The 143,044-nt window shown below is 43.5% G+C and overlaps 9 protein-coding genes across 16 annotated transcripts; 3 read left to right on the top strand and 6 right to left on the bottom strand.

Moving 5' to 3' along the window:
* Window positions 1–7,936: 7,936 nt before the first annotated feature.
* LOC112271934 lies at window positions 7,937–12,033 on the bottom strand. The gene is made up of 10 exons (XM_024462205.1): window positions 11,690–12,033; window positions 11,537–11,607; window positions 11,206–11,303; window positions 10,526–10,703; window positions 10,262–10,402; window positions 10,100–10,180; window positions 9,907–10,014; window positions 9,127–9,234; window positions 8,592–8,648; window positions 7,937–8,148 (listed from the first exon to the last, which is right to left on the bottom strand). Exons 1-10 carry the CDS (start codon window positions 11,922–11,924, stop codon window positions 8,047–8,049), a joined length of 1,179 nt encoding a protein of 392 aa, XP_024317973.1. The 5' UTR covers window positions 11,925–12,033; the 3' UTR covers window positions 7,937–8,046.
* Window positions 12,034–29,046: 17,013 nt separating this feature from the next.
* LOC100839713 lies at window positions 29,047–33,475 on the top strand. Of its 2 annotated transcripts, XM_010236545.3 has the most exons (8): window positions 29,047–29,330; window positions 29,702–30,141; window positions 31,115–31,293; window positions 31,394–31,601; window positions 32,009–32,151; window positions 32,238–32,276; window positions 32,877–32,934; window positions 33,003–33,475. In XM_010236545.3, the coding sequence occupies exons 1-7, from the start codon at window positions 29,155–29,157 to the stop codon at window positions 32,886–32,888; spliced, it is 1,197 nt and encodes a 398-aa protein (XP_010234847.1). In that variant the 5' UTR covers window positions 29,047–29,154; the 3' UTR covers window positions 32,889–32,934; window positions 33,003–33,475. The 2 variants fall into 2 exon arrangements, with proteins under 2 accessions (XP_010234847.1, XP_024317798.1); XM_024462030.1 differs by lacking the exon at window positions 32,877–32,934.
* Window positions 33,476–47,300: 13,825 nt separating this feature from the next.
* Window positions 47,301–51,722, bottom strand: LOC104584161. 2 transcript variants are annotated; one of them, XM_014900400.2, is made up of 8 exons: window positions 51,446–51,722; window positions 50,635–51,074; window positions 49,483–49,661; window positions 49,175–49,382; window positions 48,625–48,767; window positions 48,500–48,538; window positions 47,842–47,899; window positions 47,301–47,773 (listed from the first exon to the last, which is right to left on the bottom strand). In XM_014900400.2, the coding sequence occupies exons 1-7, from the start codon at window positions 51,619–51,621 to the stop codon at window positions 47,888–47,890; spliced, it is 1,197 nt and encodes a 398-aa protein (XP_014755886.1). In that variant the 5' UTR covers window positions 51,622–51,722; the 3' UTR covers window positions 47,301–47,773; window positions 47,842–47,887. The 2 variants fall into 2 exon arrangements, with proteins under 2 accessions (XP_014755886.1, XP_024317800.1); XM_024462032.1 differs by lacking the exon at window positions 47,842–47,899.
* Window positions 51,723–76,162: 24,440 nt separating this feature from the next.
* On the top strand, window positions 76,163–79,175 carry LOC100824104 (cytochrome P450 86B1). Its single transcript, XM_003574042.4, has 2 exons — window positions 76,163–77,603; window positions 78,485–79,175. Exons 1-2 carry the CDS (start codon window positions 76,338–76,340, stop codon window positions 78,860–78,862), a joined length of 1,644 nt encoding a protein of 547 aa, XP_003574090.1. The 5' UTR covers window positions 76,163–76,337; the 3' UTR covers window positions 78,863–79,175.
* Window positions 79,176–79,186: 11 nt separating this feature from the next.
* LOC100823794 (uncharacterized protein YpgQ) lies at window positions 79,187–82,572 on the bottom strand. The gene is made up of 7 exons (XM_003574041.4): window positions 82,125–82,572; window positions 81,978–82,008; window positions 81,850–81,868; window positions 81,582–81,682; window positions 81,083–81,178; window positions 80,442–80,614; window positions 79,187–79,723 (listed from the first exon to the last, which is right to left on the bottom strand). Exons 1-7 carry the CDS (start codon window positions 82,563–82,565, stop codon window positions 79,637–79,639), a joined length of 948 nt encoding a protein of 315 aa, XP_003574089.2. The 5' UTR covers window positions 82,566–82,572; the 3' UTR covers window positions 79,187–79,636.
* Window positions 82,573–91,429: 8,857 nt separating this feature from the next.
* On the top strand, window positions 91,430–94,125 carry LOC100839104. The gene is made up of 2 exons (XM_024461414.1): window positions 91,430–91,771; window positions 93,528–94,125. Exons 1-2 carry the CDS (start codon window positions 91,430–91,432, stop codon window positions 93,990–93,992), a joined length of 807 nt encoding a protein of 268 aa, XP_024317182.1. The 3' UTR covers window positions 93,993–94,125.
* Window positions 94,126–94,411: 286 nt separating this feature from the next.
* LOC100838800 (endoribonuclease Dicer homolog 3b) lies at window positions 94,412–106,440 on the bottom strand. 2 transcript variants are annotated; one of them, XM_014900265.2, is made up of 26 exons: window positions 106,186–106,440; window positions 105,884–106,067; window positions 105,639–105,752; window positions 104,955–105,089; window positions 104,762–104,831; window positions 104,075–104,139; window positions 103,858–103,989; window positions 103,550–103,702; window positions 102,348–102,480; window positions 101,576–101,681; window positions 101,289–101,481; window positions 101,054–101,214; window positions 100,472–100,687; window positions 99,934–100,199; window positions 99,156–99,430; window positions 98,564–99,066; window positions 98,375–98,472; window positions 98,051–98,259; window positions 97,756–97,965; window positions 96,859–97,335; window positions 96,427–96,708; window positions 95,935–96,261; window positions 95,532–95,618; window positions 95,370–95,445; window positions 95,099–95,210; window positions 94,412–94,954 (listed from the first exon to the last, which is right to left on the bottom strand). In XM_014900265.2, exons 1-26 carry the CDS (start codon window positions 106,266–106,268, stop codon window positions 94,756–94,758), a joined length of 4,866 nt encoding a protein of 1,621 aa, XP_014755751.1. In that variant the 5' UTR covers window positions 106,269–106,440; the 3' UTR covers window positions 94,412–94,755. The 2 variants fall into 2 exon arrangements, with proteins under 2 accessions (XP_014755751.1, XP_014755752.1); XM_014900266.2 differs by having other exon boundaries at window positions 95,099–95,207.
* Window positions 106,441–106,955: 515 nt separating this feature from the next.
* Window positions 106,956–110,053, bottom strand: LOC100823186. Its single transcript, XM_003574039.4, has 3 exons — window positions 109,531–110,053; window positions 109,218–109,354; window positions 106,956–108,155 (listed from the first exon to the last, which is right to left on the bottom strand). Exons 1-3 carry the CDS (start codon window positions 109,792–109,794, stop codon window positions 107,480–107,482), a joined length of 1,077 nt encoding a protein of 358 aa, XP_003574087.1. The 5' UTR covers window positions 109,795–110,053; the 3' UTR covers window positions 106,956–107,479.
* A 2,058-nt stretch (window positions 110,054–112,111) lies between these two features.
* On the bottom strand, window positions 112,112–124,901 carry LOC100822878 (protein EXECUTER 1, chloroplastic). Of its 5 annotated transcripts, XR_731577.3 has the most exons (13): window positions 124,268–124,901; window positions 122,496–122,612; window positions 121,314–121,379; window positions 119,459–119,565; window positions 118,418–118,496; window positions 117,140–117,850; window positions 116,486–116,594; window positions 116,218–116,384; window positions 115,271–115,345; window positions 115,100–115,192; window positions 114,898–115,016; window positions 112,954–113,007; window positions 112,112–112,692 (listed from the first exon to the last, which is right to left on the bottom strand). XR_731577.3 is itself a non-coding variant. In XM_003574038.4 (12 exons), exons 1-11 carry the CDS (start codon window positions 124,775–124,777, stop codon window positions 114,924–114,926), a joined length of 2,127 nt encoding a protein of 708 aa, XP_003574086.1. In that variant the 5' UTR covers window positions 124,778–124,901; the 3' UTR covers window positions 112,112–112,692; window positions 114,898–114,923. The 5 variants fall into 5 exon arrangements, 4 of the variants coding, with proteins under 4 accessions (XP_003574086.1, XP_024318365.1, XP_014756668.1 ...); XM_003574038.4 differs by lacking the exon at window positions 112,954–113,007; XM_024462597.1 differs by lacking the exons at window positions 112,112–112,692; window positions 112,954–113,007 and adding an exon at window positions 113,049–114,108.
* Between the last annotated feature and the right edge of the window lie 18,143 nt (window positions 124,902–143,044).

The following is a 143,044-nucleotide window of genomic DNA, read 5'->3' as shown; positions in this document are numbered from 1 at the left end:
TACGTTGTCGTCGTCAAAGTATCTGGCCGGTATCCTAGGTCCATTAAATGGAAAAATTGTGTTCATTACATGGCCACCAGAGTAACCAACGTCTGTGGGGTGCTTCATATCAGCATTTCCATTGTTTTGGCAACCAAAGCAGTGACCTTACTTTTGAAAGATAAGCAACAAAGGGAAATTTGTCAGTAACTGCCATATAACAAACCAGGCACACGAAAAATTGATTGATATAATGTAGCAAAACATGCATAGCTGGTCACTGCACATGGCTGTACACGATAAGAGATGTTTAAAAATGTAAAGCTCAAGTATAATGGATAAGTTGAAAAAGGGCAAACAAATAGGTTAACGCAGTAAATATTTTTTTTATGGGAAACGCAGTAAAGATTAGAGCCAGAAACACATTTAGAAAACTATCTGACACATGATAAGAGTATAGAATACCGACAAGTAGGTAAGTAAGATAAGAGTATATACCATTATCAGTAGGTTTAAGACTGCATAAACAGCTGACAGGTAATTCTTCAGATTCTCCTTCCATAAATATGACTTCAGCAAAAAAGAGATTGTAACAAACTGCTCCTTCAGGCTTTGCAGTGAAATTGATATGATGGTAGCACTTGTAGATATCACCCTCACAAATCGATTTGGTATGGCAACACATCTTTGAGAGCATATGCAAGATCCTAACACAATAAGCATGGATTCAGTGAGCCATTAATCAGTATGAATGAATGAAAAACAGGGCAGAAAATGAGAGCAGGAGGGAGGGGCAGAGAGCAAATTAACCCCGGAAAGATGGTTATCCTCGTTGTACTTGTCCACCAAAGCAGCAACCTACTGGTGCTGCCTATCACGGATTTCATCAACTGGTTCTGATCTCAAACGTCTCTTCCTTGTGCCATCAGGCTGCCGTACAGCGATGTCCACTGGAGAAACATTGTCCTCCGACTCCTCCGTAAACCTAGTTTACATAAAAACATTCTATAGATTAGTAGATTACACTTTCTCAAAAGTACGGACAATAAAAAGTGACTAAGAACTCCGTCAATGTCATGAGCATGGCATATATGGTTGCAGTGAACTAGTTTGCCTGAGACGTTGTTGAACAGGGATCAAGGATCTTATGATGATGCATAATTAGCAAAAAAAAAAAAACAAACAGAACTGAACTTTTTACATGTCTACAAGTTGTCAATGCATATACTTTTACTGTTAAGAAAAAGGTATCCATCCTTCATTTTCAAACCCCTAACCTGGTGTGCTATTACCACACTGTTTACCGATTAGTCAATGGGACTTATTGTTCTGGGTACCAGTATAGTTTAGTGCACGAGGAAACATAATTGCTGGGTGTGCCTGGTTAAAAGCTAAGCAATTGTACAGTTTATGATTCAGATAAAAAATATACAGATATAAAGAGTGGTAGCTTTTCTCACAGATACAGTTACAAAAATGCATGTTTCTCAACTTTCGAAGGTCTTGAAATGGGAATGTACAAAACAATGTATGCTGGTACTTCTTTTCCTATATTTTCAGCCGTTAGATCTACGAGTCTTACAAAATGTTTGTTCGATGATACGCTGGGCTAAACCATTAAAAGGAAACACCCGTCTAAATATGTCACGTTGGCATAACGGTTGAGATTAAAAGTTGCACGCTTTTCAATAGTGTCTCTGTCCGTCTCCACCACTATTCTTTTTCTCCGTTGCGACAACACGATCACGGTTCGCTCAGCATAAACGGAATTCTGTATTAGCCATCATGTTTAAGCTCTATTGCTCTACCGAACACAATCCCGTGAGATCTACTACGAGCCCAGGCAATCCGGCGGGAAGCGACAACGCAAAACGCCGTGCGGCGGCAAACGCAACGCGACGTCAATCGATCGACTCACCAGATTCCAATCAATTGAACGCCAATTCGAGCTGGCCGCCGAGACAGGCATGTATGCAGGAAGCGGTGGTCACGACGGCTGAAAGGTACTTAGCACATTGACCATTACGAGATGGGACGATAATTTTGTTGTTGCTCGCACAATTTTATTGCCCTCGAAGATCCCAATCCCATCTCTTCAGCACAAAAATATACAATTTTTTAATAAGTTCATATTATCTCTTAATTGATCTTATATCTGATGGCTAAGATTTAATGAGATGGGTATGTATAATGGGTTAGGGACAAAACTACAGAGTGATTAGAGGCCCGTAGGCTCAATATGCTAGACAAATATTTATGTGTATGATGTCAAACTTAGGATAAATATGGTACGACCTGACAATTTTTCGTTGTTTTTTCACGGATCACCGGAATATTAAGTAGCAAATCCACTCCATTCGTCTGAAACTATATTTATATTTTGTAAACAAGAATTAAGTAGCAACCAGGTCCTCGCTGATTCTTTCAGAACCATCGTGAACCAGTTGACCTTGACCTTATCATCGGCGCCAATGGCGTGCATGCCTGACGTGTAGGTCAGGAGGAAATCCTTGGAATTCACGGTCCCGTCATAAGTACCAAGCGCAGGCGCTTGGAACTTGCGGGGCCATGTCACCTGGCGCAGCTCGCGGGTAAACGCGGTGCAGCCGTCGTCGACGCCGAGCGGAACATCTCCTTGCTCCTCGGACCGATTGCGCTTAAACTCACGCTATTGCCGGCGTTGTAGTCACTGGCGCAAGTCTTCTCCACGTCCGGCGTTCAGGACGCCCCGGGCATCGATCGGCGTGACGGTTGGTGAGGAATCAACCGAGTAGTCGCCGGGGTCGACGTCGGTTTGCTCCCCGGTGAGCGGGGCGCGTTGGCCGGAGGCGCGGGGTGGATCCCTGTGCCTCGGGTCTTGGCCTCGTCCTGAACCGAGCCCCTGGCTCGTTCCAGAACGGGAGCCAGACGGGTCGCACGCCCCTTCCGGGCGGCGGTTAGCCATGGCGAGGAGAGCGTCCAAGCTCAGCACTCCACACGTCGTGCGCTGGCATGTCCCGTGGTGGCTCATAGCGCACCATGACACGCGCGGCCGCGATGGCCTCTGCTCGCGTACGGGCAGGAGGCGGTCGGTGTCCTAACCCATTGTCGTCCGCCTGTTCTCCTTGGGCTCCCCGTCGCGGGGGTAGAGAGCCGGAGGGCGTCGCACGCGACGCGGATGGGTTTTGGAGCGAATGTCACTGCTCCCCATCTGCCCGCGAGTGACCTTGCTGATTGACACGACCGACGATGGCGTCGTTCGTGCGGCTGGCCTCGGCGCTGGGTGTCGAAGGTCCCCTCGGTCGGTTGTCCACCGACGGTCGAGGGGCTGGCGGGGGCAGCAGCGGTTGCTGTTGTGGCTGTTGATGTGGCTGATGTTGTGGGGACCCGTGATCCCCATGATCCTGCGACGCCCGCGCGACGTCGTGTGACCGAGTGCGCGTGGCAAGCAAGTCACGCGGGTCGATCCTGGGCTCGTCTGCCTTCTTGGGCGGCATGGCGAGCTGGTGAAGACGATGACGCCGGCGGTCACCAAAAACTCTCCGCACGCCCCCCTATGTACCTGGCGCGCCAGATGTCGGAGCCCGAAACTCCGGCACCAGGGATGCCGTGCACGCTATTTTTAGTTCGGTGGAGGGCGAAGGGGATCGCTCCGGCGATCGCCGGCGTGGCCAAAGACACGAAGTGTGACACACGGTGGATTTACCCAGGTTCGGGCCATCCTGAGGTGTAAAACCCTACGTCCTGCTTCTGGTTTCGTATTCAGTGGGTTTTGGTTGGATTACACGTTGCCGGGGGTCTTTGCCACTTCTCTCTCTACGAGTCTACTCACTTGGCTAAAATGTTGGATTCCGTTTACCAATGGCACTAATCCTCCTTTTATACTCAAGGGGATACCACAGGTACCAGTGTTTATCGTGTGAGACGTTAGCTAGCTGTGTGTCAAGGGATCAAGAAATGTAGCCCTGTTGAGCCACATTGTGCTTCATGCAACGCCCAAACTACTGTATACAGTGAATAAAACGTGCTACAGGGTAACTGTTGTAGCCTTACTGTGTAAGACTAGACCCGCCGCTCTAGCATCTGTCGGAGCATTTAATGCCCTGTCTTGAAACTGTTCTCTTGCCCCACTTATAAACCCAAGGCGAGGGTTGGTGGGAGGAGCTCCACTATTCGGGCTACGAACGTTGCGGGGAATAGCATGCCTTGACCTTGTCGGGACGACACTTCTCGGGCTGCAGTTGCGGGAAGGTATCCTTCTTGCTCTAGATCTTGGCTTTGACGTTGTCAATGGTGTCAGAACTCTCAACCTCCAATGTGATGGTCTTGCCAGTGAGTGTCTCTGGTAGGCCTGCCGATTGGCCTTGCGGGGGGAGCTCCCTGGGCTCGCCCTGCTCGGGAAGCTGACCTTGCGGGATCTTGGCCGTTGCGACCCACGCGTCTAGCATCAGTAAGACCCCGTGGGCCACTGGTGCGACAATTGTGGCTTGGTGGTTAGCTTGTGCCACTTGTATATTCGGGTTCAACTCTTTGTGTCGTTATATTTTTTGCTCTCTATTATTTGTGGATCCTATTTTCCTTTATATTATTCTCTAGTACAAGGTGGGTCCCACATGTTAGGATAAACGGGCCGGCCCGTTTAGATCTTGGCCAGGCCAAGCATGGCAGGCTCGTGGCTTTTTTTTTTTGCCTGGCCCACTGGCTAGCTATACTCCTGGGCCTCAACCCTGAGCCCTCGGGCTGGCTCTATCCGTTTATGTTTTCTTTTTTTTTGGATTTTATATATTTGGTCCATTATCTCGTTAAATTATGGCCCAATCCAACATCTTTTCTCTTTTGGCCCAACATTTTTCCTCTTTCTGGCGCAGCCCAATCCTTTTTCCACATTTTTTCCTATAACTTAGCCCATGTGATGTGTTGGGTACGTCGGACTTAACGGGCCTGGGCTGGCCGGCCAGGCGCTCTGCCGTGCCTGGGCCTCGAGGTGGCATTTTTGGGCCGGTCTTGAGCGAACCGGGCAAAGCTCGTTTAACTGGGGTCGGCCCGATGGCCAGCTATACCTGCGTTAGCTCTGTTGGTTGCCAATCTCACATGCGTCCATGTCACGTATCTGGGCTCATCTGTTCACTCGTGGTTTCTTTCCCTGATCGGCGAAAAAAAATCTTTCGTCTCGTTCCTCTCATGGCGACCTAGAGGCGGCAATGCCTCGATCCATAGCCGTAGCAGTGACACATTGCCAAATGCGAACTCCAAATGCCATGGCACCAAGGAGGGAAGCGGCGCACAGCGCGTCACCATCCTCTGATCCATCACTGGATCCGAGGTTTCCCCCGAAGCTCGACCAGCGAAGAGAGAGTAGAAGGCGAGAACAATGATGCCTTCAAGAAAGTGAACGGCGTCCATGAGTGTCGCCATCATTGGCCCCAGCCGAAGCCAGAGCTCGGCTTTCGCCTAGGATGGTCCACCCTCTCCTCACACCCGGCCAACCAACCTGCAAAGATAGCCGTCGTCGCACACACCATGAAGGAGTGGCGCCATAAAGCACGCCTGCAGAAGACTGTACAAACCTGCAAATGCAAATCCCTCGTCGAAGCCGCAGGACAACTCAGAATCGCAGAAGCTGCATCACGAGCCGACAAGATGACCTGGAAGAGCCCGCCGTTTAATGCCGCGCCAAGAGCACCGCCGATAGTCCACATTTCGTGCAATCTACCCCCACCAACTAATGTCACAAATATATTTGTGAACTGGTTTGATGGAGTTGACAAAAAGACTGACATGTGTGTGGGAGTTTCTGCATTTCGTTGGGCTATTTGAAATTGCATACCCCCTCTGTCCGGAAATAAGTGACTCGGATTGGTTTAGATTCATATTTATTTAGACGTATTATAGTATTTAGATACATGAAAATATAAACAAGTCGTAGTCACTGATATGGACATGCTAACCATGGATACGACCTTTGGTGCCCTCAATTCTATAATATTTGACAAGATTTATAATCAGGTGAATTCAAGTAGTAATTGTTTTCATTGTCATATTTATGAAGAGGCGGAGCTACTACTATCTTGTCTCGTTTTATTACGTAGGCATCTTGTCGAGCTTTTCAAGTCCAAGGTGAAGATGAGATACGATGAAGGCGAACGGGAGGGCCAACAAGAATCAAGCATTCATACAGCTGAGAGGGAAGGATTTCAAGTGTACTTTGCAACAAATCAAACGGCACATGATTCGGAGCTTGCTAGAGAAAGATATCACGAATTAAAGTTGAATCCGATTCGGGTCCGAACTGCCAGGAGACCCGAATTTGTTTTAATCACCCAGGCCGCATCCGGAGTCCAAATCAAGCAAACAAGTACTTGTTGGAAAGGTAATTACAAGACCTTTCCAACGGATCTGGCCCCATCAAGAGATTCGACTCGTGCTGACCGTGGCGGACAAAACAAGCTGACGGATCTGTTTTTTTGTTTCCTAAAGAGTTGTAGTTTGTTAGGAAAGTTAGAGATAGAGTTGGATTTCGGACTCCTTATTCAAGGTGGACGAAAATATCTCTCCCTCCTCCTTTATATACCCCATGAGCCCCCCTAAGGAGCCTTGGGTTTTTGTTTAGTTAAAAGTTAGCCATCGCTACTACTTCGTGTAATCGCGTGTGTCGGTTAGACCACCTGTTTTACCGCTTTCGGAACCCCAACTTATCGTCTCGTTGAGACATTGGTTTGATATAGTATACTCGCAATTTTAGATTGCATCCGCTATTTATCTTGTTCTTGCTTGTTCTTCGATTGCTTGCAGGAACAAAGACCTTCGTGGTCAGGTTGATCGTGCCCCCGCGTGATCAATAACCCTCTGGAGTTGGTGTATCGATTGCTAAGGCGCTGCCTCCTAGGCCGTAGTCGGATCGTCAACGTCACCTCCTACCCAAATCGAGAGTTATCAATCTCATCGAAAGATCGGGCCACCCGCACCCGTATCAGTCACTTATTCATGGACGGAGGAAAATAATGATATTATTTTCAAGAGATGAAGAGTTTTTCTTTTCAAGTCATCTTCAAGGCTACCCACTTCTTTAATTAGGATGATCAATGGGAAGTTATGACTTCTGGTTGCAGCCGTAGCCAACTGATACGTATCTGTAACTCTCAAACTATGCAATAAAGTTGGCTTATCTCTGTAACCACACATACAATGTGGTCACTACCTAGCGCAAGCTGGCTGACACGGATCTCCTTCGTTGTATGTACTAGGCTTCATGTTCCCTTGGCTTCTATTGCCAACATTCTCAACTCTCACTGAACTGTCTGAACACATCCCTACCACGTGACAGTGAGCTCGCAGTTTTCCATTCTTTTAAAGATGTTGCTCCTGATATAAGATCACCTTCACTCGTCTCTCCCTAAATCGTCCGGCGCATGGCCATATGGGGAGATGTCGACGCAAACAATTCGTTTGGGATGAAACCGGCACCCAACCGCACCCCCAAACGTCGGTACCTCAATTTAGTTTGTCTCACCGACAGTGTTGTCCCGTGCCCCCCCCCCCCCCCCCCTCCGAGTAGGGAGCGGGCTGGGAGTGCCGACTGAATTCTTGGACCGCGCCGGCTACTTTTTCAATTTAGGGGAGTGGTCCGGGTGAGTTTTTCAGCGCCGGCACCCCCATTTAGTGTTTGGAGGGTCTTTCGGGGGCCCGGCTGGAGATGCTCTAATCTAGACTGCTACTATCTCGGTTCCTTTTTATAAGATGTTATAACTTTATCCCAAGTCAGTTTAATCAAGTTTATATAATTATCTTCAACATCAACAACTCTAAATAGTTTTATTAAATCCGTGATGATATATATCTTTATAATATACCTATTTCATATTGTAGACATAAATATATTTTTCCACAAACTTGGTCAAACTTTTAAGACAAAGCTAAAACATCTTATAAACAAGGTCAGAGAGAGTATTTTATTTTAATGCATAAAGAAGGTGCCACAAGTTCAAAATGAAACTCTAATGTTGGTCAATCAAGTTAACGCAGCAGCTTCACCTAAAAAGTTTGCAACGAGACGCTAACTTTTCGGCTCACAACTGTCAGCGTACATAGTCAGATGTTGTCTGTCCACTCAATAGGCAGAAGCTCTGCATGCTTGTCTTCTGTCAGTCTGCACTGCTTGAGGATCAGCACGGCCCGGCTTGAAGTTGTTGCCTGCAAAAGATGAATTGAAAAAGGTCAATCCTACAATTCGGACACACTGAAATTGAATTTTCATTAGTAATCACATTTCAGTAAGTTAGGTGTCATAAGAAATGCAGCTAAAAAAGGGGCGGAAGGGGAATAAGGGGACAGATGAAAGAAAATAGATCAATTATTCTTTCAATAGTCAGCTAACAGACATCGTTGGAATGTATTTCAACCAAGTTTCCAAAAAAATTAAATGTACCCAGTTGTGAAATCCTCCAGACAAAGACCCACAGAAAAGATCAAAGCAGCGTTCTCCCATTGCCTGGACATCTATGCATGCCCTTCCAAACCAATTTTTCTTTGTTTCAAAAAAAGAGAAAGATCCAGTTGCAGGTGAAGTGAAAAACTAGATAGAAACTCCAATTCCTCGACAATGATATCGATGGCATGTACAAAACTATACATACCACATTGTAAAGTGAAATACATTTGCGCAGAGCTTCTTGGAAATGTCGATAATCGGACTGAAACAAGCAGATCAAAGTCAGCTAAGGTACAAAAGTTAAATTAGGTATGAAGAATGGAACACACTCAAGTATGTCAAAAGCATGTCTATTTGACACGATCTAAAGTTTGGAATTTGCAACTTCCAACCATAAAGCAAAGTTTGGCATACATCTACGAATAAAACAATAATCTCAGTGAGACCCTTATGATTAGTGCCTAATTCATTTAAATAACAATCGATCAGTTTAAAAGGCTCAGTAGCAATTTCCCATTAAAGTAAATCCTTCATAATTTTTAACCAAATTCAACGATATCTGGATGTTAATGCTATGTTGCAATTATGATCCAAAGGTGAAGGTGCATAGCTCACAAGGATATAACCATTATGCATTATATCCCCACAACATCTTTTCCACATGTGTGACTAAAGTAGGTCACACTCATAAATTAGCAGAGTAGTGCAAACCTACCAAAATACCATTAAAGTTCAGATACCTTATGGGAAGCAGCTTTTAGTTTGGATACCAATGTCTCCAGCATTTCAAGTTTTGCACCCAGCCTCATAACAGAAGGAAGATAGAGACCAGGTGCACAATCCTCAACCTGCATAGAGAATCAAGATGGTTGATAATGGCCAGAAAGAAACAAAAATAACCAGGAATGCTTGATTTAGCTTTATAACTAATATAAGTGTTCATGTTCGGAAAAAAAACTAATATGGGTGTTCAAAAACAAGAGAAAGGGAACTTTAACTAAGTTGTAGGATAAAGTAATCCTAATAAACCTACACTAACACATATAATTCACTCCCACCTTTATAAATGTAAGTCGTTTTACAGTTAATTATTTTTTTACGACGATAAATAGCTTAGCATATCAGCTGTGGTATCTATGGTTGGAATTTGTAACTCCCAACCATGAAGCAAATGTTTGACATAAGTATACCAATAAAACAATAACTTCAGAGAGATCATTATAATTGGCGCTACAATTTTTTATATAAGAACGATCAGTTTATAAGGCTCAGTAGCATTTACCTATTGAAATAAACATGTCATAACTTATAACCAAATTCAACTGTCTAAATGGTATGCTACATTGCAATTGTGGTACGTAAGTAAGGTGCATAGCTCACAAAGGTAAAACCAATAGGCATTATGTAACCACGACGTTTTTCCATATGTGTGACTAAAGTAGGCCATACATAGAAATTAGGAAATTTGTGCAAACCATTAGAACTTTTACCATACACAGAAATTAGGATATTACACTTACCCTATGGCCAGTAGCTTTGAGTTTGGATATGAATTTGTCCAACCTTTCAATTTTTTCAGCGAGCCTCACAACAAATGGCAGATAGTGACTATGCAGATAACCCTCAATCTACAGAGAAAAACAAGATGGCTAATAATGCCTATGAAGAAACAAAAATAACCAAATTGTGGCAAATGAAAGAATCACATCCCACCTCCTCAATATGAAGTTGGCTATAATGTATCTGGTTGCATGTATTCGTCAACTCCATAACAGAGTTGAGTACCGAGCAGATCTAAAGAATGCAAGCCAGTATATTACAGATAAAAACCTCCAAAATACATCTAAAAAAGACTGAAAGCAAGGGATATAAAACCTGCGGCTCGTAGATCTCATCTTCAATTTTCTTCAAAAAGACATAAGGTCCACTGCCATCCAAAGAGTTGTCAACTTGTAACCGGGATAAACATTTCTCAGTTTCCCGCCTAAGTTGCATAACATGGTCACACTTTGCGTCCTACAAAGTAGCAATATACTTATCAGAAGTGCCAGGTACCTAGTCCAACAAATATTAAGAAACTAGAATGAAGGGTTGAGTTGAAAATATATAAGCAAAAAAGTAAAAGTAAACAAGACTCACTTGGACAATGCAAAGATAGCCTTCAGCTTCATCAAACTTAAGCAGACTGAGCTTTTCTCGTTGGGTCATATCCAGCTTTTCCTGATGAATTTGATTGTTCCTTTTGTGAAATTCTTTTATATATCTGTCATAACTCTTCAGGTGTTCTCCCTTAGCCTTGACCATATCCTCCATCACTCTGCAAGCTCCAAAGGCATGTAAAATGTTTAACGAGCATAATCACGGGCATGCGCCGTTTACAAAATAAACAGAATCATTATTAAGAAAAATGTAACTTGAGCGGATCTTCTATTATTTTATCTGGGTCTTTAGCAATATATTTATTTGAGGACACCACCAATTACATATTTCAGTTTAGCTTACTTATGTCAGATCGTTCAAGGGCCAGATTGGAATTAATGTACCCGGACTGACAATGAACTTTTATTTAGCTGTAACAACAGTGTAAAGAGAAAGTGTAAACTGCTTGTGCTATGGCTCTAACGTAGATGGTACTATTTTAGGTAGCATGCTGTATACAAGATATAAAACAAAATAAAGCTAGAAAGTCATTCCACAGCCAGAAAGACCCGAAATAAAGAGTACAAACACAAATATGCCACAAATACTTGAGAAACACAGGGTACACAAAGCTTCAAACAACAAATGGCAGAAAAGGATGCATCCAATAGTCCTTTTACCTTTCCAGTATGATTTTGGACCCCTTCAACTTCCCTCTTGTTTGAGAAGTAAAGTTTGAGGCTTCCAATGCGATCTGATTCTCCGACGAATCACATATCTGTCAAACAGTTCCAATGATAAATTTTAGTAGTTTTCAGGGATAATTGGTAAAAGTCTTTAGTCTTGTCCCTGTCCCTCCCTTACCTATTCTCTTTTCAATCAGGTTTTATTTTATTTCATCTCTATGTTTTATACGGAGTATATCACTATCAGAAACAAGACGTACAGACTACAGAAGAAATTTCGCGTGACAAAGTGCTGAAGAAACACTGTAGGCTTAAAAGAGCTGACCTTATATTGCCACGCAGAGTCACTAGCAGAGGCGTTCATTATGCAGTCGGCAGCCTTCGACGCCGTGCCATCTACACAGAACAAACAGCTGTTACATGGCGGCAACTCAACATGAACCAAATGCTTGAGGGGTGGGGATTAAGAGAGAGATACCTGGAGGGAGGAGGATGTTCCGGGCGGCCTCTGTGCAGAGGAGTAACGCCGGCGGCGATTTCAAGCCAGAGAAATTCGCTGTAGATCCCGGAGGAGGCGGGGACTGCGGAGCATACCCCGGGGGAAACGGCCGCGGCTGATGAGCATATCTTGTTCTTCTTCTCTTGCTCGGAGGGGGGTAAGGAGGCGGTGACCGTGGGTCGACGGGTGGAACTGGAACTTGAATCCCGTCCATCTCGATGGTCCACAGACAGTGCTGCGTGCCCGGGAACTGAAGTATTTGGTCCCAGTACACCCTCCCAAGTCCCCAGTAACCCCACCACCAGCCAAAGGTATTGAGGTAAAGTACATAGGCTCGACCCATGAGTTCGCCGCACCCGCAAATCATGACCATATATGTGTAATCCCGTTCATTCGCAGGAGGAGACAGCTCGTATATGAGTTCGAACGGAAAAATGGTGTAGTCCGATCGGACCCCAAAAGTGCCAAGCACCGGATGACCCATACACACATACTCGTGTATCTGCTCGAAGCTCAGATAATCATGGGCTTGGTAGTTTGATATGTTAACACGTTCGAAACCAAACCAATCTTCAGAAGTGGCATAGACTCCTTGGGTCCGAAACAGCTCCAATGCATTTTGTACTCTCCGCTCTTGTTCTGGGTAGTAGAGGTTGTCCCACTCATCTAGAAACGTCTGGGTGGATAGCTCGTAATCCACAATGAAGGATTCATGGTGAAACGTGGTCAAAGGTGGCACCAGTAAACCATTGCGAATATTGGTGTTCCTTACCACCTGCGCAGCGTACATGCTGGATTCCAGGACGCAACTGGGGCGATTGCCCTGGTTTCTGACGGGCGGAAGCCGATCTACCCATGAGACCTCCCAGGTCGCCATTTATCCTGCATCCAGATTTCCAGAATCAAACACAGCAGAGCAGAAAGGAAGTTTGAGATACGGGCTTTAACATAATTCATGCAGCAAGCTAGAGCGACGGCAAACCGCAAACGAGAGCAAAAAGATCGATCGACCTCCTCAATCGACGGCAAACAGAGCAAAATAGCAAGCTTGAAATGCAGCGGCGACCGTGCCTCGCTCGCTGTGGCATGCACACCTCTTCTTTGACGCTGGCTGACTATTTCTAGCGCAAGATAAACTTTTTCTAGCGCACAGAGAAAGATCCTCAACTCTTTCAAGCGCAGATTTCAAAACCATCTCTTCCAAGCGTAGTAACTCAGATCAACTCTTTCTGTCGCGTACCCTCTCAAGATCAACTCTTTCTACCACGCACATGCATATCAAGATCAAATTTTTCTACCGCATACCCAAAGATCAACTCTTTCTAACACGCACTTCCATCAAGATCGATCAAAACTCTTTCTACCGCATACCCCAAGATCAACCCTTTGTATCAAGATCAACTCTTCCACGCATGCATCAACTCTTTCTGTCGCATACCTCAAGATCCACCCATATTCTACCCGCTGTGCCGTCTATCTACCCAGCACCAGCAACAAATCCGGCCGGCCGGTCGGCCGGCAAGGAAGATTAACTCAAGAACAAACCAACCATAGGTAGGAGAAGTCGGGGGTGGGGGGGGGGGGGGGGGTTGGGGGGTAGAGTTGGTACCGTAGCAGGCTGCTCCGCCGAGAGGGGTGCAACCGATGAGAGGCAACCTCAAGATGAGAACTAGCTAGGGTTTTGGAGGCTTTCTGTGGAGGAGGCGGCGGTGGAGATGGAGAGGATCCGCGGTGCCACTTTATAGAGAAAGGAGGAGGAGCATCGAAACCTGAGTGGGTGAAGCCGTGCGCGGAGAGAGAGAGAGAGAGAGCGCGCTTGGAAACGTAGCAGGCGGGAACCAGGGATTAGAGGGGTTGGTGGGCCCAGCGCTTCTAATAAAGATCATTTACTGGCCCCACTAGTCTGTCACTTCGCTCCGTTTAATACGTTTAGTCGAGTCAGATCGCTAGCCCCGGATTCTGTTGATGCTGCTATACTCAAGCAGTGCAAACATGATTAGCAACGGTTTAGTTACTGCACAGATCACATTCGAACCCGGGTAGAATAATGCACTCTCCTAGAATAGAATGGGATATATCAACGAGGCCAAAATATGATTGGGATGGAAGACAAGTATATGCTTTTTTTCGTAATGTGCTATCGATTGGGTGAAATATGATACTCGTATTTTATCCCATGCTTATTCCTTTCCAATATACTCCTTCCGATTCTAAATTGTTGTCGAAAATTACATGTATATATCTAGATACATCCATATATGGGCAAACTCGAGTCAAGAATTTAGGATCAGAGGGAGTACAGTACTGCTTTTGTCTTTGTTAAGTGGACATTGCTAATTTGTCGCTAACTGTTGGAACTTGGAAGACACTCTAGGGATTTAACACTTAGTTGCATAAAACGCACCAGTAGAGTCAGAACAATTTGCACATATTTTAGACTGCTGTCCAATTTATGTCTCTAGCTCTATATGTCTGGAGCTTCCTTCTTTTGGCACAAGTTTGAGATGATCCTGTGGTCCCATTGGATAACACTTACATTCACATCTAATTTAATAAATGTCTCTGTACATCAATTGGAGTTCTAAATATTGTGTTTACAGTCCTTTGACATAGTTTTCATTAAGAGAAGTGTTGTGACGACATGTTCTTATCCCATCTAACCCTATCTACGCACTTAGTTATTCTTTATATGGCATGCCAATTTATCTGCTCAAGATGCTTCTGATCATCAACTGTGCTACTTGCTGCTTGCAGATTTTGTAATCATTTTCCCTTTCTGGCTGTTAGCTATACAACCATCTCGCTTTTAAGTTTTAACTATCCAACACTGGATATGAAGAAGATACTCACTCTTCAAGGTGGACAAGCAGTATACAGGTTACCCTGAATAAATAACTTAGCAGCGAATCTGGAGTTCAATTTGGCTGCAGTGCTTTTTGCAGTTAAGTCGCACCAACTCTGAACTCCATGTGTTCAGTACTTGATACCTGGAGTTTTGATACATTTTCTTATCTTTGATTTGCAGAATATATCTAGTAAATAAGCTGCAAACATTTATGATGCATACACAAGGGAAGGAAGGAATCAACTTTTTGCTGTGTTTCAACTTTCAAGGGGATGGGGGATAAACTGGTAACATATGAGTGGATGTTTTCTTCTTATTTTTTCTACAGTTATACAAAGTTCTTAGTGGAAGATCTTTATTTGGTTTATCGTGGTTCCTACTGTCAAAAATAGCGCACAAGATCAGGTTATTTTGTCACACTAATCTGATAACCCCCCTTGTGTTATGACCTGCTACTGCATAATCAAAACATTACTACTCCCTCCGATCCATAATAAGTGTCGCTGATTTAGTACAACTGTTGTTATGGGTCGGAGGGAGTATTAGATTTTGGGAGTAGTTCATGCAATTATAAAATCTGCTCTGGTATTACAGCTGCTTTTTTAAAGAAGAAACTTTTAGTCCCGGGTTCATCCAAAATTTAAGCAGAGCACCAACTCCGGGCATACCTGAAAGTTGAAGGGGTAGAATTTTGTATTTGCTGCATACAATGTAGAGGCATTGTTGTATGAATTCATGTTTCTTTAGGTTTCATAATAATTGAGTATGTAACCATACTTCAGTGATAGATGCAGGTATTTATTGATGGTTTGATTTCACTTGCTTTCTTATTGTCAGCTAGAGCCAGATAACTATTTAAGATATTGCAAGGAAGGTGTTCCTTCACAATCGTGTGGCTTTTATCTGTCAGCGGTGGTTGCTAGATGTTTGTTTCAGTTTTTATTTTAGTCCCTTAACTTGATCTAGCACTATCTCCTCACATTTATTGAAGTAGATTGCAAAATATGAAACCCAACCCCAAATATTTAGAGTTTTCCACTAATAAGTAAACAAATCAGAAACCTCTTTGAAGACTTCATTTGAAAATAATTATTGTTTTAGCTTATGTTGATGCTGTCATGCTGCAACCTGCATCGATCTCACATTCTGGCATCTAATTTGCCTGCTTTATGTCAGCAAAGCTTTCCAATTCAGACTTCATTTTAAAATATGTTATATATTATCAAGTATATCCCTTATAATTGGCTAACTCTACCAAGTCAATCAATATTTTGTGCTTGTGTGTCGTTCCAAAATTCTTAACCCTTCCAAACAATCTTGAGCATTTCAGGGAGGGACATGCTAAAAGCTGTCCAATGCCAGTCTGCCTTTTGCTCTTTGTTTCAATTTCAGATTCTAGCAACCTTTTGTGAGATGCTCGTGTTTGTGAGGTAAATGTTATAGCAATTGACATTAAAACCTTAGTTTTTTTGCCACTCTGTAAACAGTTGGCTGGTTTTGTAACTCCAGCCATTCCATCTGGAGTTGAATTCCTTCAACGTAACCAAGAGATCGAACCGTGTGGTTCAGTATCCAGTTAGAGCTATATAATGGGATGGGTTTAACTTTAACCTGTTCATCTATAGCCTATCATCAGGAGCTGATAATGTCTATAAGAAGCTCTGCTCTACAGTATTTACTGCCCAATGGTGCAACTTTTCTTCTTCATTCCTTGTTTCATAATTTTATGCACCTTGTTCTCACATATGGAATACCTCCCGAAGTTTTCAAAGAGTCCAAAGCGGCATATGTAGAATTTTTATTTGAAGCAAGTGGTCCGAGCAGAGTGGTGCATGAAGTTGTTCTTTACTTGAAGCAGACTGATCTGCAGAGAGTGGATAGCAAAGGAAATTACGATGTTTCTCTCTTTCTGACATGCATTCTAGTATTCTTTCTGATTGTCAGCATATAATTTTTATTTTACCTGATTAGTTGTACTGTTATATGTTGTTCTTTGTAAGTTTTTTTTTCCTCAAACCCGCACCTAAGTGCATGTCATTTTCATTAGAAGAAGCACCGAGAAGGCAAAAGTTACAATGGCAAAAACAAGCAAACTGAAAGAAGCCAAAAGAACAAAAGCAAGCCAAAACTGTCCAAAGGCCAAAACTGTACACTGGCTAGCTGATATGCTACATTTTGGGGTCCGGTTGGTAATCATTGTGCTATTCTGACATGGAGCAATATTTTGAGCAAAAGTTAGATCTTTCAGAAGTGCTATACCAAATAATATCGAGGTATTGTTTTTGCTTGGTTGCTATAATCACTACTCCATATGCATGTTACTTTTTGTATCTTTAAGCACAGGTACTTTTATGCTACTGTATCATTAACCCAGCTAGCTATATGCACATGCGTTGCTACAGAATTATTATTATTATTATTATTTCGCATAACTTGCTTCAATGCACTATTGTCCTCATGTTCCCAAGTTTTGTACCGAATAACAATTATTTCAAAATATACATCAATCCAGTCATCTTTAGTCAAAATACAGTGATATTTATATCTACCATACTGAATGGGTGCAATTACATTCATTTCATAGCAATGTGGGGATAATCTTAATGGGCTGAACAGATGACCACCAACTCAGATCTTTATAAGTAAAGATTTTCTTGTACTTTTAGTATTTGGCTGGATGTCCATCCTTCAATTACATATTTAACCATTCATTTTCTTATTCGCTGCTTGTTTGATAGTCTGTGTGTTAATCTGAAGTCCCTGGACAGTTTAGATTGATCCCCTGTTTGAGGAGATCTTTCTGTAGTATTATCTCAAGCAGGGCAGAGTTTACCCAAGTGAGTTTAACCTCTTGTATGCTATTTCCTTTGAGCAAATACTTCATCGCAATTCGTGATGGATCATGCCCTGCAATCACGATTGAACCAAAGCTCTCTGGTTCTCTCCACTGCTTTATCATGTTGAAAAATGAGTCCCTGCTTTCCAGAGATTATCCTCAGTGCCCTCCCACTTCTATCTGTTCCATTGTTTCCAAGAGTTGGGCTATGCGCCTATGCATGCATCAAGTATTTTCCAGTTTCATCTCTTCTTGATCTTAAAAAGGGAATATCACTTGCAGTTGCATGGCTTCCTTGCAAATACTTTTTCAAATATTATTTTTATTAAAGAACCCTTTAATAGAAAACCATTCAACATCTTATTTTTTTTGGGTTGTGTTATACTTTTTTGGCACGAGTTTGCTTGGAGTGCTGCTCAATCGTCTTTTTATATGACCACTCCAGTCAGTATTGCACACAGGCTTGAGGGCATATACTAGTCTTCACGTTCCATTATTTTGGTTGGGGCAGCAGCAGTTTTTTGGTCCATATGGCTGTGCCTTAATGAAATCATGGTTGACAGGAAAAAAGTTCATTCATGCATACAGGTGTTAGTGTTACTCGTGTATCAACTGGCTGCGGTTGATGGCTTTACTACAATGGCCCAACACAAGAAATTGATGGAGTGTGGCGCCAAGAAGCTAGAGTGGATTACCAGGGTTTGGTTAGCTCGAGACTCCTAACTGTAGTTTGGTTCTCATGGCGACTAGTCAGGTTTTTTATTTGGTTGCTTTTTGCGGTTGCAATAAACTTCGTAATAAACATAGGTTGTATGCATATTGTGTGCATAGGCTAGGGTAATAAAGCTTACATTTTCTAAAATATATATTAAAGATCTCTTTTTGTTTCACAAAAAAATGTTATACTTGTAAACCAAAATCGAATGTATTTTAGACTTAGGATACAACCAAAATAATTGAACTTTCGGAATGGATGTCAACCACCCTCAAAACATTTTCTGAATGAAATTTACTGAACTTTGAGATTGGGTGTCTCAACCACTCTCAAAACATTCTCTGTATTAATTATTAGTAATGTGTTTTAGAGATATTAGAGATGTTCTTGAATTTCAATTTTTCAAAGCCTTACCTGACATTATATTGATATTCCACACTGCTAGTCCTGCACTCCAGACATTATTCATACTAGTTGATTTTGCTTGAAAAGTTCTGACTGCTAGACATTCCGCTCATGGCATAACCACCCATGTAGGTCTTTTGTTAGTCCTTTTTTTGAAATAAGGACTGCAGGAGAGGCTAATATTTACAGAGAGTATGAGGGGACCCCCAAAAGAGGAAATACGGGACTTTAATTACAGACTCAGTCAAAGCAAGCCATTCACTCATTCAGGACACCCAACCGAACATCTTATTTAAATCTAACACTAGTGATGTCATTTTTGAAGCTGCTGGACCACCTATCTACAGAGGGAGGGTCATTCCTTTGCAGCCAAATATTCCAAGCAGCGAGACAACTATATCCATGAAACCAGGATGGGAGAAGGAGCTTCTATTGTTGATGATCCTCAGCCTAATATCCTCCAATGTGTCCCAATTGAAGCCAATTTATTGCCAACAGCTTTTATTGAAGGGACAGTCAAAGAAGAGGTGGTCATGATCTTCAGAGCATCCTTGGTCACAGAGGACACAGGATAGAGAGTTGGACCGGTTACGTTGTCACTTAGTCATCATTTCCTTTGTGTTTCAGCCGATTGTTGATAAGGAGCCAGGCAAAGACGTTAAGCTTGGGTACACATTTTCTCTTCCAGACCCAGGCCATTACTCTGTCCGAAGATGTCGCATAGAACCGAAGCTCATAGTACTTTTGAGACGAATAACCACGACCGCAATCCAGGATGCTCCACACATCCATTACTCTAGAATCAGCAATCCTCTGAATCTCCAGGTACTCTTGGAAGGTTTGTTCAGAAAGAGGAAGATTGAACATGTCTAAGAGATCCTCTGAACCCAGAACTTCATGAATGGTCTATTGTTAGTCAAATTGACCCGTAGTGCACTGATGATGTCGTAGGTAGCAGTCAAACGTTATGCATGCCCCTTCTAATGAACGTAATCTTTCTTGGGAGCCATGACTAAATTAATAAGTGATCGCTTTTCACCCCTTAATTTTCATTGGACAAATTACTGCTGGGTATGAACTATGAACTGCTCTTCTTTTGCTTCTTTCCAATTTCCTAGGTGTTGAAAATGTCTCTGCTGGTCTACTCATTGTTAAAACTTAAAAGACACTCTTACAAGAAACATAGCATAAATGTACGATGCACGTTTTCAGGTATGATGAAGGGCCTTGAAAGATACAAGGTGATAAATAATCGCCTATAGTCAGTTAAAAGATACTCCCTCCGATTCATAAAAAGTGTCGTCCATTTTTTTAGTAAGTTAGTACAAATTTTAGACTAAGTGGGCGACACTTTTTATGGATCGGAGGGAGTATATTGTTAAATGATCGCCTTGCACAAAAGTTCTGGTACATATTCTTAGTGGAGACAACATTTGGAAAGAATGCTAAGAGTTCGTTCAGCTCAATGGACACAAGTTGTTTTTTGCCAATTTTGCTGCTGAAAATATGGTGCCTATAGGCCCAGAATTGGTAGGAGGGAACTAGCAGATGGAAACACCTCAGAGGGAGCTTGCAGGAAAGGTCATGCTCCACATGAAAACAACTGGTGCTGCCATGACATCCGTTATTTCAGATCATATTGGTGTTTACTTGGGTGTGATGAAGGGCTGGGGTAGGTTTGTGAAGGTAAGCGAAAAGAGCTCTGTTAAAGCTATAGAAGCAGCCAGTAGTGAGAAAGTGAGAATGCAAAACGGCATGTTCTAAATTGGCAGGGAAAAACAAAGAAAATAGTACTGCTTATTCAGTTAGTAATACTCAGGCTGCAGCAGGGTTCAAAGTGCTAGTGCAGATGAAAAGGCAAAAGAAGCCTACAGTTAATACTAAGTTTTTATATGGCGTAAGAAAATAAGCTTACCTGACTCTGTTCCTTCTACACGAATCTTTAAAAGCCTTCAGGGATGAAATAACTTAAACCAGGATTTTAACCACATTTGTTCCACATGGGTGCTTAGTGTGTTTTGGATTATTTTTACCACCTGGGTTGTGGAACAAATGCTGTTGGCCTTCTTCCTTGCAATGTTTTTAGGCACACGAGTCTGTTAAGGATCTTCATAGCACCTCTGACAATTGTATGAAACATGCATTGTCTGAGAGGGGAAACTCCATGATATTTGGAAAATTGTCTTCATTTAAGCATCAAGTTGATAGTGAGTGATTTTAGTTGTCATTTAGTACAGCATCCTGTTGCAGTTATCATTGCTCATTAGTTAGTAGCTACTCTATAATTTAGCTGTAAGAGGGACGGCATAAATTATTTGTTCTTTAATGCCTTCTCCGATGATTTCTCTATTGTGTTTCTGAAAAGCTGCTAAATGATCTTAGGATTACTCCACTGTTGGTACACCGGACTAAATTGCTCCAGAAGTTCTTTTCAGTGGAGTGCGATTGGTAAGCATAACTTGGGTATATCCGATGGCATTTCACATAATGAGTCTGCACTCAAAAGGACAAATTTTTGCACACTGTTTGTAGGTGGTCACTCGGAGCCATAATGTATGAAATGCTAGTGGGGTGTCCCTTCTACTCAGATGAACCTCTGACAACTTGCAGAAAGGTAATGCCTTTCAGGATTTCAGCTATGAACATTCTGCTGCTTGGTCCTCCTGTTGCCTAGAGCTACAGGATGCCCAACTTCAATATCTCAGTGATTTGGAAGTTCATTTTTCTCTCAACTTTATGAATCTTATGGACTTTTGTTTCAATTGTGATTACGTGCGCTGGAACAGATAGTGAACTGGACAACACATCTGAAATTTCCCGAAGCAGCAAGGCTACTGACGGATGCCAAAGATCTTATAAGCAAACTCTTATGCGACATCGACCAGCACCTCGGTACAAAAGGTGCAGAGGAATCAAGGTTGTTGTGTGTCCTTTAAGAATATTTGATCCTTTTTTGAAAGGAAAAGAAAAGAAAATTGATACTGCTTAATATTTGTTCATGGAACTTTGCATGCTTAATATTATGAGCACTCTTGTTTTAGTGGAGTAGAATGGGAGAAGTTAAACGAAATAGAAGCTGTATATTTACCTCAAGTAACGAATGAGTTGGACCCTCAGAATTTTGAGAAATTTGTAGAGGTAGGCAGCTTGTTTTCTTCTAAATAAATGTCTCAGTCTTCAGAAGTCAGTGCAAATATTAAATCTTTATGTTGTATTTCCAGTCTTCGGATTATCTTCAAGCTTCATCAAAGATGGCCCTTGGAGGAAGTAAGTGTTCCTTTATGTATAAACTCTTTGGTAGCTTTATAAATCTGAAAATTTGCAACAATTTCCACCTCCTTTAAAATACAATATTCCCATCTGTTATATTATTTGTCTTGCAGATGCTTTCTTCAAAGGACTTGAATTTTGTGGGCCACACTTACAAGAGCTTTGAACTCGTGAATGATGATCAGGTTCTTGAAATGGGCACTGGTATTTGACACTTCCTTTATAAATAACTTACTTTGCCTCTTACATTGGTGTCACTTGTTCGGATTTGCTATTTTTCATTCTAGGAATGTGCCATACTGCACTCATTATTATTGAAATGCATGCACCAATTGGTTCACAGAAAAGCTGGTACCGATAAAATAAGATAGAAAATACTCCCTCCTTCCATGTATGCAAGACTCGTTCTAAATCTGAGTTCCCCCAGAATTACAAGGTCACTATTCAATTCTTCTCTTTTAAATACTTCCGCACTTATTTGCAAGTCCTCGGGTTTCATATTTGCATTAGATGAAACTAATGCATGTGTACCATTCGAAATCTACGCTAATTGCAAGGCTCTTGGGTTTCAAATCTATTGGCCAAAACGAAAATCAAAACCTTTTAAAATGTGTGCTCTTTGTCTTGATATTGGAGATTTCCAAATGGGGCCTCGATATAATACAACAACACACTTGATAAGCCATGTCACGTTGATATTATAGAGTAGACTCCTTTTATTAAAAATGTACTCCCTCCATTTTGTTTTAGTTGTATATTAGTATATAGCTATGAAAGTTGCCTCAGAATACTTGTACATTTAAACATTCAAAGCCTAAGTATCATTGTATTGTTACTTTTTCTAGGCAAACAATTTTAATCGTATTGTACTGTTGGGTGAAGGGAACTGGAGATAAGTAGGGGTTGGAAAAGATTGAATGCGTGATGCAATTAATTGCATGGAATATGCGAAGAGCGGTCTTATGTGATATTTTGTCACTTCGTCCTACTCTGTCTCGCTAAAAGAAGCATGTACCACTAACCTGAAACGGAGGGAGTAGTAGCAACCATGCCATAAGCAACACCATGTTACATTGTTGTCATTTACTACCACTTGTTTCTTACCAACACTGTCTTGTTTAATCTACTGCACCAAGCTGGCTTAAGAAGGAAGAGATTGAAGGCAAAGAGACCAAGCGTCAAATCTCTCTCTTTGGTATCAACTATTCTCTTACCCAATTTGGATATAGTACATATATGTTTCTGTGGTGAATTTATCAATCATGGACAGGAAGAGCTGCAACCGTGATGGCATTGTGGTATGTTCTCTTTGCAACCTGGGTACCCGGGAAACTAGTGAACATCTTTTCTTGCAATGCACTGGGCAAAGCTAGTGAACATCAGCGTTGTTGGACTTCAATTGCTATCCTTCTCCTCCATGCTTCTGGCCAGTGGCAGAGCCAGCGGATTGATGAAGCCTGGGTAAAGCACATACTCCCTTCTTCCAACAAAAGATATCTCAATTTTGACTAAATTTGAATGCATCTATACACTAAGTCATGTCTAGATATATCCAAATTTTGACAAACTTGAGACATCTTTTGTTGGACGGAGGGAGTATCATTCTTCTGAACTAAAATTTACGCACAAAAATCTGTCAATTTAACCACCATGCTTACTTCATCTTAAAGGGAGATCAAGGGGGGAGCCCGGGCAGTTGCCCGGGGTAGCCAGGCGGTGGCTCCGCCCATGCTTCTGGCTCCATGCTTGGGCGTTTTAGCAGAGTTCCCACCACTTTAGATGCCTCCTTGTCCTCGAAATGGTCTTTCTCGCGGCTTGCTGGCACATTTGGAAGCAGCGCAATGCTCTCATTCTTAGGCAATCTCCGGCCTCTGCTGGGGTGGTTGATCGAGTGTAAAATAGCAGTGGGTATGTCGCTGAAACTGCGGGTTGTCGTGTTCTCCACAAGGACTAGGCTATCAACAATCGAGCTAGAACTAAATCTAGATCAATCAAACACAGGGGGTAATATTCTAACCGAAAAGAAAGGAAACAATGTAGCAATGAACAATATTTTTGTTATTTTCGTTTTACTTTAGACAATTAAAACACTAACACAAGCAAACATCAAAGACAGGTGCAGATTTACAAAGACAATTAACAGGGACAACAAGTAATCTCATGAACAAACACATAATACAAGGAAAGAAGCAATTTGTTTGGGAAAAGGAGAGTTCATAACAGGGCAGCACATATATATTTATCACAGAAAATTGATCTTACACAAGAACAACACCAGTACGAAATTATTACAGTAGATGATGCAATTGTTAGTAAACTCGTGCACGTTAAATATCTTTGCTTTCAGTTGTTATTTTGTTTTCTGTTAGCATATCACGTCCCAGCACGTCTGCTTACGTTTGCATGGACGTGCCTAGTAGTGTGGCCGTTGAGGAGGAGCTGGATGTGTGCCATGACTCGGCCGTGGGATGGCGCGGGATCAGCGGATCATGGCGCGGCTTGCTCTCTCCGTTTTCTGTTATGCATGTAACGATTGAATAAAAGGGAATGGAAAAACGCCAGAAAAGCTGCGGAAGTTTGAGCAGCACAAAAACTCTTGTCTTCCTCGCGTGAGCTCCAACTGAATACGATTGTTCTAGGTAGCTCGAGTAACAGCAATAGCTCACACAAATCCATCACAATTGAAGAATTAGACAAGATTAGCAGGGAAGAAGACAGGGATAAGGGATAGAATGAAATTCGTTGCAAATTCATACGAGCATTACATCAAACACCTGCCATGCAATGGGAAACAAGTTCTCTATTCATATCACAAAAACAACAAGCAATAGGGAGACAAGGGAGAGATTTTTTTTTTGTGAAGAAGCAAGGGAGAGATTCGGATGGGAATAACCCAGGGGATGAGGCAGCACAAGTTGTAGAAGGAGAAGGAGCTGCAGGTGGTCGTCGTGCTCGCCGGTGCTGTTCCCTTGGTTGCAGCAGCAGCTTGAGGAAGCGTGGAGGAGCAGCAGGATGTTGATGGGGTCGTACTTGAGGAGGAGCAGCAGTAAGCTTTGTGGCGCGCCGCTACGCCGTCCTGGCCGCGGCGGCGGCCTGAGATGGAGCAGCAGCGTGGAGGAAAGGGAAGAAGATGCCAAGATCCCAATGGCAGTTTTGCATTCCGACCCTTCTCCTTTTCTTCCTCTTTCACAACTAGGTCCTTTTGTTCTTAACTAGTCCCTCCGTTCCCAGACACTATTTTTGGTTCGTAGAGACACTATAATTGTCTCGCTAATTTTTTTTAAATAATACGATTTTTTTAATCATTTTCAAAAATAATACGTGTTTTTCACAAATTTCAAAAATAATACGGCCTCGGCCTGGCCCAGGTCGATTAGGCCCAGTCGGTCTGGCCGAAGCCGATTAGGCCCAGTCGGCCTGGCCCAGGCCGACTGGAGGCAGGCTGCACAGAGCGGGGGTCCCGCAAGAGGTAGCCTAGCCTGACTGGAGCCCAGTTGGTTTCGGCCAGGCCGACTGGAGCAGTCGGTTTCGCCGAAGCCGATTGGAACTAATTTGAAGTAATCGTCGAGGCCCAATTTTTGTCTCGAATCCTTGTGTTTTTTGAACTGTTTTTTGAACTAAAAGACTTGACAACTTGGATAAATTAACATTCATCGATAATGTGCTGGACAATTTTTCTGTCGATTCCTTGCGGTTTTTGTGAACTAAAAGACTTGACAACTTGGATAAATTAACATACATCGATAATGTGATGGTTACGAAACCAAGGCACGACTAAATTAACATATTTCGATAATACCGCAATTGGACAGGATTTAAGATAACAAATACAATTGAAACACAGTACAAGCACTACTGAGTCCACTTAGGCCATTTTCCAGACGTATCGCCACGTTCCTCTGCAACTTTTGCCACGGCGGCCCTTTCTCTTTGCCTCTCCCTTTCTGCCTCACGAGCATCCTTGCGCCTTCGTTCGTCCTCTTGCATGCGAAGCGCTTTCTCCCTGTTTTTCCTCAGTGCTTCATCAAAGTAACGACGTTGTTCCTCCCTATGCTCTTTGAGCTCTCTCTCTCTTGCTCCTCTTTTTCCTGGGCTGCAGCTTTTGCCGCACGCTCCTTCGCGTGGAAACGCTGCCATGCACTTCGCGACCTTGTGTTAATCTCTTCCACCGCCCAATCTGGCATCTCCGTGTCAATCCAACGATACCACATGCATAGGGGCGGAGGAGACTACAAAATAGCCTAATGTTGCTGGTGCCAATAGTCGAAAGAAGACTGCGGCTAGTGCCATGACGATCCTCCGGCCTGCTCAAGAGGTGGTGGCCTGGGCGTCGACTGCTCTAGTAGACGTGGACGCGGGTGGTGTCGGAGGTGCGGTGCTTCCTGTTGACGTGGCCGCTGCTGGTGCGTGGAGGGACGCGGGGGCCGTACGGATGCCTGGTGGTGAACGATGTCCGAAGTGCGGGTGCACATGATAGCCGCGTAAACAGAGCGTAGCTGCTTCTGCTCCATTCGTCTTAGCTAGGACTGGTGCGGCTCCCGTGGTAGTAGAAGTGGACCGGTCGAAAGCAAACGTCCATACGCAGCGAACTCGGCCTGTAAATCCTGTGTCAACTGAGCCTGCAATTGGCACGAAGAGTATTACATATATATGGCAAAGTACGTAACAAACACATGCATTATGTTAAGAGAAAATATTTACCGCGTGCTGTCTAGAGCCTGAAGTAGACTGGCTAGGGTACATATCTTGCAAACTCGGCTCGGCTATCTCCTGCGAGTGAGAGTGTTGAATGATGCTCAATCGGGTAGCTGTCATGTACCTCTGCAAATAGCCATTGAATAGATCGAGATCAAAGGCCTCCAATGGCCAAACCCGTGTCGTCGCAGTCTCCCACTCTGTGACGTACGTCTGAACCCTCTGCAGGCACTGAGTCTGGGTCCTGTTACTTCCCTTCCTGGTAAACCTGAGATCGCAATAGAAAATTGAACAATTAAATTATGGACAATTCTGAACGACAATCATAATTTGTAGAACTGCACATACTTGTGGATGATTGGTGGAAGTGGATCCTCCGTTGATAGAGGAACGACCAACTGGCGTGCCCCAAACTGCCTCATGACCCTCTGCTGGGCCATCTCCTCCACGCAGACGTCAAAGATGATCTTTGATTTTGTCATCCAGTAAGCGTAATCTCTCGTGCAGACCGTGGACATCCCGCCAGGGTATCTAACATCGATGGCGTCCTGTGTGTACGGCTCCCAGACAACCGCCTCAGAGTGCAACACGTCGAACTACTCGTTGAATGATGGGTAGCAATTCCTGACCTGATCGTGTGCAAAGCGTCTCTGTAAAAAGAAGAAGTTAGCTTCATTCATGGTTTATGTAAACTAATGTATAAATTTTACATTCGACATACCTTGTTACGTGTCCAAATTGTCACAAAAGTAGGCAGGTCGATGTGTTCTAAGTCAAACAACTCTTGCTCAGGGTTAGCGTGATCACCCGTAACGTCTGGTCGGCCGATAGAAAACCTCTCCCACGACTAGAGCTGCAACAATAAAGGACATCCAAGCAGGGCTGACTTGGGCGATGCAAGCTGGCAAGCGTTGCACATACCTCGGTACGTAGCCGCTAAGACAGCCGAACCCCAACTCCCCAAGAGGTGTTTCTCCCATCACTTGCTCTTCATAATACATTTTCACCTACTTTTAATAAAAGTAATCAAATCTATTGCAAAAGACTAATATGGCGGTGATGTTTGTTATCAAAGCTAAGATTAATTTAGTACCAAATATAATGGTGGTCTTTTAGTCTAATTTATCTGTGGAAAATAGTCTAATTTTCTTTATTTGTAAGGTACTTTTTTAGGGGATAGAATCTCCACCTAAATATATGTGTAAGGTATTTAGGTAGTACTCTGTGATCTATAAAATCTTTATTTTGCGTAAAAAAGGAAGTCAACATCACTAGACCCATCCTTCGCATCTTAATATTTCTCCAGGTATTTGGTGACGAAATTGCAGAACACCATCATTGCACAAGCTGGACTAATCTTATATATTTTGATAAGTCGCATGAGACGCTCACCTCAAACAGTGAAAACATAAGATCGTTTAACGCACTATTGCAAGTCGTGAAACCGCTGCTTCGTCAATGAATTGTGAAGAAAAGAGACCAAAAACACCAAAAGATGAGCTACGATAATCATTGACTCCATGGTGTAGGCTGCGATGCCTACACCAAAATGAGAACGGAGTCAGGACTCAATCTTCTATACAACGTCATCTCCACGTAATGATGTCACCGCGAAGAACACACAAACCTAAAAGAAAGAAAAAAGTTAAGATGCTAGAGATGAGGATAACCGCTGGAGACCAAATCTTTCTTCAAAGGTGAGAGGTAGGGTTTAGGATATGTTTGGTTTGTGCCAAGAGTTGCCATACCAAAATTTGGCAAGCATTAGCTAACCAAAATATTGTCAATGATTTGTTTGCCTTTGGGTGGCCAAAATTTTTGCAAGAAGGGTTTGAGGGGTGAATTTGCAAGATTCTACGGGTAACAAACTTTTTTATATCCAAACAAACAAACGCCAAATCTTCGTAGGACGTCAAATTTTATCAGGACAAATATAATCACAAACCAAAAGATCGTTAGTTTTTCGTACTCCAATGTATACCTAGGCAAACCCCGGGCCGGGCTTCATAAAAACCCGACGGTCAAACCTGAAGCCCGAGCCCGGCCCGGCCCGAAGACCGGAAAATAGGAAATTTAAACATTAAAATAATTATTTTCAGAATAAAAAAATGTATTTTTATACATATTTTTCCTAAAAATATCAATTTAAGCCATTTCGGCCTTTTTTTTCAGGCTTTCGGGCTGGGCTTTGGGGAGAAAAGTGAAGCCCGGCCCCGACCGGATACACTGGCTTCTGGCCGGGCCGGGCCGGGCCGGTCAGGCCGGGCCACCCATGCACATGTATACTCCTGTGGCTGTATCACCCGTACCCTTTTTTTTAGGGGAACATCACCCGTACCGTAACTTCTCTGCTTAAAAAGACCCGGCCTTCAGCGGGGTCAAAAGACACTGGGCCTAGTATCTACTTGGACGTCAACTCAGGGCCCATCAGTCTCGGGTTGGGTCGGCGCTTCCGGGGTCCAGTCCAGCCCCTCTCAACCAGCGGACGCAGGCACGCATTATTGGCTCCGATCCGTGCCACCGCCTTAATAAGATCACGAGCCGAACTGCTTGCCCCTCCCCTCCTCTCCCGTTCGAAACAGAATCGAGATCACCAAACCCTAGCTATCTAGTAGCATCTTTGTCCCCGCCAACGGGACCCGCATCGCCGTGCGTGTTCCTCCCCGCCAGCACCACCCATGGAGGAGGAGCATCCACCAAGAATCATCGGTAACGGCATGGTGTCTCGTAGCATCTTTGTCCCCGCCAACGGGACCCGGCCCGGCCACTTTATTCCGCGCGGCTCCACGCCAGGCACCCGCCGGTTCCGCCGTCAGCCGCCGGCGCCGCCACGCAACACCGGCGCCTCTTCATCGTCAGTTTTCGTCGAAATTTTGTTGTTGTGTCTTAGTAATTAATTAGTATTGTTTTGTCTACCGATTAATGTGGCGAGCTCTTGCATCCTTTGGGGTTTCGGATATCCAGCCTGGCCGAAATCGAATTGTTTTGTCCGTAGATAGATGGGGCTCGTGCATCTTTCGGGATTTTAAGTCGGTAGATGTCGTATAGTAGACTAGTATTAAAGTCGGTAGATTTGGTTACGAAGTTTTTTTTAACACAGAAAATATAAAGCTTTATTGTTCCACATCTAGCACAATGATAATACAGATCATTCATTCATCTCCTAAGATATATAAGATGAACTGTCTTTGTACTCATCAAGCATGTCTTCTTGTTCTGCTTCAGGTGTGAGGAGAAGGAGCATCTGCCTGATCCATCATCAGGAGTGCACAACATTGCACCACAAATGCTGCTTGGACATGATGTCTTGTTCTCTAACCCGATGCTCAGCAACGAGATGACACCATCTGGGTTTTCGGCCTTCACTGCTGCTTACGCCCCCCCATATTGGTGCACTCAGCAGCAGAAACCATGGTCCTGCCTTTCTACGTCTGTTGATGCACCTTCTTGGTACCTCATAAGCCACCAGGGCGCCGCCTTTGCCCTTCTCTTGGGCCACCTCTCTTGCACTGGAAACAGCTTTACTGGGGAATTGACTTTTACATTAGGATCGATCATGCGGGATGTTACCACACGTATCCTCATGTGGGCGGGCCATTTAAAACACAAGATGAAGCTGCGGAAGCCATCAGGCGCTACCTCCATGACCGCCAGGATCCAAAAATGTAAAGTTTGCCAACTTCTAGATTTTCAATCCTACGGTTTAATTTGTGTGCATGCTTGCAATTGATTACATTAAAACAGAGCTATGTTGCCACGTGCTTCTGTGATGTACTCCATGGAAGATAATCAATGTTTTTATGATATCTATCAGGAAAATGAGGAATAGTCCTAAGTTAGAGTAGAGAAAAGCTGACAAGTTGATAGGAAAAGAAGTACCAGCCTACATTGTTTCTTACGTTCCCATTTTGAGACCTTCTAAAGTTGAAAAACATGCATTTTTGTAACTGTATATGTGAGAAAAGCTACCACACTGTATTTATATCTGTATATTTTTTATCTCAATCATAAACTGTACAATTGCTTAGCTTTTAACCAGGCACACCCACACAACTCTGTTTCATCGTGCACTAAACTGTACTGGTACCCAGAACAATAAGTCCCATTGACTAATCGGTAAACAGTGTGGTAATAGCACACCGGGTTAGGGGTTTGAAATGAAGGATGGGTACCTTTTTCTTAACAAGTCGATGTATATGAATTGACAACTTGTAGGCATGTAAATAGTTCAGTTTTATTTTTGTTCATTATGCCATGGTTTTCACAGCGTCCAGGTGCTTTAAGGCGTTGGGGGGGCGCCTCGACGCCTAGTTGCTCAAAGCGCGAAGCGAGGTGACGCCTTAGTCAATTTTTGCAAAGCGCTAGGGGAACTAATATGGCAGACATGAGTAGACAGAAAACCTGATTCATACCTTGAATTTCCTGGTTGTTGAGCCCATATAGCATCCATTCCTCCCGTCTTGTTTCCCATTTCTTTCTTCCACAATAGAAATCTGCATAAGATCTTTGATTGCTGTTCAACAACATTTTGTGGACCGTGCTCATGACATTGAAAGAGTTCTTAGTGTCACTTTGTATTGTATGTACTTATGAGAAAGTGTAATGTACTAATCTATAGAATGTTATGATGTAAACTAGGTTTACAGAGGATAATGTTTCTCCAGTGGACATCGGCTGTACGACAATGTCTTTACTGGCCTGACGGCACAAGGAAGAGACGTTTGAGATCAGAACCAGTTGATGAAATCCGTGATAGGCAGCGCCAGTTGGTTCTTGCTTTGGTGGACAAGTACAATGAGGATAACCATCTTTCGGGGGTTTGCTCTCTGTCCCCTCCTCCTGCTCTAAAAAAAATGCCCTGTTTTTAACTCATATATACTGATTAATGGCTCATTGAATCCATGCTTATTACTTTAGGATCTTGCATATGCTCTCAAAGATGTGGTGTACTACCAATCAATTTTTGAGGGTGATTTCCAGAATTGTTACCATCATATCAATTTCACTGCAAAGCCTGAAGGGGCAGTTTGTTACAATCTCTTTTTTGCTGAAGTCATATTTATGAAAGGACAATCTGAAGAATTACCTGTCAGCTGTTTATGCAGTCTTAAACCTACTGATAATGGTATATACTCTTATCTTACTTACCTATTTGTTGGTATTCTATACTCTTATCTTACCTATTTTTGCTATCCTAGTACTCTTGTCTTCATCACTTAATTATTGCTGAAATACAATTTGTGGGTCACTGGGGTTGCACTAACTTCAACTCATGTGTTAGATAGTATTGCAAATGTGTTTCTGTTTCAAATCTTCACTGCGTTAACCTATTTGTTTGCCTCTTTTTTCATCTTATCCATTATCTTCGAGCTTTACTTCTTTAACATCTCAAACTGTGTACGGCCATGTGCAATGACCAGCTATGCATGTTTTACTACATTCTGTTGTTAAGCAATTTTTCTTGTGCCTGGTTGGTTTATCTGGCAGTCGTTGACAAATTTCCTTCTTTGTCTCTTACCTTCTAAAATTAAGGTAACTGCTTTGGTTGTAAAAACAATGGAAATGCTGATATGAAGCACCCCAATGATGTTGGTTACGCTGGTGGCCATGTGATGAAAAGATTTTGTCCATTTAGTGGACCTAGGATACCGGCTGGATTTTTTGACGATCACAACGTAAGTGCGATTGTTTACTTTTTAGCAAGCTAGTAACGTTTAGCATTTTGTTGCTTCATTCATTTCTGATGACATATCTTCTGCAGTTGCAAGCTGAGGAGGCTAATTTAAGAAGAGGTCTTAAGGTAATGGCATTGCTTGTTGTTATTGTATCATTTATCGTTACATAATGTTGCTTACTTGATTTGATTAATGTTGCTTACTTGATTTGCTTACATAAATATTTACGTCGGGGAGTAGTAGCACCGAGCGCACGTCTCGTCTCGGTATCTGCATGCGACGTAACAAATTTACGCCGGAGTAGTAGCAGCGAGCGCACGTTTGAGGCAGCAGCAGCGAGCTCACGTCTCGTTCGGCATCTGCATGCACCGTAAGAAGTTTAAGTTGAGGCAGCAGGGGGCATAATTTGTGAGGAGTGTCCGCTGTGTTTGCATGAGACGTAAGAAAGTTACGTTGCAGCTTATAACAACATAGGATGCTAGTCAGCTAGTACGACCTTAAATTACGGCAAACGATCGAGTGGTTCAGAAGGCTCTGTTGCTTGGTCACGTTGATTCATAAATCACCGGATTGCTATTTTTGAGTGGTTAGAAATTCACTAGATCATAATTTTGTTGATATAAATAGATGCACGGCTATAGCTTGTAGATTGTATTAACAATGGCAGACACAGACCTAGACCACTGCAACGTTTGTAATTATCCGCAGTACATGTGTGATCTCAGGTTTTCATTTGAACTCCTCAACTGGTTCACCATATCTGCAGATTTCAAGACTCGCATGGTAAGCCCTATCACTGATCATCAGAAGTTGTTCATTAACATGTTCTAATATTAATTACATATGTGTAGGTCATACCTTGTAAATATGGGGACCACTTCACTCGTTATTGAAGGGGCGAGATGAAATTGGAAATGGAACCACTTCATGAATGGTTTGATAGACACATGACCCGTCTATCAGATTTTGAACATAAAAGAGTATTTCATGCAGTTCAGCAGTGCACACATGTGCTATAGTTCGGTGCGTTCTCATTTGTTTGGGGTGAAAACCCAAATTAGGTGCAGATCTGAAAATTCCAATCCACAGCTGTGGGACCTCCGCAACCAGTAATTTTTGCCCGCGTCAAAGAAGAATGAGGTCTATAGGCGTGAACGTTCTTAACTTCCATCGGTAAACGAGTGAACTTTCATTTTATAGACTGAAATTCCTGACAGTCTCTGAACCTCCGTCACCTGTAATTTTTGCCCGCGCCGGAGAAAAAGGATGTCTCCGGGCGTGAATGTACTGAACTTCCCTAAATACACGAGTGAACTTCCTTTTATATACTGTGAACTTCCTGACTGTGTCTGAATCTCCGTCGCCTGTATCTTTGCTCGCGCAGAGAAGAAGGACGTCCACGGACGTGAACGTTTTGAAATCCCCTAAAATACGCTAGTGAACTTCATTTTTTTTATTGACTGTGAACTTCCTGGCGGTTTCTAAACATCCGCCGCTTGTATCTTCCTCGTTTATAACCTGTGAACTTTCTGACGGTTTCAAACAGCGGACGGTAATTTGAAATCTGCTCTTAAACCGTAAGGAATTAGCAAAAACTTTATTAACAAAAAAGTTGCGACTAGTTCGTAGCTTTCCAATGCCGTATCATTTGCATCATTCCGACTTGTAGTTCAAAATATATCGTAGAAATACCGTCCGTTGTTTTTTGTTTGGTCGCATCCAGCGGACGATAATTTGAAATCTGCTCTTAAACCGTAAAGAACTAGCAAAACCTTTATAAACGAAAAAGTTGCGCCTAGTTCATAGATTTCCAACGCTGTATCATTTGCATCATTCCGACTAGCGGTTAAAAATATATCATAGAAATACCGTCCACTGTTTCTTTGTCCGGGCGCAGGGTCGGCAGCGTTCGGGTCGGGGTGCGAGGCCGGCGGCGTTCGGGTCGGGGTGCGGGGCGGGCAGCGTGCGGGTCGGGGTGCGGGGTCGGGCGGGGTCGGCGGCGCGCGGGTTGGGGTGCTCGATCGGGAGTGGATCGGGGCGTGCGGGTTGGTCTTAAGGTAGGTTCCTGTTTAGTCCTGCCCTCTCTCTATATATATATCGCGCTATTTGACTCCCTGGGTGCAGAATACGCGCCAGGTTTGCTGGAGCGACCGCCCCGCACCGCGCCACACGACCCCGCCGCACGGACCGTGAATATTAATCTGCATGCGACGTAAAAATATTTACGTCGGGGAGTAGTAGCACCGAGCGCACGTCTCGTCTCGGTATCTGCATGCGACGTAACAAATTTACGCCGGAGTAGTAGCAGCGAGCGCACGTTTGAGGCAGCAGCAGCGAGCTCACGTCTCGTTCGGCATCTGCATGCACCGTAAGAAGTTTACGTTGAGGCAGCAGGGGGCATAATTTGTGAGGAGTGTCCGCTGTGTTTGCATGAGACGTAAGAAAGTTACGTTGCAGCTTATAACAACATAGGATGCTAGTCAGCTAGTACGACCTTAAATTACGGCAAGCGATCGAGTGGTTCAGAAGGCTCTGTTGCTTGGTCACGTTGATTCATAAATCACCGGATTGCTATTTTTGAGTGGTTAGAAATTCACTAGATCATAATTTTGTCGATATAAATAGATGCACGGCTATAGCTTGTAGATTGTATTAACAATGGCAGACACAGACCTAGACCACTGCAACGTTTGTAATTATCCGCAGTACATGTGCGATCTCGGGTTTTCATTTGAACTCCTCAACTGGTTCACCATATCTGCAGATTTCAAGACTCGCATGGTAAGCCCTATCACTGATCATCAGAAGTTGTTCATTAACATGTTCTAATATTAATTACATATGTGTAGGTCATACCTTGTAAATATGGGGACCACTTCACTCGTTATTGGAGGGGCGAGATGAAATTGGAAATGGAACCACTTCATGAATGGTACGAGTTCGAGGAAAAAAAAAGAGGAGCAAAATTCTACCTCGGAGGCGATTGGGAGATGTTCGCGAACATTTACAATATTAAGCAAGGCCATGAGCTGTGTTTTGTCCTTGGCCCAATCATCGACGAACACCTAACTGTTGGCCATTTACGCCGGCGGTCAGGCGGTATAGCACTGCCTAGGTGCACCATTGGTCGGTTTTGTTCCCTTTATACTTACCCATTGTCTGGAAACTTATGTCATGAGTTAAACCTAATGAATATATCAATCTTTATCTTCAGCGGAATACCAGGCTGAGCAAGAGCGGGACGAGATGGAGGAATGTACAACCTCGGTCGACACTCAATAGTGGATGATGATGACGCTTCTTGCTACCGTTGCCCGTCTCCCGTCATAATTTATTTAAAAAAATTACGTCGCATGGGGCGTCTGGCTCGGTCGAGTGGCCAGGGTTGGTCCCGTCGTCCGGCTCGTTAGATCGACCAGGGTGAAAAATAGTTAGTCTACACCCTGGGTATCTAATAGAGTATAGATGGCGAGTGCGGCACCACAGGAAGAGGGCGGCGATCGGGCACATCCGCGGCGAAGAAAGCTAGTGTTGTGTTGTGTTTTTTTTACGGATTTGACAAGTCTATATTGCCCTCCCACATTACTCCTTTGTTTAGATGGAGTATTAGGTATGGTAGGATCTGCAATATAATTTTCTTTAGAACCAGTTATAAGAATAAAAATGCTTTTAATTACAATTGTCCCAACAAAAAATAAAAGATAATGATTTTGCAATAGAAGCACCCCTAGGCTCAGCCCAACAAAATACAGCCCACATGGCGCACGACATGGCAGCCCAGACACCAGCCCAGCAGCTCGGTCGCTCGCGCAACCTGTGACTATGAGGATCGTCGTCTGTCTCGAGTACTGCCCATTCCCAAACTCCACGCAACGAAAAGAACGGAAGCCGCCCAACTGCAAGCCCCCAAAATCCAAAACTCTACCACAGCGATCAGCGGCCGGCGGACGAGAACGGCTGGCTCATTCACGTTTTCAACTCCATCTCGGCAAGGTGCAGCACGAGCGCAAGGCACGCACCACATTGTTTGAGGTTTGTGTTTCTGAAAAAGTTATCCTGCATTGGATTTAGAATGATTCATGATGCACCGATGTAGTTGTTGTTTAAGTACTAATTAACCAGATTATGTTTAATGGAGACTAGTAATGCATCCAAAATGATCTGTTACATAGCACCTCATCATTTTGTGAATATATTACATAGCACACTTCCAGTCTCCTTGCTGCCCATTTCTGATTGTCATCAGATGGAGGGATTGAACCTGTTATGCAAGAGAATATGTACTACTACATTCTGTCTAGATTCCAAAGTGCAGATCTTGCCATATATTCATTTCTATGAAACGCAATAGCTGGACAACCCACTTCCAGTCTCCTTGCTGCCCATTTCTGTCCGAAAACTTTGGGATGATTAACCAGCCTTCCAGTTCTACCGTTTGTAACTCTGAAATCTGTACATTCTATTGACATTGAGGTCTAAGACGTGGCTAAATTATGTATATTCTTTTCATAAGCCAATTCTGTATATTCTTTTGACTTACAAGCAATGACTTACATTCGTGGTTGCGATATGGGAGACGCCACTTTGCTGAAGATCATCAACATATTCCATAATTACCGGATCCTTGTTCTTGTGTGAACGCATGTGCTTCACCTCACATGGATTAGGGTTGAGAGCATGGTTATGCTCCAACTCTACATTCTCGTAGAACCATTTAGTTCCTTTCAGCTTGATCTTGACGGCAGCCTTGCAACCAACCCTCTTTGACATTTTTGCACATTTGCGCTCCCCGCCCGTCTTGTAAAATGTACTTGAACCTTGCCTAGAGCAAGCATACAGGCGTGACATCGTCTTGTTCTTATGTTTCTTAATTCCAAATCCGGCTTCCCTGGCGTATTGCCGATAAAACTCATAGCCTTCTTCACATGTAGCAAAAACCATAAAAACTAGCCTTTTCTTTTTTCGACATATTTTTTTTCTGTTCTAATCATTGTCATACTAGATGAGTTTTGCCGACCAGACGAAGGACTGACTGATGAGCAAGGGGATGCGGATCCATCAGCTGCGGATCGAGGTCACACTGTCCATCTTCATTATTTGCAAATAAGCCCTTATGTTGTCTGCCTTATTATGTATGTAATTGACTTGCGAGCATAATATTGTCCTGAACATGCTCTATGCTTTTCCAGCTACCGTTGAGGAGGGAAATGAGCAGCCTGGTCTCTGTACACAAGTTGGTGCAGATGCAGCAGGTCAGATGGCCAGCCCTAGGACACGTCGTATTTCTCCCACAATGAGGAATATTGTGTCAGATCCATCAGGTCGTGGCATCCACACCAAGGTTAGATCTCTGCAATCCATTTGACACGAAATATTTGTATATGGTCTAATATGTTCATATTGTTTCAACGTTCCGTCCCCTCTATTTTTCTCAGTCTGGCCCGCTGCCTCATCCTGTGTTTGATAAGACACCAGATGTTTACCACGACTCGTTCACCCCATCTGTTGATGGCACTGAACCTGTGACCCAACCGTGGGAGGTGTCCCAACAACTTCGAGATGCTGGTCTCCAACAGACGGCCGCCTGCACTAAGGTATGGAGAGTAAATGAAATGTATGATTTCTGTAATTTAATTTTTATTGTTGACTTGCTTGTATAATTTACAGCTGCCCTATATGCTTCCTCCTGTTTTTGACAAAACGCCACAGCAAGATAAACATGACACTGAAAACTTGGCACTTCAGCAGGAGAGCCTCCAATCGATGTTTGACCGAGCCGAGGTAGTTCCATCTTTTTCCATTTTCTTATCGTCCACACTTGCAGACCTGAGGGCGTTGATTTGACCCTGCCCTTATTGAACTACATCAACTGTTTGCAAATGCTTATCTGTGGGTGCACTTTTTTTTTTCATCAACTATTTGCAAATGCTTAACAGGGAATAGCACTGGTAATTTGGTCATTTCTGATGAGCACATAACAGTAGTAAGAATCTTTTGGCCATAATATACTATGTTGATACTACCTGTACACAAGTAAAAGATAGTAAGGAAACCAAATAAAATCGAACCAAAAATGAAAATATAAAAATATCATCCTTGGTTTCTTTTTTTATTTGATCCAACAACTCTCAATCATTTCCTTTTTGAATGCAGTCTCATGGTTCTCGCAAGAAGACTGCCACCATTATTAGTAAGCCAGAGGTCTCACATCCTTCCAACAAATTATCCATGTCAAGGAATTCCCAGCACAAGGTTGTTCATAGCCGTAGGGTTTTGGATGGATGCCAACCTCCAAAAATAAGCAGGAGAAATAAAAATTTGAGTTTCAAACTGCTTTCTCCTTTCAAGTGCCAAACTAACAAAGGAGTTTGTCCTATTCCTCTTCGTAGCGCCCTTGCTGTGCGTGACACCGTCATCTGGGACGGAAGTTTGTCAGAGTAAGTATTCCTTATGCCTTGTATTTTTCTTATGTTGACCTCTTCCAATTCAGTACTCATTTGAAGTGTTGGCAGTGTTCCTCTTCTATCCAACACGTCCCTTGGTGTGTGCTCTTGTGGCAAGGCTTTGGCTTCATCTTTTAAGGACAACACGTCTACATTAATAGAGATCATGAACTTTTACACCGAGTGTCTTCGTCATGATGAGAAGCTTCTTGCGCCACCGTGTAGGGGTTATAGGCTTTTCCTCAGTTGGACGCTTGGGGTGCGACAGCTAGTCTTTATATTTGCCCCACAAAACATCATGTTTCTGCTTCATGCACCTGCCAGTCATTTCCATCTTTGATATATGACTCTTTCCTTTTTGTGCTACATTTATTTTGCCAGTCCTTGATGAACTGTGAAGAGCTTCTTCCGGGGCAGGCGTACTGACAGTTCCATGGCTGCCGAATACTTGTCTGAGCATCTACATGCTCTTGACCCCAATCAGATTAACCTGGTTAGTACTTGTAATTTCACTGAAGTTCGTTTTTTTTTTCTACACGGTAAATTAATTATTTTTGTTTGCCATGTAAATATATTCAGATACTTTGGACATATCACCACAGCAACCACTTTTCCGTCTACTGCATCAACGGAGTCAACACCCGGATTGATATTCTGGACTCTATTGACTGGAGCAAAAATGGTGCCTCGTTTGAAGAAAGAAATAACCCCTGGGGTTACAGATCGATTAAACGCCTGAGTGATGCTTTTCAAACAGTGACCAATAAACAGTTCGAAGATTTCTCTGAATGGCCAATTTGGAGCAAGGAAGTGCCCCGACAACGTACAGGAGGCAACTCATGTGCATCGTTCGCAATTAGGTTTTTGCGCCAGTACGACGGCGAAGACAGTCAGCTTCGTTGCAGCATTGAACCGGTATTTTCAGTCACTCTACTAAATTCCATATTCAACATTAATCTTCCATGTTTGCAAATTTAAATCGAAATTTTGTGTACTGCAGTCAAAGGAGAATCATTACAAGGCCGAAGATCTCTCGTACATCCTCTTCCATGATTTGAACGAGGTCAGGCCTTTGCCTAATCCTCTGGAGAATTTCAGGCCCACGATCACGCAGCAGTGAAAAACTTTTTTTGAAGCTCTGGTTGTGCATCCTCGTCCTTCAAACTAAGTTCCACACCTCTGTATACAAACTTGTTTTGTCAGCTGCCACAGTGCCACTTGCAATTTAGCCTGATGTTACATGATGCTTATCAGTTCATATTATGGTTTTTTTTGTCAATTTGTTCTTGATTGTCTCTACACTGACAATACGTAATGAGAAGTTTTTGATACGCGCTTTCTGTAATGATGTCCTGTTCCAGTTTTCTTCAAACTGTGTACTGATACCAAGTGAGGCAAATTAAAGGAAGACGATAGGCGGGTAGTGCTGAAAGCAGACTCCAAATGCGTTGATTCTTGTATGAACCTCTAGCAAGCCCTAACAGACAGGCCCTGTGAAAGATCTTTCAATACTGTCTTTTGCGAATGAATGTGTTTTTTCTGTTGGCAAACGTGCAACCAAACATACATCCTCAAAATGTTTTTAGTGCCTGACTGATTCAATTCATTGCTTGTAAGTCAACAAAATATACAGAATTGGCTTATGAAAAGAATATACATAATTTAGCCACGTCTTAGACCTCAATGTCAATAGAATGTACAGATTTCAGAGTTACAAACGGTAGAACTGGAAGGTTGGTTAATCATCTGCAAAGTTTTCGGACAGAAATGGGCAACAAGGAGACTGGAAGTGGGTTGTCCAGCTATTGCGTTTCATAGAAATGAATATATGGCAAGATCTGCACTTTGGAATCCAGACAGAATGTAGTAGTACATATTCTCTTGCATAACAGGTTCAATCCCTCCATCTGATGACAATCATTTTGGAGTACTCATCATTTTGTGAATATATTACATAGCACACTATTGGCATAATAGTCACAACTTTTGTGTCTAATGTGCAAAAACCACAAATCATTTCGTGAATCAGAAGAACAACATATCAATCCCATTCTAATCTAATCAGTTTCCTGGCATAGTAGTACTAAGCACTACTGTCTGATCCGCATGGTGATTCACTATCTTCCTCATCATTTCCATCATGATCATCTTCATCTTCCTCGTCATCCAGAAGACGGCGTCGAGTTCTTACGACTCCTTTGCCTCTCGCATTCCTTCCCCTGCCTCTTCCCCTGCCCCTGTCCCGGCCCCTGCCTGCGCTGGTGCCACCGACCGCAAATTTTTGTGGTGGATGGGGGCATGATTTTTTATTGTGACCTTGTTGTAGGCCACAGTTGCTACAAGTTCTTGTGCACATCTTTGGCCCACGTGCGCCGATGATTGGTGCCGCTCCATCTTCAGCTCTAGAGCCCTTTGTGCTGGACTTTCGAAGGGCTTTAAGAATGGTTCCCAACAGGTCTGGTGGATCATCATTGGCTGTCTCATCTCGCACCGGCATCTCATCAGCAGGAATTTCTTCTAGCTGCTCCCTAAGTTCCTTCATGACGGTCATGTATCTTTCGTAGCCTACTATTGATCTAATCCCCGCTCTTATAGTTGCATAAGCTTGTCTTAGCATGTTGCTATTTCTCCCACCTTTTGATAGGCCATCATTTCCTGTCTGGATAGTATCATTCCTGTCGTAGTGAAGGTCAATATGTGCATTCCTCGTGTACCTTCTTAGCACGTACTTGCTAGGGAGCTTTTGAATCTGCTCATTTATCAGTACTATAATGAGGTGTGGGCAAAGCAGTCATGCGCAATGACACACATAGTTAATATAAACGTGGTTCCAATCATGGTATTTTTCACTGTAAAATTGTGGAGACCCATATTTTGGTTACCTGTGTGCTCCCACTGTTTGCACTCAACAACTGTATTCTTCTTTCTCTTCATCGCAAACTACCATGTACTCATGTTGTGACCATGAAAACGTAGGGCCTTCCCTACCATAGTACACAAGGAATTTACATGGGCCATCATTCTTTGTCCGGAAAGAGGTTCCAGCAACATAGGCTTCTTGGTATTTTTTGAATACTGCACGTGTGTAGATCCTGCTCAGCTGACGTTCCAGAGGATAGTTTGTCTTTGTCGCAGGGGGGGCCTACATTCGCAAAGAAGAGTGAATGATTGATATGTTCATGTGTTTTCATTTCAAGTAATGATAGAATTGAATGAAAATTACCCAGCTTAAGGATTGAAAGAATTTACATTATTGCAAAGTTATAGCTCTAAGTATATAAATGAGCACATGGTTGTTTTGCAGATCAAAGCCACAACACCTATTATTCCTGCTACATTGTACCATTGACGTGCATTGATGTAAAAAGTTTCACATGACTATGATAGCAACTACAAACAGCCGTATATACACAAATTTTACATTATTGCTTTGCTACGCCATTCAGAAGGCTAAACCCAACATTTTTACATAGCTTTCTACAGACATATCCAATTTATACGATGAATGTTCCAAGATAAATTTGTCTGTTTCTGAACTTTCCATTTGTATGTTACATGATTTTAAGATGACAGAGAATACAAGAAACCATTTATCAGAATTTGATGTTCTGTTAGATCCAATACCTGCGATGCAATTGTTTCTTGACCTTCAGCATCTTTTCTCCTTTGTAACACTTGGTACATTTTTTTAGCAAACACATGGAGAGGTGTTGAATCATCAACGTGGTGTCTTTTCACCATTCTGTCCATGCACTCACTACGTTGAGTCGACGTCATTCTCCCGCAGAAAATGTCCTTGAAGTAAGAAGCAATCCAGCTAGCTCGGAGCTCGTACAGACTACACAATGTTGGATCTGACTCGAGTTCGTACTCACTCACCATCTCCTGCCATGCATTCTCAAACACTGCTGGGGTTAGTGGGTGATTAACTGCTGTGAGTAGCTTTTCCTCCAACCCTTTATTCGAGTGATAAAGTTTATTCAAGCTCTCCGTGTGCTTGTTCAACATATGCCACCTGCAGAGCCTATGAATCGTCCTGACAAACACAGCTTGAAGAGCATTTGCCATAGCTTGGTCTTGATCTACATAGTAATTAATTATTAGTTAGCAAACAAATTGGTTACAAAGTGATTGGTTGGAGATGTGTATATGCAGACAGAAAAGGCCTTGTGTACCTGTCAGTATGCAAATAGGATCTTTTCCTTCCATGCAGTTCTTGAAAGTCCGAAAAACCCATTCAAAAGTTTTCTGTGTCTCATCGCGGACGAGGACAAACCCAAATATTACATTCTGCAAATGATGGTTGCTCCCAACAAACATGCCCAATGGCATGCAATAAAAATTGCTCCTGTATGTGGTGTCGAATGTGACCACATCTCCAAACTCGGCATAGTTAGCTTGGCAGCTAGCATGACTCCAGAAAATATTTTTCACGACCCCTGCTGAATCGAATTCAATATCGTAATAAAATTTTGGGTTATGTGTTCTGTACTCACTGAAGAAGGCCATGAGCTTCTTTACATCAACCACTTGCTCCTCTCGTAAATTAGCCGCCCTTCTGCATTTCATATATCAGTTTGTATCAGTGCAGAGTGATGAAGTTAGCAGGTATGTTATCAACTGTCTTTAAAAATAATATGTATGCAACTGATTCGGTCTTGGTTTACCTGTTTTCTAGGTCACGGTCATTCATTGGCAAGAGCTCAGGGTCTCCATTTAAGGTAGCCAACACATTCATGGTTGCGATAGGGGAGACGCCACTTTGCTGAAGATCATCAACATATTCCATAATTACCGGATCTTGTGTGAACGCATGTGCTTCACCTCACATGGATTAGGGTTGAGAGCATGGTTATGCTCCAACTCTACATTCTCGTAGAACCATTCAGTTCCTTTCAGCTTGATCTTGACGGCAGCCTTGCAACCAACCCTCTTTGACATTTTTGCACGTTTGCGCTCCCCGCCCGTCTTGTAAAATGTACTTGAACCTTGCCTAGAGCAAGCATACAGGCGTGACATCGTCTTGTTCTTATGTTTCTTAATTCCAAATCCGGCTTCCCTGGCGTATTGCCGATAAAACTCATAGCCTTCTTCACATGTAGCAAAAACCATATTTTTCTTCGGAACAAAGTCCTCATGAACTTGCTCACCCTGAAATAGATTATTAACATAAACACGTCAAAATATTGTCATAATTTTTTTGTTCCACACAGAAGTTGAGAGAACCTACATGTGTAAATTTTGCGTTCGGATCTGGTGTCATCATTTCTTGTGGTTGAACAGGTTGAGGCGGAGTTATCCTGGACAAGTGCATCGCTGGGTGGCGTGCTGTTGGGTTATCACCGGCCATCGATCCAGTTGAGCACCTGGCTCCCGATGTCCCGACGCCATGTTTCGGAGTGAGGTAAGAGGTATGTGCAATCGCACGGTCAGACACAACTACCTTCTCCGGAGATGCGGATGTGTCTTCCGGTTCTCGCCGCCGGAAACATGGAGATGAGTCCATGTTATTTTCCTGCAAATTGATCAGCTTACATTTGCATGCCATAATTTTTTATTGATTTATTTCAGGAAGTGTCTAAATTCTCATCAATAATCATGGGCCAATAAAGAGAGATACTTTTTGAGGTAGTGGAGCACATGTGAGAGCAAGCTTTTCAGGATAATAGCTTTTGAAGGACTTGATACCTCGTTCATGCAACTATGTGCCATATAGTACATTTTGTTTTGTCCTCTCACATGACACTATTTCTTGCAGATTGGAGATTAACTCAATACGTACGTACCACGGTTGATGTGGATGCCAGGGGGAAGAAATATGATATATATACGCATGCGCGCACGAACTGTATTTCGGATTCAAACAGATCATTTTGGACGCATTACTAGTCTCCATTAAACATAATCTGGTTAATTAGTACTTAAACAACAACTACATCGGTGCATCATGAATCATTCTAAATCCAATGCAGGATAACTTTTTCAGATAAACACAAACCTCAAACAATGCCGTGCGTGCCTTGCGCTCGTGCTGCACCTTGCTGAGATGGAGTTGAAAACGTGAATGAGCCAGCCGTTCTCGTCCGCCGGCCGCTGATCGCTGTGGTAGAGTTTTGGATTTTGGGGGCTTGCAGTTGGGCGGCTTCCGTTCTTTTCGTTGCATGGACTTTGGGAATGGGCAGTACTCGAGACAGACGACGATCCTCACAGTCACAGGTTGCGCGAGCGACCGAGCTGCTGGGCTGGTGTCTGGGATGCCGTGTTGTGCGCCATGTGGGCTGTATTTTGTTGGGCTGAGCGTAGGGGTGCTTCTATTGCAAAATCATTATCTTTTATTTTTTGTTGGGACAATTATAATTAAAAGCATTTTTGTTCTTATAACCGGTTCAAAATAAAATTATATTGCAGGTCCTACCATACCTAATACTCCATCTAAACAAAGGAGTAATGTGGGAGGGCAATATAGACTTGTCAAATCCGTAAAAAAAACACAACACAAGACTAGCTTTCTTCGCCGCGGATGTGCCCGATCGCCGCCCTCTTCCTGTGGTGCCGCACTCGCCATCAATACTCTATTAGATACCGAGGGTGTAGACTAACTATTTTTCACCCAGGTCGATCTAATGAGCCGAACGACGGGACCAACCCTAGCCACTCGACCGAGCCAGACTCCCCATGCGACGTAATTTTTTTAAATAAATCATGACGGGAGACGGGCAACGGTAGCAAGAAGCGTCATAATCATCCACTATTGAGTGTCGACCGAGGTTGTACATTCCTCCATCTGGTCCCGCTCTTGCTCAGCCTCGTATTCCGCTGAAGATAAAGATTGATATTATCATTAGGTTTAACTCATGGCATAAGTTTCCAGACAATGGGTAAGTATAATGGGAACAAAACCGACCAATGGTGCACCTAGGCAGTGCTATACCGCCTGACCGCCGGCGTAAATGGCCAATAGTTAGGTGTTCGTGGATGATTGGGCCAAGGACAAAACACAGCTCATCGCCTTGCTTAATATTGTAAATGTTCGCGAACATCTCCCAATCGCCTGCGAGGTAGAATTTTGCCCCTCTTTTTTTTACCTCGAACTCATACCATTCATGAAGTGGTTCCATTTCCAATTTCATCTCGCCCCTTCAATAACGAGTGAAGTGGTCCCCATATTTACAAGGTATGACCTACACATATGTAATTAATATTAGAACATGTTAATGAACAACTTCTGATGATCAGTGATAGGGCTTACCATGCGAGTCTTGAAATCTGCAGATATGGTGAACCAGTTGAGGAGTTCAAATGAAAACCCGAGATCGCACATGTACTGCGGATAATTACAAACGTTGCAGTGGTCTAGGTCTGTGTCTGCCATTGTTAATACAATCTACAAGCTATAGCCGTGCATCTATTTATATCGACAAAATTATGATCTAGTGAATTTCTAACCACTCAAAAATAGCAATCCGGTGATTTATGAATCAACGTGACCAAGCAACAGAGCCTTCTGAACCACTCGATCGCTTGCCGTAATTTAAGGTCGTACTAGCTGACTAGCATCCTATGTTGTTATAAGCTGCAACGTAACTTTCTTACGTCTCATGCAAACACAGCGGACACTCCTCACAAATTATGCCCCCTGCTGCCTCAACTTAAACTTCTTACGGTGCATGCAGATGCCGAACGAGACGTGAGCTCGCTGCTGCTGCCTCAAACGTGCGCTCGCTGCTACTACTCCGGCGTAAATTTGTTACGTCGCATGCAGATACCGAGACGAGACGTGCGCTCGGTGCTACTACTCCCCGACGTAAATATTTTTACGTCGCATGCAGATTAATATTCACGGTCCGTGCGGCGGGGTCGTGTGGCGCGGTGCGGGGCGGTCGCTCCAGCAAACCTGGCGCGTATTCTGCACCCAGGGAGTCAAATAGCGCGATATATATATAGAGAGAGGGCAGGACTAAACAGGAACCTACCTTAAGACCAACCCGCACGCCCCGATCCACTCCCGATCGAGCACCCCAACCCGCGCGCCGCCGACCCCGCCCGACCCCGCACCCCGACCCGCACGCTGCCCGCCCCGCACCCCGACCCGAACGCCGCCGGCCTCGCACCCCGACCCGAACGCTGCCGACCCTGCGCCCGGACAAAGAAACAGTGGACGGTATTTCTATGATATATTTTTAACCGCTAGTCGGAATGATGCAAATGATACAGCGTTGGAAATCTATGAACTAGGCGCAACTTTTTCGTTTATAAAGGTTTTGCTAGTTCTTTACGGTTTAAGAGCAGATTTCAAATTATCGTCCGCTGGATGCGACCAAACAAAAAACAACGGACGGTATTTCTACGATATATTTTGAACTACAAGTCGGAATGATGCAAATGATACGGCATTGGAAAGCTACGAACTAGTCGCAACTTTTTTGTTAATAAAGTTTTTGCTAATTCCTTACGGTTTAAGAGCAGATTTCAAATTACCGTCCGCTGTTTGAAACCGTCAGAAAGTTCACAGGTTATAAACGAGGAAGATACAAGCGGCGGATGTTTAGAAACCGCCAGGAAGTTCACAGTCAATAAAAAAAATGAAGTTCACTAGCGTATTTTAGGGGATTTCAAAACGTTCACGTCCGTGGACGTCCTTCTTCTCTGCGCGAGCAAAGATACAGGCGACGGAGATTCAGACACAGTCAGGAAGTTCACAGTATATAAAAGGAAGTTCACTCGTGTATTTAGGGAAGTTCAGTACATTCACGCCCGGAGACATCCTTTTTCTCCGGCGCGGGCAAAAATTACAGGTGACGGAGGTTCAGAGACTGTCAGGAATTTCAGTCTATAAAATGAAAGTTCACTCGTTTACCGATGGAAGTTAAGAACGTTCACGCCTATAGACCTCATTCTTCTTTGACGCGGGCAAAAATTACTGGTTGCGGAGGTCCCACAGCTGTGGATTGGAATTTTCAGATCTGCACCTAATTTGGGTTTTCACCCCAAACAAATGAGAACGCACCGAACTATAGCACATGTGTGCACTGCTGAACTGCATGAAATACTCTTTTATGTTCAAAATCTGATAGACGGGTCATGTGTCTATCAAACCATTCATGAAGTGGTTCCATTTCCAATTTCATCTCGCCCCTTCAATAACGAGTGAAGTGGTCCCCATATTTACAAGGTATGACCTACACATATGTAATTAATATTAGAACATGTTAATGAACAACTTCTGATGATCAGTGATAGGGCTTACCATGCGAGTCTTGAAATCTGCAGATATGGTGAACCAGTTGAGGAGTTCAAATGAAAACCTGAGATCACACATGTACTGCGGATAATTACAAACGTTGCAGTGGTCTAGGTCTGTGTCTGCCATTGTTAATACAATCTACAAGCTATAGCCGTGCATCTATTTATATCAACAAAATTATGATCTAGTGAATTTCTAACCACTCAAAAATAGCAATCCGGTGATTTATGAATCAACGTGACCAAGCAACAGAGCCTTCTGAACCACTCGATCGTTTGCCGTAATTTAAGGTCGTACTAGCTGACTAGCATCCTATGTTGTTATAAGCTGCAACGTAACTTTCTTACGTCTCATGCAAACACAGCGGACACTCCTCACAAATTATGCCCCCTGCTGCCTCAACTTAAACTTCTTACGGTGCATGCAGATGCCGAACGAGACGTGAGCTCGCTGCTGCTGCCTCAAACGTGCGCTCGCTGCTACTACTCCGGCGTAAATTTGTTACGTCGCATGCAGATACCGAGACGAGACGTGCACTCGGTGCTACTACTCCCCGACGTAAATATTTATGTAAGCAAATCAAGTAAGCAACATTAATCAAATCAAGTAAGCAACATTATGTAACGATAAATGATACAATAACAACAAGCAATGCCATTACCTTAAGACCTCTTCTTAAATTAGCCTCCTCAGCTTGCAACTGCAGAAGATATGTCATCAGAAATGAATGAAGCAACAAAATGCTAAACGTTACTAGCTTGCTAAAAAGTAAACAATCGCACTTACGTTGTGATCGTCAAAAAATCCAGCCGGTATCCTAGGTCCACTAAATGGACAAAATCTTTTCATCACATGGCCACCAGCGTAACCAACATCATTGGGGTGCTTCATATCAGCATTTCCATTGTTTTTACAACCAAAGCAGTTACCTTAATTTTAGAAGGTAAGAGACAAAGAAGGAAATTTGTCAACGACTGCCAGATAAACCAACCAGGCACAAGAAAAATTGCTTAACAACAGAATGTAGTAAAACATGCATAGCTGGTCATTGCACATGGCCGTACACAGTTTGAGATGTTAAAGAAGTAAAGCTCGAAGATAATGGATAAGATGAAAAAAGAGGCAAACAAATAGGTTAACGCAGTGAAGATTTGAAACAGAAACACATTTGCAATACTATCTAACACATGAGTTGAAGTTAGTGCAACCCCAGTGACCCACAAATTGTATTTCAGCAATAATTAAGTGATGAAGACAAGAGTACTAGGATAGCAAAAATAGGTAAGATAAGAGTATAGAATACCAACAAATAGGTAAGTAAGATAAGAGTATATACCATTATCAGTAGGTTTAAGACTGCATAAACAGCTGACAGGTAATTCTTCAGATTGTCCTTTCATAAATATGACTTCAGCAAAAAAGAGATTGTAACAAACTGCCCCTTCAGGCTTTGCAGTGAAATTGATATGATGGTAACAATTCTGGAAATCACCCTCAAAAATTGATTGGTAGTACACCACATCTTTGAGAGCATATGCAAGATCCTAAAGTAATAAGCATGGATTCAATGAGCCATTAATCAGTATATATGAGTTAAAAACAGGGCATTTTTTTTAGAGCAGGAGGAGGGGACAGAGAGCAAACCCCCGAAAGATGGTTATCCTCATTGTACTTGTCCACCAAAGCAAGAACCAACTGGCGCTGCCTATCACGGATTTCATCAACTGGTTCTGATCTCAAACGTCTCTTCCTTGTGCCGTCAGGCCAGTAAAGACATTGTCGTACAGCCGATGTCCACTGGAGAAACATTATCCTCTGTAAACCTAGTTTACATCATAACATTCTATAGATTAGTACATTACACTTTCTCATAAGTACATACAATACAAAGTGACACTAAGAACTCTTTCAATGTCATGAGCACGGTCCACAAAATGTTGTTGAACAGCAATCAAAGATCTTATGCAGATTTCTATTGTGGAAGAAAGAAATGGGAAACAAGACGGGAGGAATGGATGCTATATGGGCTCAACAACCAGGAAATTCAAGGTATGAATCAGGTTTTCTGTCTACTCATGTCTGCCATATTAGTTCCCCTAGCGCTTTGCAAAAATTGACTAAGGCGTCACCTCGCTTCGCGCTTTGAGCAACTAGGCGTCGAGGCGCCCCCCCAACGCCTTAAAGCACCTGGACGCTGTGAAAACCATGGCATAATGAACAAAAATAAAACTGAACTATTTACATGCCTACAAGTTGTCAATTCATATACATCGACTTGTTAAGAAAAAGGTACCCATCCTTCATTTCAAACCCCTAACCCGGTGTGCTATTACCACACTGTTTACCGATTAGTCAATGGGACTTATTGTTCTGGGTACCAGTACAGTTTAGTGCACGATGAAACAGAGTTGTGTGGGTGTGCCTGGTTAAAAGCTAAGCAATTGTACAGTTTATGATTGAGATAAAAAATATACAGATATAAATACAGTGTGGTAGCTTTTCTCACATATACAGTTACAAAAATGCATGTTTTTCAACTTTAGAAGGTCTCAAAATGGGAACGTAAGAAACAATGTAGGCTGGTACTTCTTTTCCTATCAACTTGTCAGCTTTTCTCTACTCTAACTTAGGACTATTCCTCATTTTCCTGATAGATATCATAAAAACATTGATTATCTTCCATGGAGTACATCACAGAAGCACGTGGCAACATAGCTCTGTTTTAATGTAATCAATTGCAAGCATGCACACAAATTAAACCGTAGGATTGAAAATCTAGAAGTTGGCAAACTTTACATTTTTGGATCCTGGCGGTCATGGAGGTAGCGCCTGATGGCTTCCGCAGCTTCATCTTGTGTTTTAAATGGCCCGCCCACATGAGGATACGTGTGGTAACATCCCGCATGATCGATCCTAATGTAAAAGTCAATTCCCCAGTAAAGCTGTTTCCAGTGCAAGAGAGGTGGCCCAAGAGAAGGGCAAAGGCGGCGCCCTGGTGGCTTATGAGGTACCAAGAAGGTGCATCAACAGACGTAGAAAGGCAGGACCATGGTTTCTGCTGCTGAGTGCACCAATATGGGGGGGCGTAAGCAGCAGTGAAGGCCGAAAACCCAGATGGTGTCATCTCGTTGCTGAGCATCGGGTTAGAGAACAAGACATCATGTCCAAGCAGCATTTGTGGTGCAATGTTGTGCACTCCTGATGATGGATCAGGCAGATGCTCCTTCTCCTCACACCTGAAGCAGAACAAGAAGACATGCTTGATGAGTACAAAGACAGTTCATCTTATATATCTTAGGAGATGAATGAATGATCTGTATTATCATTGTGCTAGATGTGGAACAATAAAGCTTTATATTTTCTGTGTTAAAAAAAACTTCGTAACCAAATCTACCGACTTTAATACTAGTCTACTATACGACATCTACCGACTTAAAATCCCGAAAGATGCACGAGCCCCATCTATCTACGGACAAAACAATTCGATTTCGGCCAGGCTGGATATCCGAAACCCCAAAGGATGCAAGAGCTCGCCACATTAATCGGTAGACAAAACAATACTAATTAATTACTAAGACACAACAACAAAATTTCGACGAAAACTGACGATGAAGAGGCGCCGGTGTTGCGTGGCGGCGCCGGCGGCTGACGGCGGAACCGGCGGGTGCCTGGCGTGGAGCCGCGCGGAATAAAGTGGCCGGGCCGGGTCCCGTTGGCGGGGACAAAGATGCTACGAGACACCATGCCGTTACCGATGATTCTTGGTGGATGCTCCTCCTCCATGGGTGGTGCTGGCGGGGAGGAACACGCACGGCGATGCGGGTCCCGTTGGCGGGGACAAAGATGCTACTAGATAGCTAGGGTTTGGTGATCTCGATTCTGTTTCGAACGGGAGAGGAGGGGAGGGGCAAGCAGTTCGGCTCGTGATCTTATTAAGGCGGTGGCACGGATCGGAGCCAATAATGCGTGCCTGCGTCCGCTGGTTGAGAGGGGCTGGACTGGACCCCGGAAGCGCCGACCCAACCCGAGACTGATGGGCCCTGAGTTGACGTCCAAGTAGATACTAGGCCCAGTGTCTTTTGACCCCGCTGAAGGCCGGGTCTTTTTAAGCAGAGAAGTTACGGTACGGGTGATGTTCCCCTAAAAAAAAGGGTACGGGTGATACAGCCACAGGAGTATACATGTGCATGGGTGGCCCGGCCTGACCGGCCCGGCCCGGCCCGGCCAGAAGCCAGTGTATCCGGTCGGGGCCGGGCTTCACTTTTCTCCCCAAAGCCCAGCCCGAAAGCCTGAAAAAAAAGGCCGAAATGGCTTAAATTGATATTTTTAGGAAAAATATGTATAAAAATACATTTTTTTATTCTGAAAATAATTATTTTAATGTTTAAATTTCCTATTTTCCGGTCTTCGGGCCGGGCCGGGCTCGGGCTTCAGGTTTGACCGTCGGGTTTTTATGAAGCCCGGCCCGGGGTTTGCCCAGGTATACATTGGAGTACGAAAAACTAACGATCTTTTGGTTTGTGATTATATTTGTCCTGATAAAATTTGACGTCCTACGAAGATTTGGCGTTTGTTTGTTTGGATATAAAAAAGTTTGTTACCCGTAGAATCTTGCAAATTCACCCCTCAAACCCTTCTTGCAAAAATTTTGGCCACCCAAAGGCAAACAAATCATTGACAATATTTTGGTTAGCTAATGCTTGCCAAATTTTGGTATGGCAACTCTTGGCACAAACCAAACATATCCTAAACCCTACCTCTCACCTTTGAAGAAAGATTTGGTCTCCAGCGGTTATCCTCATCTCTAGCATCTTAACTTTTTTCTTTCTTTTAGGTTTGTGTGTTCTTCGCGGTGACATCATTACGTGGAGATGACGTTGTATAGAAGATTGAGTCCTGACTCCGTTCTCATTTTGGTGTAGGCATCGCAGCCTACACCATGGAGTCAATGATTATCGTAGCTCATCTTTTGGTGTTTTTGGTCTCTTTTCTTCACAATTCATTGACGAAGCAGCGGTTTCACGACTTGCAATAGTGCGTTAAACGATCTTATGTTTTCACTGTTTGAGGTGAGCGTCTCATGCGACTTATCAAAATATATAAGATTAGTCCAGCTTGTGCAATGATGGTGTTCTGCAATTTCGTCACCAAATACCTGGAGAAATATTAAGATGCGAAGGATGGGTCTAGTGATGTTGACTTCCTTTTTTACGCAAAATAAAGATTTTATAGATCACAGAGTACTACCTAAATACCTTACACATATATTTAGGTGGAGATTCTATCCCCTAAAAAAGTACCTTACAAATAAAGAAAATTAGACTATTTTCCACAGATAAATTAGACTAAAAGACCACCATTATATTTGGTACTAAATTAATCTTAGCTTTGATAACAAACATCACCGCCATATTAGTCTTTTGCAATAGATTTGATTACTTTTATTAAAAGTAGGTGAAAATGTATTATGAAGAGCAAGTGATGGGAGAAACACCTCTTGCTGTGGCGGTGGAGTTGTGGGTGCATCACTTCACCCACCAGAGTTCAAATTCTGGTGCTCACAATTATGTTGGATGAGTCTCCCTTAGGGCGTGTACAATAGGGTGACGTCAACCTTTTCTTAGCGATGTCACATAGGATAAAATTCGATGTGGAAGAGAGAGAAACGAAGAAAAGGCACAAGCCTTTTTTTAATTAAGTGATGATCGCTTCACAAGAATGATAAGGCAAAGATAAGACAAATTTACCATTGTACTAGATTTCACCTTTTCTTAGCATTTATTTAGTTAATTTTATTCACCTAAACATTAGATAAAACACTAAGAGATAACTCATTGTAGAACATGTTATGTTGCCTTTTCTAATTGACGTGGAACACCTAAGATAAGACTGTCTTATCAACCATTGTACACGCCCTTACAGTCTTTCTACCAAGATAGCTACCTAGCATGAACGAGCACAAGTTAGGGCATGTACAGTCGTTGACAAGACCGCCTTCTCTTATGTGTTTCACGTCATTTGGAACAGATAACAAAACGTGTTGTACAACATGTCTTCTCTTACTGTTATATCTTACAGTTAATGATTACATGAATAAAATTGATTAAATAAATGTTAAGATGAAATCTAGTGTAACGAGAAATTTGTCTTATTGGAAAGATAACAAAACGTAAAACGTGTTGTACAGCAGGTCTTCTCTTACAATAAATGATTACATGAATAAAATTGATTAAATAAATGTTAAGGTGAAATTTAGTGTAACGAGAAATTTGTCTCTTCTTTGTCTTATTCTTTTGTGAAGATATGATCTCTTGGCTAAAAAAAGGCTTTTCATTTCTTTCTCTTTCATGTCAGTAATTATTCTACGTGGCATCATTAATGAAGGGTAACCACTCCATTGTACACGTCCTTATAATTCATGGGTGGGATTTGTTAATATTCGGATAGAAATCCATTCCACAGATGTTTAGTTAGCCGTTGGCAACCACATTCACTGTACGTCATTTGGCCGCAGATCGACCAGTCAGAACTTGAGAAGACAGTACTCCACAATGAACCCGGCTGAAGAGCGACAGCGACGGATCACCGTACGAAGAACAAATTTAAAACGTACTACCAAGAAAGGAAATCAAACGATGGTCACTGGGGATATGGGTAACGAGTTTAACAAAAGCGCGATAGACTCGCGCGGGGGCCCAAGGAAGGAACATCCGTTTCACTAGCGATCTAGCTGAGCGACCGCCGACCCGTGCGTACGCCTTGGAAGTTGGAACGTGGTGCGCGAAGCGGAAGGAAAAACAGGGAGCATACGTGCAAAAGAGAGAGACCGGGCGATGGGCTGGGAGCTTGGCCAGATCGGGCAGCGGCGGCGGTAGCTGCGTTTGGTCACCGTTCGCCAACACCAGACCGATCGAGAGGGGCAGGCTATTGCAGTAGCGCAGAAACTCACCCACCGGCCCCGGTCGCGCCCTTTCGAGAGAGCCGCGTGCTCTCGCTGTCCCTCTGAAATCTACTAATCGGCTCTGACAAAACGGTCTTCCAAACACGGATTTTATGGCAGATTTCACAACAAATTGTTTTTGCATCACTGAATGTACAGTAATCATCTCTTACCTACTGCCATGGTGGTGTGATGTATATCATTTCAAGTATGTCATGAGCAAATGTTCCTAAGGTTTCATTCCTAGCTATAAAATCTTTGAAGAGGGCCAGGGTCAAAGTACAACACTTGGAACGCAGCTGTGCCACAAAAATAGAAGTTTTTGATCGGAAGCATGTTAGGAGAAAAAAAAAAGAGACTCTTGCTGTTCAAACAAACAAATTATATCTTATACATGTAGGCAAAATATCCGGTGAAACCACCTCTACGGTGCAAACTGTGAAAACTCCATCGAAAAAGGTTCAAAAAATTCTCAAAAAAATTACATATGTTAGAAAAGTGATGTTTTATATATGTGCAAAATTTCAAGCCAAACTTAATGGCATTTGGTAGCAGCAAAAAAAACAAATTCTGCATGAATAGTGATCTTTCAATGTCTGGCACTATTCATCGTAAATTTCTCTTTTTAATTCCTTCCAAATGATTTTGACTTTGAACTTGAAATTTTGCAGATTTGTAGAACATCACACTCCCAACATATGGTATTTTTGTAGAATTTTATTGAAACTTTTAAACATGGTTTTTATGAAGTTTTCACGGTTTGCACCGAATGAAGGTTTTCACCAGTCCGATCTGGCCAAGCTCCCAGCCTGTATGATTTGTGGCGCCCAAACATTCAACAGTCTTAGATTGAATATGTCGTATTGATGTTTAATTGTGAGATCATCTTATTTTTTAAGTAAATTTCACAAAACCACGCATATTGGAGTAGTCATCTCATGCAGGCACATCTTTCGCTAATTTGCCCGGAAAATCACACATTTTCAGTCACAATGTAACAACAAGCCCGTAATGACGCGATTAAACAAGTTGACAATTTTTCTTTCAGGTCGGGCCCACATGTCAGATGAACTGTCAAACCAGTTGGCCCGTTATGTCCGTCCATCTTCTTCTTGCTCTCCGGCGAAGCTCCCTGTGCTTCTTCTTCCTTGTGCCCGTGGTCTTCGGCCGGATGTAGCTCGGCCACCGTGGCTTGTCCGCGAGGCTGCCGCCGCACGGCGCATGAGCCCACGGCCGCCGTTCCGCACGCCCACGCGTGCCGTAGCTGTGCTGCCTGCCGCTGCTGGCCCGCCGCGTGCCCACGCGCCCCGGTCTGCCCACGCCGCCGCCCCTGCCTGCTTGCGCGCGCCCCGGCCTGCGCGCGACCACTCGCAGCCTGCCAACACGCGCCGGCCAATCATGCGCCCCTGCCGGCCCGCGCGCCGCCGCTTCCGCTTGCCCAAGTTGGAGCTCGGGATGCTCCCATGTTCCCGGAGCCATTGATGGAGGCATCATCTTCGTAGGCTGTACTTACCGGGCTAATGGGTTGGGTCGGGTCGGGTTCATCCGACATGTATCTGACATGTGGGCCCGACCTATAAGAAAATCTGTCAGCTCGCTTAATCACGTCATTATGGGCTTGTTGTTACATTGTGACGGAAAATGTGTGGTTTTCCGGACAAATTAGCAAAAGTGGTGCCTGCGTGAGAAGACTACCCCAATATGTGTGGTTTTGTGAAATTTACACTATTTTTTAAGCAAAAACATCTATGCCAGAGAAAAAAAAATTGTGTCTATGAGGTAGCAATTGTGAAACAAAAAGAATAAAGTACTTCCTCCGTCCAACAAAGACTGTCTCAACTTTAACTAAATTTTCATGCATTTATACACTAAGTCATGTCTAGATAGATCTAAATTTTGACAAACTTGAGACATCTTTTGTTGGACGGAGAGAGTATAACACAATCTTCTACGTCTAAATAGAAGACCCCCACTAGTTATTGCTCTCAACATTGCAAGCATACATCATCAGGCTCACATTCACTATCTATTTTCTCCACTAGTTATTTCTCTCAACATGTAATCAGGTCCGTATTCACTATCTATTTTCCTCAACATGCAAGCATGCCACCTCAACAGTGAAAGGGCATTTCTCTCCTAAGTGGTTTTGGTGATAATGACAACATGTTGTGTATCTAATCATGTGAAAGCATTTCAGATTCTATAAAGAACTTGGCACAAGACGTTGTGTGGACCCTCAAGAAGGAAAGAAGCGTAGCGGTGTTTAACAGCTTTTTCGATTGATTTGAGTCGTAGGACATCCATACTATTAAGAGGGAATACACAAGGGAAGGTAACGGGTGAATCAATTTCATGTACACATCTACACAAAATTGAACCCACTAAAAAGCCTACCCAAAAATGATATGGACATGCTAACCATGGATACGACCTTTGGTACCCTCAATTCTATAATATTTGGCAAGATTTATAATCAGGTGAATTCAAGTATTAATTGTTTTCATTGTCATATTTATGAAGAGGCGGAGCTACTACTATCTTGTCTCCTTTTATTACGTAGGCATTTTGTCGAGCTTTTCAAGTCCAAGGTCAAGATGAGATACGATAGAGGCAAACGGGAGGGCCAACAAGAATTAAGCATTCATACAGCTGAGAGGGAAGGATTTCAAGTGTACTTTCCAACAAATCAAACGGCACATGATTCGGAGCTCGCTAGAGAAAGATATCACGAATTAAAGTTGAATCCGATTCGGGTCCGAGCTGCCAAGAGACCCGAATTTGTTTTAATCACCCAGGCCGCATCCGGAGTCCAAATCAAGAAAACAAGTACTTGTTGGAAAGGTAATTACAAGACCTTTCCAACGGATCTGACCCCATCAAGAAATTCGACTCGTGCTGACTGTGGCGGACAAAACAAGCGAACGAATCTGTTTTGCTGTTTCCTAAAGAGTTGTAGTTTGTTAGGAAAGTTAGAGATAGAGTTGGATTTCGGCCTCCTTACTCAAGGTGGACGAAAATATCTCTCCCTCCTCCTTTATATACCCCATGAGCCCCTCTAAGGAGCCTTGGGTTTTTGATTAGATAAAGTTTAGCCATATTTGCTACTTTCGTGTAATCGCGTGTGTCGGTTAGACCACCTGTTTTACGGTCGTCAAGACTCCAACTTATCGTCTTGTTGAGACATTGGTTTGATATAGTATATTCGCAATTTTAGATTGCATCCGCTATTTATCTTGTTCTTGCTTGTTCTTCGATTGCTTGCAGGAACAAAGACCTTCGTGGTCAGGTTGATCGTGCCCCCGCGTGATCAATAACCCTCTGGAGTTGGTGTATCGATTGCTAAGGAGCTGCCTCCTAGGCCGTAGTCGGATCGTCAACGTCACCTCCTACCCAAATTGAGAGTTATCAATCTCATCGAAAGATCGGGCCACCCCGACCCATATCACGTGGTGAGAGAAAAACCAAACTTCAAAGTTCAGTTCTGAGTGCCCAAACTTCCCAGGTGCCGGAAGTTCCGGCAGAACCTCCGGCAGCTCTCTGTTACTCCCTTCGGAATTTGCGGAACTTCCGGTCCGGCTATTCTCCGGAAGTTCCGGCCTGAGACAGTTGTGCGCTGCATAACGGCTCGATTTTTGGGGACCCCATTTATATACCCCTTCGTCCCCAACGAGCTTCTTGCCCGAGCAAGCAGCCAAGAACACCACTTCTCTCCCCAAGAACTCCATAAGATTAAATGTACTAGATCTCCCTCCATAGAGCTTCCCCCTTGTTGATTCTTTGAGAATTGGAGGATAAGAGCTAGATCTAGGGTTTCACCAAGTCACAAAGTTGATTTCCCTTGTTTCATTTGTGGATTTTGTTTCTCTTGGGCATTTGGGAGTCCTAGACGGAAGCGGTTGCCTTAAGCTCTCCCTTGGTGTGAGGAGCTCGAATATTGGATTGGGAGCCTCCAATTGAGTTGTGGAGCTAGCCTCGATCAAGTTTGTAAGGGTTTGGACTTCGCCCCCAAGGAAGACACTAGTGGAGCTCACCTCACCTTTGTGGTGTTGTGAGAGGAGAATAGAGTGAGCCTTTGCGGCGCCTCTACCTTTGTGGTAGAGCACTCCTCCAAACAGAGACGTACACCTACCCTAATCGGTGGAACTCCGGTGAAAATCTTTGTCTCTCGTGCGGTATCATTTTCACCCTTTACATTCTTGATATCTATTGTTGCTTCGGTTATTGCACTTCATACTAGGGTTGCATTCACTTTAGAAAATTTAGTAAACCGGCCTAGGATTAATTGTTTGTATCTTTCTAGAAAAGGAAACGATAAAATTTGTTAGTCGCCTATTCACCCCCCCTCTAGTCGACCATACCGATCTTTCAAACAGGCGCACCACATTGCCATGCAAACTATATATGCCAGCTCATCAAGTCATGCATGTCTTTTTTTCATTGAAGCCATGCATGTAACTATTTACTCCCTCCGTCCCAAATTAAATGACTCAAATTTGTTCAAATATAGATATCTATGTCTAAAAAGCGTCTAGATACATGTAATAAAAAGTCACTTAATATGGGACGGAGGGAGTACACACCACTAGTCCATGAACTTGGCAAATATGAACACTTTAGTCCACGAACTCGAAAAACACACACTTAAACCCCTAAACTGGAACTAGTGTGTCACTTTAGTCCAAAAACGGTTCGGCGAGGATTAAACACGCCGCGTGGTCACCATGTCGGCTTCAGCGACCCTTTCACCGGCGTCCTCTCGTCAAAATTGAGCGCTGTGGACTTGATAGCAACCTTAGGTGAGGCGGCGGCGGCAACGTGTGGTTCTCAGGGCCTGAGGATCCCCGTCTGGGTGCGGCCGCCTTGCCCCTCGCGGGCGGCTCGGCATGGTGATTTTGCAAAAAAAATCCAAGCCTGCGGTCCTGGCCGAAGCCGACGTGGCGGCCACGTGGCGTGTTTAAACCTCGTCGAACCGTTTTTGGGCTAAAGTGACATAGTAGTCCCATTTTAAGGGTTTAACTGTGCGTTTTCCGAGTTCGTGGACTAAAGTGTTCATTTTTACCGCGTTCATAGACTAGTGGTGTATTTTACTCCTTTTGCATTAATCTATCAATTCAAATCATGCCACCTCATCCATCAAATCATGTTTTCTATTTTTTTTGGAAACGTTTTCTCTTTTAATACGTTATTTTGTCATATACTTCTTAGATTTTGTTGTTTTTAAATGTAAAACAAGAACACTTTTACATTTTTCCATTAGTTTTAATTAATTTAAAGCATATATATATATATTTATTTATTTATTTTAACACGGTTCCGCGGGCATTATCTAGTTGTAATAATAGGAAAACCTTAAAGACTAACGGATGTTTCAAAGTGGAAAACAATTAAAATTTTAAAAATTTTATAGATAAATGCATTTAATATGTATTTATTGTACATGTGATGTACAACCTCCGTCCGGGTTTATAAGGCCTCTCTATTGGATTATGTGCCAAAGTTTGACCAACAATTTTGCAAATAACATTTAAGATATGTATATAAAAGTTATATCATTAGAAAGAATTTTCCAATACGAATCCAACGGCATCCCTTTTGTGTCACAATAAACACATACAACTAATGTAATTTTTTGTCAAAGTTTGTCAAAAAATTCCGTGCGGACCTTGCGTACCCGGACGGAGAGAGTACTCCCTTCTTCCCATTTACTTGTCGTTTTAGCTAAAACACAAATACCAGGAGCAGTTTCAATGCTGGAATGTAGGCCGATTTGGAATTGACTGCAAAAACGCTTGGAGTAACTCACTGCATGCATGCCACTAACTGCGCGGCATGCAGCATGCCGAAACTGTGCCCATGCGAAGCCCGTTACTAATTAATGGGAGGGAAAGGAATTAATGAAAGAAGTAAACTATGGTAGCATTAATGGGTCGCTTAAAATCCGAGGAGTTTTTGCCGTCAATGAGATGGTTGCATGCTAGTAAGGCATTTAAATTGGGAAAATTTATAAAACCTAAAACGACAAGTAAAATGGGATGGAGGGAGTACATACCATCGGTTCTTTAAACGAACCTATATATAGAGCCAACCACAGAAGACAACCACTGCAGTATAGCAATCTACATCTAGAATCGAAGAGAGGCGGAGACCTAGCACACATAGTAGATAGAAAAGCCATAGTCATGGCAAAACTCATGTGTCTGCTCTTAGTTCTCCTTGCTATTGCAGCAACAACATGGGCTGAGAGCTGCGATAAAGATCGTGAAGACATGATCAGCGAGTGTTACAAGTACGAAAAATGGCCAGCGAAGCCAAAATTGGATCCGTCCGAGGCATGCTGCGCCGTGTGGAAGAGAGCGAATATCCCATGCCTGCGCAAGTTAATTACCAAAGATATAGAGAAGGTATGTTGCATGGAAAAGGTCGGGTACATCGCCAAATTCTGCAAGAAACCTTTCCCACCCGGCTACAAGTGTGGAAGTAAGTGAGGATTATTATGTTTGTACATGTGTGTAGTGTACGGATGGATTTCACATGCACGAACTTTCTCTTCAAAAAGTGCATGGTACTTATTTTTTGTTTTGGATGGTCATGCAGGCTACACCTTTCCTCTGGTGAAATAACAGACTCATGTTGATGCCCTTCGTACGAGGAGAAGAGTCGGGTTTTAGTTTCCTGGTGTCCTCGTTGCGGCTTCCTCCTGAGATCTATAATCTGTGATCTTGGGCTCATAATTATTTATGTTTATCACTTTATATGAGAATCGGGATCAATAAACATCTTCAAAAACAGAATTTTCTCAGTACAGTGTGACCTTTTTCCCAAACCATCTGGATTTTCATTGTTTCCAGCATCTGGCTTGTACTCCGTCCGTCCCGTATTAAATGTCGCAACTTTGTCTAGACGCTTTAGTGTGTAGGTACATGCGTACCAATGGCCGATATCCAAATGGCACAACACTCATTTACCAAACATTTTATATACATATACAATGAGAATACAGAACAAACACACAACCAATGTCTCGTATGTATCCAAGTTGGCACAACAACCATTGAACAATTTTTATGCACAAATACAAGGATCGATAATCACTTGGCATGTGATAGCTATTTGATTGGGTGCCATCGTCAAGCCATCTATTCATTCTGTTGTGAAATGAATCTGTGTGTTCTTTCCATTGAATGATGATCATATATATACAAGGGGAAGGGACACCAATAAATGCAATGGTGTCCTAAGATTTGGTACTCGCGTCCCAGTTTCGGGAAAATTGGGACGCGAACGGTTACAAGGTTAACTGCCTAATTAACTAATAATTAACTAATAATTAATCCTAATTGATCATAACTAATTATTCTCAACACCCCCTTGATCAATTTGCTCCGTTGATATGTATATTTTTGAATCATCATGGAATCTTGTAATCTTTTAGTTTCCTCCAAAACCCCTGTGGGAAAAATATTGAGGAAATAATAGTAATATTGATATGTTATGAAAACTCCCTTTAAAAACCCTATGGGACAACAAGGAGAAAATTGTATAACATATATTGAATATTGTCTCTTGATAATTCATGTCGAATTATGTGAACAATAAATATGTCTTGTATATTATCCACAAAAACCCCGATGGGGAAAATAGAAAATATGGCATATAATCCGATGTTAATATTGTCTCATTAAAAACCTTTTATGAGAAACTACTGAGTAAAACTCATAATAGTAAAAGAGTGCAATATGATGTTATGAACAGGTTAAACTCAGGTGAATACTCCCCCTGATGCTTGCAAAATTTTAAGTCGTCGCATACCAATCCCATATCCACATTTCTGAAATGTGGAGTTGGGTAAGGACTTAGTGAACAAATTTGCGAGGTTATCACATGATTTGGTTTGCAAGATATTTATCTCCCCATTTTGTTGTAATTCATGAGGATAGAATAGTTTAGGTACAATATGTTTAGTTATATTGCTTTTTATATAACCTGTTTGCATCTGGGCAACACAAGCAGAATTATCCTCATAGATAATTTGTTGGTGATTCAATCGAACCAATACCACATGATTGTTGTATGTGGTTAATCATTCTGCGTAGCCATACACTTTCACGAGATGCTTCATATAAAGCTATTATTTCCAAATGATTTGTGAATGAAGCCACTAGAGTCTGCTTAGCTAGAAGACTTCCACGATATGGCTGTCCCACCGTGTTGGAACACGAAACCGGTCTAGGATCTGGCATTGTGGGGATCAGATAAATAGCCAGCATAAGTGTATCCGATTAATTCATAGTCTTGGTTTTCCTTTTGGAAATATAGACCTAGATCTTTAGTGCCTTGTAGGTAGCGAAAAACTTGCTTGACTCTAACCCAATGGCGTTTTGTTGGAACTGCGCTGTGTCTAGCTAGTAAATTTACCACAAATGCAATATCCGGCCAGGTGCAATTTGCTAGGTACATTAATGCCCCAATAGCACTAAGATATGGGAACTCAGGTCCCAAAATTTCCTCTCCATCACCTTTTGGTCTGAATGGATCTTTCTCTATGTCTACAGATTGAACTACCATAGGTGTTTTGCATGGATAGGATTTGTCCATGTTAAATTTCTCCAAGATTTTCTGGATATATGTAGTTTGGTGAACCAATATTCCCGAAGGAAGGTGCTCAAGTTGTAAACCTAAGCAGAACTTGGTTTTACCCAAATCTTTCATTTCTTCCATTATTAGATGATTACGAGCTTCATCTATATCCTGTTTGTTGCCAATGATGTTTAAATCATCGACATATACAGAGATAATGCAAAATCCTGTTTTGGATTTCTTGATGAATACACATGGGCAGTCATCATTCTTAGAATAACCATTTTTAATGAGAAACTCACTTAGTCGGTTGTACCACATTCTACCCGACTGTTTTAAACCGTATAAAGATTTATTCAATTTTACACAGTACATGTTGCGTCTTGCATTAGTATTCGGAATTTGGATTCCATCCTGAGATTTTGGGAATTTTGCTTTATTAAGATTATGACCAACAGAATTATTAATAATTTTCCGTATCATCCCAATATCAGGGTGAAATAGGCGATCATGCCTAGTCTGGAATGTATTGACATTTCGAAAAATTATTTTATACGCAACATGGGCTACAGGTTTTATGTATGTATACTACAATCTGGACGATAAAGAAGGAATTTTTTCAAAAAATTTGTTTGCCATATCCGTTACTTTTTGTAAATAGGAGAAATTCCTCATTGTTGTCATCGTGGGTTTCTATATGAATCCCATTTTGACGGATATGCCTATAACTTATTAGAGTACGAGTTGAATCGGGATACAGTAAAGCGTCCTCGATTATTACTTGTGTACCCATAAGAAGTGTGATGATGGAGAAGTGCCAACAATTAATGTATCGCGTCCAGCGAATGTCAAAATATTCCTTTGCGTTTTAGTAAGAGTTTGAAAATATTTTGTTTGCCTAAGTATAGTGTTTGTGGTGGCGCTGTCCACAAGGCAAAGTTCTTCGTCCATTTTGGATTGACTCCCGTAGAAAACTGTAAATGGAAAAAAGGAAGAATTTTAATATAATTCGTAATGGATATATAGAATACATACAAATTTATTTATGTATTAAATTGATAATACAATATCGTAATTTACAATACATATGTCAAATATGTAGGTACCAAAGTGCTGATACAATAATGTAATATTACAATATAGATGACAACGGTCACTATAATTTATTTACAACAATACATAGGAACATAAATATAGATAATATCTATTTCAGAGGTAGGTGAACTAGTTTAGGTCTCCAAACATATCATTAGAAGTAAATTCAATGATCATGTTCTCCGTGCTCATTAGGTCCTCAGACGTTTGGATTATCAGGTTGTTGCTTGGCTCTTCTTTGATATCATCCGAACAACCGGCTTCCTTGGAATTGTCGGATTGGAAATTGAAGTGTGATTCAAATCTTGGTCCTTGATGAGCAGGTCGCTTGCGTCCTACGGATTGGAGGTACAGATCTACCAAATGACGAGGGGTACGGCATTTCTTTGTAATATGCTTGTAGCATCCACATTTCTGACAAACTTTAGATTTGTCGTATTGTGGTTTGAAAGTGCCTTTCCCCTTTTCCTGTACACGTGGCTTGTCTTTCTTGTTGCCCTTTTGCTTGCCTTTGAAATTGTTTGGTCGATTATTCGATCCATTGAACTTGTTGTTTTTCTAAAAATTGGCATGTACTTCAGGCAAAGGTGCAGCCCCTACAGGACGTTGTTGATGGTTCCTCATTAGAAGTTCATCATGCTTTTCGGCTTGAAGTAAAACATGGATAAGATGAGAATATCTATTGAATTAGCGTGCACGATACTATTGCTGGAGGATCCTATCGACCAGAAGCATAGTGGATAAGGTCTTTTCAATCTTTTCCGCTTCAGAAGGTTCCTTCTCGCAAAATTGCAAGTTTGAACAAATTTTATGAACGGCATGATTGAACTGTCCAATAGATTTGAAATCTTGTAGGCGTAGTTGAGTCCATTCATGTGTGGCTTTAGGCAAAATCACGGCCTTCTGCTGTTCATATCTAGTTTGAAGGGCAAGCCATAGTGTGTATGGATCAGCATGGATGTGGTTCCTTATAGTATATAAGGCATTATATTTGTAAACATCTGCGATGGGCGGTTGTCCCTCTTGAGGAGGTTGTATGGTCGCTGAAAGACCGGGTGACGCAAGGCTCACTTTTACGTCCATTGCCTAAGTTGGATAGTTTCGACCGTAGAGAGCGAGTTCATCAATCTCTTTCCCGGTCATTTTGTCCTACATGGGTTGAAAAACCATGGATTTTGTCAATTACTAGTAGGTAAAGCCAAAATATTGGTGGTCATTGTTGTAATTAAATTGCAACAGAATGCATGAAATTTAATCAATGTTAAATTCATATAGTGTAGACCTCAAATAACACATTGAAGATAATCACTGATTATTGGTGTAGATCTCTCAGCTCTATGCGAAAAGTTCGTTGTTTTCAATAAGGTGTATGTTCCCACGGAACATTCAACGCCATTTAGCATTTTACCGTTATTAAATAACTGTAGCACCTTGTGTTATTTTTTTTAATTTAATATTGGAAGAGCACGTTGAAGATAGTCATTGTGTGTATTCGACACAATGTAGACCTCTCAGCACCACGTGAAATAATTCGCTGCTTTCAATAAGGTGTATGTTCCCACGGAACATTCAACGCCATTTAGCATTTTACCGTTATTGAAAGTCTATAGTACCTTGTGTTTGGCATATATTAAATTGAGATAGTCACATAGTGATAATTTTTTGCTTATCACTAATGGAGATTTTTCTTCGATCAAGTCTAATTTGGGCATTTTTGATGCCATTTTGGGACTTAATCATTCAAGCAAAACTCTCAAATATGCAAGAAATAAAGATCTCAATTGCCAAGGCGTAAATGTCACATGTAATAGGGGATGTATACCATACAAACATATTGAACACGACAATATTTACATTTACATTTACATTTACATAGGAATATGTCTTTTAATAGGAATCCATCCTAAACCACTGGAATCTAAATAAATATAAGTGCAGGGACCTATAAGTATGTAAAATACTACTGTTAATTAGATACATGGACCAAATCGCAAATAGCCGAAAACTTTGGGCTTTTCTGCAAAATGGCATTTGCCAGTGGCGGGGGGAGGGGGGTGCGCGCGCGCAGGGGCGTGGCCCTGGGCCTTGGCGGCCTTTTGGCCGGCCCAGGTCGGGCAGAGGGGGTCTCCGATTGGGTATAGAGGGGGGGGGGACGGCCGTTAGGGTTAGGGTTCCCCGCCCATCCCGTTGCCGCCGCCAATCCCGCCGCCGCCACCGTTATGTTGCTGCCACCGCCGCTTCCCCGCCACCGCGTCGCTGGCGCTGTTAGAGGGAGGGTGGCCCCCCCTCGTTGGAGGAGGAGAGGCCGAGGGCGGTCGGGTTCCACCCGCCGCAGGCCGGTCCGGCGCGGGGAGCCGCCATGGCGGCCACGAACTTGCGGAGGAGCCGCCGGGCTTCGGGATGAACATTGTCCAGCACTTCTCCGGCATCGTCGTCGGTAGTTGGAGCGGGATCAGCGGCCGGAGGCGCGGCGTCCGCGGCCGGTGGCGCAGCGTCGGCGGCTGGCGGGGATGGAGTCGGGGACGAGAGCGGCGGCGCTACGCCATCCCACGTCAGGCACGGCATGTGCCCATGGGTTGGACAGTACAACGGCAGTGGAGGAGGCGCAAGGGCGAGGACGAAGTCGTCTTCATCGCCGAGCATGGGCGGCGCCGGCCCGGACAACATCCAATCCATCGAAGGGGTGTAGTCCGGGGAGGTCGGCATCGTAGTGGCCGTCAGTGTGGTGGTCGGTGGTGTGGCCGTGGTGGGCACGGCATGGCGGGCACGGCGTCCATCCGCACGGGTCCGGCGGCGTGGTGACCACCGGCGACGAGGGGCCCACCGGCAAGTCCAGCGGCGGCGACCACGACGGTAAGCTCCCGACGATGTGCTCCTTGGCCGAAGAACTCGAGAGAAGAGCAACAAAAACAAGGGGAAGGGGCACCAATACATGCAATGGTGTCCCAAGATTTGGTACTCGCGTCCCAGTTTTGAAAAAAGTGGGACACGAATGGTTACAAGGTTAACTGACTAATTAACTATTAATTAACTAATAATTAATTCTAATTGATCGTAACTAATTATTCCGTACGCATTCATCGATCTTACTGGAAATGAGGAGGGACACGGGGATTGAGAGCTGACGCAACACAATAATTTTATTTATCAATATATACGGTATTTAACAGGAAAATGTTCTTATGCACCTGGAGGTGATCGGACCTAAAATCTGGACCGTGTAATCCTCTTTAAGATCCGGAACTGACCCCACCTCCATTTTGTATATTCAACCGTATATCTTTCCCCTCTTCGTATTCATGGTGGGGGCAGCACTTGCACGTAGTGTCCATCTGCCTCCTCAGTCCTCACCCGATAAGAACATCTTCAATGGCATCCCCGAAATTATCCCAAATGTCCTATTCGAGGGATACAGACATTTTGTTCTCCAAATCATTTTCTAATGGCATTCCCTGAACGAACAAAATGTCATATTTGTTCGGACACATCCCTCAAACTTGCCCTAAATTTGGGAGAGGTTTGGGATGTCCGGACATTGTCCGGTGCTCTCTTTTGTCCACTCCGGCCCCACAACAAGAGATGAGAAAAGGAAAAGAAAAAATGAAAAGGAGAGGAGAAAGGATAAAGAGAAAAAAATGTTAATTTGGGAAAGAAATTTGGGGATGTGGTTGGGTGATTTGGACGGACATGAGAAGGATACACGTCCACTTCTCCCCAAATGAAAAAAAAAGAAATTTTAGACAAAATTTACGAGATTCCATTAGAGTTGCTCTGGTCTCTTTGCTCTCTCTCGAGCGTTGTCCCTCCTCCATCTCTCTCACTTTGCGCACACGGATACATCTTCCCCAGCGACGAGGATGGTAATTGGGCGGATGGCACCGGTGAGTCCGACGAGATCGAGTTCCTCCAGCACCGCGCCCCCACGTCGCATCCCGTCCTAGGCGCCTCCCTCACGGAGCCGTCGGTGGCGAGCAGCATGCCGAGGTGGTGGAGAACTCGTGGTGGAGGAGAACTCAGGAGTCGGCGCCGGGATTTTGGACTCGGGGAAGACGAGCTCGGCGGCGGATTCCGGACTCGGGGAAGAAGACCTCGACGATTGGATTAGGGCTTCGGGGAAACGAGCTCGGTGGCGGGATTCCGGACTCCCGGAAGAAGACTTCGACGACTGGATTCCAACTTCGGGGAAGACGAATTCAGCGAGAGGATTCCGGACTCGGGGAAGACGAGCTCGGCAGCGGGATATCGGACTCGGGGAAGACGACCCCGACTCTGGCATCTTTCGAGCGTGGCGGCGGCGGGATTCGGACTCGGGGAAGACGACCCGATTCCGGGACCTTCCGGGCGTGGCGGTGGGATTCATACTCGAGCAAGACGGCGGCGCTCGCGTCCGGCCGGTGGGGAGAGAGAGAGAGAGAGTTAGGAGGGGGAGCCATTGAATCGGTGGGAAGACGGGAGCATGCCCACGTGTGTGGGCCCATGCTGATGTATAAGGTAAGTATAAGAATCGTATTTGAAAATGAGAAATTGATGGCACACATCTCGAGAATAAATTAGATGGCACAAATTTAGGCTCGGATTGCACATGCATAAAATCCACGTCCTTTTTAACATGCATGACCGTAACCAAGGCATGCATGTGACTACGAGAGACCAAGACCATCTCTGCAACATGTTGTGCGGTGTTCCAACGGACCATCTCTGCAACATGTTGTGCGGTGTTCCAACCGTGTGGTTACTGTTCTAAAAAGGACAAATGGACTTCATGCGGGTGAAAAAAAAACTATCTGGAAAATATTTTGTCACTCGCCCTATTTGTGTGGTTAACTTTTTTCAATAAAAAAGTTTCATATAATACTTCACCTTTCCCGCCAATCCCTTCCCAATCGGTTCCGCGAGCTGAGCACATGGCAAAATCTATACCCGAGCATGCACAACAGAATTAAAACCCCTCTCGCATGTAAAAAAACAAGAATGATAATGCATGCTCACGTCAGCCAAGATTCCATCATGATCCGAAAATTGAAAACGTTTTAGCGCTCAGACGGTGCAACGGATTTATGATCCCTTTTCACCGTTGGGTTTGTGACGACGAGAGTTTCAAAACTAGATCCCACTTGGGCATGTTTCGACAATATTTTTTCAAGCTCAAAAGTAACCAACCACTAATAGGTGAGTTACTCAACATATGAACAAGTACTTACCGGCTTAAAAAAAACTAGATCATCACTCGAACACCTCGGTAACTTGGAGAGCTCGATAATTACAACGGTACCACGATCATGAACAGTAACATGGACAACTCTTTATCTATAGCAGTGCCATGGTGAGTAACTACATCAATACCACATTAGTAATTGTAACACGAAACCTAGTTAACTATATCAGTGCTATGATGCAGGTGGTAACTACCACACAAAAACCCTGGTAACTTTGTAGTGATATGGTGGTAATCGAAACCTAAATAGATCGATAGCTATATCGGTGACACGATGGTAACTTTAACCTAAACGACTGGATAACCACATGAGTGTCACGATGGTAACTATAACCTAAACGATTGGATAACTAATGTGTGTCATGATGATAACTGAAACCTAACCGACTAGGTAACTACGTGAGTCCGTGGTGATAACTGTAACTTACACGACTGGATAACCACATGAGTGTCACGATGGTAACTATAACCTAAACGATTTGATAACTAATGTGTGTCATGATGATAACTGAAACCTAACCGACTAGGTAACTACGTGAGTCCATGGTGATAACTGTAACTTACACGACGTGATAACTACATGAGTGTCATGATGGTAACTGTAATCCAAACGACTGGATAACTGAATCAGGTCATGGCGGTAACTACAACCTATTCGGTTGGATAACTACATGAGTGTCATGGTGGTAACTGTGACCTAAATGAATGAATTGCGTCATGGTGGTAACTGAACTACACAAGTTGGTAACTGCATCAATTGCGTTGATGGTAACTATAATCTGAACATCAGGTAACTACATCAGCTCATGTTATACCTATAACCTAGACATGTTGGTAACTGCATCTATGGTAACTATAACCCAAACAGACAGATAACTACATCAATGATATCATGGTAACTGTAACCTAAAACTGTTGGAGAACTACATGAGTACTATCTGGGTAACTCTAACTACAACATGTGGATAACTACATTGGTGATGCGTTAATAACTGCAACATGAACAACTCGGTAACTAAATTAGTGCCGTGATGGTAACTATTAGCTTGACATGCTATGGTGGTACTTGATTACTTTAATGACATTGTAATTTTCCCATACATCATAGTATGGTGGTGATGCTAAATAATGTCTCGATCAATCAAGTTGGAGAAAAACAAGCTAGTACGACAACATGGCTCTTCGATCCACTCCACCAGTAATTAGCTAACTACCAAGCAATCGCCGAATTATAACTGCTAGGAAGACCGCCATGCCAAGAAAAATTAAGTGTAGGTGACACACCTTGTGAAATCTCTCTAGCCCAGTCACCTCACAAATCACTACCATAGAGCAGAAAAGAGAATAGAGCACGTCTTTCATTGCAAAACATGCTAACTGCAAAGTAAGCCTAGTCCACCAATTGAGCAAACACACATAAATTTGAAGCAATGAAAAGTTTGAGAGAAAGAAGGAATGGAGTCATACAATTTCAGGCATGGTGAAGATGGTCTTGCTAATCACATTGATAGACCCGGACTTGTTAAGCAAACACGTGATAAATGGCCAACCGTCGGCTTCGTGGTGTAGTGGAAGAGTCGCAAGAACTTGTCGCAAGTCACTGTGTCCTCGTATGGTGCTCTTTTTCACGTTCAGAATAATTAGCAGGTTCTGGATGGGTTGCACAGTGTGTTCCGTGTAATTGTCATTTCATCGAACAGGTACGGTGCGACTCTGTTGGGGAGCTGAGCAACGACGCCAGCGCTGGTACGAGCCTCTACCCTGTCGTTGCTGCTACGCGTGATTTGCTTGGACGGGCGTCGAGGAGGCGGGCCAGCTCGGCCTGTTGCACGTTGTTGCTTGTTGCGGCTGGCCCTTTCTTCTTTCCCTGCTGGACATCAACATGGCGATGCTCCTCCTCGTCCTCTTGCTGGGGCAAGGAATGGGAGCTGACGACCTCACGTGGGGCAGGGCGTCCCCTTGGAGGAGGCGGAGGTTGGGGGAAGACCTAGCACGCTCGGCCCCGGGATGGCGAGTGGGTGAGGCTTGACGAGTGACGACCACGTCTTCGAGGCAGAGGAAGGCCACAACGAGGAAGATGAAGACAAGGATGCCCCCAAGTTCAGCTGCGCGTCAGGCCTGCATATGACCGCCGCTTGCTGCTCCTGCTTCGCGACCGCGCCGCCAGTTCGGGGACTTCCTCCATTTGAAATGGGGTTGGGGGCTGCCAGTGAAAGAAACAAGGAAGACAAAACCAGCGGGTGGAAGAAACAAAGAAGAAAGGAGGCTCGGGAAATTTGTAGACCGAATGATCGCGATCGAACGGCGAACGAGACGTACGCACGTAAGGTGAGTTGCCGTACGCCTGGAAAATAGATTTTCCGTAATACTTATTGTTTGAGTGATAAATGAGTTCAGACCCATCCCATAAATTATTACAAAGATTAGAAAAAAAAAATCTAATGGCCACCAATCCTTATGCCATAATGTCATCCATGGTGAGGTGATGGGTAAACACCTCTCTGGTCATCCAATTCAGTTGAAAGCATGCAATCATAAGGTCATCTTCAATAGGCATCTTCAATGGGAAGCTGTACTAATTTTCATCTCATGGCTTCTCTCTCTCCTCTTTTTTTGTTTATTTTCTTCTTTCTCCTAGTGGGCCCACATGTCATACTCTATTTATTCTTAATACCCATGCACAATCTGTTACTTCTACAAGTAACTAGTACTATCTATTTTAGCCATCTCTCTTTTACGTAGGACTAATACCTGCTTAGTACCTCCTATTGTATATGCCCTAATTAGCTCCTATCCTCTCACCTCGGAAGCATATACCAAATACAAAACTAGCGTGTGCATAATTAGTATCTGCATTGAGGAAAAAATAATTCTTTTGTAAAAGACACGTCATTTCTACAGAGTCATGTACTTAGCCCAGTACCCGCTAGAATTAGTACTCAATTTTCTAATAACCCCCTATGGCCAGTTTACAAACTTATGGATCACACACATGCGTGGTGCCGTGGTGGTATAATGAATAAAGTAGAGGGGAGCTAGACTACCGGGCAAGTAGAACATGCAAAATGACGGTCAAAGCACTAATGTCTAACATTATTAGAAAGACAAAAAAATCATGGCTTAACCCTTGTTAGTGTCTTTTGCGCAAATTATCCCTTGTAAGAACAACCCTTTACAAAATACCAAAGGAAAAATTTCTAGCCGAACCTTCAGTTTCCACAGGTCTCTGTTTACAATCAGGTATCGGGATGTCTACTGTACCAAGCTAGGTCCATCAACTTCACTGAAAAAAGATCATTTTGATGAAGGTTCAGTGAAACTCATTCCTTCCGGGTTCCAGGGACGAGGTGGATGCTACCCACATGGTTAAGCAACTCCTTTCATGTAATGTCGCAGGCGTCGCTATGGCAGTTCTCTAAATTTTCAGACCGATCAATTTCCAGACTGGCTTCACAGAGGAACACATGTCTTTCCAAATTTTCAACCAAACACGCTTAACTTTGAAGTTACTTTCGGATGGATTTCCGGGAAAGAAGATGCACTTTATTGGTATAAGTAGTCTATCAATTAATCCTATTAAGCCGTAGGTCAGTATGTCACACCTCAAAGGACCTGACGTCCTCGTTAGTTAAATGCCCAAGCCAGATCGTCCCCTGTTGGCACACATCCACATGCGTCCAGTGCCTGCATATATCCTCATTTCCACACACCCGACCCACATATGTCGGTAAAGGCAAGGGTCAGCTCTGATACCAATCTGTAACGCCCAACGTCACTCCTGACAGCTCTCTAGGCTTCAAGACGGGTCTCACAGACCAACACATGTCTTTCCAGCGTACTTTGTCCTCACTCATGTACTCTCGGGAGAAACTTTCCGGTCGGTCACCCATCCGTAAATTGCTTTCAGTCAAGCACACTTAACTTAGAGGTTCCTTTCAGATGGGCTCCCGAAAAAGAAAATGCACCTTATTGGTATAGGTAGTCTATCAATCCTATTAAGAAATAGGCAAGTATGTCCCATGCATTCCAACAATCCAAGCTACTAACTTATATCCTACAAGTTCTGCCTAAAGACAACGATGGTGGGGAAGTATCAGAAACCTGAGCAATAATGTCATGTTTACTCCGGAAAATATGATAAGGATTAATTTTGGTACTGGTCCCAAAAAGGGTGCCTCCCATACCATATATCCTGAGCTACCTGAACCACACTGGGGACCTGTCTTTAATGTTAAGCATGACAAAGTGAGAAAAATAGCCGCTATTGGCCTTCATCAAACTGACCCAAAAAGAAGGAATCACCTGGATTCCACTCTGCTTGAGAGATTACTTTCAACCCTAATTATTTGTTCCGGAGGAGATCTTAGCACATGTCACCCCACTTCATAAGTTTAAACATATCCATAGCTTGTTGATGAGGAGGGAAGCGTTTTGGCATCAAGATCCTAAATTCCCAGCATCCTGAACTTTGGAGCCAAAGAATACCCCACCTCAAAAAAGGTAGTATTTCTCATGCATATCATTATGCCAATAAAGTCTAGACCCAAAAGTAGTTAAACCTTCGCATAGCTTAGAAATGACAACAAAAACATATTGTACAATGAGCTGTCTCCATTCTTGAAAAAAAATGGGCTACCTCTTAAAGTTATATGTAGCAAGTAATGTTTGCAAGCCTCTAAATTTATAGAATGTAAAATTTGTGACTAGTACATGACATCTCGTACAATGGAGCAAAATGTCTTATCTTGAAATGCTAAGAAAACACTTGGTTGAGGAATTATCTGTACAACCCTACCATTTGAGTTGAAGTCCTCGCTGATGCGAATTTAGGTTCCTATTTTATACTGTAGAGAGTCTCCCTTGTGGTTTTCATTAAGAAAGAACAAAACCCGCATCATTTTTTATTCATTTCTCGGCCTTCCATTTCAACAATCATCCTCCATTGTTTTGCTAAAAAAATGTTTTTTACCAGATGTTGTCTCTTTAATTCGTCAATTTTTTACAGACGTGCAAATATTATTGTTGCTAGAGATAATATGCATAGAACTAATTATAAGATTTTTCGTGATAATATGTACACCCATCCTTATATCATCTCTAGATCCGCTAGGCTGAATTCCAAATAAGGTCCATGGCGAGTGGATCCCGGTAACTCCCTATGGCTCGCCGCATGGCCGTCGATCCGTACGACGGAGACAGACACCTGGTCAGCAGCATTGACGTCGTGCTGCTGCACCATGAGCACAGACGAGGCCACTCCATGTCAAGATCTGGATTTGATCAGGAGCGAAGGGTATGATAAAAAATTAGGAATGGCTGTGGTGTCCTTCGCAATGAAAGGATACGGTGTGATCTAGACCGTCAATGTGTTTGAGTTTGGCGAGAAGGGTTACCGAATCAAAACTCTTGTGAATCATCTCGTTCGGAAGTCCATATAGTTGTGAACTTGTGTTGGACATTTCATTCCTTTGTATTGGCCTTAACTTAAATAGCCCCCTCCCAATTTGACCCGGTATGGCTACTTCCACCTGGCGAGCTTTGACAACTACTCCAGGGAGTTTTGGTGAACTCCAAGGGACCGACGACTACTCCGGTAAACTCCTACGAACTTGTGCCTACGTACTCTAGTGAGCTCTGACAAACTATTTCGGCCATTACTCGGAGCTCTGCGAATTGTGGAGAGCTCTGGCTGAATTTAATTCTATGAACATCCAAACGAAAAATTAGGATTCACTGCTATCTTGATCCAACTAACGATATCTTGTACAAGCAAACAAAATAATTGGTGGTAGAGTCCAATTCAATATCTCATGCCCCATCCATACATACTGTCGTTGCAGCCCATGTGAGACAAACCGGTCCTACGCCTATATTTTGGCGCGGAACAGACCAGTGGATTTCTTTTAGCCCTTCGGCCTGATATTCGCTCCCATCGAGAGTCGAATCCTGGAACATTGCTACTAGAGCCTCTAACCACCAGGCCACAGACTCGTTCGCGAATATAGAGTTCAATACATAAGTTGATCTGATATCGGAGGCAATTCAATTATTAAGTCTTGAATATCTGTATCCAAACAAAACCTTAGTAATTTACACGATAAAGTATACGATGTATACACATATCTCTAACGGATATTAAGTACAACCACATAAACTAGTTTAAGGAAAAAAAATGTGGGATGCGATGCACAGAGGGAGGGAGGAGATGTGAGTGGCAGCAGGTAAGGTTTGGTTGCCCCCGGTATCAGAAGGAACGGGAGGCGCGCGGCGGCTCCCTTGTTGAGATGCGAAATGGCAATGGAATACTTTAGCACGAGAAGCAGAGCATGATGAATGAAGCCTCCCGAAGACGAAACCGACGTGCGAGAGCCACTCAAAGCAAGCCACAAAGCATTAGTTCGTTGTCACAAGTCTTTTAGCTCACCAAGATCAAACGGCCATACGTTGCCATCAAGCAACCACACGACAAGGCCACCTATATCAACCCCCCCAAGGCAAGAACCCTTCCATAATCTCACACACACACACACACACCTCGTTCTTCCTCAAGACACACAGTCACACTCTACACATCGCCAACAAACGCGCCACACGCCAGGACGCCAACACCAGCTTAATTTTGCCTATCCAAACCAAACGTACGCGCGCCGTAAGCTAGCTAGAGCGCGCACCATGGACATCTCGAGCGGCGCCGCGCACAACGCCACGACGGCGGCGCCGGGGTTTCTCGGCACCGGCGGCCTCGCGGGGATGCTCCCGGAGGTGCAGACGGTGGAGATCCTGGTGGCCATTTCCATCTTCGTGATCATCCACTCGCTCCGGCAGCGGCGGTCGCTGGGGCTCCCGTGCTGGCCCGTGGTGGGCATGCTCCCGTCGCTGCTCCTGGGCGTCCGTGGCGACATGTACGAGTGGATCACGGGCGTCCTCAACGCCCGCGCGGGCACCTTCACCTTCAAGGGCCCTTGGTTCACCAACCTCCACTGCGTCGTCACCTCCGACCCGCGCAACCTCGAGCACCTCCTCAAGACCAAATTCGGGAGCTTCCCCAAGGGCCCCTACTTCCGGGACAACGTCCGGGACCTCCTGGGCGACGGCATCTTCGGCGCGGACGACGACACGTGGCGCCGGCAGCGGAAGGCGGCCAGCCTCGAGTTCCACTCGGCAGAGTTCCGGGCGCTCACGGCCAGCTCGCTTGTGGAGCTCGTCCACGGGCGGCTCCTCCCCGTGCTGGCGGAAACCGAAGCCTCCGGGGAAGCCGTCGACCTCCAGGACGTGCTGCTCCGGCTCACGTTCGACAACGTGTGCATGATCGCCTTCGGGGTCGACCCCGGGTGCCTGCAGAAGGGGCTTCCGGAGATCCCCTTCGCCCGGGCCTTCGAGGACGCCACGGAGGCCACCATCGTGCGCTTCGTCACGCCCACCACGGTGTGGCGCGCCATGCGCGCGCTGGGCGTGGGACACGAGCGCGTGCTCAGGAAGTCCCTCGCGGGCGTCGACGAGTTCGCCTACGACGTCATCAGGAAGCGCAGGGAGGAGCTCGCCACCGCCGAGGCCGACGCCGATGACAAGTCGTTGACCGCGAGGTCGGACCTGCTCACGGTGTTCACCAAGATGCGTGACCCGGATCACGGCGGCGTGGCCTACTCGGACAAGTTTTTACGCGACATCTGCGTCAACTTCATCCTGGCCGGGCGGGACACGTCGTCCGTGGCGCTGGCGTGGTTCTTCTGGCTGCTCGGGAAGAACCCCGCCGTGGAGGGCAAGATCCTGGAGGAGATCGAGCGCATCGTGGCGGCGCGAAGCGATGGAAGGGGCGAAGAGAAGGAGGAGGAGGAGCTCGTGTTCCAGCCGGAGGAGGTGAAGCGGATGGAGTACCTCCACGCCGCGCTCTCCGAGGCGCTCCGGCTCTACCCGTCCGTCCCCGTCGACCACAAGGAGGTACGTATCTTTCTACTTCTATACGTATGCCGTTGCCTTCTACAGTACGTACTACGTTGAATACGGTGCGTATGCAATTATGCATGTACTGCTGCTTTTGATAGACTGAAGGAGCTAGAAGCGTGAGCGAGTGAGCATGTAATTTTCATTCTCTGATCTTGCGTTACTGTAGTATTTCGCGTTGCTGTTTCGTGCGGAAATAACCAACTCGATCGTCCTCGCGATGCCATGTTCTCAATCCCAAGTGCATGAGTCACCGGCCTTTTTCCCCTTCTGACCCATCTGCATGAAGAAATAAGACTCAAAACTTCCTCGATTTGTTGTAGATAGTACTATTGAGGTTGACTGTTCCTCAAGTTGGTGAACGCATGCACTAGTCGTTGCATCTTCAAAATTCCCAAACATAAATACTGTACTAATGTTTGGAACTTGCATAATGAAGCTGATATGCGGAATTAATGCAATAGTTATACAGGTTGCGAGTTGGTTATCTACTAGCAGTAGTAATCTTTCTTTACTTTTGTGTGAAGTCATGAAAACTCTGCTTCAACTTGATAGAGACACATGTTGGACAGATCCGGCTGCAGTTGTACCTGTTCATAGTTCACTAAACTACATAATTATAGGTTTCCAAAGTTGATTGCGAACAAAGGTACCTTTTACCTTGCAAAGTTCATAATTGTGGATTAGATAAAAAAAACGTCTTGTCAGATCACCTACCTCTATCTACTTGGACTATGTAAAAAGTAATCATGACAAAAAAATAAACTGGCGACAAGCTATCGCCAACAAGTTAGCCCATGTCACCTGAGAGATATCTGCCTGTTTAACATTTCCCAGAACATTACATAACTTTCTGATGATCACCGAATGATGATCAGGTTGTGGAGGACGAGGTGTTCCCAGACGGCACGGTGCTGAAGAAGGGCACCAAAGTGATCTACGCAATGTACTCCATGGGGAGGATGGAGAGCATCTGGGGGGAGGACTGCAGGGACTACAGGCCGGAGCGGTGGCTCAGGGACGGCCGGTTCATGGGCGAGTCTGCCTACAAGTTCACCGCCTTCAACGGCGGCCCGCGCCTGTGCCTCGGCAAGGACTTCGCCTACTACCAAATGAAGTTTGCCGCCGCCTCCATCCTCCGCCGCTACCGCGTCAACGTCGTCGAGGGTCACCCGGTGGTGCCCAAGATGGCGCTCACGCTCTACATGAAGCATGGGCTCAAGGTGATGCTGGCCAAGAGGGACAAGGCCAATTAGCTCTGGATCATGTCTTGCGGCGGCTGTGCGCTCTGTTGATACTTCGTGAAAGAAAAGCTGGGGCTGTGTGGAAAAGCTTCCCTCTATTTTTTTCCTTCTTGCTTTACACTTTTATTATATTGCTATGTCTTCTGATTTGTTTCGTTTTGTAATGGTAGCTCAAAGTATAGTATAGCCAAGAATATCTGTATGTGTACCTGTGATGGTGAAGCGATGCAGCTTCAGGTGGTGTTACTGGTGGAATGTTGGCATTATATTATTGGCACTAATACAAAAAACAGCTGCAAGATGTGATGGCATCTGTTTGAATAAATGCCAGTGTGATTACTTAACAACAACAGTGTGTGATTATTTCCCAGCAATGCTAATTAACAACACCAGTGTGATTACTTCTCAGCAATGCTACAGATGAACCATAACATGATACAACATAAACGACACATGCAGAGTGATCAGGGGCATTGAGGGAAAGTACTTGTTCAACAGTAATCTTATCCACCATTGCCTAATATTGCTTGTAGTGGTTTGAACAAAGTTTTGCCAGAACATGAACAGTGAGGTGGCTAGATGGCGCTTTGTGGCTTCTTTGTAATACAAGTTGGTGCTGGGGTTTCGACCCTTTATTCTGAAGAGTCTTAGCAGATTCAACAACTCCTCTGGATTAGTCCCTTGTTTATTTGGATCCCTTGTCAGCAGGAAATGACATGAGTTGCTGAAAGTTGGTTGGCCAACTTCAAGCCTTGCCACACACGTCCACAACCTGGTTGGTCAACTTCAAGCCCTGCCACTCCACTCTTCATAGAATTCAGCCACAAAATCTTCCATGAATTTGTGCCTTTTCTCTGCTCTCCTTTTCCCGGCCTATGTCCCAAGTGAACTACGTGTCAGTATGTATGGAACAGATAAAGGAATGCTACAGCCTACAAGGATCAGGAAGTGCCTGTACTCAAGTAAACCAAAAATGATACTATGACAAATGCCTATAAAGTAAAATAGGGAACAAACAAGTAATTATTGGGACATCAACAGATATAACAGGAGCAGTAATAAGCCGAATCTACTGTTCATATCTATACTACACCTACAAAGTTTAGAATTGGCGGCGAGTTCACCTCTACTTTTACTTATATGTGAGACTATAACCTTTGAAAATGGCACAAATAAACAAATATTGAGAGGAGACTCAAACTCAAAATCTTAGGCATGTGACATAGCATAGAGTAAATGATTAACTTATTCTAATCGCATGCAACCCATTTTGTACCAAGAATTAAGTCAACCCCACTCTTCCCTGTTTAATTGTTATCCCGTTTTATATGAGATGTGCAATTGTTTGTCACATACAATCAATGATCAATCAAAGGCAAATGCGCTCTTTTGCCAAATTATATTGCCGCTCTTTTTTTTTCGTAGCAACACATGGGTTACCATAGCACTCAGTTTATGTATAAGTGAAGCAAAGTAGACATTAACATAACTCTGGTACTCTTACTAGGTTCAATAGGTTTCACTTTCTTCCTAGGTTTATACAAATGAGCAGCATTAAGAAGAGTTCTATTACATAGGTCAGTCCCCTTACCTCTGTCTTCATCATGTCCTTCAACTTGAAAAGCTTCTCGTGGAAATGATTAATTGATGTTTGTTTCTCCTTAGACATGTACTTCTCTTTTGACAAATTATCCCGTGGAAGTACTTTAGGATCATGCAATGCACTGTTCTTGCTCCCTCCATATGTAAAACATCTTGCAACACCTACCAGTGTTTACTTGTTACTTGGGAAGATTAGGCGAGAGAACCTCTTATTCAAACTAAATATGACCAAACGGGCATCAAGAAAAATGTACATTCTCAGTTTTCTTTGGCCATAGTTCAAATATAAAATTGAGAAACATGTAAGCATTTATCAGTTCAAGTCAGCACAAAAAGAACCACAAAATTTTGAATCCTCCTGTCTTTCATATGCATGCTACCAGTAATGCTTCTGTTCAATCAATTTGTGTGCCAGGGACTTAGACATATTGTTTGTTTGCATTGCCTGTGGAGATCCAAACCTTAGTATAGCTTACAATTAATTCTAGGCCATTTCTAGCAAATGATGAAACAATCATTCAGCAAACTTAAGCAGCAGAACCAAAATAAAGACAAATACGAGACTGGACTTGCAGAAAGAATGTGCACAACTAGAGTTCTGCATAGCTATTGTGTTTGAGCAGTACTTACCAATTGCACCAATTGCATCCAGACGATCTGCATCTTGCACAACTGCAAACTCAAGTGTGGGCTCAGCAGCCTTCCCTGAAACTTCATTTTTGAATCCTGCAGTTGAGATTTGAGGTATAAGAGGTAGACATGCATTGTGCAACGGTATTTCAAGTATGTTTTGACATGCTGACCACTAGTGGGTATTCAGATCAAGTAACATAAAATATCAATGATCTTTCAAATGGCACAATGAAGAATCTTCTTTTCCTATTGCAGCAAAATGGAAGTATGGTCGCATGAAGAGATAACATGGTCTGCTAGTAAGATGACCACATGTCAAAAGAGAAAAATAACATGTGGAATAAGCCAAAAGCACGTGTCTGAATATGAACTAAGATTGTGCTCCAAGTGAGCTCTAGGATTGAACAAACAAGATGACAATAAAAGGCATTTGTTTCCTGCTAAAATATGATAGCATAAAATTTCATTTGCAGACACATGAACACGGACAACTCACCCATCCCTGTAATAATTGACACAATTTCCTCCCTCTGGCCCTTCTCCAATCCCACATCTTGAAGAAACCTCTCGACTATGCTCATATCCTCCATATTATCCCTGTCCATCACCCCATTGCATTCACTCACCAAGCAATGAACATTCCCCAGCAACAGTAATTCCGAACCACTTGTACAATCAGCAGTTCAGCTAACTATAACTCAACTTCCTTGAACTATTCAATATGGAAAGAACGAATTAAACAAACCAACGGGAAGCTCCCTCACTTGGTATACTTGTAATCCCCTGCATCAAAAGGAGGTAGCAAAAACTTGGCATTCCCCGTCAGTTGTTCAAATCCGAGAGTATGCAAACGAAATCAAGGACGGAGCAGCGGGGGGCAACAACGGCTTACCGATGTCGTGCAGCAGAGCAGCCAGTTCCACCTGGAGCAATCGATTCAAACCCCACCGATGCAAGAAAAATCGGGTAAGTGAAACCCCGCACAGCAAGAGGGAGAACAGGCGCAGGGAAGAAGGGGAAAGGGGTAAGGGGCGGTTACGATGAGGAGGCGGTCGGGGGAGGAGAGGCCCTGCTCGGCGGCGAGGGAGAGCGCGAGGTCGCGGACGCGGAGCGCGTGGGCGGCGTCGTGGGAGGCGTCGCGCCCGCTCATCTCCCTCTCCACCAGCTCCTCCGCGCGCCGCACCGCCGCCGCCGCCATCTTTTTTCCCTCGTGCGCGCCGTGTGCAGGAGCAGGAGGCGGCCGAGCGTGCTGAAACTGGATAGGATGGTTGAATCTCGCCAACGGTTCAGATCGACCCGTAGTGGCGCTTCGTCGGACTCGAAGAAGACGATTCTCGATCTCCCTACTTGAAGCGTTTTGGCTCAATTCCTTTGGCGTGGATGCGTTAATCGACCTCGCGGACCCAATGACGAGACAAGATGGTTGGTCGAGACGGCACAAACAAAACATGTGCATCTGTGTTTTGGATGCTGGCCACATTCCCCTCGACCCAGAGAGAGCTATAGAATGTGGGTGTTGGTGGACAACAAGAGCGGTGTTAGGAGCTGATCTATGGATCAACATAAGGATAAAATAGTATTCCATAACAAATGTCTTCAATTCAGTGCAAATACTTTGACTAACAATTATACGAATACTACCTCCGATCTTAAGTTGTTGACGAAATATTACATGTATATATATGTTTTTTAAGAATAGATACATTCATATTTGGACAATTTGAGACAAGAATTTTGAATCGGAGCGAGTAACATTTAAGATATCTATATAAAAGTTATACTATTAAAAAAAAATTTTAATATGAATCCAAAGATATCTCGTTTGTGTCATAATAAACTCATATAACTAATGTAATTTTTTGTCAAAGTTTGGATAAATTTCCGTGTGGGCCTTACATACCCGGGAGGGAGTGCTACCTCCTTCCGGTATAAAGGGTCCCAACGCATACCTAGGTCGAAGATCTAACTAATTTTTTTTGAAACTAGGAGCGAGCTCCTAATTTCAATTAAGAAATCAACAGTTCAGGTCTTTCGATATTCAGGAAAGAAAAAAGAGAAAAGGAACCGCTGGAAACTCCCGGACGGCCAACGTTACAAGGGAAAGTGCTTGCTACTCCCTATTACAGTACCATCAAAACAAGTACCAACATAGCAAAAGTCTTTTTTGTTAACCCGCCTCTAGGCGCTTGCACAGGTTCCACCCTAACGATCTACTCAAGATTTCCATCGCCACTTTCCACAGAGTTGCTGAAACATCCAACAATGCCTTCTTTGCCTCAGGTTTATGTAAAATGGACCAAGCATCCATCCAATAGCATAGTGAAAACACTATATTAGTAGGATCACCGGGGTAAATATTCTAAAAACAAATAGCATTTCTCGCCTTCCAAAGGGACCAGCAAAGTGCTGAGGAATCAATAATTAAAACCTGCCTACAACTACTAGGGAAGGATCCAAACCAAGTAAAATTTCTGACATAGTTAAAGGGAAAGAAGTTATACCAAAAGTACACCCTATCACCCTCCAAACGAATCTAGCAACTGCACAAGCCAAGAAGAGATGATCTATACTCTCATTATTACCACAAAAACACACTCCTTTGGGCCTGTCCAGCCCCTATGCAAAAGGTTATCCCTAGTTAGTATATTGTTTCTTTCTACCAACCACATAAGAACTTTAATCTTAAGAGGTAGCTTCAGTTTCTAGAAATATTTAAACGGGAAATCAATTTGCTTGGTAACCAAGACATTGTAAAAAGATTTCACAGAGAATTGACCATTTCTTTTTCTAACAGCCACTTGATTCTATCCTCCTGCTCATTCAGCACCACCTGAGAACATTATGCTTTGAGATCATCAGGACTAAAATTCCTTCTAAAAGACATGTGTTGATAGTTCCCTTGGAGAGCTTTAGCTACAGTGATACCATGATCTCTAGAAATATTGAACAACTTATAGAATTGAACCTTGAGGGTTTCATCCCCTATCCAAAGATCCTCCCAAAAGAGTACATTCTTTCCATTACCTACCACTTTCCTACTGAAATTATTGTAAATACCTTTAACTTGCATCAGACCATGCCAAAAATGAGATTGAGCAGCCCTACTCTCAGCTTGACTCAAAGTTTCCCTACTTAAATACTTAGCTCTAAGCATCTGTTGCCACAAGCCATTTCCATTCTCAAGTCTCCATAACCATTTCCCTAAGTATTCTTAATTGTTAAGTCTACAACACCTAGAGCCCCTTGTTCTTTGGGTTGGCAAATAATTGGCCAGCTCACAAGGTGATATTTTTTGATCCCCTGATCCTCCTGCCACAGTAATCTAGCTCTAAAGTAATCAATTCTGTTTTTGATACCCTTAGGTAAAAGGTAAAGAGACATCATGTAAGAAGGAACATGACTAAGACTAGCATTTAACAGCACCAAGCGCCCCCCTAATGACAGCAATTTTCCTTTCTAACAACTTAATTTATGCTCTACCTTATCCTCACTAGCTTTCCAATCAGAATTTGCAAGTTTCCTAGTGTGGACCGGTATTTCTAGGTACTTCATAGGCATGGATCCTAATTTACAAGTAAAAATCTGAGCTAAAGCTAAGCTATTCTCTACAGCATCTCCAAAACAGCAAATTTCGCTTTTATGGTAGTTTATCTTAAGACTAGTAAGATGTTCAAATAAACACAAGAGGAACTTAAGATTCCTTGCACCATGCAGATCCCCATCAAGCAGAAAGATGGTGTCATCTGCATGCTGCAACATACTTAAACCCCCTTCTACAAACTTGGGAATTAAACCCTTAATCAGACCCTGGTTTTGATCCCTTTTAACCAGGACATTCAAAACATCGGCAATTAGATTGAATAAAATTGGTGACAATGGGTCTCCTTGCCGAAGTCCTTTCCTAGTTTTAAAATAAGGCCCAAGCATATCATTGGCTGTAATTCCTACACTACCTCCTTTGACTATTTGCATGACCATATTAATAAAATGAGAAGGAAAACCTTTCATGTCTAAGACCTGCATTAGGCATGACCAGCTAACTTTGTCATAAACCTTCTCAAAATCGACTTTAAATAATACAACATTACTCTTTTTCCTATTAATTTCATGCAAGGTTTCATGCAGCAAAACCACATCATCTAGTATATACCTCCCTTTTATAAAAGCTGACTGAACCAGATCTATAGCTTTATCAGCAATCAACATAGATCTATTATTTAGAACTTTGGTAAAAAAAATTAAGCAAAGTATTAGACAAACAAATAGGTCTATACATCTGAATCTTATCAGCTCCTTCACCTTTTGGAAGTAAAGTTATATTACCATAATTAAATCTATCAATATTAAGTTTACCAGCATAGAATAATTTAAGAAGATACCACAAGTCATAATAGATCAAATTCTAGAATTTCTGATAAAATTCAATAGGAAAATCATCAGGACCCGGTGCTCTATTTCTTCTCATAGAAAAAACAGCCCCTTTAATTTCCTCTAAAGTAAACTCAGCGGCTAGCATATGTCTATCATCATGATCTAGGATATTATCAACAGGAACATCTAAACTGAATGAAAGAGATTCATTAGGCCCAAACAGCTTCTATAAAAATTGGTTGCATACTCCAGAATATATTTATCCCCCACTATCATGCCTTCTTCCTGATTTAAACTAAAGATCTTAGTATTTCTTCTCTTACCACTAGCTCTAGCCATAAAATAAGCAGTGTTACAATCCCCTTCCAACAGGTCCTGTTCTTTAGACCTTTGGAACCACATTATTTCTTCTTCCTTAGAAATGAAATCTAGTCTCAACTTCAGTTCATGTTTTAAATTTCTATTATCCACAGAGAGACCAGCTATTTCACTATTTCTATCTATCATATCAATCTGCTCAGATAAATCTTTTTTAATTCTCTTAGTAGCACCTTTGAGATTAAGGTACCACGCCCTTTTAATTGTTTTCTTAAAAAACTAGCTCTACTTTGCCAAACATCTTCAAAATTCTTACCAGGACAGACTTTGTGCCAAACATTATTAACTATATCATACAACTCCTGATGCATAAACCAACTCAGTTCAAACTTAAAAGGTCTAGAAATCCTAGTAGGAGTTTTACTGAAAGTCATAAGAAGACCAGTGTGGTCAGAAACTTCTCTATGCAGAGCAGAAATGGTAGTAAAGGATATTTGGGCTAACCAATCTGGACTAACTAAAACTCTATCAAGCTTCTCAAACAAGGAATCATCTTGATTATTAGACCAGGTAAAACTTCTACCAGAAAGCTCTATTTCCTGCAAAGCCCGATGTTCAATAATACCATTGAAAAGAGTAGACCACTTACTTGGTTTCTTAGGTTTATTTCTTTCCGAAACCTTCATAATGATATAAAATCACCGCCAAAAACAATAGGTAAATTATTATAACCTAGAATATGAACTAGCTCTGCTAGGAACTCAGCTTTGTCTTTATCATGAGCAGCCCCATATATAATGACCAAGTTCCATTTAAAATTATTTTTTCTATCATAAACAACCATCCTAATGTGGTAATCACCTTTATCACATTCCCCACTTCAAAAAAAAGAATCATTAACCCCTAGCAGCAACCCCCTGACTGACCTTTAGAAGGTACCCAATTCATATAATTTCTCATTACCAGTCAAAGAATTTAACCACTCGTCTTTAAAATCTTTCTTTTTAGTTTCCTGCACCCCAACAAAAACAAACTGATGCTCAAAGATAGTTTCCTGAAGAAACTTCTTTTTATTCATCTACTTCCTCCGTCCACAAAGGATGTCTCAACTTTGACTAAATTTGAATGCATCTATATACTAAGTCATGTCTAGATACATCCAAATTTTGGCAAACTTGAGACATCTTTTGTTGGACGGAGGGAGTAACTAATTTAACATGACTAAATAATGTTCACTCCGTCACATATTAACACTACTACAAAAAGGTGCATATGTGACGAGACATCAGTGACGGGTGTTTCGAGCCCGTAACTGATGACCATCATGAGTAACGGGACTTTCATGCCCGTCACTGATGAGCAACATCAGTGACGGTCGCGTCCACGCCTGTCACTGATGACGCCTCATCAGTGACGGGCCCGAGCTAATGGTTCAATGCGAAAAATAACCAAATTCAGAAAAGCACACATCAGTGGCGGGCTTTACATCTAGGCCCGCCACTGATGACCCCTGGAGATCTTGGGAGATTGGAAAAATCATAACTAATTCACAAAAATCAGAAAAATATGATTCTTTTTGCTGAAGTCTTATTTTTTCTTGCTTAACATAGTGGAATAATAATATCATATGGTAACATTTGAAAAAATTACATGTGTAGTACAATCTTGTTATTTCCCATAGTTGAACTTTAGGTTTTAACCTAAATGGCCAAAGTTTTGTCAATTTCTATGCCACATTTCATGATAATGTATCCATTTTTGCACAAAGGTGAATCTTGTGATGAAAAACAATATTGCCAAAGAGGTTTACCATGTTTTGGTTATAAAAAGTGATTTTCCAATTTCCAAATGCAAAAAATGAGATATTTTTGTGAAGCAACCACAATTAATATTGTTCAAAATGAAATCTATCCGTTTTTCACAAAAATTAAACCATATTGAAAATTTATAGGCCAATTTAATTATATGAAATACTTCATATTACAAGAAGTATGAAAAATACAAAAAAAGAAAGTGTTTGGACTCATCACTAACGGGTTTTAAAGTTAGGCCCGCCACTGATACTACTGGGCCAAACCATTTTAGGCCCGACCCACTTCTTCCTATATAAAGGACAACTAACCCTAACTCCCCTAACTCCTTCCTCCGCGCCGCCAGCCTCCCTCCCCTCCCTCTATCTCTCCGATCTCCCTCTGTCTCCGTCGCGCGCCCCACCAGCCCCCCTCCTCTTCCTTTCGGCCGCCACGGCCTCCACGCCGGTGGATCCGGCTCCTCCGCACTGTCTTCTCCCGCTCCTCGGACCTACCATCCATCCTCTCCCCGTCGCCCGTCGCCTTCCGGCCCGCCTCCTCCCCGCCCGAACCGCCGCCGCAGCACTTCCACAACCTCCTCGCCGGGCTTGGCCCCGCCATCGCCTCCCTCTTCTTCGACCACGGCGCCACCGACGGGGGGGGGGGGGGGGGCGGGGGGCTGGCTCTATCTCGTCGGTGGATCCGGGGGCCGCGGGCCGGGATCCGGCCTCCACGCCGGTCGACCTCAGGTATGCCCCCTCCCTCTCTCTCTCTGTTCTCTATTCCCCTTATTTCTCACTCTCTCGATCTCTCGTAGCGGCTCGCTCTCTCCTCGTCGGCACCGGATCCGGTGACCTTCTTCCACCGGCATGCGGAGGAGCATTAGCGCGGGGGGCCTAGAGCACCGGCGGCACCGTGTCCTTGAGAAGCCGGCGATTTTTTTTTATTTGTGGATTCGAGGCGGGCTTGTGGCCAGCCTCGTTTTTTTTTATTTTCTTCCAATCCATATCAGCGTCGGGCGTGTAGCTTGACCATTACTGATGAGGGACCTCATCAGTAACGGGCAGACCGCCCGTTACTGATGTTAAGCACATCAGGTAACAGGAAGTTAGTGATGTGCGGTCCGCCCGTTACTGATGTTAAGCACATCAGGTAACAGGAAGTTAGTGATGTGCGGTCCGCCCGTTACTGATACACTTTTTTTACCGTCACTAGTGAGTCTTTTTGTAGGAGTGTAAGTGACTTTCTATTACATGTATGTAGACGTTTTTTGTGTATAGATACATCCATATTTAGAAAAATTTAAGTCACTTAATATCCGACGGAGGGAGTATAATTTTTGTGATATAAAAATCATGTTAAACTACCTCGTGGCCGTCGTCGCCTGCGTCTGCGCGTGGCTGTTCGCGTTGTGGACCGGGAGCGGCACCGGCACGAGAGAAGCAACGGCGCGAGGAGGTCCGCGTGATCAGCTGAAGCCACATAATAATCGGGGATCACTGCTCGTGAATTGCTCGGGTGAAGACGTAAATGTTCGGTGAAGAAGAATGCTCCGGCCGGCGAATTGACTCTTTTGAATCATTGGGTTCACTCTCTTTTTCTTATGAGGAATCAACATTCAACGGCCACCTGAACAGTATGTTTCTTCAAACATTGAATTGACTCTTGCAGTTCGAATTATTTATCCTCAAGATTTTCGCCGTGCGTATTTTGCACAAACGCATAGGAGGAAATTTTGTAGCTTGTCGTATTTAACACACGGGAGAATGGAAGCGGCACATCGGAGTTTCCCTTCTGTTTCTCGTTTTTTCCAGCCGTTGGCAACATGCATGTTGTCCTGATTGACAACAGTCGTTGTCTTACCCGGCTGTAACCCGGCTGTAGTTGAGATTTATTTTCATGTTGTAGTATGGCAACACTAATGTACCGTCAAAAATAACCATTCAAGATGTGGTTGGTCTACAAAAGCAACGATGATTATGCATGTACATATGGTCAATCAAAGGCGGACGCACATAGTTAATTGAGTGTGGCTATTTCTCAGTCGTTGTCTATTTTGAACTAACGATGTCTTAAATAGTTGATGTATTACATCCGTTGGCTTAAAATCTGATGGTCATCCTCACTCTCTCATCTCTCACGTGTTATCGTTGGATTAAAATCCGACCGCCAAATGCATCGACTGATCTAACTATATGACTTCTCAATAGCAAAATTATAGTTAATTAATTGTGCCACTTTCGTCAAAAAAAATTGTACTAGTTAATCTCGGGTCATTTTCATTAAGCGTGACAGCAACATGCTACTGCGGATCGTGAACTTGGTCTTTGAGAATTCAGCGGAGATCATAACGAACGTTTTTGCTCTAGTTTTTCTCACACGAAACTTGCATGCATTTCCAAGCTGAACTGCGCGACCGTGTGAACCTGTCGCTGTTACATGGCTACGCTGGATGATTAGGTACAACTCTAACTATAGGTTGCTTGGTCCCAAAGGGAGGATCCCTTCGTTTTTATACGCATGGAAACGAAGAAGAAAATATTAATACCTTGCTGACGATCGAACTCCTCACCCCGTCATTAATTTGATCTGATATAAGTCCTGAGACGAGAATATTGATTCAGGACAAAGTTAGAACATCTTATATTTAGGATCGAAAGTAGTACTCCCTCCATCCCGAATTAACTGACATGGATTAGTTAAATTGAACCGGAGAGAGTATCAGTCGAAATAAATGGAGTAGTTCAACACATAAAGTAGTTCTACGGAGTAGGTAGCAAAAGATGAGGTGGCCGGTAGTGCCAGGGGAAATTCATTTCATTCTACACAATACTCTCATTGAGATCTCCAATTAAGTTTCATTTACTCTCTCTCGAACTTCTTCTTACAATGTTTAGGTTACAAAACTTACTTATCCAATCTGTGGCGGACCAATGTTTTCAATATTGGGTGACAAATACACTGCAATTCTATTTTTTTCTATTTTTTTTATAGTTTTACTTATGGTAAAAGAATTTTGAAATTTATTGGGTGTGGCGGACCCCGCCCGATCACCGGGCTGGGTTCGCCCTGTATCCAATTTCCTAGGATATTAGTTGCTTACCCTGACGGCCCTGCTTTGTTAAGTCGGTTGAATGGAATCGTTTCCCCTTAATTAACCTTGTTACATAGGGATGGAGATATACATATATGCATATGTACTCCTGACAAGTGTGCGTGCCACTATTTTTTGCTGCAGTTAGATCCGCCGCCATTGTTGTACCCCAGTACGTGCTGAAGCACAATGCACAATATTCTCCACCTGGCATAACTGTATACATATACTTCCGCGCAATTCACAAGAGCTGCTGACCTCAGTTAATTTCCCTCTAATATAAACTAACTACATGTTCGTGTACTGCAAGATCGTTTAAAATTGCCGTTCAATTCCATTTCTCTGTTATAAAATTTTTGTATGCAAACTTGCTGATAACTACTCCCTCCGTTCCATAAAGATCTCTAGTTTCAGCCTTGATGAAACGGAGAGATTACGTACGGAGTACAGAGCGAAGCGGTTTCTCTGGGCATTTTATTAGCTAGCGCGCTAGCTAGTCGCCCCCACTTCTTCCCCTTTCTTTTCCCCTAAGCGACCATGACTTCGAATTTTTATTTCCCTTCGTCTTAGCTTTTGCAAACTGGGTTGCTACCTAGCTAGTTAGCAATTAATTCTCTACGTGCCAGGGCTGTTTCCATGAGCTGCAATCATGATGATGCTGCCTCTAGAGAGCAAGACTTTGGAAAATCCTCACAATTACATCGCCTGAAAGCTTCCGTTGATCAGACCGGCCGGTCGGAATTCATGATGCCTGCCGAGACGAGTCGTGCCATGGACGACGACGTCGCCGGCAACAGCAGCAGCCACGACGGCATGGCTGCGGGCTGCTCCTCGTGTCTGCCGTTCTGTTTCTGGAGCTCCTCCAGGGTGCCGGCCGCGCCCGAACGGAGGCGGCGGCGTCGACGGCGGCTCAGGCTCAGGCTCAGCCTGTCGTGGTTCTCCTGGCCATGGCGGAACAGGAAGAGCCGCGGCGGCAAGGGCAAGGAGGAGGCGGGTGGCGAGAAGAGGAGGAGGAAGAAGCTGCTGCGGCTGCGGCTGATGCTGCTGACGTCGTCGTCACAGGCCAAGAAGGCGTTCGCGTCTGTCTCCTCCGGAAGCATCTTCCTGCCCAAGGTATACGTGCGCACGATCGCCCATGGCCATGCATCGAGTAGTTGTGCTGTGAACTACCGCGTCATTACCGGCCCTAGTCTACACCTGATAATAAAAGGAGGAGCGTTTCCTTCGTTGTCGTCCGCCAGACATATTTGCGTTTTGCACCTCCGGTTTTCAAAAATCAACCCACGGTCCGCACATGTCGTTTCTCCCCGGTCGGCCAGTCCCCACGAAACGGCTCCTCCACACGAGAAGGAAAGTCTAGGCCTCTAGAAAATCCTCCGCCACCATCGCCCAACCCAGTGCCTCGGCCGTCACACCGCCCAATCCGACCCTCGCTCACTGCTCCGTGCCATCCATCCGGCGGCCTCCTGCGCTTTGTGCCGCCCGACGCCCGCGGCACAGAGGCGGGCGGCAGCGCCGGTGGCCTGAGATCCGAGCGGCGGCGGCGGCTGTGTGTGTCCAGCTCACTACTAGAATCCACAAGTTTCCCTAGAGGCAAATACTCTAGGTGAAAGTAGAAAAACCTTAGGTAAATGCTTCACCTAGGGACTGCTCTAGGGACAGAACCCTATGTATAGTATGGTGGGGAAAGAGGTCTTTACCTAGGGTCATTTCGAGAGCTCTAGGGGAGCATTTCTTTTCCTAGTGGCTGGAACTCTAGGGAAAGAAATCACATGGAAGATCTATGCCACATCATCATCTTTCCCTAGAGGACTTTACCAACAAGAATCTGTAATACACTCTAGGGAACCATATTGGAATTCGTATTTACCATATATGAATTCATATTGACTATATTTGAATTCATCAACATAATTCAAATAAATTCAAATCGAGCCATAATTAATAACCAATAGAAACCGCACATAACACAAATTGTTTTAGTAAATCTCAGTCTTCATTCAAATCTCAATCTCAATCTTCATTCAAACATGTTCATGGCAGTAGCAAGTGTCCCAAAAACAAATCTCATTACAACCATAACAGATAGTAAATGGCTAGAGTTTGCTATGCCAAAAAAAATGACTCAACATGTCAACTATTGTCACAGATGAGTATATAGCCAGAGTTAGCTATACTGGAAAACTGCATCCCAAAACCTATTCAGTTCCTGCATTTGGTTGCTCATGAGCAGCAACGAGAAAGTGAGTGCTCATGCTCCAGACTCATTGAAGAAACCTCCAAATAATCCATCTTCATATGCAACAGGCTCGTGGGCAGAAACATTTGACCTGACATTGTGCTCCTGAAAATAATATGACACTCATTTAGTAGTTTGATGAATACATATCCTAGCATCAAGATATATATAAAGTGGTAGTAATTAACAATATCTCATCAGCAAACTATTATGTACTTTAAGCTAATAGCAAATCTACGTGTACTATTGTGAAATGGAAAACGCTGAAACAGATGAAACACCGATTCAGTAAGCCATGACATGTCATGATTTACTGATTCTTACTACTCCCTCCGTCCAATGTATCTAGACATGATTTAATATATAGATGCATTCAAATTTAGTCAAAGTTGAGACATTTTTTGTTAGAAGGTTAAAACACACACATGAAAAGAAATTGCATACACGTTGTGGCGCACATGGTTTTGTGAGCGTGTGGTGGCGTGTGTGTAGATCGTGTTTTGTCTGTCTCGTACTCCGACAAGAATTGCTTCTCTTTCTTTTTTTTTTTTTTGCGAATGACAAGAATTGCTTTTTGCCGTTACTACCGGCAGTCATCACCCATATTGCCAACAATGTTGTGCTCTGCAGGTGAGCAGCTTCGGCGGCGCCAAGAAGCAAAACCGGGGCAGGCCGCGGCGAACCGTCGAGGACGAGCCAACCACGAGCTGCGCGGCTCCTGTGCTGCAGCCGGAGACGACCAGCCAGCAGCCGTGCCCGAGCCCGTCCGGGGAAACGTGGCGAGCCCCGTCGTCGAGGCTCCGCTCGCTCCAGCCCGACCTGTGGGCAATGGCCACCACGCTGGGCGCTATCGTGTTCGTCGGCCGCGTCGCCGCGGTGTTCTTCCTGTGCTCGTGCATGTACGGCGCGCGGTGGTGGTTCGGGCCGGCGGCGCAGGGCGTTGGCGTTGGCGGAGGTAGCCGGAGGCTCGGTGGTGATGCCGGTGTAGGTGGCAGCTGGAGGCTCGGTGACCGGGTGGCGGCGGACTTGTGCACGGGGGAGCACAAGAGGAAGGTGGTCATGGATGGGTTGCTGGAGAGAGCCTCGCTTTTGTAAATAGTCACCTTACAGCTTGTGTTGTCAATTTGTAAAAATGATCTCGTTTTATTGGGTTGGTGGCATGGTTGGTTTTGAATGGTTTTGGGAGATGGAACCTACGGACATGGTTGATCGAATTCAGTTTTGGTTATGTCCGATTAGTGCCACTATTCAGGTGGGGCTTTGGTCTGGTTGAAGTGCTGAATTTTCAGGCGTTACTGTTACTCAAATTTACAGACGACTTGGTCGAATCAGAAATGATAATTTCTTTTTTTTTTTGAGGGAAGAAATGATAATTTCTTGAGTGACTGAGAAATACCGAGTTTACTTACTTTTTTATTTATGTGAAACAAAAGTGAGCCCGCAAGGAGATACTAACATGGTGGCACTCGGTTCGACTAGGAACCTGAAGAAGCACCAGAGGGTGAAGCTCAATGTTGGTACTACAATAACTCCTATGAGTTTTAAGGTAGATTAAAACCAAAACAAATATCGGTTCTCGTATTATATTTTCTTGCTCAGTTGAAATGGTACATTGCAATTATGAAAAGACAGACACACTCCAGCTTCCTATCCCTCCAAACAAAACATTATGGAAACTGCTGAACCAAGTGGCAAGACATTAATTCTTCAAAGGCGCTGCAAGGTTATCTAGCACTACTAGTACCAAGTTGTTCATAATTGTTTTTCAACATGATTCATTTCTGGGGGAAGATCAGATCCGCAGGTTAAAAAGTACTCCAATAGCTTTAGTTGCCATGTGGGTCTACGATGCGCGTTGCTAAGTCTTGCATATACAGACCTTGAGACACTGAAGCTCGTGAAGCATTATCAACGATGCTGAATCCTGGGCACTCTTTTTGTCAGTTCGTCGCTCACCTTGAAGGGTAATGGCGGTTACATCAGGTATGTGCAAGGTGATGGTTGAAACGAAGCTATTGAAGTTGGTTGTAGTTACCCCATCCAGGACAATAGGAGTCCTATTGCAGGAACACAATACAAGAACTTTAGCACGTTTACAGCTTAATTTATTAGAGGAAACAAATGAATTGCCAACATTCAAGTGAAATAAAGTTGCGCCTTCATTTACCATAAAGTAATATCTTTGTAATTCCTATACGTACCTAAACCTTTGTTCCACAAATTCGAATTCTGGCATTGGCCACTGCAGCCTCTTGCATAGCTTAAAAAGAACGCTTCGCGGTCCACCTTTATCCATTTTGAGCGTGACAACTACTGAAAAGCATACAACATTTCATGGTTTATGAGTAGGAGAACATGCATGCATTTTATGCTCGCAAAAAAAAATGCATATACACTCCACTTCATGTTTGACATGCTGTAGAAGGAAACAGTTAAACCAAAGGATAATCAAAACAGGGAAATATCACATACCTGCTTCTTTCTGTGAGGAAAAACCTTTTATGCTAGGATTGTCATTCACATCATTATAATCAAGTGGTGATTCTAACTACAGAGAAGTAAAAGTATCCATTACTCATAACAAAATACAGCACTGTGGTAAATCATTTGGTGGAGAACAGTTTAGGAGCTTACACTCGTCAAGTTAAACTGCAAGTCCGAAGATATAATATCCAACTGCTTATACATGGAGAAACATTGTTTGATTGAAAGGCCACGTTTCTGGTTGAAAATTCAACATCAGTTTCTAGCACAGATAACAACATAAACATATCTGATATCCTATTTTCAAAGAAGAAAAGCAGAGCTACTTGAACACCACAACAGGGAGGAATACGTAAAAGATGTCTTATTTATTTCAATTGCAATAGGACATGAGTGTACACTCAAGGTGTATAGTTCAATTGCTACCAATTCAATTGAGAAACCACTAACACCATGAGGCACCTGGCATGAACCCTATGAACTATGAGCTTACACAATATTCTTATGTGTTCCTCGCAAAAAAAATCATCTTATGTGTGTTTAAGGTATTTACCTTCAGATCTGCCAAGATACGAGCAGCCGCCTTTGCCTTTGCACTCTTCTTATTGCTGTCATGTCCTTGGGCTACCAGTAGTTCATCTCTTAATTGAACTGACATCTCTATAATTACTTCTTCTCCTTTACTACTGTATTTTGAATTTATGAAATAACCAAGGTGGCTACATAGCTCTAGCAACTCACGATAAGGTGGTAATGCAAGGTTCTCAGGAGTTATCATTGGAGAAAGCAACGGTTCAACAATATTCCAAAGCAGATCAACATTAAAATCTGTATCTATGAATATTGCGCCGGCGATGCTCTCCATGATGTCCCCAAGTACCTATAAAATAAAGAACAAAATCAGCTTGATAACTTCTATCCATAATGTTGGCTACTTGGCTGGGGAGAAACTCCCCAGAGAAATAGCTATGCAGAACAAATAAAGCACGAAATTCAAAACGTAGGCTGTTAATTTCATGAACATGAATGGAACTGTATTTCTAACCTTAGGTACTTTACATGTAGAATGTTGAAGGAATTCATTCTCCTTTCCTTGGCACTCCAAATTGAACCTAACATATTCTGTAATTTGCTCTAAAAGTACTCCAGACCCATGCTGCAGATGACTGTGAATGTTGTTTCTTACAACTGCTTGTGCAAAATTCTCATTACTAACCAAAGCAGAACGCAAGTCTGTCAATTCTCCAGGATCAACATCAGTATGGGTAACATATAGATACTGTGTGATTAGTAGATCCAGCACACAATCACCCAGAAATTCCAGACGCTGAAATAAAAAGCAGAAGTTAGAAAAAGAAGATTAAGGATATAAGACATGGATAAAACTTATTTTCAAGTAATATCTGATGGAAGAGCAATAACTGATGTTACTGAAATAAATCTATCAACCAGTAACAAAATGTGCTCCTCCACTGACCTGGTAACAGTAGTCAACCCCAGATTCCTGCGCAGATGGATGAGTTATGGCTTCCAGTAGAAGGCCCTTGACTGAGAAGTTGTACTTCAGTTTTACCTCCAACTCGTCAATATCATTTGTTTTCGGTAAGTAGCATATATATGATGCATTAAGCTTAACTTCCTGCACTAACTTCCTATCACATTTTATTTCAATACCAAACCACCTCATTACCCAAAGTGCAGCAATGATGCCACCACCAACATAATATGCTCCAACTAGGGCTTCAACACAGTCAGATATTGTTTTCGAGCACATCCATCTGTGACCTTTGTCACATGGTTTTCCCACAACAAAAGATGGGTCGTCCCTGATATACATTCCATTAGTTGGAACAAATGAAGTCTCGATTCCACAGTTACAAGGAAAAGGGCGCAGTGATATCTGTCCAGGAGCAACCCAACGCCGTGGGTCAAATGCACTATCCCGTATGTAACCCTGGAAAGCAAGACAACAAATAGCCACTAAACATACACACGTTCTTTGAATTGTACTCTCAACCTTGCAGATGATGATAGCAAAGCAATAGTTAACCATATGAAAGCATGGAGTACTATATTCCGCTAGCCCCTATATGCAACTCGACACTCTGTGTATATACGTTCTGCTTTCTGTAGGATATCTGCCAAATATGTTTTTAAAAGAAAAGAAGATCTTTCCTCAAAAAAAGAAAAGAAGATCAAAGGAGCATCTCTGGAAACATCTGACTACCAGTGTGTCCAAAACAAAACTAAAGCTCAAGATGTTGAATTGCAACTACACATGAACTAACTAAACCAAATTTATTTGTCTAACTGAACCCATCATAAACTTCTGGAAGTTGAATCCATCAAATAGACTTGGGTTTAGACCACCTACCTGCAAGGATCGCCATACTCCATGTTTATGAAGTTTGGCATTGCAGACCGCCTTGGATCTCATATCAGAAAGATGACCTTCGTGTTTCATAGGATATCTCAAAAATAGGTCACATCCTATCACATATTTTAGTACTGAGTCTCCTAATAATTCTAAACGCTCCAGGGAAAATGTCTCACAGCACCTTAAAGTTGTGATAGCTTCCAAAATCTGACATGCAGAGAGATCAGAACTATTAAGGTATGCATAACCATACTTAGCATTAAAATTTGTATTCACGAGAACGAGAACAGACCAGACAACTTGGTATGTGTTGAATGTAACCAATATCTCCACGAAGCTGGCTGGCTAGCATGAGAGACTGAAGCCGATGCATTACAGAAGGCAATAAATAAAATGATTTGAGAATTTCAATTGTTACATCAATGTGTATTAGCAGTTCAGGTGGGACCCGAGCATGTATTTGCTCTTTTTCCATGAGCAGAGGATTTCCAGTAGGACCATCTGCCACAGGCCATGTGGAATTTCATTTAAAAGCAGACCTATAATAAAGAAGTTGCTAACTTGCAATTCATCGTAACAGCAAAAGGGAAAAGATACTAGGGATTATAGCCATTACCTATGTACTTTAATTTTGAAAAAAGAAGATTGTGTGCATTGTGGCTTTGCTTCAACAGCAATAATGGTTGTTTTGGATGACGAATAATAATACCGTACCTAAAAAAAGGTAAAAAAAAAAGAGAAGTTTGTCAGGAAGCATATAAGAATAACTTGTACTCATAACTAAGACATGTAAAAGAGGAAATACTTTTCATGGTAGTAGTCCACGAATGAAGCAAATGTTGAAGCTTTCCCATTATACATCTCATCAAATGAGTCCTCTGCGGTTGTGTCAATGATCAAGTCAAGAACAGAGTATATCCTCCCAGTATGAAGTGATAACACAACTGAATCTTTGATGCTGGAAACACGTAGAGATTTGTTGGCCATATGAATCATGTCTTCTCCTTTGATACTTCTACATTGAATAAAATTTGCATGGAGGTTTCCATCTTCAGTATACATATTTCTTAACTGCTCCAGTGCATCGGTGCAGAATCCAATTGCCTCCCAGTTTATGCTTAGATCATGCTGGATATGTGACGAATAACACAAAGGTAAAAGTAAGTACATGCTCTCTGAGCTCCATTGTATTTCATAACCTTTTCTGAAAATAAATTCCCTCTGCACTCCACTTGTCCGGGAACCATGGAATAATCTGCCAAATATTCCATTGAAAAAGAATTCTTGGAACAACTTCCCTTCACGTAGCTGAAAAAACAACAAAAATAAGCCATGGCCAAACAAACTGTACAAAATTTTAGCAATGAGAATGGTAGTAGGTTATTATTTTTAAGCACCTGCTTTTTGTTCAGTTGAATTTTTCCACAAGGCGTTATGGTAGTGTAGACCATTTTATTAGGGATCAAGAAGAGATCCATTTTTGAACATGCTACATCATCATCAAGTGCCGATTCCATTAAGAGAACAAATCCAGCATAGTTTTCGCCCTCTTGGTCACAACGAAAATCAAATCTGTAAGCATTCAGAGAGACATTTTCACTTTCATGAGTCCAAGTTCCTGTCAGAGCAAGAACACTAGTTGTTCCATGGAGCTCCTTTCTTTTAGTTGTTCCTGACAAGTGAAGAAAGAGCAATTAAAAGATTATAGTCTACAAAGAGAGAAGAACTCATTCCATTGGGGAAGAAGGGGTTGCTGTTGAAACAATTGTAATCCATTGACGGGCAGCAGTATGCATTACTAAAATCAAATTATAAAGTACGAAACTGGTGAAGATGCCAGCAGATCTCAAAAGTCAGGAGATATTTGCTTCAACTAGCATGTCCAAAATACAATCCCATACACATACCCAAACTTTCCAATTTCCATCCAGTAACTATTGTGCAAAACAAATAAAGAGAGTCTGCCAACCCAGCATTAGCTGTACAAGATTCAATTATGTATAACAAATTGGCAATTCCAGTCCTATTCTGGGCCACCATTATTTTGAAGTGAATACAATAGATGGGTGTGCTAAAATAGCAAATAAACCAGCGATGTTCTTATCTAATAGATTTTCTCGGGTTTATTTTGCTATTTTAATATAAGAAACACTTCAAAATGTCATACACACATACCTGGTCCAGAAATGCATTTTTCATTGGTTCTAGAATTACCAATATCCATAGGACCTTCGGTCAAGGGTACAAGATGATCATCAAGTTCTCCCAGCTGATGCAACTTCTTGCATGCCTCTAGAGATACAAGCTGCTTGGCTAAATTGCCTGTACTGCATGAAGGGCCAATTATCCTTTGAAATGCTGCATTGGGAGGTAGAATCAAGGTACATTGATATGATCCATCTTCGACAGCCATCTCATAGGAAGGCTTTGGCATGTAATACCTGTAGAAGAATTCTACAATGACCAACCAATTCTATGATGAAAGACAGTAAGACCGTGCCTTAGAAAGTAAGGCTTTTCCGCCCACATGCTATTCATGGAATTACTTCCACAACAGTTCACGAATATTAAGCATACCACTACATTCAATAATTGCACATGATGTGTAATGTCGTGCAATGTCGATAGAAGAGAACTTGAGAAGAAAATAAATTCTCTGAGGCGCAAGCTGACTAACAAAAACAAAAGCTGTAAATGTAGAACATATGTGTACCTATCTTTAGGAAGTTTCTCACAGTATTTACGAATTAGGTTGACGCAGCACTCTGCAGTTATAGTTGCTCCCGTTGAATCAACATGGTATGTGTGCTTATCTTGCATAGGCAAATCATAGGATGAAACATTGGCACGTCTATACAGAGCAAAATGTTTAATATAGTACTCGGTCTGTATTATACGAAATATTTGTTCCTGCTGCTCCATGTTTCCCCTGAAAATTACATATGAAGGATCAAAAGGTGAAAAGGTAGTCATAAAAAAAATATATACATTGCTGCAACAATTTTTAGCTGATAAGATCAGAATTTAGCAATTTATAGACTAGGAGTCAAGACTGCTGCTTGACAAAACATAACTGCACCATTCATGCCAAACCATGCAGCATATCCTTACTTTTCCAGATTTTTTTTTTATTATTGTTATTATTATTATTATTATTACGAGGCATACCTATCCAATCTATGCACCTGGTATGCATAAAATGGACTTAGCATAGGAATATATGGTGACCAAATAAACTATCTCTAAAGCCTAATAAGCTAAACCAATATGTAACTTAGTGTGGCAACCGATGTACCTCTCAATCATAAGAACATAATTTGAGCTGCTCTTTCTAGCACGACCGCGAGATTGGACGTAGCTAGAAACAGTTCTGGGCAGGTCGAAGCGTATGACACAAGAGCAGTTAGGTACATCAATACCCTCTTCAGTCACATCAGTTGTGAAAAGCAAATTTACCTAGAAATTGAACTGGTATTAATATATCATTTGTAATCCTGTTTAAATCAATCTCTACAAAGAAAATAGCATACCTTTCCAGCTCGGAACAGATCCAAAGTAAATTGCTGCACTGCTGGGCTGAGAGCATCTTTTGATGTACTCCCTCCAGTCAAGTAAGAGATTGAAAAACGAGAGAAATTAACAATTCCTCTCATGAACCTTTCAACAGCTTTAGCTGTCATAATTCTTTCTACAAAAATTAGGCACAGCACTTCGTTTGATGACCTGTGGAGAAAACAAATATGGGTTTAAATTTACTTTGCAAACATAAAACCAAAAATAGGCAAAACCAAACAGCTTGAGTAGAACATGAATTTACCCAAATGATTTAAAAATGTTGATTAGTGTATCCACCTTTGAAGAAATATACCCCCTTTTACTTAATTCCGCAGAACCAGATTCTGATTTCATTAGTTCATCATAACCTATTATGCAATTACATCAGCATGATTAGAAGAATGAACATCAAGTGCTCATCAATACCCTATTATGCATGGACATTGTAGTTTCCAAGCTATTAATGTCTAGTGAGATATCATTCACAACACCTCAGAAATAAAGACATGTCCGAATAAACAATAGGTGCATTAATGAAACAGCCGATTTAAGTATTACAGGCTGTAAATTACCACAAGGAGTGTTTCTGTGTCAGACCGAAAATAATGCACAGTATGTGTAATATAGCACATGGCTACTACATGGTCGATGACCACCTGCTTAACTCTCTATCGGTCTATTTGGTTTAGAGACTGTGCATACTGCAAATAATCTCTCATAGCTCGCCTATATAGGTATGGAAAATAAGAGGTTGTGTCGAACCATGATTTATCTTAGGTTGTGTAGAACCATGATTATATTTTCAATTTTATTTGAGATATTGCATGCAAAATACTAAAATAAGGACAACTTATCTAAAGATCCAGAGGACCTTAATGCAGTTCCAATTGGTCTTCAAAACTATCTTATTACCTACCCTTTATAGACAACAAAAATATTGCAGATCCTTGATATATACTATATGCGTGTAGTACCATGTGAAATCAGTAAGATATATAACATATGTAACTGGAGCATGTTTGTTCATGCCGTACCCTGTGGCAGCACTTCCTGTATCAAATCTAAAGCTTCTTTAAAATAAGACACGTGCAGGTTGAAGCCAGCTTTAGAGAAGCAATCTTCAGAATCACCCAATGCCTTAATGCTTTCACTATAGATCTTCACTACCTGTTAAGAAAGCAATACACAGTTTGCTTTTCCAGAAAAGAATGACCCGTCTTTTCATATATAAAACAAACAGTTACAATAAATGAGCGTGGAAATGCTATGGAAATATATCACAGACAAGGGGAATGGTTGGACCTCAACCTTTTAGATACAAAACTGGAACTGGAATCAAACTCAACATATCTATAGGGAGATAATTTCTATGGTAAGACACAAGCAAATGGGAAGATATGGTGAGAATGGTATACAATAAGACATGCAGGGAAGAAGTTAGAAAAACATAGATCATGGGGGAATATAGAGAATAGTATACAATATACATCTAGGGGGAGATAATTTCTATGGTAAGACACAAGCCAATGGGATAAAATGGAATAATGTTACCATTACTCTCAAATCTCAACATATCTCCATGTATGTTTCTTTCCAGTTGTTTCCTACAATGCCCCAGGAGAAAACTCTACCACACAATGGGTAAACTTCACTTGTCGCTTCACATGTGACTATTATATTCCATATTGAACAAAAGTTCTTTTTTTTTGTTAACAAACAATGCTGGCAAGTCAACAGTCCATTTAATCCACTATGTTCGGCCCTCAAGGATTAGGCATCAGCTCAACAGTGGCAGAATGCTAAGAAATAAATTCTTCTATTGTGAGGAAATATTATATATACATATAGCTAAATCACTGATATATTTATTTATGATCCAGCATTTCCTCCTTCAGAATATACAAAAGATTTAATGCACAGATTTAGTATGGTTAGGGAAAAAATCATATCATATCAAAGGACCACGGAATGCAGATCATCTTAAAATAAAGGTAAAATTTATTACATCATTCGTAATTCAGATATCTTATCTGCAATTCCTTAATTAGTGGAACATTGAGTTGTTCAGTCAGTTATGAATATGTCGATAACAATAGTTTACACATGGGGAAAAATGGGTAACTTCAGTAGGATACTGGAATCTATGTGACCACTAGTCAACAAACTAGATAAGGTATAGCAAAATGAACACTTTACGACCTTTACGGAAAAAAATGCTGATTAGATAATACGAGACCTCAGCTGTGATGATTGGACCAAGATAATTTAGTCCGTACAATATCTTCCCGTGGTATCTGCACAAGCTCTTTCTTGATGTCTCTAATATGTTATTGGTGTCTTCAAATTTGTTTGGTGATGATTCTTGCAGACTAACCAACAGAGCATCAAACTGCCCAATGATGCAAAGTGTTACCAAATAAAAAATATACAATAATATACATGCAAAGGGGGGAAATAAGAGGTATTCTAGGTGTAGCTATTGGCTATTGCAAATTACGCATGTATCATATGAATGAGTCAAAACATAGTTAAGTTGAATCTCACCTCTTCAAACAATATCTGTAGCTTTGATTTCAAATCTTCAAAATCAACCAAGTAAGCATCATAATATTTGTTCACAATCGTTGCAGGAGGGGAAAAGCTCTCAAGTTCACTCCGATCTTTTATGATATATACCTGGAATGGCATGTATAATATGAAGCTATTTGTTACTGCAAGATGGGTTCCTAAAGCCCAGCAGAATACAAAAGCCGGAGATAACCTTAGAATCCAATGCTAGTTCAAGTTGAGCAATGTGTGCTTCGCAATCTTGAATTGTGGAGGTTCCTGAAAAGATGCAAGTTTTTAGAAATGAAAGTTTCCTCTCGTACTTTAACAAAAATAGAAGGTTGTAATAAATAATGAGAAAGGAAAAAAGAATTAAAAAAAATCAGCGTCAACGAATAAAATTAGAGCAGGAAAATAGGTTTGATTTCAAGTAGGATGAATAGCAGGCAGCATTTTTCTTTTTGATAAATGAAATAAACAAATTGGGCTGTGTGCATCTTAGGATGCAGAGGCCGGGGGGAGAATTCTCTTCCATTATCGAAAAAGTGGAAATCAAGTCAAATGCACAAACTGTCCTCCCAGTCATCAGAATGGAGCATGAAGCAATCATGTACAGTTCGTTATTTCAGAAATTTATATTGCATGGCAGTACAGCACTGTTGGCACAAGAGATAGGCATCGCACTTTTAGAAATGTATGATCTTGTGATGCAGAACACAAGAGCACTAAATGTGACCAGAAGAGTTTTTCAAAGTACATGACAGTAAGGATATTGTAGGCAAGATAATAACAGTCATACAGCATGCTGAATTTAAGAACTAAAATAACAGTTATTTACTGAAATGATGAAAGAGAAGAGGGTGAAAAGAAAGCACATGACAGTCATTTGTAGAATCCTTGCCTTTCGTAGCAACAGGAGATGCAGTCATTCCAAATACAGCTGGCCTCCACTGAGAGCCAAGGTAAAATTCCTTTTAAACTCAAGACAAAAGGCATGAGGTATTAGCGAATTCAACATGTCAGACTCTTCTATCCTAAGCAACGTCTCTACCTATGTTGTCAGAACAAGAAAAATATCTTCAAACTCTCATTACCTTCATTATCTGTGTATATGGATGGTTTCCACAGGCACGATGGCATTCATCTAATATTAGCAAGCTCACTACACTCATTGTTACAAAAGCATGCCTCAGAGCATCCAATAATATCTGTGGTGTCATAACAGCAATCTGAAACACAAATGTGATACATTGCTCAACAGCTCAAGGCATCAAACATAATAACAGGATGCATCAGCACAATATGCTTTGGTACAGAATCATAGGAATAACTGCAATATCCAAGCAACTGAACTAAGCCACAGAATTAGATAACTTGACCTAAATGGCACATTTACAAGAGTTGTGAGATCTTACTGATCCAGCGCAGTAACCAAATCTAGCAATGACAGGACAGAAAAGAAAACTATTATCTAGGAGACTAGGACTTCTGTCCTGACCAAGCTGTTTCATACGTACAGCCCGTGCGCAAATAGCTGTAGTCAACAGCTCTCACATTCACGATATACCGTGGTTTCAATCTACATCGGATTCAAGAATCAAGACCACTACGCCAGCAAACTACAGTGTTGAGAGGCCGGAAGGCTTGATGTCAACAAGTCATTTGCCAAGTACTTGGTGGGCATGGTAAACGTACCCATTCAATGTACATCCTGATCAATCAATGGCCATCTCAAGCAGAGCGCGCAGGATCAAGATACAGTAAACCTTGGTGCTTACCTCCTTACTCCCTACTTCCTCCTTCCAGTGCTCGGCACTCCACCCACCGACCCCCGACGCTCCGTAGCACTCCGTCGCGTCAAGGTCCGTGTACTCGCTAATCACCTCAAATTGCTACAGCGCGGAACCAGAAACAGAAAAAAGCGACCACCTCAGCATCAGAACAGCAAGAGCATTCTACATATGAAGCGAAATCGAACAAAACAGAGCTGCCGTTCGCGAATCGTCGCTCCGGATGCGCACACCTGGTGGACGAGGTGCACGGTGGGCGCGAGGAACACTACGGTCCGGCGCGGCGCCTCCCCGGCGCGCACGCGGCGCACGTGCTCGCGAGCGAGCATGACGGCCACCATGGTCTTCCCGGACCCCGTGTCGAGCACCGCGATGGTGTTGCCCACCAGCGCCGCCTCGAACACCTCCACCTGGTACCTGCACCGCGGCACGCGGAACGAACGAAAAGAAACCCATCATCAGCTCAGCTCAAAAAATCAAAATGCGGCCGCCACGGACACCCGCGGCCGCGAAACAGCTATCGATCGAAACAGACCTCCTCGGGTTGAGCTGCTTGTGGGGCCGGCGAGGCGGCGGCAGCGGCGGCGGGGGCATGGGATCGTCGGCGGCGGCGGCCATGGGGTTGGGTGGTTCGGTGAGTGAGAGGCAGCGACGGGGAAGCGCATATCTCCGGCCCAGGCGTATATAAATCTGCGGGGCGGGAGGGGAGGAGAGGGCAAAGGCGAAGTGCGTGAAGAGGACCGTGGAATGGGTGTCGGTTGCGCTGCGTTCGTTGGCGCGGGGAGAAGGGTTTGGTTTGGGGAGGAAGGAGGAGGAAACCGTTGTGTGGGGAGATCTGGAACCGGGAGGGTTCGCCCCGGGTGGCTGACTTGTGGGACCGTCCTGTCAGAAGTCATGGGCTTGCAAATTCCTTTTTTGCGGCGGCCGCGGTATCATGCCCATCGGATGAATTGGCTCCAGCTTTTGCAAATTTTTTTGTGTACTTTCAGTTTGGAAATATGCATTTTGAACTTGTTATCGAATTGGGAGGTTTTATACATGTCAAAATCGAAACTAATTTAACAAATAAGAGTATAAAATTATTGTAGGAATCCAAAAGATTTCTTGCATGGGTCGGAAGGCACTAATTTTGCAGGAATGTCACATGCAAATGTTAAATTTTGTACTCCCTCCGTCCCATATTAATTGCCAAAATCAAAATATTACATGTATCTAAACGTATTTCAGTATATAAATACACCCATGTTTAACAAATTTGAATCACTTAACAACCGGCACATTTACCTTTTTCTAGAAATCCAGCAGTGGCGAAATGACTGAGAAATTTATTGTGATTGAGCAGCTAACACACAAGAAAACCCGTGTGCAAGTTAAACAAGACCACTCTTTCTATATTAGCGTTTGGGATCACACATACAACATATAGCCCTGCTATTAATCCTACATTATCTCCAATGTGTACAAAAGAATATCCTCGAATACCCAAGGCTCTGTGTTATCTATAACTTTATGTGAAGAAATCGTAACGCCTCTACCGGGTGCAGGTGCAACATCTCCAATATAGCATGGGAATCATGCAAACCGGACGCTGATCTCGACACCGTCGCCGCATCGCTGAAGACAGGTGTGTCCTGACCTTGGTGTGTTGCAGCTACCAGGAAGAACCAATCGAGGTCCTGCCCTGCCTCCATCGATGTTAGGACCTGTGCCGATCTGAGATCAAGCTCAATGTGAGGACCTGTGACAATCTGAGATCAAGCTCCTCCATGGGCTATAGCCAGAGATCAGCGGGGGAGAAATCATGTGGATAGCCAAGACATAGAGAACTGCTAATCTCGAGCCGCCTTGTTTTTCCATGCGGCGATAGGCTTCGGAATGCTGTCAAAAAGAGGGAGGGTGAACCCGTCTGGTTTCAAGCTCCACTTGCTAGCCGACCATATGGAGGAGCTACTGTTGCTCTCCGGCTCTTGGAACTCAGGAGTGCTCGACGATTTCTTTACAGTTTGGAGTCCATCATCGAATGAAGGCTCCAACATTGCAATAAGATTCTGATGACTCTTGTTCATGTCCGGCCGATTGCCTGACTTTGGCCTCAATGCCAGGCCTTTCCCAGCCCTCGACAGTAAAGCGCTGCCGTTTTCCTCCCGAAGTAACAACTCGCCGTCAGCTTTCTGGCGGCGCCTTATTGGTCTTTCGCTGTCGCCATTCTCCTCGGGTTCACCATTCACATGAGAACCTATTGTCAGGCTTCTGGTTTTCCGATGCTCAAACAGGAATTTATTGGGATTTGATGGCCCTGCAGACCACGGCTCATCATCCAAGGATACGGATTTGCCTTTTCCATATACTGCCATCTCAGTTCCTTCGAGTGTTGGATCCCTCTTTGGAGGTGGCGTGAGACCATAGTATCCCTGCAAAAGGCTCATGGCTGGCGAGACTTTGTGTCTTGGTGTTCTCAAAACTGTATCCAATAGATCATCATGTAGGCGCCGTGGAGAACATTCCCTGAAATAGTATTATACTGTTATATCTGTTAACACATAAAGTAGAGCTTCCTGAAAAGTCAAATGGCCCGCACATGAACCACAGCAAGTAGTTTGTTTGTGAAGTGCTGTAACATCTAAATGGCATAAAAATAGTTACTTGCAATGCTAGCTAGAACAGAAGATTAAAATCTATGGCAGATTGTGGACGAAACAATAGTGTACTATTGTAGCCCAGATTCTACAAGCTTTAGTGAACAGGGTCAGGGGGGCTGGCCAGTAAATGTAAGTGCGAGATAATTGAGAATGTGTGTGCTGCATACACTTTGCAGGTTCATCAAAATGTGTTTTCTCCTTCTTTTCCTACATTCAAGATCCTTCATGTGTCAGCTTAACTTATGTTCAATATGGTTACTTGATGAATCATGGGAATGACAACAAAGGTAAAAGCCTGACAAAACAAGCACTTAATTATGCATTCATGGTTCATAGATTCAGATAAAACCCCAAGTTATGTAACCACCAATCGGATGGTTAACTGCACATCATAGACAAGTTGTATAAAGACGAATTTGCAACTCCAACCCTGTAATGAGTTACAACTTACAGGAACATGCATGCATTCACTTAAAAACAAGCTCTAAATACGAAACATAAAGCTGTGTGTCACGTACAAGCTCCTTGAGAAAGCAAAATTAGTTTGACAAAAGAGACATGGTTCACAAAAATGTAATAATTCTGGCTGCATTTTGAGTTTTAACAAAGATGCTGTTGAGACAACAAGACCATGCTCCCATTCCAGCTAAGTGCATGCCACAATTTCACATGACATGATGACAGTAGTTCGTAGCCAATCCTGAACTACATTCACCATTGATCGAATCAAACCCAATGTTGTATTTACCTATTTGATCCTGCTAAACATCTGAACAGACTTGTAGAGATGCTGTAATAGTTCGTGACTATCCATCAGGACCACACAAAAATAATCTGAACACTAGCTCGACAGCACTAGCCCGTGCCAACTCGCACTAAGGGCATGGCTTTAGTAAGATGCTGATGCAAAGTCTAGCATTCTATGTACCTGTCATCACAGTCGCATGAACCATTCTGCTGGAAAGGCGACGGGGGATGCCGCCCGGGGAGCGGAATACGCAGTGTCTTATGTGCAAACATCTGGAGGTCAGTCGAGAGACCATTCAGCCTCTTGACGTCCGCTACCTACATCATCGAAATACATAAATCATCAGTACTCACGTCAATATACAACAGAATGCATTCTGCCTAAAACGGCTAGAAGTTAAAGACTGGTAATATTTTATAGTATCATCCCTGATATTCCAGTGTAATATAAAAACAGAGGCCCTGAAAAGAAAACAGCACTCCCGTCGCATTACCTCGACACCGTACTTGATCGCGACGCCGGCGAGGGTGTCGAACTTGCCCACCCGGTGCAGGATGTACTGCCCACAAGACGACATCGGCTGCGACGACGCCGACGACGGGGACGTGGACTGCGACGGCGACCCCGACCATGACTGGTCGCCTGCTACGGCCGCGTCCGCCTCCTCGATCTCGCAGAGACGGCGGACCCCGCCGTCCGAGGAGAACCCATTGGCGCGCGGGCAGGCGTGGTCTTTGGGCAAATGGGGGCGGCTCATGTCATCCGGAGGCGCCGCTGGCGGGGGACGGATCTGGGCGCGGGCAGCCCGGATTCGCGGGGCGGGCGCCGCGGATTCGCCGTCGGGGGCGGCCGATTCCGGTGGCCGCTAGGGCGGGGGCGGGGTTAGACGGTGAAGGGATTGGCGAGCGGAGGGAAGGGAGAGAGCGAGAGAGGAGGCCAGGTGGGGAGAGGGGAGAGAGAGAGAGAGAGCTCGCACGAGGTTGTTTTCTTTGACGCGGCTCGGAGGAGAAGGGTCAAGGGGACGGAAGAGACGTGGCACAACGAAAACACCCCGCCGTTTTGTATTGTTTTGTTTTGTTTGTTTTTCCGTGTTTCTCCTCTTGCGAAGCGTTCCGTCGATATTTCAGCTAAACAAAATACTCCAGTTCGGCAGCTCAAAAAAGAAATAGTTCGACAGTTCATCTGGAAAATACACCTAGAGCGTTCGGCATTTTGTTATCGCCATAATTTTGAAATATGCACACGTTATCACTTTAGTACTAGCATATACTGAATTATTTAGCCTATTTTTAGACACCGATGCAATAAGTACACACCAACAACTTAAACCTAACCTTGTGGTTATACCTGGTCATGGGTGGCCCGGCCCAGCCGGCCCAACGTCCCGGGCCGGATTCGGGCCTCACTTTCCAGTTCCAACCCCGAAAAAAGACCGAAATGATTAAAAAGGGTATTTTTTTAGGAAAAATAGGTATAAAAATCATTTATTTATTTCAAAAATAATTATTTCAATGCTTAAATGGTCTATTTTCGGGGTTTCGGGCCGCGCCGGGCCGGGCTCGGGCCTCAGGTTTGACCGTCAGGCTTTGAAGCCCGACCAAGGGTTTGCCCAGGTATACTTGTGGTGCAGCCAAGTTTAGAAACACCTTTTTGACCTGATCATCCTGAGAGAGTTATTAGTATACCTGAGAATGTATGGTTTGACCCGGCCAGAAACCCAGCATCCTAGCCAAGACCTGGGTTCTAATTTTCCGTCCCAAGTCCGGCCCCAAAGCCTTTTCAACTCAAAGATAGGTTAAAAAATACTTCTTCAGTTCCAAAAATGTGGTACAAATTAACCACTACAACGAGTCCGAGGGTGAATATCGTGTATGTTGGTTTGAACCCAAAGTTTGCCCTTCTCTGACAAAATGGGGGCGTAATTGGTTATGGTTTTGTCCAATCATGAATTGGCAAACTTTAGCCAACGAACTGAACTATATTTCCCCAAGGGACATTATTGGTTTGCCAAATAACTTGAAAAACAATCAAACAAATATTATACTCCCTCCGGCCGGAATTATCTGTCAAAATATTACACGTATCTGGGCGTTTTTTGAACATAGACCATATTTGGACATATTTGAGACAAGTAATATGTATCGGAGATAGTACTAAACACTTTGACCAATGACCAAAAAATTGACATGGTCCTAGCAAACCAAGCGCACCCATACAAACAAGTACTCCCTCCGTCCAACAAAAAATGTCTCAATTTTGTCAAAATTTAAATGTATTTAGACATAGCTTAGTGTATACATGCATTCAAATTTGGTCAAACTTGAGACATGGTTGGACGGAGAGGGAGTAACACCCAATCTGCAATATCCTGCAAACCGGGTGCAGAAGAAGATGGTCACGGTGGACCTCGGCGCCCAAGATTTGACCGCTGGTGAGGAGACGCAGACGCCGACAACATCTGCTGCGTCCGTCGCGCCATCGCCATTTGCCGGTGTCTTCTGAAGTTCTGAACTATTTTGGGGCTCCTTCTGCGCAGAGTAGAAAAAATTTGGAGGGTTGAATCGGTGAAACGACCTGTCGGCGCGCGCGGATGCGGCAAAGCGACGGTAGGGGCACAAACATCAGCATTAGGATCACGTCCAACACCGTACACTTCACATCACATCTTTCTTGACAGCTACAGGCCACATCACTTGATGGTGTTTGTCGCCGTTGACCCTCCAGTATCCTTCACTTAAAAAATGGCGTACGCAACTGCACAAGTGTAAAGTGCATCTAATCTAAATTAAACGCCACGAACAAAAAAAATCTTCCATTTACTAAACGCATGAGCCGCCTTGAGCAATCAGCATTGCCCAACAAAACGAGAAAACATACACCAACAACGTGACAAGCCCTAACCACGAGACAAAGTCGACGACTGCTACTTTAATCACCTGTATTTTATTTACTATGGCGGTTGGACAAGGGAAAGACTTCTCGATAAGAAAAGTTTGAAACGGAGAAAGAAGCGAAGCTACCACGATACAAAAGATCCATAACATAAGATATTCGGCTAGGAACTCCTATATGTCTGAGGTAAGTAGTACGAGTAATAGTTTTTCACTACGAAAAAAAGTACTACTTGAATACACTAGCATTGATCTGTATATACACACCAGTATATTGCTCCGCCGTTTGGACTGAATGTGGCCTGATTCCACGATTACAAAGTTATTCCATCACGTTGCACAAAACTGTTGATTATATTTTACATACAGAAGTTCCAGTATGAAGGGCAAGAGGGGCGTAAAACACTCAAACTCGCACCCGTATCTTTCTATCTACCGTGCTTCGATCGTGCATGTTCTCCGAACAAATTATCTGGATGTAGCATGTCCGGGCCTCAACATGCAAATCTGGTGGGGTTCAATGAGATAATCTCACCCTTCAAGTTGGCAGTCAGCTATTTCTCTGGTTCATAAACTCTTCACCCCTCAATTTTACAGCTTTCTACTCGAATGGCACTCTTGTGCATCATGCAGAGAGGCAACCTCTGCAACGAACCCCATATATGGGAAATGTGATGCGGCGCAAGAATCCAGTTTGTTCCGGCGACAAGTATGTACATCATCATCCGTAGACTGTAAATCAGCAGGCGTGATTGTGTAATGACCTAATAAAAAATACACAGAAATCCAATATTTAGTTACTTGTTGTATGATGTTAACCACGCACAATTTTAAGTAGAAATGGTCGAGAGAGAGGCCGAGAGACAGACAGACAGCAGACATACAAAATTCAATAACGCCAATCATTCCATGTTGCGGTTGATCCAATCCAACCGTACTAAATTGCAGACATGGCACAAATATATGACAAAGACCGTTTATAGGGTTGAAACCATGAAACAGAAGCAGCTAATGAAGTCTGTCACCTTTCACAGCAGGTGGAACTTCTTTCTTGTCCTACCACCCATGCCCGTCCGTTGCTATGGAAAAATAAAACACTACATGTTTAAAGAGAATCTCATACTACTATCTATTATCTTATTATCTTACATAAGATAATACATATTCGTTCATATTCCAATGATTTGTGCAAAATCAACAAGTGACGCAAACCGAAGGTGACGGAGCAACGCCACCAATTGGAGTCTTTTATAGGAGTGAAGACATTCACTAAAATTTGAATGACGATAAAGTACATCACATGATCATGCATGATAATGAATGATGTCATGGGTAAAAACCGAGAAATGGGCGAGAGATGGACTCCGAATTGGGAAGACCAGTCCGTGCGTGAAAGTGAGCAGGAAATTTGTACAGATTCAGGTGCAAATGAAGGCACACTGCTCATCTTCTGTCTGTGTACCCCTGGCTCGGGTTTTGGGTTGCCTCTTGGTGAGGATCCCATCCCTGAGGGCCATAAAGTTCACAGGCCTTGAGCAGATTAAGTTTCAGTTACAGGCTTACAATGGGCATTTATAGGCTCATGGCCTTGTACAAATTATTAGGATAGCATCTGTTGGGGCGACTAAATGTAGGGCCAGAAGAGTCTACCTGGGGTTGGTACTAGATTACACGCATCTGCCGAAAGTGAGTTCCTGTCCTGGGGGTCCCACAGATCTGACTGATCAAGTGGTAATGTATGGAGACCTCCGGAAGTGTCCTCACCGTCACCGTCAGACGGCAAATGACCGGAAGCTCGTGCCTCCGTAACCTCCAGGGACATAACAGCCCTTGGACTGAGGGGAGTTGTTTGATAGTTCCTCCAACATATACCAACAAGTCAAGAAAAACTAGACGAACACTCATTTTGCTCCGGCGGCTACTTATAAGCATAATGGGGCTAGCAAGGTCCTGTTCCAGCAATGGCACAGAGCGAGCACCTAAAGGGCTCTCTGCTGACAATGTGAAATGATGTGTTTAAGAACCTATGAATAGTTGCATACACATGATCAGATTCTCGGGGAACAACTGAAGTAATGAACTATTCTTCACTAACTCAACAAGACATGCATAAAGACCAAGCAGGACACCATAGCATGCTTATCCTGAATTACTTTATCTTCTACCATGCTCGGAAGAACCTAGAATTGACCAAATACTTTGTTGTTACAACAAGCTAAAAAAAAACATAGCCTTCACAGAAAGCAGGCAGGCCATGGTAAAATCACTATGTCTAAAGTAGTAAGCTTCAGTAGCAACCCCAAAAAACAGTTGTATTCATCCAAATAGGTAATATAAATAGTATGTACTCCCTCTGTCTCATAAGTGTCGTAACTTTGTCTAAATACGCATGTATCTAGACGTGTTTTAGTGTGTAGGTAAATGCATATTTACACAAATTTGCAACACTTAAATTTAGACAAATTTGCGACACTTAATATGGGACGGAGTTAGTACTTGTTTTAACTTTCCAAATACATACATAAATAGTATGTACTTGTTTTAACTTTCCAAATACATACATAAATAGTATGTACTTGTTTTAACTTTTCAAAATATGTAAAGAAATTTTATGTGGTGGATTGCAAACCAAACAATTTTGTACAACAGCAGCAGTACGAGGTGATACTGGAAGAATAACCCTTCCCACCCTGTCTCTCTTCCTGCTGGTTATTTACGTCATTCGTGTCGTATCCAGTCGGTCGACACATGTCAACCTGGAGTCAATCCCGGCCCTAGACTGGGGTTGCACAAACAGGGGTCGAGGGCATCCGTGCTTCTATAGTGTATCCGTGGAGGTGCAGTTTAGCTCATACAAAGACAATATTTGCTGAGAGCAAGGAGACGTGGCGCTGAATAATATGATGGTTACCACTACTTCAGTGCAATGACAGCTGGATAAAACCACGATGAGATGAAATGCACTTTACCTTGAACTGCACCTTTTCAAGTGAAACTAGTCAGGAAGACTCAACCGCCTAAAGAATTCAAAAAGATGGAGATTTGAAGTCCAGTAAAAGAAAGCTATCACAGGACCATCTCTGATGAACTACAAATTGCACAAAGAAAGTCTGTTTAAAACATACAAGCATTATGTACAAATGAAGATGTACTTTATATTACTAATTTTACCTTCCCATCTAGTATCAAAAGCTCGCCATCAACCCACCGAGGATTTTGGAAACCAGCATCTGCAATTCTCCTTTGCCCCTTGTACCTAGCAACCTGTATTATATTGCAAAATGTAAGATGAGCAGTTCGACAATGAAAAGAAAAAAACATTGATCCTATCAGGGAAAATACCACTCCGAGTTCTCTAGGAATAATGCCCTTATGAGGAAGCTGATAGTGTTTGCCAACTTTTGCACGAAAGACAACCTGGTGGGGAAATAAGATCAGATAAATTTAAAGAGTAATAGCATGCTACCATCCAAATTTCTTGATCAGACAACATTGTTATGCAGCTCTTCGAAATTCCCTTTTCAAGCATCATTTCATCTAGAGTTCTCATCCCAATCCTACCTCCTCTACTAGACACAAAGTCCTTACAAATTAATGATCTATAAAAACTCTACTTGTAAGCTCGCATAGGCTGATTACCAAAGAGACTAACTATTGCATATCAACAATACAACCTCTATTTTCTTGCTATTCATTGCACTAGCACTGTTTTGTAGTTTTTCTTTTCTGTATGTGTGGCATTATACTCAATTTAAATTAGTGTGCTTATCAGACAAATATTACATAACTATTTCAATAGCATCAAATATTCATAATTGCAAAATGAATAGAAATTTAGAAAAATAGAAAAATCCAAGCAGGATGACATTTGCAGATATTGAGGCATCTTAATAAACTCTAGTAATCAAAGCTCAGCTACTACATGATCAGATAAAGATAAGAAATCTCCGACAATGCAAATAACATGCAGAGTACGGGCATTTGGCTTAAAAAAAATTCAGAGTACGGGAGTGCAACTAAGAATATTGAGTGTAGGCACCCTAACTTAGTTGTTATGTAAACTCAATGTATTCCACAAGACTGTCCAAACTCCAAAGAATGTGCAGTGCATTATATGATGACCACATATCTTACCAGAGAGAACTAGCAAGAGTAAAGTTAACATGAAAGTACGAAAAATTGTATATTTATGTTGCAAATGGGAAGGGCAAACCAAAACGTAAATATTACTCGCAACTATTTATAACTTCTGCTGACGAATATCATTAAATGGAAAAAATATATCATACCTGACCCGCCGGCACAAGATTATCCCCAGTCAACTTTGTAGCTTCAACATACTCATAGAACTTAAGATCCCTGTCCTCCTCAGATGAATCATCCTCCCGCCATTGACCAAATTTCCGTTGTAAACTAAGAATTTCCGAGTCAAATCCAGATGCAGTCTCATATAAGCCTGCCCATAAGATGCCTTTTAGCCAAACAATACCAGTAAAAAGAAGCCAACATGGGATGATGTCATGAAAAGGTAAGAGGAAGGTATCATTTGGAACATACCACTGAGAGGATCTGAAGACATGGGCGCTTGAATTCGGCTGAAGTGGGTAACTCCATATAGTTTTGGCTGAACCTTGTTACTATGTTGCTTAATGCCAAGTTGCAGCATCTGCATCAGATAAATTAAGGTGAAAAACTCCTTTCTATATGGTACTCTGCAATTCTATTTCAAATCCAATAATATAAATACATGTCCAGAGCTTGATGAATTAATCAATATGTTTTCGCTTATATACATGGGAGGAAAGCACAGAAGAGATGGATTCATGCTACGTTTAAGTCAAACAGAAGGTACTCAATTCAGATAACTATTTGACAACCAACAGAAAAGTCAGAGAGGCAGTCATTTTTCTGTATGCCTGAGCTGCAGGCCTTTTTTTTGACAGATCCATGCGCTCTACCAAAATGAAAAAAAGGTGGTGCAGTTTACAAAATACAGTTCACCAAATTCACATGCAATTTCAGTATAAAAAGCTTAGTTTCATGTTTTACCAGTTTGTCCAGACTTACAACATCTAGAAAGAAACAAAAAGGCACAGAACGAAATTGACTTGTAATGACATTACCTGATCTATTTACACACCACTTTCAAAAAAAAAAAGAATGCATGTTATCAAAGCTATTGCAAAACAGTACAGCAATAAAAATATTTACCGGCAGTTTCCTGTTGCCACCAACCAACTTAACGGGATCAAACTTGGGACCATCATCCTGCTCAGTAGTTCGGAAGCCAACTCTTTCCTTAGGAATCTGCTGAGCCCTTTCTGCATCGTGTTTCTTACTAAATTGTTCAGTATAGAAAGAAAATGAAAATCGGTCCCTGTTTTCTAATCTAGCTGGCAAGCGTTCAAAGGTTTTAGGTGATGACTGAGAAGCAAAATCCTTGTCATTCTCAATTTCAATTCCAATTGAAACTAAGGCTTCAATATCGCTCTCCTCACCAGACTCGTTATTATTCTCTTCTGCAGAAATTGTTTCTGCCCCTTCATTGTTATCTTCATCACCAATATCTTGTGAAGATTCGTTCTCAATCTCTGCATCATCATTATCATCATCTTCCTCTGAAATCTGGTCAAAGATTTTGATTATATAATCTTGGTTGATATTTTCCATGGGCGCCATTTTCAATATTTTGATCCTAGGAACTGGAGGTGAATCATTTGACAAGTTTTTCAAACCAGCTGGCCCAGCAGAAACATCACTATCATCGCTGTTTTGGTCATCCACGTTTATTCCTTCATCGTGTTCCTCCTGTTTAGCACCTAAGGAACTGCTAGATATGCTTATACTGTTGATGTCTAGTTTTCCACTCAACATATTTGGCAGCTGGTCAGAATCACTAACATCTGGTTTCAGATGCACTGCCTGAAAACAAGAGTCCCATTTTGTCAGAACATGGACGGGACAAAAAAGCTAAAGTTTGTAAATGCCAAGATAGCAATCGTCTTAAGCCATAACCTTGCCCAGAACTCTTTGAAGCTCATAGTTTTATATTCAAATTAGCACAGATCAGGTAAAACAATCATGCAATAGTGCAGGACAGATACATTTGCCAGCTGCAATATAAATAGTGGAGGTCGATGTCTTTGTGTATAGTATTTAGGATAATTCAAGAAAATGAAGGACATGAGCTGAAGCCTGATTATTACGGTCATGACAGAATAATAAGGTAGATGCTGGGAAGGCCATTAACTCACACAGTACAAAGAATGCATATAACAACCCTGACAGACACAACAATTAACTATGGAAGTCAAGAAAGTTAGGGACCAGTGTCTGGGTGGAGTGGTGGACCTACAACTACATAACCCAAAGATGCATAGAATTCTCAACCAAAATGTTTGAAAAATGGAACGGTTATTAGTATTGCATTTCAGCTTGTAGCATTGTACTCTTAATTCCATAATAATCAAAAGATGCAAGTTAGTATACCTGCAGGTTGTATCGTCCATTTGCCTCTGCAAAATAAATTTCAAATATAGGGAAACCAGGGCCGTCTGATGCCAGCTGCCTGAACAAGGAAAGAGTTAAGTCACTAATTTCAGAAAATAAAATATACAACCCAAACATGGGGAACCTATCCCAAGATGATTTGATGAATGCTACTAGTACTTTTAGAGAGCTTAGTATTGAGATAACGGATGAACATTTTCAAGGACCCAAACTTCTAAAACGTTGCTCAAAGTTCTAAAACAGATAAAATGAATAGGCTCCAAACAACTTAGTAACACCTAGCTAATCTGCTGACCGGCTAGTGCCTCGGAGAACAGTGCTGGTGACATTAATTGTTGCAAGACATATGTAGTTTCACCACTATTGCACTATCTTATACCAACTATATAGGGATTGAAAGGAAACAGTTTCTTCATGTGGCTATTCATACACCAGTGTTATGAACCTCATGGCCAAAATGGATACTGATACCCCTTTCATGTGATAAAAAAGCAATGTCATGGTCAAGAATCCAAGTTCCAATCATCAATCGGAAATCATAATTTGGCCCAGTTTCTTCACAATCACAATAAGCTTCACTAACTGATCTCACTGTTCTGTATCACCTCAGACATCTAACACACTATCTCAACCACAAACAAGTATACAGCCACACCCTTCATTTGGTCTAATTTCTCTCGTAATAGCACTCAGGTAATCCCTAATAATATGCACCTGTTTCTGTGATGGCATAGGTTTCTTCAGAGTTAATATTCTACAGTAGCTAACCCACCATATCCATAGGGATTTCCTTTGTATCACTTCCCCAAAACGACAATAATTATTAAATAAAATATGAAAAGCTGAAGAAATGCATAAACACAATGCATGGACAAAAAATGGACCCAGCAAACGATCAATCACAGAAAATACACTTGGCCTTAATTAATAGAGAAAAAGAAAAACATTAGTAGTTATCTACACACAAATTACCAAACATGCAACTGTGTATGTAAATAAATAACCAGCAAAAAGTAATACCTGATATCATAACTTTTTGCCACATACCGACCATGTTCAGCGCTTACACGAATTATAAGACCATATGGATCAGATAGATTTCCAGAAACCCCCGACCACCAGCCCAACTGCATATGCTCTAAAGGATCAGGTAATAGCATTTTTTGCACAGAAAGAAATAAACAAAACTAAATATATCCATAAATGAGAGTGTGAGGGCTACCAAAAAAGTTAGGTAATGTACTTAAGTACGAGGTTAAATTTCCATAACATGTGCAGATAAATTCTTTTTCATATTATCACCGCGTACATTCGAATTTCTGAAATAAGAGGTTCAGGCCCATGGGAGTTGGTGGCCTGCCAGGTGACCTTATCCTATGTCTATGTGCACCATGCAGTTGCTAGGTTACAGTTATCCGTCATGTAAAAACAACAGTGCTAACAATGGCATTGAACAGACAAGCCACATGCATGAGATCAAACATGGCAATATATTGTGTGCACAATAATATTTGCTGAAACAGGTTACTCCTAGATATCTAATATGCATGAAAACCTTAATGTCATTGGGACTAGTAACAAAAATGGATAGCATCTTTTAATCACTCTGGGCAAGCAAATGTGACATTTTGGACATGGACACCTCCTCCAACTTTGACCTTTTCTTTCATAGGAATATATTAGTATTATGACAAATCTAGTAATACCATTTTTCACCTTGCTAATCATAATAACTTAACTTTATATACACCGATAGTCAAAATCTAAGAAGTTTGATTGCACCAGTTTTAAAATACCGTGTATCTCCGACGGAGGTAGCACTTGAAATAAGAAATTTCAGTATCATGCGTCCTATACTTCTAAAATGTTTTCCTGGCAGATGATACTTTGGCTCCAAAAAACCAACTTCGCTAGATTAGAAGAGGCAAACTAGCATTTCAGATAAGTTTTCACAAAACAGAGGTCTTCTAAAATGTTTTCCTGGCAGATGATACTTTGGCTCCAAAAAACCAACTTCGCTAGATTAGAAGAGGCAAACTAGCATTTCAGATAAGTTTTCACAAAACAACAGAGGTCAGTAAAATGTATCAGAGAAAGACAACAATTTACCAGCAGCCGCTCACCAGCAGGAAACAGAATCATGTAATTGCAATAACCTACACACCAACGGAGTAACAGGAAACTACACATCTACACTTTTTTTTTGACTGAAAGCTGTAGGAAAGGCTCCGACAACATATATTTATATTAATAAAGGGAAGATAATAGTTCGGATTTAACAATAGGAGATAGGCGAACACTGTGACGAAGGAGCTCAGACTTGAATTCCTGAAACCAAGCTTGTCTAGAGGGCACGATCTGGTTAAAAATGTAGCCAACGCATCTACACTTCCAAGTAAACTCATGTTCTAGGCAATCATCTAACATCTGGCATATTTCTCTGCCAGTGGGGCCATGCTGTTATACCGTTCATGGCCTAAAACAGTGTTTTGTAGTTCTCTAATATATTTTGCCATTTCACTTCTCTGAAAAAATATCTTAGAGATGTTATCCGGTGATAGTTTACACAAAATACGTGTAGTTTTCTGAAATTTACTCTAGTAGTGGCCTTACTGTAAGAACAGGGCCGTGTAAGATACTATATGGCAAGTGTGTCTACTATGATGAAATGAACTAGAACCTCCTCGGCCTAATACTTGGACTAAATCACCAGCATTTATGTTCCCATCCTTTTCCCTTTAATGCACAGGCTTAATTCAGATTTTGACTTAAATGGTAAGTGGTACTATGTATTATCAATTTTGTAGTTGCGAACTGTAACCATATAGCGTGCCAACACAAGAGTAACAGATTGTTGAGCTGTTGTGGTACTAACCAGCCCTGCACCAGCATGATCTCTAATATGAGCTGCATCCATATAGCGCTCCTCTACTATGGCCCGCTGTAAGAGTAAAAATATTAGATAAACAAAGTCAGCAAATGAACATCGAACTATCAATCATATCCTTCTACTTCTGTCATGGATCCAATCAGTTACTCTACTTGAAAATATTCAGATTGATTCCTTATCCATAACATAGTTAACGAAACCGGACCAATCGCCGGCTCAGTCAGGCTCTCGGTCGTGGCCCCTGATTGGATTGCCATTGCAGAACTAGTACTTGAGAAATGTAAGTTCTATACAACATCCAGTAGGCAAGTGCACCATTTCTCCATTACTCAGGACATGGGCTCAAAACACCGTCTTTTATATTTCATTTCATCACCCAACAATTAATCACTCAAGCAGATGCAACCGTTGACAGATTTTAGATAGTTCTGTGAAAAAACTACTGGTTCAACTGTATTATACCTAGCTCACAGCAGCCCATTTGCACAAGTGATCCAAACAAAATGGCCAGTCAGGTCCAGTTTCAATAGCACAGAAGTAATGTAATGTAAGTAAGTAGCTTCAGTGGCATTTAGACATTTGACATGGTATAGTGTTGCGGTCTAGCGTTTCTGATTATGATATGGGATGTAAATACAACAAATGAGACAAAATTATTCTGACAGAAGGCCTTGATGCCCCCATAAAATGGATTATTTCTGCTATTAGCAATATTTATTATTGTCCATCCAAGCCAATGAATGTGCGAGGCATTCATCCCCTCATAGCGAAGTACTAGTTTCCTACTCCCTCCGTTCCAAAATGTAGGGTGTATTTTGATTGGTTAAGAACAGGGCTTTGATCACCAATTACTCAATTAATATGCAACTTATATAACATCAAATTGATCATTATATTCATTTTCAAATGTACTTATGATTGTCTTTTTGTATCAAACGAATTACATATTAGCAGAGTAAATTGGTCTCTTAGCCAATCAAAATACACCCTACATTTTGCAGCGGAGGGAGTACCGTATACTATTTTAGCAAGTTGAGGAACAGGCACCTGACTGGAATATTTTGAAGTAGAGAGACTACAATGTCAAAGGCAAAGTAAAATGATCAAAAGAGTCATTTACTACTGAACTAGACAAATATAAAAGAACAGATATTTCTAATTTCTTACATGCAAGTCAGATATTGATCTGCCAACAGTATCAATTCTTGACGTAGCAGCAATAGCCAACTTCAGTTTGTGAGCACTTCTATAGTCTTCTCTATATACAGCAGTCCGGAGTTGTAACTGAAATTCAATATGCAGCCATCAGGACATTTGTAATTTACACAGGTTAAGACTTAAGAGGGTATTATGTCTGGACGAAAACACAATATAAACATGGGTAAACGAGCACAGAAGTTAAGTTGTTCTTGTAAATTATTAATAAGTTGTATCTATATGTCACAGAAAAAGCATGTTGAATCTTTATATTTACTAGCTTTGTGCCCGTGCTTTGCTACGGAATCATCGAGAAAAGAAAACTTACAACTGAAGACAACATGATAGTCACCTTATGAACCAATGCCATAAAGCCTGATGACAGGCTTTGCTGAATTTGAACGTTGAACCCAAACTCATGGAGCTTGGAGAGGAAAGGCAATAGTAGAGTATATGTAAGGATTATGACTTGAAGTTTTAACTCATGAGTTTGTATAATCTACTTGTCAGTGGTGACAAGAGAAGGGGTTAGAAAGAAGTGAATTGACAACCAACAACTCCAAACTTTATAAATAGGAAAATAGGATACTCTTATAAAGATCTGGGTTGGTGGTCATTCATTCACTCCACTGAGACTTCTCCCTAGATTGCTAGCAAATCACCGTAATTGCCACACATTTTATGTGATAAATACATGTATCATGATCTTTTGCCTACAGTTGATTTGACCTATATTTTGAGATAATTGTTATTTAGCACGAAATTTGGAATATGAGAGCAGAAGCAATTAAACAACTCATGCAATACATATTTTATATTCCATAGCAATGCATGTGCATTTAGCCAGTTTTAAAGAGCTAGCAGTAGTTTAAATCCAGATATAAAAAACTGGCAAATTTATAAAAAAACATCATTTAAAATGGCAAATAAGCACATGACCCTTCTTAATGTTGTCATGAGGGGCCTTTTTTACAGCAACAGATGGCGGCTAATCATAAAGCTAGTAGTGTGATTTCTGAAGGTAGTCAAATTGTAACTCATGTGTGATCATCGCTTCCACCGTGCCTCATGCAGTTACAGCTGCACACTAACGACATAGATTTTATATAAGTCTAAACCTTGGTTTCAATGTTTTGCTGAACTTTTATACCATTGGGCCTATAAACAAAAGGGTATTTGCAACTTCCATGTGTTATTATTGGCAGGTTACAGATAGCACAGGCAACAAATGGGACATGTTATGGCATTAAGCCCAAGGCATAGCCTACTATTACTACGTCTAACATAACATCAGTAGTTCAATACATAAAAGAATCTTGGGAACTAATTCACATTGCTAGTTGACACAAAAAGCCTAACTCCATATAAGCCAGTTTAAATTTGAACATGACTTCATTAGTTTTTCAGTTCCTAAGGCTAAGAGCAAACTTTTTGAACTGCTGTTAGTTTAGCTTACAAAATATCCACATTAGGCACGTTTCTTCAGAATTGTGCCACTGATGTCATGCCTCATCGACACGCTAAATCACAAAAACTAAGAGATTATACAGGACCTATACATGAAACTATCCGATGTTGCAACTCGTTGTGTTCAGGTATCATAGTGAGACTACCCTTTTCTATACAGTTTGGTAGAAGAGAAGAGCAATGTATGTAGAACTTGGAAGCATAAACTTCCTAGTACGTTCAACAAGGGTAGCAAGCCCCATTTTTCACAAGTAATCACGGTGACAAAAATTAACCTTCAGTTCATCGACAAGGCGCTCACTCTCCTCCACAAGAGCAAAGTGCTGCTTCCACCTCATCCAGCTCCACTTCCCCTCTTCATCCTCCACCTCCATCTCCTCCTCGTCTTCCTCCAACTCCCCTCCTATCACCTCCAGTTCGTGAGAACTCTCTGTCCTCTTCCCCGGGACTGCCCCCTTCGAGCCGGGGGTTGGGGGCCAGTAATTGCTGACGTACTCGCTCCACCGCCGCACGGCGCCCTGGAAGGCATCGTGGAAGAGCGCGTCCCATCCACGGCGCCGGCGCTCGCCGCCGGAGTCGGCGGCCTCCGAGCTGCGCGCGCAGCACCGGAACACCGAAGCGGTGGCATCGGAACGGCGGCACGTCGGCGCGGCGCCCGCCAGGCGGCGGACGCGGAGGCGCTGCCCCCGGCGCGTGGCGAGGAACCGGCTAGGGTTCGGGTCCAGTTGTCGCGACGACGAAAAGGCGGGGAGGGGCGCGCGAGGCGCGGTGTAGACGGATGCCATGGAGGTGGCCAGGCGGGTGGGGCGGCACGGCCGGCTTCGTGGCCAACGCGACGCACCGTTGGGGAGAATCGCGCTCGTGTAGCGCGGTGGTTGTGGTGTCTCCTTTTCTTTCCTTTGTGGATTAGGACGAGAAGAGGGGCCAGCGTAACTGATAAGACTTTCGCGGGGACCGCAGCGGACGAACGAACCGAACACTGTGGGTGGCTATCGGGCCGGTCTTTTTTGAAAAGCCCGGTAGCCCGGCAGGATTGTCCGTTTGTGCCCGGCCCGTCACATAATTAATCGGGTCAGGCCTGGGGCCCGTCTGTGCCGCGCCTGGGCTTCAGCCTCAGGCCCTTGGGCCGGGCCGGCACATGTTTTTTTTAGATTACATATTTGACAAACGCTAATTTTCATGGTCAAGGGAAAAATATATCTATAGCTGATACAATAATTTTTCTAAAAAAGCTTGAAAAGCATGGAGAGGCCGTAACATCCCTAGTTCTGTAACATAAATAAAGTGGCTTGTTGTGCATCATTTGCATCTCATGAGCATCATGTCTAAATTCCTTAAACCTGAAATTGAGGGAAATTTAAAACCTCGTTTCAAAACGCTTGAAATCAAAGCCACACTTGCAACTCAAGATGAGTGTCCTTCAAAGGCTCTGGAATTTTATGTAAGCTTTGTTTTTCTGTTGCAAAGCTAGCTCCAAAGTTTCAGAATTTTTGAAGCAAGTTTGGGCATTCAAACAATTCAAGATTGTTTGAATTCAAAAGGAACCAGAAAAAGAAAAAGGAAAGGGAACCCTAACTTACCTCGGGCCCAGCCGGCCCAGCTCTTTCCCTCCCTCCTCTTCCGCGTAGCCCAGCTAGCGGCCCAGCACGCTCCAGCGCGCGCCAGCACCCACTGACGGGTGGGACCCACCCTTCAGGGCCTCCTTCTCCAACCAGCTGCGCGGCAGCCTTGCCACTGCCGGCGGCACCTCTTGCTTGCCGCCGTTTTTCTTAGCCGTTTGAAGCGCACGACCTCACATTAGAATCCCCAGCTCGCGCTTATCCTCTTGCCCCTGCTAGCACCACGATTCGCACTCTGTAGCCGCCACGAGGTCGGCGCCGCCTCATCTCGGCCGTCCGCCCTGACGTCAATTTCGACCGATGAGGTGGCCGATTCTACAATACTCTTGCGCCTAAAAGCTCCCCACGTCGAGCTGCATCTCCCCGTGATCTTCATTGTCCTAGCTCGATCCCCTCGCCCGAATGAGATCGGCGTCCACCGCCGCCTATCGACTCCGCCACCATGTTAGGAAGATCCGCTGCACCGGATTGAAGCTCCACGCAGGAAATCGGACCCCATGACGCCATCTACCGTGAGATCGACGTCGTCTCCCCCGACTCCGGCCATTGCTCCATCGCCGTCGCCCTTCCGCGCCTCCCCGAGCCTCGCCGTCCACATTGGTAGACCCACGGTGAGCCCCTGAGTGTTTTCCCCCTCACCCCGGTTCGGTTAGTGCATCGTAGCGTCGCCTAGGACGAGCGCTGCCCCTGCCGCCGTTGTTGCTCGCCGCCGGCGAAGTTCCGGTGACCATTAAGTCAAGCCGCTGCCTCAGTTGAGTTCGCGACATCACGCACGTCGTCCAGCACCAAACCGCGCTCGAACCATGGCCCGTAGCCGTTTTCCGGCCGGTCTCAGACGAGCCCGAGCCGCGCCACCATGTTTTCGTCACCGCCGGCCGCCGCTGACTAGTGGGACCGCTTCGTAGGGCCGGGGGCCACCTCCCAGTGAAGTTTGGCACTTGCGGTAAAAGGCGAAAATCCTGACAGTGGGACCCCCACGTCAGTTGACTAGTCAGCCCGCATGGCAACCCTATGGACTCTGGACCCACTTGTCAATGTCTACAGCTTGCCCCACATTTAGTGACAAAAGTTGGCTATAAAAAGCTAGGTATTTTTCTGGTTCGGATAAATAGCTTATTTGGCTTCCAAACTTGTTAAATTCAATACGAGCGTACTACCACACATCGGGTTATGGGGCCCGCATCAACTTAGTAACATGTCTAGACTTGGTCCATGAGCTGCATTTAGTCCGAGTTTTCTTAACGAGAGTAAAACAGAAAGGGAGTGAATAAGGGTGGCTAAGCAGGGCTTCTCTACGAGAATGGTTACCTGACAATCACACAACGTTTTGGGACCATGTCTAAGGGACCGTCAGACTCGTGATCATGGAACGGCCCATTAGGGTGGCTCATGGATTAGGTTGAAGCATCGCAATAGTTGTGGACAAACCTCCTTCTGCCGACACACACTGAGTATGCTGCCAGGCCAGGCTTTGGCAGACGGTTGGCGTGTGTGGGTAAAGTTGTACATCCCTGCAGGGTGAAATCTATTTGAATAGTTGCCTCCTCGGTTATGGACGACTTGGTGAACTTGCCTTGAATTAGACAACTAGAACCCTTAACTAAAATTGTCAACATAGGTGTGAGCGCTATGATGTGCTTCCTTGGGGTTGGATACAAGGGGTGCTCATAGTTGGGTTTGAGTGGTGATAGCTGTAGAGAGTACTCAAGTACGCCTTCATGCCTCGTGTATAAACTTCTGAGTAGTCTCTTTACAAAGGTACTTAGTATTGCAAAGTCAAAATCAGCTTTCTGCAAAGCAAGTCCACATAAAGCCCCTTTGACACTTATAGTTGACTTAAGTCTTTTCTTAGTACTCTTGTACTCATTTCGCTTTCTATTGGTTCAGAGAAGACCCCTTCTTCTGAGGGTGACATCTTCATAGAGATCGACAACGACGTCTAAGGTGAGAACAACCAGACGGTGATATGGGAGGGTGGTAGAAGCCCCCGTTGTTTATATTCCGGCCTCTTAGGCCTTTTGTTAAACTCAGCCTTCCTAAGGCTTACTTACTTCCGCGTGTGCTTTGCACTTGGTCGAGAGACAATGGTTTGTAATAAACTCTTCTATCTTAATACTCAGAGGAGTATTGTATAATATTGCTCTTGTGTCGTAGAGGAATGTTGTGGTACCTGTTGTTGCGACATACGTCGTGCGTGCTGCGTGTAAGTTTATAACGCGCACGGTGTATGTAGGGTCATAGAGGTTGGTTCATACTTTGTGAAAAGACCTCGATGTCGCCTAGAGTGGGGGGGGGGGGTGAATAGGCGTCTTAAAACTTTTACGGATTTGGCTCTATATATCCTAAATGCGGAATTAAACTAGTTGGATACTTTCAAGCACAAATCCTAAATATGATAGGCTCAACTATAGTGCACCAACAACTTAAGCAATAACAAGATGAACACTTATATTAATCAATAAGCTAGCACAAGATATATAAGATAGCACAAAGCACATATAAGATAATATATGACTTCAAGCGCGATGGCTATCACAAATTAAAGCACAAGTGAATGAACTCGGTTTAGGAATACTCGAGGCACGTGGAGACGATGATTTATCCCGATGTCACTTTCTAGGAAGCTAATCACCGTTGGAGAGGTGCAGGCACCACAAGAGGTAACCCGAATAGCCGTGAAAGGACACACCCAACTCCTTGAGCCTCCCACACCAAAGTAGGAGCTCAATCACTAAGATGGCTAGCTTCTTCCTCCACTTCGGAGATGGCAAGCTCCACAACCACTTCACAAAGCACACAAAGGAGAACCTCGGGCCTCTTCACAATCTCCACGAAGAGGTCACCGGGACAACAACCACTAAGCCGTCTAGGAGGAGAACCTCGAAGAGTAACAAGCTCACGGGCTCTCACTCGAACTAATCAAGGTGGAGAGCTCAAACCAATGTACCAAATGCAAAGCAAGAACACAAGATGAAGCGATCCTCCCCCCTTACAGGGTTCGATCTCTGTGCTTACAGTGCTAGTCCCTGAATCGACTCGCTAGCACACACAGTTTCAAGATGTAATATCAAGATACAAAGGTCAAAAGTATATTACATCGTATTGATCCAGAATTAAATAGTACCTTACATATTACGTAACCTCATGGGTTGGCTCAAGAAAAAAAAAATCTTGCAGCGGAAGGCAGAAGATACAGGAGTCCCATAACAACTCCACAGTCGAAACATGTTGGAATGTAAACTCGCAACCCTAACCATTGGTACCTCACTCTTCAGAAGATTGACCTGCAACATTTAAACGTTGCAGCCACTAGGGGTCAATACATTGAATGTATTGGCAAGTTCACGAAAGGGTTATAACAGATTCTGTCAAGTATATGCAGTATTTGGCAAGGTGGGGTTTGGCTATTTGCATAAAAGCATCAATGTATGATCCTATCATTTTAACAAATAGTTTTATCACTATTGGACACGGGGTAGAAACACCCATGCTCCTATTAACCTAGAGCACGTTGAGTAGATACATCAAGTGCCCCTACCCTGTTCAAACCATTCATTTTATTTAAGAAATTAGAGTGAGTGAGACCTTCCTTACAGCCCCCATATCTAGTTGCTGATGATTGTCCGTAACCGGGGACACAGCTAAGTACTTAGTTTGACACTCTCGAGAGGTTGTACACATTCCCCACAGAAATCGACGTGTTAATCCCTTGCTGTCCTTAGGGTAGAGTAGCAACAGCATCGATTATAGGAACTTTCAGACCATAATCACCCAGACCACCTGAGGGACCTACGTTCCCACCTACACGGCTACATCTGCACAATCCCTTGGATCCAGGATCATATATCTTACATCCATCCTGGCAGAGCCCATATTACCATGTGGTTGTACTGTAAGCTACTAAACAGGAAACTAGTCCAGTCTCTGGTTACCCCGGGTGGCATTCCTCAGTTGCAACGCAGGCGCTCTCATAGAAATGGCGAGACGACTCATAGAAATGGACCCATAGAAATGGACCTGACGTCGCATACATCTCCAATTCCTCAAAGCAGCCCACCCAGGACGGTTCATTGAATTACTTGTTTTGCCATACACTAGGAAAATCATATTGTAATTCAATAGTATCACATTGTAATAATACCACCCTCGTATATTATCATAGCATAGCATTTTACTACTACGATGGCAATTGGTGGTGAGGACATGGCAAGGGATCATAGCTAGCATAGATACAATAATAATCCTAACAATGTAACTAATAAAAACTAGTGCATAATAAAATAATAGGATGATGGTCATAGTGAACTTGCCTTGATAGTAGTTGGTATTCAAGCACTCTTCACAATCACACAGTTCGTTCTCCGAGAAAACTAAACAATACAAACAATGCATACATAAACACACCATACAAACAAAAAAGTTGTATGCCACGATGCAATGCAAAACATGTGACATGAGTGGGTTGATTTTATTCGGTTGATCAACTGGTCCAAAGCATTGATAATTAAAGCACATGTATGAGGATTTTAAACAAATAGCCAAGGCTAGGGTTTAAACCCTAAAATAAGGTTTTATTGGCATCAGCCAAATAATTTAATTCAAATTTTTTATTTCTCTGTCCCATTGGACATAGGACAATAAAACAATTTTTTGGGCATTGGTTTCAATTAAAAAGGATTACTAAATAATTAGTTATGAATTAAATGGCATAAAACCCTATTCTGTAATTTGAATGTGATTTAAATATTCAAATTCAAATTTAAAGAGTGCCAAAAGATTTTACAGGTTGAGAGCTTTCCAAAAAGGTAAAGTTTGTCAAATTTGGCCAAAGGGTTTAAAAGTTATAAGCATTTGAAGTTACAGGGGCTTTTCTGCAAAAGTGCAATTTATTCTAAACCGGGGGACTAAAATTAGATTTTCATTTTATTTAAGCAGTGCCACGTGGCAGCTCCTAATTGGTTGGTACCGGTTCGATTAAAATTAAAATGTGAGATCTAATCTCAGCCGTCGAATGAGATCAGACGGTCGGGATCGAAGATGGAGCTCACCGGCGAGGTCTAGGGTTCCGGCGGCGGCGCGGGCTCGGGCGGCGGCGGCGCGGGCGGTTTCGGCGACGCGGGCGGCTCGGGGAAGCGTGCGGGTGGTGCGGCGCGTCGAGGCGGGGTCGGGGACGCGGTCGGCGCGGCTCGGGGTGGTCGGGCGCCTTGCCTAGGACGGCGCAAAGGCGACGGGCGGCGGCGCGGGCGGCGGAGGTACGGTCGGCGTCCGGCGACACGCTGTGGTGCACGAAAAAGGAGAAGAAGCACGTCAGGGGGTGCGAGAGAGAGAGGGAAGAAGAAAGAGGAAGGCGGCTTCGAGGATGGCTCACCGAGACGTCGTCGGCGGGAGAAAATGCGGCGGCGGCAGTGGTGTCGCCGGCGAGCAATTGGACGGCGTGGGCGCGACGGAACGGAGAAGCAAGAGGGGGAATGAAGAGAGAAGTGGCGGAGCTTTCTAGGGACGCGCTCGGGCGGCTCTAGGAAGGTCTAAATCGGCGGGGCGGCGAAGGCGCGCGGCGAATCCGGCGCGGACTCGGCGCCGTGACGGGCGGCGCTTTCCATCGGGGACGAACGCCCTGACAGGTGGGGCCCACCTGTCAGTGGTAGCGGGCGCGCGCGCGGCGCGGGGCCGGTCAGGTTCGGGCTGGCTCGGGCGATGCTGGGCCGGTTCGGCCCAAAACGGCCAGACCGGTCCGGTTTTCTCTTCTTCTTTTTTTGTTTTTTCCCTTTTCCTTATTTCTTTGATATCTTTTGATTTTGAACTCCAAATTGGTCCAAATAAATTTCAGAAAATTTGTAAAATCATGTTTTATCATGATTCAACTTTTGGGAGTAATTTCCCCTCAAAATAAAATATCTAAAAATACATTTGCCCTATAAATGCCTTTAGGGCTATATAACTATTTAAATAAAATAGTTTTTCAACTCCAAAAATTATCCAAAAATTATGGGATAGCTCATATATGCAATAAATCTCTTTTATAAATAAACCCTATTGGTTTGAAGAACCAATGCTCAAATGGGTGAAAACCCTAGGGTTTAAATTGAAATAAAATCTTTTAAAGCCTTTTGAGATTCAAATTTGAATTCAAATATGCAATTGTGGCATGATGCTTATGGATGCAATGCACATGTAAAAGTTTGAAAATTTTGGGATGTTACAACTGCGTCCATGTCACCGCCGATGGCTTTCTGGCATCTAATTCTCTACAACCACGCAAACCAAGAGCGTCGGGGTCAATAACATCCTTGCACCCGTGACAACATCGTCGATGGCTTCTCGCCACCTCGATCATATATCCTCAACAGCAATACAGGGGTCAACACCACCCTCGTTTTTCATCACGTACACTGACAGCATCCCGGTGTACATCGACACATGAATGAGCATAACATCATCCACGCCAAAGCTAGTCGTCCAGGGCTTTCCGGCACTTCTTTTGTATTGATACATCATTTTTATGGCAGCTCTGCAGCGCGCCAGTGCGGCCAGCGCGAACCTGTGAAACCCTTCGATCTAGTCGGCTGGCACCGTGGTGGCCATGCGGTCGCGACTAGATTGAGAAATTTCTCCAAGATATGGCATGATATTTCGCCGTGGAATGGATGCAATCTGAGTTTATTTTGTTGGCTGGCGCCGTAGCTGCTACACGGCCCAACAATTTGACTCGAAGCGTAATGATGCGGAAAGATTTCCCCGCATCAACTTTGATCGTATGGTCGACCGAGATAATCCGGTAAACCAAGGCCGCAACAAAACATTTGCGCCAAGGTGTTTAGTTGAAATACTTTCACCAAGTCGAGTCTGATCTGCTCCGCGCTCACACTCTACTTGGCGAGGGGGCATTTGTTTGACGAGATTTTGTACTACAATCTCTCTTATAATGAAGCTATGCAGATGCAAATGGCACCATATAAACATGTGATAAAAAAAAGAAATGCATGCATGGAGCAGTAGGAGACCATGACTTGCGCGTTTGAAGGTGCACTATGTTTGCATCTCCTTTTTAGCTCAAACAAGTACCAGCTCGTGAACTAGGCAGCTAGCTTAGTAGATATACATGCGCATGAGTTTACCGTAATATTAATGGCAAATGCTAACACTGTTAGCTCAGTACGGCATGCATGTGCTCGTACGAAGGAGTATCAGCCAAGTAGCCCCAAATGGCTATAAGGACTCGATGCTGTTGCTGCTGCATATGGAAGTCAATTTGCAGGATGCATTAAGTGATATTATCGTGCATACCACGGCAGGCAACCAGGGATATATGATCCTCAATCAATCCTTAAGAAATCAGCAGTTTCCAAAAGCTCACGGCAGCACCGGACGTTCGCTGGCTTGTTCCCATAATTCTTCTTACCATAAACGCTGACTGCTTGTGCCTATTTAAATGACGGAAACACACAAGTACAGTGGAGGACGCGCCCCAGGCGGCGGCGATGCACAGCAGCCTCGTGCATGAGGTAAGGGCGGCCACGCGTGTCGTAGGCGAGAGGGCAGCGACGTCGTGCCCAAGGGGGCCGCAGGCGAAGAATGCCCTCGACCTGCCTAAGGCATCAGCCGGCCAGAGGCAGAAGGAGCACGTATATTCATACATGCATCCAAGATCCAAACACCAAGAGAGCACACGCGCACACGAGGAAGAAGAAGCAGCCTGCCCACGGGTTTTGTTAGGGTGATCTCCACCGTGTGGGCCCAAAGGCCCACCGGGCCCTAGTTCTAACACGCTCAGATCGAGGGCGCCCAACCCACTATGGTTGGCGGGCCCCTGTCACGCTGCGCAATATAAAGAGGTTGGGGGGCCGGGACACACCTTACGAGGTTCGACTGCGTAGCCACCACCCCACCGAAAACCCCAAGTCCGATCTAGGGTTTGCACAGAAGCGACGGGAAGTTCCGCCGCCACCGTCGCTCCCCGCCATCTCTCACTCGCCGTCGCTCCACGCCGACCATGTCGTCCATGTCGGCTTCAAGCAGCCAAGGCGAATGTACTCCCCATCTCCTCTCTCTCTCTCTCTCTCTCAATCCCCATACCAATCCCAAGTTGAATCTCAGAAATAGCACTCTATCAGCTAGATCTACACCTAGAGACATCCAGGAATCTATCAGGTTTATCTCTCTCTTCCTCTCTCTTTTTCTCTGTACTATGCATCTTCGCATGCGGCTGGTCGCTTGGTCACGGCCAGCTTGCCGAGGCTGGCGCCGTGTGTTTTGTCGGCCTGCTTCTGGGTCCTCGTCCAGATGTTGGCTGTTGGGCTGCTGGGACTGCCAACGTGCAGCCTGCCGGCTCCGACGTTGGGAGATCGCCAACACCTACAGCTTAAGAAGATGACGCCGCGCGTCTGCCTAACACGCGCTGCAACGGCAGAGGTACCGTTGCTGCTTTGTGGCCCTATTGGGCAGTGACATCACCGATGCCTGACCGCTTCGCTTGGCTGCGAGGTCGCCTCCTCAGGTGGCCCTTCGACCCCACGAGCTGCGACGCCGACGTCGATGCCGAGGCTTCTAGTAGGCAGTCTTCCGGCACGTTCTTCAGCACACCTACGGGACTTGGTAAATCCCTGCTGCTGTGCAGCGACCTCTTTGCTATCAAACAACTCTTGCCGGCAGGACTTCGGTGGATGCTCTACGGGAGTGCCCCTCCATCATCTCGATGATGTTACTGAGTCGTCTCGACGTCAAAGCCAAGCCCTACCATGCGTGTTCATCCAACTCCGACTACATCATCGACACATCACCGTCTACTCCAACATCTACACCAACACTGTTCCCCAGCATCGTACAGGCGCCGATGAGGCAAGGCTTTACTCCACCGACTAGTCATTCTCCGATGAGGTAACCCGTTACTTGCGTGCACCGACGAGGTGCTGGCAAGTCATCCCGTCCGACACCGGCCGGTAAGGCGGACATTCCTAGGCCTGGCACCGACAAGGCAAGGCCATCCATCCTGTCTAAGCTGACGAGGCTTAGACACCATCATCATCGGACAACGGCAAAGCTGGAGGTCTACAGCTAAGCATCGCCGGAGCGATGGCGTACCGCTCCACCTCTCCACTTCGCCTCCACAACACCACTGTCGACATCAAGCACACGGAGAAGACGAGACTTGAAGAAGACCACCATTGCAGCAGCTTAATCGGAGGTGTCTCGCGGCTCGAGCCGTGGGAGTAATTAAGCGGGAGCTTTACGAGGCCCCGTGAACCAAGACACCACAATCGCCCATGTCATATTGGCCGCGCTTGTAGGCCACGGAGCGCACTCCATTATGTGAAATTGTAATTTTGTTTCTCCAACTGAGATTAATAAAATGCATATTTCCCTATGTTTTATTTGTGTATTTAGGTACACTGGCATGCCCGCATTTTATTTTCATCGGCGCATGAGATACTTTTTAAGTATTTTTCTTGTCAAACAACAGCAAGACTTCAAAACGATGTATCCTGTAGCTTTGAAAGCGACATCCCTGTGGCTTGAAAGTGACAACTCGCCTCTCTCGTATGTATTATTTCTTCTATTATCGTGTGAAAAAGACTTTTAATTTATTGGAATTTAGTCTTCATTTTCTTTCAGATGAGCTTCCAATTACTTTGAGACGAGATTCCAATTTTTTAGACGAGAAAGATATATTCTTTTGGATGATATTTAGTTTGTTTCCAAACTAGCTTTCAATCTTCTTGAGATAATTTTTTAATTTTGTTGAGATAAGCTTTCAATTTTCTTGGTAAGAAATTTTGATTTCGTTGAGACGAACTCTTGATTTCTTTGTGTGAGCTTCTAATATTTTTGGCATGAGGTTTCAATCTTACAAAGAGAGCTTTACAAAATTTAGTTCGTTTGAGACGAGTTCTAATATTTTTGGCATGAGCTTTCAATATTTTGATGACGAGCTTTCGATAAGTTTGAGTTCCTTTGAGATGAGCTTCAATATTTTTTTAATCAGAGCTTCCAATTCTTTAAAGATGGGCTATTAGTAGTTTTTGTTTTCTTTAAGACGGGCTTTTGGATTTGATTTCAGTTTCCAATAATTATTGTGACGTGCCATGCCCAACAGCAATACAATTATGTTGTGCACAAAAGAAGGCAGATGGGGAAAAGAAGAATAGCCCAAATCGGGCCTTTAGTGGTTGGGCCTAGTAGTACGAGGCCGAGCGCTGGGCAAGGAAAAGAACGAGACCGAACAAAAAAAAAAACGGGAAGGGAACGACAGAACTGCGGGAGCTGCGCCAGCGTACCTGGCCGGAAATCGTCCGCCAATACGCGAGTCAGCGGAGCTCCGCCCCAAGCCACACAGAAGAATCGCCACGGATATACTGTACTCCGTATACGGTACTTCTTCCGTACCATATTATATGACTCAATTCATCGAAATATGAATGTATCTATATCTAAAAGACGTCTAGATACATGTAGTAGAATGTCACTTAATATGGGACGAAAAGAGTATAATAAGTAACAAGTTTATGTTGCTAGGTTCTCGATCTGTTCCGATGCACAACACCACAAGCACAATGGCGTCGTCCGGCACAAAAAGAAAACAAGGTACTGGAGACCAAATAGCCGACTGGTTGGTAGCTCCCGTCCGATCTCCTAGAGTCCATGGCCTGGAGATCCCGCGATGCCATCACCGGGGTCGCGGCGTGTTCCGCTCCGTCTTCCGTACATGGCGTGCCGCGGTAGCTCAAGGGCCTCGCCTCCTGCTTCCTGCCCCTCTACACGTAGCGCTGTCCACCGCGTGCCGGTGGTTCAGAGCGCGTGCTTGTCTTACGCCTGTTGCGCGGGTGGTCAATCATCGTCGATGCTCGTGACGCTTCCTGCCGCCTCTTGCACCTGGCGACGGGCGCCATCGCCGCCCTGCCCAAGATCAACGCCCTCCGCTATGTCCGCTATGTGCACCTCATGTCCTCACGGATGAAAGTGCCATCAGAAATGACTCTCCTACGGGGACCAAAATCATGATCTCTTGATATTGTTCCTCTGAACCTACCTCAAATTTTCAGATTGCTTCCGCTTCGCGGTTGATATCCCACTCGGTAACGTGGCGGTTGTTGGATTGTGATCCAAATTCTTAGGGGCTGGAAGTTCCGGCCCAACTTCCGGCCGAACCTCCGGTCGCGCTTTGTTACTTTTCAGGAAAAATGCGGAACATGCTGCGGAACTTCCGGATATTCAAGAATTACCGGAACGTCCGGCCTCCAACCGGAACTTCCGGTGTGCCTGTTACGGATCTGACTTGCCCTAATGCTCCTGCTATATATACCCCTTGTAAACCGCCGTTTTGGGATGAGTTGAGTTCGTGAAATCTCCCAGGCATTGTAAACATTCCCATATAGTGAAGTTCGCCGGCTGACGCTCGTGGTTTTTCCCTCTCGTTGTTTGAGAGGGTTTTCCACGTTAAATCCGTGTGTCCTTGTGTTGTGATTTCTTATTCGTTCTTGCTTGTCGCGTTCATAACAAATGGTATCAGAGCCCCAGCTTCCACCTAGGGTTTGCGACATGTCTGCTCTGAAGTTCGATCTGCCGCAGCTGGACTACACCACACGATTCTCGTTGTGGCAAGTGAAGATTTGGGCGATTCTTGTCCAAACTTCAGATCTGGATGAAGCGCTTGATTCCTTCAGCAAGAAGGATGCAAAGGAGTGGACTGCCGAAGCGAAACGCAAAGATTGTAAGACTTTGTCTTTGATTCAACTTCATCTGTCCAATAATATTTTGCAGGAAGTGTTGGAGGAAAAATCCGCAGTAGCCCTGTGGCTGAAACTGGAATCAATCTGCATGTCTAAAGATCTATCCAGTAAGATGCATGTAAAGATGAAGTTGTTCACCCATAAGCTGCAAGAAGGTGAATCGGTAATATCTCATATAACTGTTTTTTCGAGAGATAGTTTATGACTTGTAAGCTTTGGAGGTAAGTATGATGATGAGGACTTAGCCATCTTACTCTTATGCTCGTTGCCTAGTTCCTATACAAATTTCCGCGATTAAATTCTTTACAGCCATGACTCTCTAACCCTCAATGAGGTTTTAGAGTGTAACATCCCAATTTTTCCCAAACTTTGCATTATGCATTTGCACTCATGAGCATCATGCCATTTATACACTTTGAACACTTTTAAACCAAGGCTTTAAAATTTAAAATATTTTATTAAGCTTTTGCCTTTTAATCTCCCTTGCTACTTTTTGGAATTCTTTAACCCATAGAGTTTTGTCAATAGAAAGGGGTTTAATGCAATAAGATAAACTACCCCGTAATTTTTGGAATTTATTTTGGAGGTGAAAAACTATTTTATTTCTAAATATTATTGCACTAGAGGCAACTATTTAACAAAAACTATTTTTAAATAATTTGATTTTGGAGGGAATCAAGTCCCAGATGCTTTGGCATTAAAGGATATGATTTTACAAATTTTCTGGAATTTATTTGAGGTCATTTGGAGTTGAAAATCAAAAGATATAAAGGAAAAATAGAAAAAGAACAAAAAAAATAAAACCGGACTGGCCCGGCCAACTTGGGCGAGCCAGCCCAGCAGCCGGCCCAGCCCAGCGCCGCCGCCCCTTGTCGAACAGTCGCTGACAGGTGGGGCCCACCTGTCAGTCGTCTTCAACCCTTCGACCGGGAATCTAGCACCGGCCGCCATTACATCCCCGCCTTCATTTCGCGATTTAGAGCCGCCATTAAGCACCCCTCCCGCGTCACTATAAAAGGGACCTCCCCCTCTCTCTTTTCCCCCACACCACTCTGCCGCAATTGCTCACCGGAGCTAGGAGTTCCCCGCCGGCCGTTTTTGCTTCCCGTCGTCTCCACGGTGAGCCATGGAGCCGAAGCTTTCCTTTTTCTTCACCTTCGTTGCCTTGCGCACATTTTGACGTGCTTCTCTTGTTGTTTGGTGCACCGTAGCGCCCGGATGCCATCCGCCAAGCTTGCTGGAGTCCCGAACCGTGCCGCCGCCGTCGCTCGTCGTCCGAGGCGTCGTCCCCGACCACATCTCGCCGCGCCGACCGCGTCACCGGATTTGCCTCGTCGCGCCGCCCTCACCGGAGCCTTCCCCGACGCCCGAAGGACGCCCGTGACGCCCCGTCCGCCGCCCGCCCGTGACACGCCGCCGCCGGAGCTCCCGTCGGAACCCTAGGTCCCGCCGGAGGTGAGCCCGACGTGTCCCAGCCGTTAGATCTCGGCCAACGGCCAAGATTAGACCACTTAAAACGAACCGGTACCGGAAAATCAGAGGACGACACGTGTCATGTAAAAAGAAAATGTAATTTTATTCCCAGATGAATTAAATGGTAAAATTGCAGAAAAAACCCCGGAACTTCAAATGCTCATAACTTTTGAACCGTTTGGTCAAATTTGACAAACTACACCTTTTTGGAATCCTCTTGGCATGTAGAATCTTTTGGCACAGTTTATTTTCAGTTTTGGACAGAGGAAACAGGACCCATGACATAATGCTTGACTATGAACGTATACACCTAAAAATTTGCTAAAAATTATTTTTGACGATTTATCCACTCTGAAAATTTCTTATAGGCACCCTCTACCTAGTGGAGCCAGAAAAAAAAATTGATTTTGAATAAAAATGAACGTATTAAAAAAGTTGGAATAATCTAGCCTAAAAGGGATTAAACTGACTTTGTTTAAGTGTTTTCCTTATTTTTCACCCCATGTACATGATCCTAGCAACTCACCACGTAGATTTAAATCACTAAACGAGTTATTTGTGATAGAAACAAAGTTTAGGTTTGCATCATGTGCATGGCATCATGGCATATTTCATTTGTTTGCTTGTATGTATTGGATGGTTGTTTATTGTTGCTATACGTTTCGATTGTTAGATTTTACGGAGTGCGAACCCTGTCTTTGCGACGAGTGTGAAAACAGCAACAACTTTGGACAAGGCAAGTTTCACGTTGATCATGAATTACCTACTATCGCACTTATTTTAATCCTTTATGCATTAGTGTTGTTTGTAGAAGTGCATTAGGATTGAATTATTGTATTTATGCTAGCTATGTTGTCCTAGAAGAATAGATTTTCCTCGCCGTTATATCCCCACCAATAGCCATCGTTAGTAGTTACGCTTAGCCGTGCTATGTAAATATACGTGGGAGGGAACCACTTCATTCTAGAAAAATATTGTTGATGTAAAAGTTATTTTTGAAGTATGGTTAAAATCAACTACTAATGAACCATCCTTGGTGGACGGCTTTGAGTATTATGGTTGTACGCGACGTCAGGTCCATTTCTATGGGGCCCGCTGAGTCGTCTCTCCGTGGATTCGGGAGCATCCATGGTCGTCTCTCCCGTGGATTCGGGGAGCGCCTGCCGCAAATGTGGAATGCCACCCGGGGTAACGAGATGCTGAATTGGGTTCCTATTTAATTGCTTCTAGTACAACCACATGCTATATGGGCTCTGGCAAGAATAGAGTATGTTGTAGGAACCTAGACCCGAAGAATTGCAATGATGTAGTCGTGTAGGTGGAGCGTGATTCTCTCGTGGTCTAGGGAATTACCTCTGAAAATCTCGTAATAGACGCCGTTGCTACTCTACCCTGAGGACAGCAAGGGATTAACCCGTCGGTTTCTTGTGGGGAATGTGTACAACCTCTCGAGAGTGTCAAAACTAAGTACTTAGCCATGTCCCCGGTTATGGACGATTTATGAGCAGTTGGATATGAAACTAAGTATGGTCTCACTCATTCAAACTTCTGAATAAAACGAATGGTTTAAACTTGGGTTAGGAGTATTGATGTGTCTACTCAATGTCCTTAGTTTTAAATAGGAGCATCGGTGTGTCTACCCGATGTCCAATTGTCGCACCAGTGGCACACGGGGTACCACCGTTGCTCAACACGTGGGTTGCCTCACTTGATTCCCGCAAGGACGACACCCTGGGCAGCGCGGTGCGAGCTGCACGGGAAGGCACCAGCCCGGCAGGAGCCTGGGAAGGGGGTTGCCGTGGACCAGGACTAGCCGAGCTGTGGTGATTACCCCGAAAGACAGGGTGAAGACCCCCGTCAGGACGCCCCCCGGGAAGCCCACCTGCCGAGGAGAGTGTTCCCTGGCGCAGGCGTTCACAACAGGGCTGGTGCCCAGCAAGCAGAGTATCGATGCCACGTGGCTGCCCGGCAGGCTCCTTTTGCGCAGGGCTGGTCAGAGCGTGGAGTGTGGCACAAGCTGAGCATTAAATGCTCCGATAGGGAGGAGGTTACCCGTCTAGTCAACCTTCAGTGTGTAGCCCGCAGTGAATCTAGGGCACGTGTGGCCCTAGCTACAGTGCGTCTCACCGCGCATGCATGCCAGCACCGCGAAGGCAGCTTCGTTGGGTCCCTATTCGACACGTGTCCTAGGGCGCGTCCCCATGCAAACTGTGGCACCTGTGGTATCCCCTTGAGTATAAAAGGAGGCTTCGTGCCGGTCAGGGGGTTCTGATTTCGGAAGGTTAGGCTAGAGCTGAGGTGGCAATCCCTATCTAGTCCAGAAGTAGCAAGTAGCCACTTATCAAAAAGGGAAGAGAGCGCCCGGGGACTCCCCCGGCAACCTTGTAAACACCTGTTCTTTGGTTAATAAACACTCAGAAGCAAGACACAGGGTTTTACACCTCCGGGTGGCCCGAACCTGGGTAAACCGACTTGTGCATTGCAGCGCCCGTCATTGGCCTCATCGGCGATCGCCAGAGCGATCTCCAATGCCCACTGCTGAACCAAAAAGGGGGTGCCTCACATCCCAGGTGTCTAAGCCCCGGGCTACGACACCAATAGATTTATCATACTGTAACAATTCAATTGTAGTAGTATAAAATGTTATGTTAATTGCTTCCACACCAAAAAGCCTGAACTCTACATAGCCAATAATTGCATCTATTTGATAGGATCTGTTATAATCCCCGGTGAACTTGCCAATACATTCAATGTATTGACCCTAGTGGCTGCAACTTTTAAATTGTTGCAGGGAATTCCGACGATGAGTAAGGTTACGTTGTTGGGTCACGAGCCTGCATTCCAACATGTGCTCTTTGTGGTGTTGCAATGGCTCAATTTTTCCTTTGTTTTCCACTGCTGAACAATTTATGATATTTTTCATTGCTAACCCGTGTGGTTATGCAAAGTTGTAAGTACTTTAAAGTTCTGGATAAAGACGATGTAATAAAATGACTTGACCTTTGTTTCTCGATATTACATCTTGAACTGTGTGTGATAGTGAGTTGATTCAGGGACTAGCACTATAAGCATATCGAACCCTGTAAGGGGGCGGTCGCTTCAGACGGTATCAGAGCATTGTGTTACCTGTAGTAACGTGACCCTAGAATGGAAAAAGACTAAGACCAGCCCTAAGGACATGTGCGTTTCATATTCATTTCTGCACGCATATCTTGTTTTTATTTTCTTTGCAATCGCATGTCATACCACCAGAATATTCATGCATATTACAGTTTCATCTATGTTTTATTTTATTTTATTTTCATACGCTTGCATGTTATTCAGCATAAAACACTCCATGATATATTAAATTGCCACCATGCATTGCAACTTTACTTACAGTCAAAGCCATTAATTCCACCATAATGTCATTTTAAATTTCTATTTATGCATCCAAGCAATAATCATGTCATTAACATTCTCTCTCTCTACCTTTTTTCTATAGATAGACAACCCACCACAGTTTGGCAACGTACTGCTTATCACCCACATCCACTACCCAGCTGTCGGTGACGTACAGCTGTTTAGCTCAGCTTTGGCGTCGCTGTGCGCCTACCTCGACCTTGCGCCACCGCGTTTTCGGGGACGCGCCGAGCCGCCACACCCCCACGGTTGGCATCCTAGGTGGGAGGTTGAGACGGTCATCCGAGGCCGTGAGGTGAAGCCAGTGACGGCGGACATCGCGTTCACCGGGCGCTACCCCAGCTTCGCGTCGGGCCTTCAGTTCGCCATGCAGCGCGCCCTCGCGTACATGTGCGAGGCCTACCGCGACGAGCTGCCGCCCGACTCCTTCTTCCGTTATTTCGGGAGGAGAGCTCTTGGAGGAGCCTCTGTGGGCTTCGACGCCCTCGGAGACAACCCAACCGAGGTGGCTTTCCAGTTTGAGCAAAGGAAAGCAACACGGTTGAGTTGGAGACTCAGCTGCACGACCAGATGATTCGTGCTGATATTGCTGAGGAGCAGGTTGGAGCACTCCTGGGAAACCGGGCCAACCTAGAGGCCACCATACTCAATATGGGGGACGCTCTACAACACGTTCAGTATGAGAGGAACTTGCTGCAGCTGCACATCGATCAGATGCAGAACTTCCTCAACAACGCGCTCGCGGCCAACGTTCCCGCACAGGAGACTCCCGAGCCCGAGGGAGAGGGACCACCTCCAGATGAGCCCTCAGAGGAGGACCCGCCAGCCGCCAACA

This window comes from Brachypodium distachyon, chromosome 3 (genome assembly GCF_000005505.3).
Source record: "Brachypodium distachyon strain Bd21 chromosome 3, Brachypodium_distachyon_v3.0, whole genome shotgun sequence".
Taxonomy (NCBI): domain Eukaryota; kingdom Viridiplantae; phylum Streptophyta; class Magnoliopsida; order Poales; family Poaceae; genus Brachypodium; species Brachypodium distachyon.
This window is presented reverse-complemented; position numbering and strand designations above follow the sequence as displayed.

Coding starts and splice junctions, on each gene's coding strand:
- LOC112271934 (XM_024462205.1), bottom strand. CDS start 11,924: ATGGACGGGATTCAAGTTCCAGTTCCACCCGTCGACCCACGGTCACCG. Junction 10,403..10,525: donor GCTATCTTTGCATTGTCCAA/GTGAGTCTTGTT, acceptor GCTACTTTGTAG/GACGCAAAGTGTGACCATGT. Junction 10,181..10,261: donor ATGAGATCTACGAGCCGCAG/GTTTTATATCCC, acceptor TGCATTCTTTAG/ATCTGCTCGGTACTCAACTC.
- LOC100839713 (XM_024462030.1), top strand. CDS start 29,155: ATGGAGGAGGAGCATCCACCAAGAATCATCGGTAACGGCATGGTGTCT. Junction 31,602..32,008: donor TCTTAAACCTACTGATAATG/GTATATACTCTT, acceptor TCTAAAATTAAG/GTAACTGCTTTGGTTGTAAA. Junction 32,277..33,002: donor ATTTAAGAAGAGGTCTTAAG/GTAATGGCATTG, acceptor ACATATGTGTAG/GTCATACCTTGTAAATATGG.
- LOC104584161 (XM_024462032.1), bottom strand. CDS start 51,621: ATGGAGGAGGAGCATCCACCAAGAATCATCGGTAACGGCATGGTGTCT. Junction 49,662..50,634: donor GACCGCCAGGATCCAAAAAT/GTAAAGTTTGCC, acceptor GATGTAAACTAG/GTTTACAGAGGATAATGTTT. Junction 47,774..48,499: donor ATTTAAGAAGAGGTCTTAAG/GTAATGGCATTG, acceptor ACATATGTGTAG/GTCATACCTTGTAAATATGG.
- LOC100824104 (XM_003574042.4), top strand. CDS start 76,338: ATGGACATCTCGAGCGGCGCCGCGCACAACGCCACGACGGCGGCGCCG. Junction 77,604..78,484: donor TCCCCGTCGACCACAAGGAG/GTACGTATCTTT, acceptor AATGATGATCAG/GTTGTGGAGGACGAGGTGTT.
- LOC100823794 (XM_003574041.4), bottom strand. CDS start 82,565: ATGTGGCCAGCATCCAAAACACAGATGCACATGTTTTGTTTGTGCCGT. Junction 82,009..82,124: donor CCCCCGACCGCCTCCTCATC/GTAACCGCCCCT, acceptor CGATTGCTCCAG/GTGGAACTGGCTGCTCTGCT. Junction 79,724..80,441: donor AGGACATGATGAAGACAGAG/GTAAGGGGACTG, acceptor CTTGGGACATAG/GCCGGGAAAAGGAGAGCAGA.
- LOC100839104 (XM_024461414.1), top strand. CDS start 91,430: ATGGACGACGACGTCGCCGGCAACAGCAGCAGCCACGACGGCATGGCT. Junction 91,772..93,527: donor GAAGCATCTTCCTGCCCAAG/GTATACGTGCGC, acceptor TGTGCTCTGCAG/GTGAGCAGCTTCGGCGGCGC.
- LOC100838800 (XM_014900265.2), bottom strand. CDS start 106,268: ATGGCCGCCGCCGCCGACGATCCCATGCCCCCGCCGCCGCTGCCGCCG. Junction 98,260..98,374: donor TTCAAAATTAAAGTACATAG/GTAATGGCTATA, acceptor GGCCTGTGGCAG/ATGGTCCTACTGGAAATCCT. Junction 96,262..96,426: donor CTACATGTAAAGTACCTAAG/GTTAGAAATACA, acceptor TTTATTTTATAG/GTACTTGGGGACATCATGGA.
- LOC100823186 (XM_003574039.4), bottom strand. CDS start 109,794: ATGAGCCGCCCCCATTTGCCCAAAGACCACGCCTGCCCGCGCGCCAAT. Junction 109,355..109,530: donor CGATCAAGTACGGTGTCGAG/GTAATGCGACGG, acceptor TCGATGATGTAG/GTAGCGGACGTCAAGAGGCT. Junction 108,156..109,217: donor TCATGCGACTGTGATGACAG/GTACATAGAATG, acceptor ATACTATTTCAG/GGAATGTTCTCCACGGCGCC.
- LOC100822878 (XM_003574038.4), bottom strand. CDS start 124,777: ATGGCATCCGTCTACACCGCGCCTCGCGCGCCCCTCCCCGCCTTTTCG. Junction 119,566..121,313: donor ATCATGCTGGTGCAGGGCTG/GTTAGTACCACA, acceptor GAGCATATGCAG/TTGGGCTGGTGGTCGGGGGT. Junction 117,851..118,417: donor ATGGACGATACAACCTGCAG/GTATACTAACTT, acceptor TCTTGTTTTCAG/GCAGTGCATCTGAAACCAGA.